Genomic DNA, 144,179 nt, shown 5'->3' with positions numbered 1-144,179 from the left:
ACAGGAGGACTTGTGGCACCTTAGAGACTAACAAATTTATTAGAGCATAAGCTTTCGTGGACTACAGCCCACTTCTTCGGATATGCATCCGAAGAAGTGGGCTGTAGTCCACGAAAGCTTATGCTCTAATAAATTTGTTAGTCTCTAAGGTGCCACAAGTCCTCCTGTTCTTCTTTTTGTAGATCTCTTTAAAAAATACACAGCTATTTCTCTCATTCCAGGCCTACGAGAGGAACTTCATGAATAAGCCATAAATATTTTTTCAATTAATTACTTTTGCCTCTTTTTCAGTTGGTGAATTGTTTGCAAAGAAATCAATTTTCTCAGATGATTTTGATTTTCAGATGAAGTCAGTGAATAATCCTGCAAGTAGTTCTTGATCCATACCTTCCGAGGTACATAAGGATCGCCAGACCAGGGTCAATCTACTCCTTTGTCCTGTCTCCAACAGTGGCCAGCACCAGAGGAAGACGCAAGAAACAGCATCAGAGTCATTCATGGGATAATCTCTCCACGGGGAAGTTTTTTCCTTCCTTGGTGCAAATATTCTCTATTTATAATTCCAGGTGTTTTGGAAATGGACCACAGGGCATATTTCTATTCTAATTGGATGAGTAGAACCTTTAGAATCAGATTCCACAGACAAATTATTATAATTACAAATTCAAAATTCTCGCTCCACAAATATTCTGCAGTAGTTGCTTAACATTTGCTGTTTTGGCAACCATTCCTGCCAGTAAATTAATTCACTAGACTATTCATGGAAAGTGCACAGAAAAGATGTGCACACACACAGTCAGGGTGAATGTGCTAAGATTTAAACTATAGCCATGAATCGTTTGCTGTATTCAGTCAACTCTATCTGTGATTGGAATTGTCGTGACAAATCAGCCCAGTTTTGCAACAGAAAATGTTATATTAGCAAAAGCAATTTTAGGTGACTAGGGTAGTGTCTCCATGCTCTCATACTAGAACTATCATTTGAAAACATCTTCTCGTTGCTAAAGAAACAAGATGAGCCAAATGAATGCAGAGCATCCATGTGACTTCGGGGGAATTGTACCAGAGATCAGTGTGATGCCGTGTTCCCTCTGGGATGAGTGATTTCTTGCAGGTGTCTTCAAAGAACAGACCAGAGTACTTAGATACCTGCTGTGGGAAGTGTTAATCATATTTTTGACTGTATGGAACAGTCACTCAGTAGAGTTCCCTGCAGATAGGGTATAAAGACTGATCTCTACGGAGCAGCTCTCGCTTACACCGGAGTGAATTTATCCCATGGAGTACACCATTAACAACTGAGCGCCCAAATTACATGTGGTCTTTCAGCAGACATAATCATGGGATGTGAAACCACAGGCTGCGGTTCCTGGTTCCAATGTCTCATTATTTAGACAATTTTGCTTTTCACGTCCATCTTCTTCCTGGGGAAAGAAGAACTTCCACATATTTTTGGTAAGAAAAGATTCCATTCAGTGACATAATGCTGCGATAGCAACAATGGAAAGCTAGCAGGAACACTTCTGCCAAACCGCCGTTGGCACAACCACTCTCTTGACTTATTGCAGCTCTGACTTATTTGGAAGGGCTGGATCCCCCTGCAGCCAACCCACACAAACTCAATCGCTTGCAATTGTTTCTTTGAACATTACATTTAGCTAGAATGGAGATTGTGTTGTCGGTGTTGCCTGAGTTACTCCAAAAGCAGGGTATGCAAATGGCTCTTTTACTTATGCAGACAAGATAAAAAATTTACTTCATATTAGATAAGCATCTGCTTTTATTCCGATAGAAATAGATATGAACTGCGTGCTACAGCAAGACACTCCAGCACATTACTGCAGTACGTGGGGCCATTAAAACACAATTATACTGTGATGGAACTAAAAGAGAAATCATCTCACGTAGGGACAAACTGCGTAAGAGCAAAATCCTGCGAGACTTGCAAAGTCACAGGAGGCTCAAAACGCAGTGGACATGCCATGGTGGTTGTCTGCAGTGGAACATAGACAGCATGGACAGTGGGCCTGCTGGGGGCCTCGCCAGTGGGTGCCACGTAAGGGGAAATCATCAAGCTGCATTCACCAGCCTTCCTACAAAACAGCACGGCTGTGGTTCCGCTGCACACTAGCTATGGGCTGTGGAGGATGGAATCATTTGTGTGAGTGCTCTGCTCGTGTTACTTGGACTATGTGCCATTTCCCGGGATTTGGTCCCTACCCTGCCCACATTCGGTCACAGCCATCTTGTTCTCCGGAATCTAGGCACACACACACACGGACACAACGTTATTCCATAGCATTAGAAGTCTTGTCACAGAGACTAGCGAACCTGACGTTCCATTGGACGACATCTTTTTCGGCTATCAGCATTGCTACTCCCTCGTCTCCTACATCCCTGGCGTTTGGGACATTTTGCCTCTGCTGCACTATTCCCTTCTCCAACTAACTGTCTTGCATCTATACCAAATAAACAACCAACATCTGATTTTGAGATTGCCCGGCAAGATCAGCTCTCTGAGGCAAAAAGCTGGAGGCTGCCTAGAGAGAAGATTTAAACATTTATTGAAAACAAGATACAAACATCTGAGCACGAGACAGGCTCGATGTACATGTTCTAGTGCTTTGGTTCATCGGGGTGTTACAATAGTGTAGCCAGGTATAGAAGGATTTCTGAGGTAAAAATTACTTGATTATTTAGACAATGGTGGTTGATTTACTGATCATCTTAATATAATACGTAACATTTGGATTTTATATTGTAATAGTGCAAGGCCAAGGTTACATAAAGTAAGATCGCCTACCTACAGTGAATTCATCTGGCTATGTGATTATTTAAACCAAAGCAATGAGTTTGGATTACTTAATGATCAGATAATAGGCCTCTTGAAGGACACAAAGAATGTATTTTTTCCCATCTCCGTACAGTTCAAAATGAGAGTAAAAAATCAGATTAATTTTCTGGGTGTAGACTGTTGGACTGGGCATATTTGTACTGTACAGGATATCAAAACCAGTTCTGTGTGTTCTGGCAAAAAGGTGGGGTGCCTCTCCAGCTCTGACTAGAAACCCTGGGAGGAAGAAAGTACATGTGCATGTGAGAAGTGAGGAGGAAAGAGTTTAAGGGAACATAGCCGGGCATCTAAATCCGATGAAAACTTTCATTTCAGTGACAGAAGGAAACAAACAAATGAAACGTAGTGCTATGAAATGTGCCTGCTGGCAAAGCAGGAGAGTGAACATAAGTCATTTTAGTGATGGCTTTAGGCACAGGCTGGACAGGCTGCTCCCTAGGGACCCAGCTTTCAGAAGGACACCAGGAGGGTGGGAGACATTCCATGGCAAAAAGAAGCTGTCTGGGGAGAAGATCCCTGCACTTCAATACTCCACCCTTAAACCACAGGTTACAGGAGAGGCCAGCTGACTACCAGGAGACAAGTTCCCCGCGCTAATCAGGGAGCTCAGGGAGGAAGGAGCTCGAGCTGGCAGGGACAAAAGAGAAACAGGATTCCAGAGGGAAAGGGATGGGATAGAGAGCGGACTCGCACAAAGTCAGGGCAGTGTGGAAGTTGTAACAAGAAGTTACTAATATTGGAGTAACTATGGACACAAGAGGACGTGTTGCTAGTCTGTTTGTGACTGTACTAATATTTATGTTAAGACTCTACACGCAGGGCCGGATCCAGGCACCAGCGCAGCAAGGAGCGGCACGTCGGGCTCTTCGGTGGCGGGCCGTCAGTCCCTCTCGGAGGGAAGGACCCGTCGCCGAATTGCCGCCGAAGAATAGAATGAAGCGGCGGTGGCAGAGCTGCCGCTGAAGTGCCGCCGATCGCGGCTTTTTTTTACCCGTGTGAATAGTCCCAGGTAAATCAAGGGATGCCCCACTGAGTCTTATAAGAGGTAAGTAATATTAATACAAGGGATTGTTGCCAACTCTCATTATAGTTGATGTTTTTCTCAAAGCCCCAGCTCTCAGATTCATCTGATTAGAAGAAAATCTCCACTTCATTTTTTTTTTTTTTTAAGATTTTTAAAAGGATTTTTCAATCTCACAATTTTGGGGCTCTGGCTGACGATTTTTGAATGAAAGAGGTTTGGCAATACTCAAAAAGGTCCAGTGATGTCAGACAATTGGTTCATGAGTGCCTATGAAGCACTACCAAAACATAATTACCCTTTGAGTCTCCAAAACACCACAGTGTGGGCAGGACCTCTTCTGTCCCTTTTGCATACCTTGCACCTGAAGTTTAGGTCATCTGACTATATGAGGAGAGATGTAGGAAACAACACAATGGGAAAAAGTACATCTCACATCTGGTGGAGAAGGGTATGATCAGTGGAAGAGAGGAAGGAAAACAAGAAATACAAAGGGGAAATAACAAGGCTGCCTAGTGCTGCAGAACCTGCCCACCCGAAGGCTGTGTTTGGTTTTGCCAGAAAATATGTGCTGCAAGATTGTGGTGGGAGTGGGGTTTGGGCAGCCGTTAGGCTAAGTTCCCCCATAGCTCTTGTCCAACACCGAGCTTAAAACAAATGGAACTTCAATAGTTCCCCGCATAGAAAAAGCAGGTTGGGCCCAACAAGAGAATGAACACAGACATTGTAAAAGGAGTCCCATGGATTTTAAGTCCCTATATTTATCAAAGCCATGCTGGTCTGTTAAGAGCTCTTACAGTTTCTCAATCTAAGGTTTGTCTACCAGCTCTATCCCTGATTAAGCTCCTCAGAGCCCACCCCTACAATGCTTTCCCTATTTCAGTTCCTACTATTTTCCCTGTCCAGATTTCTGAACTTCTCTTCTTTAATATAAGTTTCCCTAAGCCAGGGCCCAGGACTTATTTTTATAGCCCCACTCCCTATCAGGGCAGAGGCCTGGGCCTCCCAGGTGCAGTCTATAAGTGAGGGAGGAAATAGCTTCATCAGGCTTTAGAGAATCAACACTGCTCATGCTGGCCAAACCCACCCACAGGTAAACTTCTTGGGAAAGCGCCTCAATCCAGTCTCAGACCATTAAACCACAGTGACTGTCACAGAGATGGCTTACAGGAGTCTGTCTAAATATATAACTAGCTAACAGTTTGTGATCTAACCTTTCCATAGTAGCCTAATTCCATAGTACCTGTAGTGAGGGGTGTAGCCTCTCTCCCAGATGGACAGAGGGACTGCCAGGACTGCCATCTGGTGGGAAGAGCCAGGACACCCATGCCTGCCCCACTGAAAGCAGAGGGGCGGGCCAGGAACCAGACATATAAAAGGTGGTCCCTCCAGCTTTCTTGGGGGGAAGAAGTAGGAGATCTTTTTCTCTGCGGCTAGAACTTGGAGCAGACAGGGCCACTCCAGTGCCTGAGACCTAGAGGGATTGCTGGTTGCCAGAAAGGCTGAGGTGCTGTTGGGGCTGCCTTTAGCCGTTTACCTTGATGAGATGAATGATGACTCTGGGATCCAGGTTGCCACCTTTCTAATTACACAAAACTGAACACCCTTTACCTGCCCCCTCTCTGAGGCTTTACCCCCCCCCCCCTTATTTCAGCCCATCTTTCTCTGTTGCTTGCTCTCCCCTGCCCTCACTCACTTGCTGGGGGTGCAGGAAGGAGTGAGGGCTTTGGCTGTAGGTGTGTGCTCTGGGATGGGGATGATGGATTTGGGGTGCAGGAGGGGGCTCTTGGCTAGGGCCAAGGGGTTTGGCGTGTGGGAGCAGGCCTTGGGGCAGGGGAAGGGGTTGAGGATTGGGAGGGGGTGTGGGATCTGGGAGGGATGTGGGAGGGGGTTTGGGGTGTGGGCTCTGGCCAGTGCTTACCTCAGGTGACTCCTGGTTGGCAGCACAGAGGGGCTAAGGCTGGCTCCCTGCCTGCTGGCTCCATGCCGCTCCCAGAAGTGGCCAGCATGTACGGCCCCTAAGCAGAGGCACGGCCAGGTGGCTCTGTGCAGTGTGTGTGCTGTCCCTGTGGCTCCCATTGGCTATGGTTCCTGGCCAATGGGAGCTGTGGAGGCGGCACTGGGGGTGGGAGCAGTGCACGGAGCTTCCCTGGCTGCCCCTCTCCGGCTAGGAGCTGGTGGGAAATGCTGGACACTTACGGGAGCTGCGTGGAGCCAGGGTAGGCAGGCAGCCTGCCTTAGCCCTGCTGCACCACCAACGGGACTTTTAACAGCCTAGTCAATGTGCTGACCAGAGCTGCCAGGATCCCTTTTCAACGGGGCGTTCTGGTCAAAAACCAGACGCCTGGCAACCCTTCCCTTGAATGGGAGTGTAGGAAGTGGCCCAGGGAAGCTGAATATAGTTTGGCTGTGTTGCTGACTGACCACTGGCTAGGGTGTTTTGGTTGGATTCCCCGCTGACTCAGTGGCGGACCACTGCCACTATTAGGGTCCTGGGCTGGGACCTGGTGGAGTTGGGTGGGCTTGGGTCCCCTTGCCCCCTACCACCTCACCTGAGGGTGGCAAGCCCCTCACTCAAGGCCAAGAGACCTGTGTTTGTCGGCAGTCTGCCAGAGACAGGACCCCTGACTGGTTCCCCACCCATCCTGAGGGCCTGGGCTCAGAGCAGTTAGTAACCTCAATCCCACAGAGTGGTAGAGGCAGTGGTGCTAATTCCCCCCCCTGAACTGTGCCCCTCCAAAGGCCTTGTTGCAAGGGGGTGTGGCCTCTCTCCCAGACAGAGGGACAGCTGCGACTTCCCTACAGTATTCCTGCTTGCACTTCATTCTGCTTTATTTTCTGCCTAGCAGGAGAGGAACAATTCAGTTTTATCAGTGAGCAGGAGCGTTGCATGAAGAAGCGTCATGAGCAGTGTCTCCCTTAAATGCTGCATAGACCATTGGTGTTCTGTGAGCATCCCCGTAAGCCAGAAAGTCCTCACGCACTGGGCCCAAGCTGTGGTGAGCCATAAAGATCCTCTTTCAGGATTGCCAGGGAGGAAACTAACACAGCCTCCCTGAGCAGAGGATGCCCAGAGCTGCATGAACTCTGGGCAGGGATGGTGTATGAACTAGTCCATGTTGTGGCAAGTCAGGTGATTAAACCCAAGGTAAAGGAATGAGGCAGCTGCTGGCCTGTACTAGAGGAAATGCAGACTGGAAATAGCCGGTGGGATCCAGAAAGGTGCTTAGATGCCTAAGACCTGGTTTTAGGCGCCTTTTCTCTCTTTGCTTCCCTTATCAATTTTCTACAATTCCTAGCCTCTCATTTATATTCATTACTACCAAATTCCCCTTTCTTCCATTTGTTCTATTATTTTTTATTGCTGCCTTTACTTCCCCTCTAAACCAAGTTGATTTCTTAACCTACACATCCTTCTTTCTTTTTGGGCATCTAGTAAGGAGCTATTAAATAGTTCCCAATTATCACTGATATTTTGATTAAATTCTTCATACCAGCTGATCTGGCACATAATTTTCAGTTTTGTGAAATTGGCCCTACTAGAGCACCATATATCTATCTATCTATAACTAGTCTGGACTTCATTACTCGTGAACACTATAAATGTGATCAAGGCCTGATCACTTTTACCTAAGCTACCATTAATTTTTAGTTCTGTGATCAAGTCATACAGGCCCATGTGGCGTTCTCTGGCTACTCTCAAACCAATGGGAACAAGACACATGACACTTCCCATCCTCGCAGGTTCCCGTTTCAGAGAACGAGAACCTTCTTGCAATACCAATGCTTTTAAAATGGTAAACAGGATGATCCAGGGCATTGTAGGCCTGTCAGTCTGACATTGATCCTGGGCAAGATAATGGAGTGGCTGAGGTGGGACTCAATAAATTAATTAATTAAAAGAAGGTAATTTTAATATAAATTAACATGGGTTTATGGAAAATAGATCCTGTCAACTAACTTGAAGGCCAAAACTATAATGGGGTTCAAAAAAGAACTAAATCAATTCCTGGAGGATATGTCCAGCAATGGCAATTAGACAAGATGGTCAGGGACGCAACCTCGTGCTCTGGGTATCCCTAGTTTCTGACTGTCAGAAGCTGGGAGTGGATGACGGGATGGATCATTTGATGATTCCCTGGTCTGTTCATTCCCTCTGAAGCACCTGGCACTGGCCACTATCGGAAGACAGGACACTGGGCTAACTGGACCATTGGTCTGATTCACTTTGGCCATTCTTATGTTTTTACGTGAGATTGCATGTTTGGTTGCTAAAGGTAATAGTGTTGATATAAGATACATAGACTTCTGTAAGGGGGTTGAGTTAGTACCATGACACTTTGATTAAAAAACTAGAAGAAAATCAACAGGGTGCACATTAAATGGATTGAAAACTGGCTAGCTAATAGGTCTCAAAATGTGACTGTAAACAGGGAATCGTCATCAAGTAGGTGTGTTTCCAGTCAGGGTCACCCTATGTAATTGAGCGCATAGGGTGACCCTGACTGGAAACACACCCTATGCAATTTAACATTTTTATCAATGACTTGAAAGAAAATAGAAATCGTCACTGATAAAGTTTGCAGATGACCCAAAAATTGGGGAAGTGGTATATAATGAAGATGGGTCTCCAATACAGAGCAATCTGGATCGCTTTGTAAAGTGGGTGCAAGCAAACAATGTGCTTTAATACAATTAAATGTAAATATATATATTTATGAACAAAGATACGTACTTGATGGAGGACTCTATCCTAGGAAGTACTGACTCTGGGGGGAAAAATTGGGGGTCGTGGTGGACAATCAGCTGAACATGAGTTCCTAGTCTCATGCTGTGGCCAAAAGAGCTAATGCGATCCTGGGCTGCATAAACAGGGAATGTTGAGTAGGAGCAGAGAGTTTATTTTATCTCCAGATTTGGCACTGGTGCAACCTCTGCTGGAATCCTGTGTCCAATTCTGGTGCCCACAGTTCAAGAAGGATGTTGATAAATTGGAGAGGGTTCAGAGAAGAGCCACAAGAATTATAAAGGATTAGAAAACCTGCCTTATAATGATAGATTCAAAGATCTTAACAAATAGGAGGCTAAGGGGTGACTTGATCACAGTCTATAAGTATCTAAGTGGGGAACAAATATCTAATATTGGGCTCTTTAGTCTAACAGCAAAAGGTCTAACATAATCCAATGGCTGGAAGTTGAAGCTAGACAAATTCAGACTAGAAATAAGGTGTAAATTTTTGACAGTGAGGGTAATTAACAACTGGAACAACAACACAAATCATGGCGTTAATAAGACACACACTAAACATCACAGCTCACTCACTCTGTTTTTAGTAGTCTTCCATCCTTCATCACATTTTCTATTTAGACAGTAAGCTGGCTGGGCAGGGAACTTGGACCAAATTGTTCTCTCAGTTACAGGAGTGCAAAGTCCAATTGTTTCCTTGTGTACCTGAGCAGGTTTTGGACTGTCATAATACCTGTCTGTACAGCACCGAGCACATGCTGGTGTTCTACAAATCATCATCATAAGTAATAATGTATGTGTGTTTTTTAAGAATATTCATTCCATCTGAACTTGTTTATGAGCTACCTATCAGCCACAATATTTTATTTGATGTGTTGTTCTTGGAGATGCAAATAATATATACGTGGGCAATATAAGAGAGCAACTCCGCTGCCAATCTGAGAATCTTAATCAATATACTTATGACTCCACCCCAATACTTCCTCACTTTTGAAGAATCAAAAATATTCAGGATTTCTCAGATCAGTAGTTTTGGGATGTCAGATTTCTAGCTAATAGCGCTTCTGAACATGAAAATTAGCCTCCATTTTCCAGTGCCAAACAATCAGTGGGGAATGACTAAGCTTGGGTCACATCAGAAAAAAATGAAAGTGAACTGTCAAACCATTCCATTTCTCCTCCATAAAGGGCGAAATTCTCCCCTGAGAGTTGACAATGTGTTTCTCCTGGCTTTTGAATTAGAAATCTGAAATGGCAAAAGTTCAACAAGACATTTTGTCGCTACTGGATAATCTGACTAGTGCTAGAGGTGGGATTGTATCCTGATCAGAAAAGCATCTATTTTTACAATTAAACAAAGAATAGACCCCACAGCATACTGAGGGGCGAGGTTAAAAGATGTGCAAGTCTTGATTTGCTACGAGGCTAGAAGAGCAAGAGGGGAGAGTATAGCATCCTTTGAACGTTTCAAAGTTACACTAATTCCTTACTTTGCTGGAAGGTATATTGATTGGTAGGTAGAGTTGGCCCATACCAAAACTTTTTCTCCAAAACATCCCATCTTCCAACTTGGTTTGGAGAAAGTGGATCCAGCCTAGATTTTGACAAAACCAGACCAAGGAAGATTTGCCAAACCAAAACGTAGCTTCCTCAGCCCATCTCAGTTAAGGACTATGGACTTCACTTTATTTTGATGAAGATTTCTTGTGTAACTTTGTCAATAAAGTATAGAACAAAATCTGGTACCCTTCAAAACAGATTCCTGGGGGGGGAAGTCAATCTGCTGAAAACCACCTTTTGCTGATGTAATCCGAGGCTTTTCATTGGCAATCAGTCACCCAATAAATTACCAAGCAAGTCAGTCCAAGAAACAAATCTCATATCTCACAATCATAGTACTTAAAGTAATCTCATTGCTTTTATTAAAGGTCTTAATTCTAGAGGGAAAATACGTATCATCTTGCTGGAAAAAAAATAGGAGTGAGCTTTCAATGTACTAGCTGAACAGTAATTCCATCTGACATTAGTGGGTTTAAATTAATATGTCTCTTCGGGGTATTTATCAGTCAACAAGAACTTCTCTTATAAAATAGCTGTAACACAGGGTACTTGTCTAGCTCTGATGTGCTCGTACACAAATAAATTTACTTAAATGCTCCTTCAAAAGGCTTTCAAGCAATAAGACAAACTTGATTATCAAAAAAAAAAAAATGTCTACAGGGACTTCATGTCAACTCAGAAGGCATCCTTTCCTTTCCTGTAAGAAATATAAATGTAAGTGGATGCCTTAGACGTATCTCTAAGGGAATACTAAAGTTAGATCACCATAAACTTTTTTTTTTTTTTTTTTTTTTTAGAGCTGTGGTTATGCATTCTTTATAAGATTCTCCTTTGAAATCCTTCCAAGTGTTTTTAATCCAAGATAGCAATCACTGTATGCATCCTTTCCAATTCTAAGTACTGGCATATGAATTCTTTTAATTATTTTTGATGGGACTTCATCACTTGAAGAAAAATATTGCTTCAGACTCGTATTAGTGTGGTTTAGAAGGAGATACTGCTTCATTTTTTAGCAGTACAGAAAGGTCATATTAACAAAACTTGCTCTGAATGGTATTTTCTCTGTATTCCTGGAAGTAACCTCACTAAAAATGTGTCTTTTCTATTGGTGCAGTTCAGTAATATTAGTCCATGCTGGCCATCAGTGAAATACTATAGACAAACACTAAAGCTGTTAAGAAAAATGTCATTATCTCTTCCAAATTTATGTCTTATCATAGCTATGTATGCCAGCATGGTTAAAGCTCCATTATATTCATTTTATATAAAATAAGGTATTGATATGAAAGTCATATTCCAAACTGAAGTTAGAAAGTCCATTTTAGCTGGAATTAATCAATTAAAATAGACCTACTCTGCTTTTAAAAGAGAAGAAAATTGCATTTGTCAGGAAAAGATAATATGGCTTTGTTTCCACTATAGAATCTCGGGGTTTTCACTTTATTTGCATAGTATGGGCCCCAACCAACAACCTTTCATAAACAGATTCTGAAATAACATAGGACTTATTTTCAGATCATAATTTTGTCCCTTCTGTAAAAGTAATATCGTATTTCTTAATCTGCTCCGAAACGCTTTCCAGTAACTGTGTCTAAGTGGAAGGGATAGGAAAACCACTTCCATTAAAGCATAAACCAATCCATGCTCTCACTCAAAATTCAAGCCTCCTTTTGGAAACTTTTTGATAGCTTTTCCCCCTTCTTGAGTTCACCAAGAAACAGATACATCAAAACATCATTTGAAAGGCTATTCTTGAAGGATTTTTGACCCAATGGGAATAAGGAATTCCATTTAAAGATTTCTAATTAGAGCCCGTCAAAAAATGTTTGTGAAAATTTTGTCCCTGCTTTTGTCATGGATCCAGAGGTCTAGTGCTTTGGAACAGTCCCTGAGAGGAGCCCTTCAGTGTGCCAACACCCCCCAGTCTTACTCACTAGGGTAAGCTACTTAGCTTCACTGTTCTTTTAGATGAACCTCAGAGCCTTCAGCACCCCTGTTTCTCACCGTCCGCTCCCTTCAAGTCCACCCTAGTTGGACACCTGAAAGAAATATATACATCCAAAGGCAGCATCTATAATGACTCTCAGCCAGCATTGTAAAAGCAGTTTATCAGATGTCTGGTTAGCATAGAGAACAGAAAGTTACAGCATGGTCCATCTTGGTCAGCCCCAAGCCCAGAGCTCTCTGACCCCTCTTCTATCCCAGTTCCCAGCAGCCTGCTCCCATCTAGCCTTCCTCAGCCCTTTGTTCTCCATCTGATCAAACATGGTTGACTTTCTGCGGAGGAGTGGGCCTTTCATGGTCATTAAGTGCTAGGTAACAAATGTCCAGGCAATTGGAGTGGCCATTGTCTTCTCGGACTCTCCGTGGACATGGGTCCAGGGTGCAGACAGCTAGGTGTCAGTCACTCTTATATGTCTGGGTCTCTGGAAAGAGTAAACAATCTTTTCCCACTCCTTAGTTAAGCATGCAGCACATAGGGGAAACTGAGGCATCCACCTGTGACAGGTTGCTTCCCCTTCTGGGATACCACCTGATGTACTGGGGTATCACTGAGCATGCCTGTTCCACCAGCCTGGACTCCCTCACCCTGTCCTCCAAAGCCAGGCCCTCAAGCCTCCTCTAGCACAGACACAGGAAGGGACACATCCAGCTGCAGAAAGACACAGACACTGAGATCATCTCTGTCTGGGAAGGCTTCAGCTAAGGAATTGCCCAGCACTCAAATGCATACCCCCTCTGGAGTGTAAACCCAAAATTGTATTGTTTTGTGCTGCACAGAAATCTGTACAGCGTGAGCTCAGGAAAATCGTTCCCTCCCTCAATGTGGAGGAAGATATGCACAGCTTGTCACCCCCTCCCCCAGTTATGAATTGCACAAACTGGTGTCTAGAAAACAAAAACAAGTTTATTAAGTACAAGAGGTAGATTTTAAGTGATTATAAAGGATAGCGAACCGATCAAAGCAGATTATCTTAGTAAATAAACAAAAACCGCAAACTGAGCTTAACACGCTAGATAGATAGGATATAAATTAGCAAATTCTCACCCTGAGCGATAAACAGGCTGGCAGATTCTTAAGGCACAAGCTGTCTTGGCTTTCCCAGGTTTTCATACACAGCTAAAGATCCTTCTAGCCTGGGACCATCACTTCCCACAGTTCAGTCCATGCCCCTCAGTGTTTCCAGGTGTGTTGTTGCAGGGAGAGTGAGGACCCCCCATGATGTCATTGTCCTCCTTTCATATCTTCTTCCCACTTGCTGGAAGGCTCTTTTGCTGTGACCTGGGTCAAACTGTTCCCATTGTGTAGGGCTATCTTTGAGAGGTTTCTATTGTACACAGTTCCTGGGGTAATCCTTGTGCTTGTGTGTATTTCTTCAATGAGCCATTAACATTGTTTGGCCTTTTTATTGTTGTACCTGAAAGGCTGCTTGTGGGTGTGTTCAACCTCGCAACATGTTTGTCACACATACATAGCTAAACTTCATAACTTCACATACAACGATAGCACATACAATCCAATGAGATAGTAATGTCTAGCAGATGGAGACTTTTAGAATGATACCTCACAAGGCATATTTTGTACAAACCACATCCTAATTACATGACAGTGGTGAATATTGGGGTGTCAGGGTTTCACACCACCATATTAATACAACATATTACAGAAAATTCCCACTGTCACAGTTTGTCTTTTTTTTTTTTAATTTTGTCAACCAGCTTTATTTCTCATGGGAATTCTAGACAAAAGAAGTTGGGCAGAGTTTGGAAGCATTATCCAGCTATGAGGGAAGCAGTTATGTCTTGTGGTTAGAGCCATGCACTAGCCAGGGCCGGCTCCAGGCACCAGCCCACCAAGCTGGTGCTTGGGGCGGCACCTGGAGGGGGGCGGCGCAGCGCTCCGGCCCGAGAGCAGGGCTGCGACCGGGCTCGTCACTGGGGAAAGCGGAGCCCCGGCGGGGCTCTCCGCCCTCCCCCCAGCACAGCCTCTGGCCGCCGTCGAGAGCGGAGCCCCAGCGGGGCTCTCCGCCCTCCCCCCGGCACAGCCTCTGGCCCCCGGGGAGAGCGGAGCCCCGGCAGGGCTTGCCGCCCTTCCCCCGGCGCTCTGGCCCCCGGGGCTCCGCTCTCCCCGGCGGGGCTCGCTGCCCTCCCCTGGGGGGGACGGGGACGGCGGGAGGCTTTTTTGCCTGGGGCGGCAAAAAAGCCAGAGCCGGCCCTGGCACTAGCAATAAGGAACCTGAGTTTTATTCTTTACTCTGCCATTACCTTGCATTGGGCAAGTCACTTAACCTCTCTTTGTCCTGTTTCCCCACTATGTAAAATGGGAATTGTAATACTTATCCAAGTTCTTGAAGCTATGTAGATGAAAAAAATGCTAGGTATTTATTACTAGTAGTAGTATTAACTAAACTGAAGAGATCCTTTGAGGTTTTGTTCTTTACTCAGTACATTATCAATTTTTCCCCAATTACAGCCAATCTAAAAAACAATTTGTATACATATCTGCTCAAATTCCTCTGTCCAATAGAAGCTGGAAACTACAACCAGAAACCACACCATGTATATGCAGCTATCTCAACTGCCATCTAGATACAAGTCCCAAGAAAATGACACAGTACATTAAACAGCCACCTGTTGTCTTCATTCACTTAAGGATCCATTTATGTATAAATTTTACCCTCACTTATCTTATTACAATCCAAAATCTATTTAAATTCAACATCATTTGATATTGACTGAGAATCAGTGGGGAAAAGTCAGGAGTTTGGGGGACTTTGATATTGGTTGAGGAAACTGAATAAAATAACCCTTGTATTAAATTTCTAACAAAATAAAGCAGATCAATACCACCTGGGGGACGGGGGGAGTGTTTTTCTCTTTCCAAAGCATTTAGGGCTTTGTTATGGCGTCTTTCATGAGTTAGACACACTTACATTTAAATCAGAATAGAGCCAGTGTCATCTGAGCAGAGATTACTCTGTCATGGTCCGTTTTTCCAAGGGGCTTCATTATAGTGATTGATAGGCCTTAGTACCTAAAACATGTGTCAGTTTATTCTTTAAAATGTGGGGAGTGAAGCTCTCGGACTGTTGTGTGTTGTCCTGCAAACTCAGTTTCATTCTGTTAAACTAGTTTACCAGCAGGGCCTTCTGGGACATATCATGTGTATGATACGTCAAGCTGCAGTTTCTGAACCATGGCAAAAACTAAATCTGGAACAGAGAGAGAGAGAGAGTGTGTGTGTGTGTGTGTGTGTGTGTGTGTACGTACACACGCACACACAGGAGGTTTGTATGGGATGCGTGTTAATCCCTTCCTAGTAACTCAGCCAAATAAATCACCAACAAACCCCCCCTTTGTTAAGCAACAATTTTTATAATTTTCTCTAACATATGAAGATACAGTGCCATCCTCTCCCCTTTGATATTCTTCACTAAACAGGAAGGTGTCCCCAGAGAGGCAGAGGAGCTGGCTTACTCATTCACAAATACTATCGATTTTTCATTTTCTTTTGCATCTTCCGTGGATGGAATTTGTATTTTCTCTGTGCGAGCAAATTTCACTTGTTTCTACAGACTGGCCCTTTCCCCCTGGGATCGTACACCTGTTTGTGCACTTGCGGTGGTAGGGGTGTAAGACTGTGAATGCAAATTTTCAGGCCTGTCTTTCCACTAAACACACACTGGCAATAATTTAGAGCTGCCCTTTAAGCAAATGCTTCTTTGATCTATGAGTCCTGTTCTCCCTTACACAGGCTTCTCCCAGACAGTGGGCAATAGATTCAGTAGATTGTGACTTGTGGCGTTTCCTGTTCATTGTTCTTTTTGAGTCAGGGAGGTCAATCCCCTCAAATCAGAGTCTCTCTGTGACGCATGGGGGGTCCTGTCTCTTTCATAACACCCTCTCTCTCCAGCAACACTGTTACAGAAGAAATCTTGAGCTAACTCTACCATAGACTGCACAGTAGCAGCTGCAGAAGGATCAGCATTAACACCTGATCAGATTTCTAATCCGAAATCTTTGGGGTAAAGCTGTAGAGTCGAGTCTCCAACAATCTGCTAAATGAAATTCTAGTCATGGGGTTTTCATGAGGCCCCTTTTTTTTTTTTTTTTGGATCATCACTGTCTTTCATAAAATGCAGACACGAGAAAAATTAGGAGCGCTTCTTGTTTTGATACATTAAATATGCCTTAACTCAGGCAATGAAACATTCACAAATGTTTTTGTATGCCATGATTTACGGTTGAAAATTCCTAGAAAGCAAGAAACAGACAAAGGACTCCAAAAGATTTGGTCTGAGGTAAACACAGTACATTGTCAAAACAAATTTGGCAAATTAAAATGCACACCACCACCAATATACTGTGCAGTAGGGGAAAATCAGTTTCACCGGTTGATAGTTACTGAGGTCTGTATTGTAAAAAGTGTGAAAACTCTCTTGTACACATGCAATAACCCAATTCATACTCAGATCAGGACTTTGCACATGTATATCCCTGCATCTTGAAGAACTTTACCCTGTGAAGCCAGTTAACCCATCTAGAACCAGGCCACTTTGGGTGTGTTCAGAACCATGCTTTATACAAGCTGTTTGCAAGGAACTTGAAATACATACATGGATCCAATTATTGGATAAAATACAGGAGGTAACTGTCCCACTCTACTGGGCAATGGTGAGGCCTCAGCTGGAGTACTAGGTCCAGAAACCCGAAGTGTAATACCTTCCACAGTGATTCATATGCACGTCGGCAAAGATGGGTGACAGGACTGAACCCTGCAAGAGAGCCCCAGGACAGATGAGCATGGCCCACTGCCACAGGCTGGGATCTCTCTCTGGGAAAAGAACAAAACCACTCAGCAAGTTCCTAGGTACCCCAACCAAAGCAAATCGGTGAGTCAACAACATCACGGTCAGTAGTATCAATATTGGCATATAGAATAGAATTGGCACAAATAGAAGTTGTATCTCAGTACATGCAGAGATGAAGCTTCAGGGCAGTCAATGAGCAGATTAATTAGTGGCGATTGCCATTTATTCCAAATTCACTGGTATGATGGTTTTACTAAGCTAAATTGGAGCTCATGGGGAAGGAAAAAATCATTCTACTTTAATGACCTAGTGTAGCAAAAACAAAAATCTCATCCTAAAAAAACATCCCCACATGTTTTTCATATAGAGGACATTATTTTCACAGCAGCAGTTACCATTCCAAGGTTCTGTCCAGCTGAGCAAAAGAGAATCCCTCTGCGGTTTGAGGATGCTTAGTAACGACGCTTTGTTTGGAAGCTCTCTCTTTGAGTGTGTGCCGTACACAAGAGGTAAATGCTTCCAGCGGGAGTTTTCAACACACAAAGTCCCCCTGTAGCACTGCACTAATGGTTTAGGTTTGGTAAAGGTGGTCTTTACTTTTATTCCATATATTCTTTATTTCTTTTTGAGACGGCATCAAGCAATTAACTTCCTATGCAATCCCTGACAGAAGATTCCCTTCACATGTTAAAGGACTGAAATAGTTCACAGAGTCATATTTTGTGGGGTTTCATTTTAAGGTTTATGTAAAGCATTTGTCTAATAAAACTTCACAGTACCAATCTGAAGAAAGATCTAACTACGTATTTATATGGGCCCCTCCAGTTGAAGTCAGTGGGAGTGGTGGGTGCTCAGAACCTTTGAAAATAGAGTGCAGCCTTTCTCCTCTGGACACCCAAAATTAGCAGATCTGAAAATTTTGTCCTTAGTCACAAAATGGAGATGACATTCAGCTGGTTTTGTAACTAATATACAAAATGGTATGTGCAACTTCCCCCATTTTTTGCTGTCTCTGGTATTGTATCCAAGAGGATTCCAGCCTCTAGGGGGCACAGTTATTGTCCCATTCTTTCATAAAAAAAATGTCTCCCACTCTTTGTAGCTTGTAGGCTAGCTGGAATTCATTCAAACAACACTGTGCCTTCAGGCTGGCTTTATGGGGCTTATTATTAAAATGGTTACAAAATCCTTGAAATCTCAACAGATGTTTGCAATGAATTTCAAAACGTTTGCAACAGGGTAACAGACCAAACCTCCTGTAGCAATGACCACTTCCTGAGGAATGGTTCTCTAGCTTGCTCTGAAACCAAAGAGTAAATATCACATATGGGCCAGATGATCTGCTCTGGCTTCTGACTGGTACATACATTTACAGCATGCAGTGAACTGATGGGCGGTGTCAGTGGTGTCCTCCCCCCCCCCCCCCGCCCCAGTGGAGGCCTTCCCATGGTTCCACATGGGGACAGGGCACTAGCAGTTGGGAGGGGGCAGTAGGAAGATTGCTGTGCAAGGTATCATCTCTCCAAGGGGATTCCAGCTCTAAATTCATGGGGACATCATTTGAGGGTGGTTCCCTCACTACAGTGTGAAATTCCTCTCAAGGGAGAATCTGGCCAGCAGCAGTTCGGTATGCTAGGGTCTGTCACTCACGCTGGTAGAGGGGCCCGAGCCAAGGGTGGGTGGGAAGCACTGCAGAACCACAACAATCTAGCTGCTCTCAATGGATGCATGGATTTGGGGGCCAAAGCCCCTTCTTATTTTGCAGAGGAGCCAACCCTGGGAACGAGCATACACAGACTGAGTTTCCTGGTCTCCTGCATGGGAAGAGTTGACCCTCTTCATACTTATAATAAAGAAAAGTCCCAAATGAAAATGTTTCCATGCTGAGAATTTTTTAATGTATTTATCAGGCATCAAAATAAATTTCAGCATCTTCTCATCAGGGTCTTTTGAATTTTTAAAAATCTTCAAATTCCTCTCCCATGAAGGTACTCTTACTGTTTATATGTAATTCTGCAATCTACAGCAACATCATGTTTCTTACATTAACCGGACTCTACAGCAAACAGTAACTTAGTCACCTACAGTACAGTTAATGACCCTCTTAAAGACCAAATTTCTTTAACTTAAGACTGATATTCTCCGAGAGGATTCACATTAGATACTCAGGTTTTAGGATATTAGAATCATGAGAAACTCTACCTCTCCTCTACCCCTATTACAATTCCAGTCAGACTAAAGGACTGAGTAGCCTCTTACTGCAAATGTGTAAGATTAGCAGAAGTGGGAGTTCTCAATATATAGAATGGAATATTCACCCATCAGCCCAGATGTTGAGAGGTTATTCAACAGTCAACTGAAATATAGAAGCATGTTTCAGTCCATTTTTCAGAAGCCTGCTACAGAAACAGGTGCATTTTTGACACTCCTGGAGCCCCCATTCTGGTTTATTTCAATTGTGAAGAGATATGGATACAAAGCATTTAAAGTTAAGTCTGTTCAAAGGTGGTACAGCTGCATAAACTTAGAAAAAGCAGTTCTTCTAGACAGTTTGATCAGCAATCATGGCTCATCTGTGCCTGTGGCACTCTTGGCTTTCTGGATTGCTGTGTATGTCCCTTTCCCACCCATGAAGCTTTACAGCCAAGGTCTGATGAATCTGTCTGGTGACCATAAAGATCAACAGTAGCCTACAAAACAAGTATCCTCTGATCTGCAGGAAGAGATTTGTGATGGGGCAGTGCCTGCCTGTAGCCCAACTGGTGTGTCTGCCTCAGTTTTCCCTTTTATTTCAGAGTCTCCAGTAACTCCACTCAAGCTTTCCACATATAACTAACCCTTGGCAGGGTTAATTGATTACAGAAGTCCCATACATGAAAATCATAACAAGAGTCCCACTATCATAATCCAGCACAGTCCAAAGAATACATTCCATCTTTCAAATCCCAACTGTCCATCAACACCAAGTACAGCTCGGGCATTTCACACCACACCCCAGCTCCCCAGCATGGTGCTAGCATCTCTCCTCAGACCTCACTCCAGCTCCTCTAGCTGGGGTGGTACTTTGCACTGTTTCTTTCCCAGGTACGGTTGCAGCTCTTACCCAGAGACATCATTAGCCTCACCACCCTCTTTCCCCAGCTTTCAGCTTCAGCTCTCTGGCTCAGAGCCCCACCAGGGATCTCAGTCTGCTGCTCTCAACCTTCAACCCTCACTAGCGGTGAAGAGCTGTAGGCAACCCCTCCTCCTCCCTGACTGCCTTCTGCTTTCTTCAGCCTGCTCTGACTCCACTGCCCATCTAGGAACTCTCACGGTTCCCTCCACCAGGGGCATCCCCTCCCTGAAGCGTTTAACCCAGCTCTGCTTCTTTGGAGCTCTCCCTCTCATTGCTGTGGAGTCCCCACTCTCTTGCCCTTGAGCAGGCTCCCACCTATACCTCCCAGGGCAGCCCCACCCTCCTCCTTACACCCAGCCAGGGCACAGCCGGACTGGAACAGGAGAGCTGGGCACATTTCTTTTAAGGGGACACCTACCCTACAACAAGCCTTCAAAGCTGCATGAAGCAGCCTTGTAACTGCTGTAATTAGAATCTAACTACGCATTTCAGTAAGTGGAATAAGTAAGATATGAATTAATTATATTTTCAATATTCACTAATTGACAGCATTCAGTATTCCTTAATGGGTTTCCATTTGCTAGTGCAAATCAGAGAGGTTCTACTGTTTCACATTCCATACTAAGCAGTTGCTATAATATATCTAGATTAAAGCAAGAAGGGACCATTAGATCCTCTAATCTGAAAGGCCATAAAATTTAATCCAGTTACTTTTGTATAATTAGTACTAAGGGGGGGGGGGGGAAGAGCAATGTGGCAGGAAAACTATGAAATTCAATTCCTGCTCAGATAGAATGCCCAGAAAATAGCCGTTCTCTCTCTCTAGATGTAGCAGATCTCCTGGGGTGGGCGGGGAAGAGACAGATTCCAATTAAACAGGTTCCATAGAGCAGCTGTCAAGATGAACACTGGCACTTACACACCTTGCAGTGTCCAGCTCATGACTGCAGGGTACTTTGGGATACCTTATGTATGACAGATGTTGTCCAACTAAATTGTTTCACAGACACAGATGATGCAAGCAAGACTGGGTAAATCATTACCAGGAGATGGCAAAAGCGATCATCACATCACTCCGTCAGCACATTTTCAGAAGAACCAACATACAAGTCAATGAGTTGCCATTATTAGTTCTAGAGTTACATAGATAGTCTCACGGTTTAATAGAATGTAAATTATTTAATTGTAGCCAGAGCCAAATGGCAACTGTCCTACATCTATATTATGTAAGGCTAGGTCTACACTACCCGCCTGAATCGGCGGATAGAAATCGACCTCTCGGGGATCGATTTATCGCATCCCGATGGGACGCGACAATCGATCCCCGAATCGACGTGCTTACTCCACCAGCGGAGGTGGGAGTAAGCGCCGTCGACGGGAAGCCGCGGAGGTCGATTTTGCCGCCGTCCTCACAGCGGGGTAAGTCGGCTGCGATACGTCGAATTCAGCTACACTATTCGCGTAGCTGAATTTGCGTATCTTAAATCGACACCCCCCCCGTAGTGTAGATGTAGCCTAAGAAATATCAGATGGTCTAGTGGATAAAGCAGTGGACTGGAACTCAAGAGACCTGCTGGATTCAATTAACTTCCTGTGTGATATCAGGCAAATCACTTAATCTATGCAGTGCCTCGGTTTCCCATCTGTAAAATGGACAGAACCATCTTCCCTACCTCACCAGGTGTAGAGAATAACATCCATTAATGATTGTGAGTCACTCAGATACTACAGTAATGAAGCTATGTACGTTGATACACACAGGACACATCTCTGAATAAGATCACATCAGTTTGTGTGGCCATAAAATCAATTCTTTCAGGGGCAGGTTATTGCTTACAAGCAAGAAGAGAGGAAGACTGATTAGGTTTATAAAATTAGTTCCAAACACCAAGGACATTTTGGGTGGTCTGTGTTTTTTTGTTTTTTTTTTAAATGCTCACGTATGTCAGTTGAAAGAAAACTTTTTCCAGGCCCAAGACATCCCTGCTATACATATACACCTCTACCCCGATATAATGCAGCCCGATATAACACAAATTTGGATATAACGCGGTAAAGCAGCGCTCCAGGGGGACGGGGCTGTGCACTCTGGCGGATCAAAGCAAGTTCGATATAACGCGGTTTCACCTATAACGCGGTAAGATTTTTTGGCTCCCGAGGACAGCGTTATATCGGGGTAGAGGTGTATGTGCATTTGCACTCATACTCATTTTCTGGGGGACAGAGCATAGTCTGCCTTTTGAATTAGTGGCTGCTGCCTAAAGGTTCTCAAGGTACTACAAACAATTACTGCAAATAAAAAAAGTGTTTATTTTTCAAGCCTTTTTCAAGAAAGAAAAAAAAAAAAAAACCTATCCCCTTGTCTCCAGAAGTCTAGCAACATACAACTCATTTAAAACCCAAAAGAATGCAGTCCTCACCATGAGTCAAGCAAGAGATGCTGGCCAATCCAGCAGCACCCTCCCATGGCTCCATGAGGAATAGCAGTGCTGCTCTTCTGAAGTCAAAATCATAAGCTCTCCCCCTAGGCAGAGGAAAGGTGCGTACTAAGGAACATGTCCGGTAACCTTATCTTCCCCCACCATTTCTAAGAGCACATACTATACATGCAGATAAAATTACATCACCTCTTACCTGCAAAGAATATTAAACTGTTTGTCTAAATTAGAAGCACACTTTTAAAGGGTAAATTGGTTAAGTTTACAATTAGTGAAGGAACAGTCAGAAGTCATCCCCAAAACATATATGCAGAGAAGTTCCATACACAAAGGTTAAGTGTATCAAATCCATTGCAGCCACAGCTGCTCCTAATTTCTGAGAGTCAGAGCTGGGCAAAATTTTTTGTACTAAAGCCTTTTATTTTTTTTTGGGGGGGGGGGGGGGGAGGGGAGAAGAGAGGGAGACGGAAAAAAAAATTTAGATCCAGTGATAGAGATGTTTTGCAAATCCCATGATGCCAGATTTTTTTTTAACTGAAACAAACACCTACAAAATTCCAAATATGTCAAAGTATTTCAGATTGACATTTTCTCAACAAAGAACTTCAATTTTTTGGTTCAAAATTACTTGTTTCAAAATTTCCTTTTAAATTTTTTTTAAAACAATAAAAATGTTTTAAATGGTCAAAATCAAAACATTTTGTTTGACCAAAAATGTTTTTTACCCAATTTTTCAAATTGCCAGCAAACCTAAGAACCCATTATTCACACAATTCTAGTAAGCGCCACGGCTCTCAATTTAATAAGCGGGAAATGCTACCTTCCCTCACCTGTACTGCTTACCTGTAAAAGCAGGGCCGGCTCCAGGCACCAGCTTGGCAAGCAGGTGCTTGGGGCAGCCACTCGGGAGAGGGGCGGCAGGTCCAGCTATTTGGCAGCAATTCGGCGGATGGTCCCTCACTCCCGCTCGGAGCGAAGGACCTTCCGCCAAATTGCCGCCGCAGATCGCGATCACGGCTTTTTTTTTTTTTTTTTTTTTTTTTTTTTTTTTTTTTGGACTGCTTGGGGCGGCCAAAACCCTGGAGCCAGCCCTGTGTAAGAGACATAAGAAATGTAAATGAATTAGTTGCTCAAAAGTTAATATTAAGTTCTAGAGCTGTCTCTCCAAGTGGACCATTATTTGCAACAATTGTATCACAAGGTCACAGATTGTAGTGGATTTAGATGCAAAGTTAAAACTAAACAAAGAAACTTCTGAAATCCTCACAAATTGAAGTCAGTTGGACATTCACTGGGATTTTTGCATCTCAGTTCAACGTGTTCTAAGACATATATTTCCATTTAGAGCACACAGGCAAGAAAAAATTGTAAAGGCCAGCAATCCAGAGCAACCAAAATCCCACTTTGAACCAAAAAATAAAAACAAATAAAATAAATATTACTTGCTCCTGACCTAAACTTAAAAGCCATGCATTCATGTATAACTAAATAAGATCAACCCACAATTCCCTACTCAAAAAATCATGTCTATGACCGCCAATGATGCCACATTGTATATATCAATGATTACTGCCCAACCAGTTAAACCCTTCACCAGAGTCAATTCCGCCTTTGGGCTATATTCATCACCTTGCAGAACTCACCAGAACATCTGCAGGAATTTTACACAAAGGCAGAACGTGGCCTGGGGAGCAAAGAATTTTGCCAATGGGGAAAAACAAAGCTCATATTTTAAGGCCTGAGGCAGCAATTCAAACCCTTCCAAGGAAGAAACGGAGGCACGTTTATCTTTTCAGTCTCTTTTTCCGCCACCTTTCCCTTGCTCAGATTGGTTTCTCCTTTTATTCCATCCCTGCAATTCTTTCCCCATGTCCCTTACAGAGTTCTTTTCATCTACACTGTCCTGCTTCCTATTAAAATCTTCCTCAAAAGGATCCTGCTGCTGTCACGGCGCTTTCTCCAGCTATCCAAATCCACCTTCAGTTGCTATAGACTCTTGGGATTAACGTTCCATCTCTCCCCAACTGCCCCAGAACTTTCCAGTTCCAACATCCCAACTGTCATTCCCAACTCCTACGGCATCTTCTGGTTACAGCATCCATTCTATTTTAAAGGGAGGCATCACCCAAAACATTCTGCTTTCGCTCTGCACAAGACAGAGGATGCAAATATCACTCTGGGTGCAGGACAGCACCTAGAGCTCAAAGTTAAGGCTCGTTGTTTCCTTTTGGAGGGCACTAAATGGCCTGCTACTTTTGAGTTTCTCCTAGGACTCTGTTTAGTCCATTGGATCTATAACCTCTTCAGGATGTGTGTACCTGCCTAGCTGTATACGCCACCTCCTACAAGAGTCCTTCAGAGATGTAGTGAGGATTTATTATGTTTGCAATAGTTACTTGAAAATGTAAACGCCCTGCATATGCACAGATATTTCCATTCAATAGCGCATATAAAGAAACTGAGGAGGAAGATTAGTTTTTATTTTCAGTCCCCGTCACGCAAATGCAAGAGTTTTAAGTGTACATAAGAGGCTTGTTTGTGCACTTAGGATAAGGATATAACAACTCAGTTTGGCTATAAAAATTGACAATAGTTTTCTTATTTAGCACAAACATTTCAGATCTAAGTTGTCCTCAGATAAGGTACCTTAAGAAGAGTGTCCTCTTCTGGTCCAATAGGTGAATATAGCTGAACCGCTCAGTAACAGTGATCATAATATAATTAAATTTAACATGCTTGTAAGGTAGGGGGGCAGTGAATACCAAAGAAACCCACCACAGTAGCATTTAATTTCACGAAGGGCAACTACATAAAAATGAGGAAATGGAAATTTAAATGGAAATTAAAAGGAACAGTCACAAGAGTGAAATGCCTGCAAGCTGCATTAAAGCTTTTAAAAAACACCATAACTAAATCTACACCCCCCGTCTCTCCCCCCAAAATGTAGGACCACCAAAAAAATGCCACCATGGCCAAACAGTGTGAAAAAGGCAGAGGTAAAAAGGCATACTTTAAAAACTGGAAGTTAAATCCAACTGAGGAAAATAGAAAAAGAGAATAAACACTGGCAAGTCAAGTGTGAAAGTATAATTAGGCAGGCCAGAAAAGAATTTGGAGAGCAACTAGCAAAAGACACAAAATCTAACAGCATAAAAATTGTTAAGCACACCAGAACCTCAGAAGCAGGACGCCTGCCAAACAATCAGTGGGGAACACTCCTGGAAGAAAAACTTGTTGCAGAGAAGCTAAATGAATTCTTTGCACTGATCTTCCCTGTAGCGGATGTGAGGGAGATTCCCACACCTGAGCCATTCTTTTTTGGTGACAAATCTGAGGAACTGTCCTAGACTGAGGTGTCGATAGAGGAGGTTTGGGAACAAATTGGTAAATTAAACAGGAATAAAAGTCACCAGGACCAGATGATATTCACCTAAGAGTCTGAAGAAACTCAAATGTGAAATTGCAGAACTACTAACTGTGTGTGTAACCTATTGCTTTAATCAGCCTCTGAATGAGAATAGCTAACGTAACACCAATTTTTAAAAAAGATTCCAGAGGCAATTCTGGCAATTACTAGTTGGTAAGCCTAAGAGTCAACATGGCTTTTGCAAAGGGAAACCATGCCTCACCAATCTATTAAAATTAATTGAGGGAATCAGCAAACACGTGGACAAAGGTAACCCAGTGGATATAATGTACTTGTACTTTCTGAAAGCCTTTGACAAGATCCCTCGCCAAAGGCTCTTAAGCAAAGTAAGCTGTCATGGACTAAAGAGGGAGGGTCCTCTCATAGATCAGTAACTAATTAAAAGATAGGAATCAAAGGGTAGGAATAAATTATCAGTTTTCATAGTGGAGAGAGGTAAATAGCAGGATCCCCCAAGAATCAGCACTGGGACCAGTGCTGTTCAACATATTCATAAATGATCTGGAAAAAAGGGGTAAACAGAGAGGTGGCAAAGTTTGCAGATGATACAAAATTACTCAAGATAGTTAAGTCCAAAGCTTACTGCGAAGAGTTACAAAGAGATCTCACAAAACTGGGTGACTGGGCAACAAAGTAAGAGACGAGATTCAATGTTGATAAATGCGAAGTAATGCACATTGGAAAACATAATCCTAACTACATATACAAAATGATGGAGTCTACATTATCTGTTCCCACTCAAGGCAGAGACCTTGGAGTCACTGTGGATAGTTCTCTGAAAACATTGCCGCAGTGACTCTCCTGAAAGGGGTACAGTAGTCTGGAAAGGTTGAGCCTGATGTGTCTTGTGTACCCCCAAATTTAATCTCATTTAAAGACTACTTGCTTACAAAATCAGACATAAAAATACTAAAGTGTCACACTGCTATTACCGAAAAATTGCTGACTTTTTCATTTTTAACCACATAATTATAAAATAAATCTATTGGAATATAAATATTGTACTTACATTTCAGAGTATAGTATATAGAGCAGTATAAACAAGTCATTGTCCGTATGAAATTTTAGTTTGTACTGACTTAGCTAGTGCTTTTTATTTAGCCTGTTGTAAAACTAGGCAAATATCTAGATGAGTTGATGTACCCCTGGAAGACCTCTGTGTACCCCGGTTGACAACCACTGGACTATTGGTCTGACCAAGTATGGCCATTCTTATGATAATGATTAGAAAAAGCTTTAGTAAGAATTTCAAACACTGGAATTCTAAAAACATATCCAGAAATCAATCTTTGAACTGCAACAGAGGGCTTGTTCCAATAACTATTTTAACCATAGTTTATAGTTCCTAAGTAGTAAAGAAGTGATATTTAAAATTTAAAAGCAGAAGAAAGCACAGAGTATGTCAAACATCCTTCATAATAATATCGAGTAAATAGATCTATTAACCATGTCGAGAAAACAGCAACAAAGCTAATTGCGATTGAGACAGGACAGCCATATTGCGAGGTTGGCTCCAAACCTGGCGTTCTTTCACATGCCAGAGATAACTAGAAGAACAAAAATCAGTTCCACCTAAAAGTAAATTTGAAATACCAACATCTATTACCAGTCTCTCTCTGTGCTTAACTGAGCAGCAGATGCTTCTGCAGGAACCACAATCAAACTGGCACACAAGCAGAATTGCATGGTCAACAAAATTTGAATACAGGTACTTGGACATCAAGGTGATTAGCATGGTATAAATCCCCCCAAAAGAATTATTCTTATCAAGAGAGATCTTTTGGAGGACTCCATCATTTATATCTGTTTTTGATACATAGAAAGACATTATTAGTGCAACAGACCAGCAAAAATAAATGATATAAAAATAGAGACTTTTACAATATTGTATGAGCATTCAGTTATACAAATAAATACAGAAAGGTTCCTACAGTAACATGAATCCATAATAGATGGAAGAGTCTGGAATCATAGATAGCATGTTCTTGTCTCCATAACTGGTCACCAACACCAATATAAATTATTAATAGCATGGTCTAGTCTTGGCTATTCTCAACTTCCTTCTCATTATGGCAGAAATTCTGCCCATATTGCATATAGGCTCTAAGTAGTTAAGTGAACAGTAATTGAATTTCAAGTCATACAATTTGGACCTATTCAAATGCAAGCAGTTCTTTAAAAGGAAAAATAATTATTTTTTTGATGGCAAGAGTAAAGACAAACTGTTATATAGGCTGGGAGACATTGACCAAAAAAGTATAGGAAATATCGATTCCCTTGGAAATATAGCCATCATATAACTTGGAGAGGAAAGCATCATTTAAATTAGTGTTGAAGTTTTTCTAAAAACATTAAAAGAATCAATCATACTCATTAGATCATTTCTAACTAATACATAAACTTTTCTTGAGTGACATTTTTTTGTGTGCAAGAAGATGTTATGCTGTTCTGTAATGGCTACTGCAGAAAATGCTGACTGATGCACTTGATTAAAGCTTAACATAGCACAGGTTTCTGTGCACTTTCATTCTCCAGAATTACTTCTTTTCTGCATTTTCCAGCAGGTGTTCACTCCCTAAATATTTTATAGGTTTTTTTTTTAAATTATGTTTATTCCAAATTGCAAAGACAAAAAAATTACTTTTAATATTGGTTCCTTTCCTAATTAATCCAGATTCTTACATGATGTACCTATCACAGCACCAAGTCAGTCTATGGAATTTCAGGATATTACATAAAGCTATATAAATACATTTAAAAATGGTCAATTTAGATTTTAACTTATTTATCAGCTATAATGGTACTTGATTAGATTTGCTGTTTTCTAATTATTTCATTTTACCAGAACCAATTCCAGACAGAAACACAGAAAATACAAGCTCCAATTGACACTAATGACTGGTAGATTGAGTAACTTCTTACAAATTAATTAACTAACCAATGTGAAAACAGTCAGAGATACTGTTTCATAAACATTTTATTTTTACTTTATCAAGTGTAGTTTAATGTTATAGATATACTTTAGACTTTTATAAAAGAGAAAGTTTTACTAGCGAGGCATTACTGCAGCATTCTTAAATATTTTTAGAAAGGGAGGGTAGGAGATCTTTTAGGTTTGAAGATTAGCAGAGAGAGACTCAGTGGAGTTCTACTGTATCAAATCTGCTAGTCCCATGACTGAACTCTGATCAGATTTTAAATCAACATGCCTCAAACAAACAATATGCATAAAACAAACAAAACAGCAATGAAGTGTTTAGCATGGGTCATTCCATTTGCTGCTAAAATCTTCTGAAAAATTCTATTAATTTACACTGACATTCTATTAATATCATTTGGACATAATGGCCATACAAGAAGTGCTTTTCTTGCTGACATAAGAATAAAGGTTAAAGAGCATTTGAAATGCAGAAGTATTCATTTAATACTTTGGGTACACTACTATTGATCTGTTGACCATTTATAAAATATATTCACATTTAGAGCTTCAGCTAGTGTTTTACATTTAGTTTCTATTTTTATGAGAAAACATTTTACCAACAGTAAAAACACTTGAGCAAAATGTTTACTTCTCTATTAGTTACCATGCCAGGAGAGTTCGTAAAATTAAGAGCACAAACATTCAAAACAGGAAGTGGCTTTTCATTATAAGAATCAATTTTATTAATTTTTTTAATTTTTTTTTTTTTTTTTACAGTGTAGTGATTGAAACATATTCCATTTGAGCACAGTGGAAATTTAACCTGCAAAATTGATTTTGTATCACAATGTGCATCAGAAGAAGGCAACACTGCTGGTTCATAATAACTAGTTAAAATATTTATCTTTGAACACTGAATATTACAAATTCTTTAGAACACTATACACTTCACCTAATTGTATATACTGCTACCCCCCTTCTTATAATTTACATTCGCTTTATAAATGGTTTCTTTAAAAAATCATGTGGAAGGTACAAACAATGTAAGTATTAAACTCAAGGCCTTGAAGTTTTACAAATAATTAAACCAATGTATCAAAATGATCATAGCTCCGTGGTTACTGTAGCTGCTAGTCAGGTTCTGTAACACACTGCTCCACAATTTCACGCAAGTTTGGATTCTCCATCGCAGCTGCTACTCTCTCTTTGTCATTTATTTGCTTGTTGACTGCAAAATATCAGATGAAAAGTTAGTCAGAGCCATTTTACTGAGGAATTCTTGTATAGTAATTGTGCTAGGTACTTGACCCTGCACTGAGGTAGGTCCCTGAAATCTTTGTAGACAATAGCAATCTCAAGCAATGGGAATGGGAGGCAACAGACAAAAGGAATAAGAAATGGATTGTGGCATCTTTCTTCTATCTTATAATTTTAATTTTAAATATTTATAGGCAGGACTATAATCACTTTGCTCTATGGGGAAGAGGACTACGATTTGTATCATAGACTAGTCCGAAGAAGTGCAGCGCAGGTAGAAATGGAGATGGCAAGATAGACCTGTACAAGGAGATGCTCCTGGCATACCGGAAACACACAGGAGTGGGAAAATGACATGAAAGTGGTGTTGAACTGGGAATCTTGGATGGAACAAAGAGGGATTAGAAGGGGATGAGGGGCAGAGACGCAAGTGGGAGAATGATCACACACAGCCACTAGAAATCACTATCACTTTCATGGCATCGCTAGTCCAGAAATGGAATATGTAACACCCTGTTTATGCTGGATATTCTGCAGTCCTTAAGTAATATAAAATGTGTAGAGCCACATCCGACCCTAAATTCCTCTTAACCCTTCACAACAACTGGACAATATGGAACAAACATTGTATTTTGCTTCCTTGTAACAGAAAAGCCATCATTGAGATATAATAGCACTAATACTCATTTCTTACATCTGTGTCTATATCCTGATCTTGGGTAGGAATTGTCAAAGTTGAAATTTTATGAGCTCTAAATTTTGCTTTTAATTTCTTAGGCTCCAATATCCCTGCATTTGGGAACTCAACTACCTGTTCCCACTGAAGTTTTGCTAAAGTTGCATAGATTTTAAGCCCAGAAGGTACCATTAGGATCACCTAGTCTGCCTGCCTGCAGAACACAGGCCGTAGACTTTCACAAAGTGATTCCAGCATCAAGTCCATAACTTCTGGTTAAGCTAGAGTGTAAAAATCAAGAGTGGATGTTTAATAGCTCCAAGTGATGGAGAATCTGCTGCATCCCTAGGTAAATTGTGTCAATCTGAATTTCTCTAGTTTCAGTTTCTAGCTATGTGAATGAGAGAAAAGAAAAAACATCCCAAGCGCACCCCAAATTTTCCATGTTAAAAAAACATTCTATTCAGGTTTAGAACAAAAGAAGCGAAAGGTCAAAATCTGGCATGGGCAGAGTCTTTCGTGGTTCTTTTTTATTTGGAAAAAATTTGGTTTTATTTTAATAAAGACACAGTTTTACAATTGAGATTTTCTACGGCACATGCTTGCCAGTCCAGTCCCTCCACATTTTAAAAACCATAATAAAAATAGTCTAGCATTAATACAAGATTGCAAGATCAACCACTCAAAGTCAAGAAATTCCAGAAATGTACTTAGCTGCACATATGCAATACTTCCTATTTATTTCCCCCCTTTTAAATGTAATCCTCAAGATCTACAGTAATATATACTCGATGTGCAACATGAACAAGTTTCAATTTCATTGCAGCAACTTAAATTTTGAGATTTCCCAGTGGCATGCTTCATCCTGCAACTATGCCACTGCATTAATTCCTAGGATAGTGGGCCACACACAGAGTCTGAAGCCACAGTCATTCAATTTATAAAAATCCACTTACTGTCCTCCTCAGTGGAATGGGCACCTTCAGATATATAAATTTCCAACTAGATAAGAAATAAACAATGTTAGCCACACACAGGAATAGCTGTACTCCTGCACACTGTTGGGAAAGAGAAATATCTGTACAAAGTATGCACACTGATTTAACAATTAACATTTGTGAACCATCCTATCCTGTTGTACACAATAGGCAGGTCTCAAGCTTTTTCATCATCTAGATTTTACGAGAATGTCTTTCAAGCATCTCCCCTCCAATTTACAGCCCTATTGGTAATCATGCCTATTGGTGGTCAAACTGAGATAACCATATCAATTACTTACATGGCTAAGTATTACTAGGAAAGTACTTAAGTGCATGTTTAGTTTTCTTTCAATGCCGTTAAGCAGCTGGAAATAGGGAGGAGAGCCAGCACTATCTTGCCAGCCAGCTCTCGGTAAACCACAAGCTAGTGTTTTGTAGAGCCTGAGTTAGGAGCTGTTTGTCTAGAAGCTACAGGAACTGCAACTGTCACTTCCATGAACAGCTTATTTAAACACATTTGGAAAATAAGACCCTTTCAGGGAGGAAATCCTTAGTGATATTTACCACCCCCCCTTCTTCAAAGCTCCTTGTCACATCATTCTCAACTTTTGCCAGTGGGGGCTAATGGGGCTCTCTGTAAAAGTGTCAATGCAGTGTGATTCTGCTGGCCACTGTGAGATGATATATTGGACTAGGTAGACCACTGGCCTGATCCAATATGGTAATCCCTGTGTTCCTATTTAAATTATAGGAATAAGAAATCTCATTTCAAATCCTGACTCCATTCCTACCTCTTCAGTGCTTACAAATTCTCTGAGCAAACTCACTATAAGATCCCATTTCCCTTGTTTTTGTTTTGCAGAGAATCCTCACACGAACCGTGGAGGGCACCTTTATTCCTTAACTGGAGTCAGAATTCAAACTGATGCTGGCACGTTACCCACTACCTTACTTCCAGGTCACCTTGTCTCGCTTACTCACTCGGGAATCATTGGGGATAACAACAACCAGTTATTCCAAAAGTACAAACAAACCCAGTAACTAGTTAAACATTAATAAAATTCACAATCCCTGGACGCTTTGAAATGTTCCTGTGGCCCATAATTCTTTCCCTTGAATTAGCATTAGGAGGACTTAGATAGCTATTTGGGGTTGTTTGTTTTAAGATGTCCTATATTTTCCACAATCCATCCCCACCATGTGCACTATTTAAAAACACCAACAGACCTTTTTGACCACAATTTTAAAACTAAGTAAGCAATCTTACAGCTTGTTTCGTTTTGTCATTTGGTATTGGGCATACATCCACATGCAATCTGATATGAGAATGGTAGAAACGAATACTTTACCTTGTGCTTAAAAGGCAAACATCTCTGAAGTTTTATTCGCAAACAAAGCCCTGTTTAAAAACAAACAATAAAAACCATTTTTTTCATTGGCAAGTTCAAGGAGTTCTGTGGATGATTTAAACAATTTTTTTGGTCTGCCTAATTTCCAGCGTCACCCCTGCAGCATTCTCAGCAGAAAAACAAATGAGTGACAACGGACACCCTCTGACCCCAATATCTGGTCCTTCCAGATCATCGAGGATCAGGCAGGATAATAGGGAAGCCTGTTCTGTGCCTGCTTTGTACCTAGAGAGAGACTTTAGTCTCCAAGCACCTTAGAGAACTATCACTCCTCTCCTCTTGTCTACATTCCTGTACCAGACGTCTTTCCTACTATTGTGGCCGCACTGAACTTCTGCTGAGTACATAATGCAGCTATTTCTTTTGGAAGATACTGAACTTCTAACAAAAGAGAAAACAGTTTGAAAAGAACACAATCTCGGGACAACTTGGGGAGCAGGAAATTCTTCTGTCTCCCAAGTGTATCATCTACTCCAGGTAGCCATCCCTTGCTAATTTTCAATGTACATTAAATTATTTGTTGAACTCTGAACATGTGCTCAGTAGGATACAAACCTAAGGACCTTACGATTTAAATCTTGGATTAATCTAAAAAACCAGCAAGTGACACATCAGTAAAAAAAGTATTGACTGTTTACACTAGTGGTTCTCAAACTGGGGCCGCCGCTTGTGTAGGGAAAGCCCCTGGTGGGCCAGGCCAGTTGTTTACCTGCCGGGTCCGCAGGTTGGACTGATCGCTGTTCCCACTGGCCGCGGTTCATCGCTCCAGGCCAATGGGAGCCACGATCGGCCGAATCTGCGGACCCGGCAGGTAAACAAACCGGCCCGGCCCACCAGAGGCTTTCCCTACACAAGCAGCGGCCCCAGTTTGAGAACCACTGGTTTACATGTAACATTCAAACACAATGTTATCTAAATTAGGCCTTTCTATTGTACCCATCACTGTAGTAACTATATGCTTTTAGTGATAAATTAGGAGATTACATGCAACTAACCTACAGAGAAACATCTGAAATCTAATGTGTTCATCTTCGTAATCATTAGCATAGGGCAGACAGATGAAGAGGATGCTTGAATCCACTAGAGAGTATGACATAACAGGCAAGCACCCAGTAATTCTTTGGGACAGAAGACCACTACAAGTATGTGACCCATTTTTCAACGACCTGGAGATTAGCCACTGGACTGACCAGGAGACACTCTCAGTTACAGCAATAACTCTCCCAGCTACCAGTTCCTTTCAGAGAGTAAATATCCAGGCAGTCATAGACTTCTTAAAAATATATTTGTTTATTCTAAATTGAAAGAAAGTAAAGAGTGCCCATGCACAGGTTCTGAGCACCCTGCCAATTAGTTAAAACAAAATGCAATACCAACCGCCCAACCCTTCTATCAAGCAGCAGTAGAAATACCAACACCTCAATATATTGGCTCATGCCTCAAAAATCACTTGAAATAAATAGGCCCTCCAAGATGCCCTGGAAGTCTGGGCTACTTCAGAGCAAGGACAGGAGGGGATTCCAGAGTCCTGGGGCCTGTATGGAGAACATCCTGGCAGCCATTCCCCTCTCTATTATATCTAGGCTTAGATCAGATTTTTAATTGGTAAATGTCAGTAAATGTTGATCTCAATGTACACATACAGACCAATGAAAAATATATTTCCACTGATAAAAATAAAAATTTACAAATAGGTACAGTAAGAAAAATTATGCTTGAGAACTTATTTGAGTTCGACTTAAGGATATTTACTTTAGATATTTAGACACGTGATGTTGACAGTGTGTGTTTTAATGGTTATAAAGCTTTTACTTTTTGGATCTCAACACGTCATTAAATAATTATCTGACTCCTCCCATTATCAGACCAGCCCATAAATTTCCTACAACTGAAAATTAAAAAACTATAATTTTAAAAAAATTTAAAAATAAGCATTGATATTATCTGTCAAAATTGTGTAAAAAAAATTCAATTCTGCCAAACCCAGTTCTATCAAGGAGGATAGAAATTCAGCACCACACAGACTGTCACTCTCAGTAGGCTGGTCCCAGGCTATTTAGGGCCTACTTTAAAAAGACATAAAAATTTAAAATCAAGTAGTCTGTGCATGAGAGGAACTCTGACAAACAGCTTATGCTCTTACATGTGCTGCATAGCTGCTTAAATATACTTGCTGTAGCTCTTTCCTTTTACAGAATGAGGAACTGTGGAGAAACAGAGGTTACTCAGAACAAAAGAACACAAAGCCTGTGGAAATCAAACCGTGGCGCTCTAAAACAGTCAGCTACTTTACTTCTCAAAAATCAGATAAAAATCTTCAGACTATTTAAATACATATACTGTAAGTAATGCTCATAGAATCTGTTTTTTGTAAGGGCCTTTCTACACCAGCAAATTGCCTGGAATAGCTATTGGGGAATAGATATTCCATACTAGCTTCCAATATGAACACTCTTATTCTACACAAAGGCACTAAGTGTGGAATAGAAGAGTGTCTATACAGGGAGATAGCATGACCAACTACTGTGTTTCAAATTCACACCCTATTTTATTTCAAAATTGCTTCCCTATGTAGATAAGCCCATAGTAAATAATTAGGTAGCTGCCAGTCCTAAAATAGGCTGATTAATTCTCAACCATTTGTACTTCATTTTCCCATACAAAGAAGTGGTGTGATACTTCAGCATGATTTGCCTCTTGGTTAAACTCAAACATTTATTTTCCTTTAAGGAAAAAAAGTATTTAAAATGTAAAATGAGAATCCTTTGTCTGTGTTAACTTAGAAATATAAAGCTTGCTAATCTTGATATGTTATATCTAAGCAGCGTAACTTCAGAGAGCTGAAGTCTTGTTTCATCACAGGAAGGAAACAGGATGAACAACATCCCAACTAAGCACATAATCAAAGAAAATAAGCAAGAGTAGTATAATCTTGTTCTACTTTGTGATCTTTTAATAGTACATAAGAGGGTTTGTTTTTATTTTTAAGATCTGACAAACTGCTTTTCTTTAAACTTCTGTAGTAATGCCGGAACCATGCAACATTTCGGAACATACCCTTCTAGCCCAAGGAAAAATCAACTCCTATCAGCTATTCATATTCAGGAGGATACAAGCTGGGTAAATATACAATCCCTAGATTGTAATCAATAAAAATTAAAAATATAACTTCAATTTTTAACAGACCTAGACACAGGAGCCATCACAGATCTAATCCCATTGTATTTTCTTCAATGCAATTTTGCATGAGTAAGAACTGCTGAAGAGAGCCCGATATGTTATTTCTCTTAAATCAGTGAAGATTAATCTCTCGAGACAAGACTACACCATAAGCCACACTGCTTTACTCCCTATTCATCATATACTACCAAGGCACAGTATTACTCAACAATCACTGTTCTACATTCATTTCAACACTAATGCTTCCCCTTTCCCCATTATTTCTAAAGTCTGGCCACCAGTTATCTAAAGCAACCTTCGGCTGCTTAGCTAAGAAGCAACAAGGCAAATACTGAAGCCCTATCTGTACTGTAGCTTGTTAAACATTTTGAAACACCTAGAGCAACAGTAAGCTATTAAATGGTTTACTTCCACACCAAACCATATTACAGCTACACCTCTACCCCGATATAACGCAACCCGATATAACACGAATTCGGATACAATGCAGTAAAGCAGTGCTCCAGGGGGGCGGGGCTGCACGCTCCGGCAGATCAAAGCAAGTTCGATATAACGCGGTTTCATCTGTAACGCGATAAGATTTTTTGGCTCCCGAGGACAGCGTTATATCGGGGTAGAGGTGTATATTCAGAAATTGTGCTACAGATTACCTTAAAGGGACTAGTCCAGTATCATTGTTTGCACTACCATACATAGAAAACCTCTGGCTACACTGAACTGTAAAACAGTGGTAGGTCCATATCCGCGACAGGCATTTTTGAAAACTGCTGTCAAGCCCAATACTATTCAAACTAGTGTGGCTAGGACCTAATAGGCCGCAATCATGTACACGTAACTCACAATTCCTTTTCTTCCTCTCTTAACTCAGTGCTTCTTGGAACTACCAAAGCACGAAGAGGATTTTTGAAAGCCGTCATCCCTGAACAAGACCCACAGGATCTTTTTGCTTCATAAAATGCTATTCGGTTTAAGAAATACTGCAAAGAGCTTCCTGGCTCTTTGAGCTCTGGTCAAGTTAAAAATTTCTTTTGACTGCTTTGTATAATGCTTTCTAATATACAAGTGAAAAAATACTTTATTTTTATTAGCGTTACTCAGACGAACCTCCATTGCATTTGGTTTACTGTTACACATTTTGAAAAAAACGATTCGGCCATTTAAGGAAATATGCATCTTACCAATGAGAGTTGCCAAAGAGCAATGAGGTACTGTTGGTGTAAACCTGATAATAACGAGATATTCATCTTCCCCTATCTCGTGCACTTCGACACAACTTTCTGTTACCACTTCCAGTTCTTCTAAAGTGTTAGGCTTCTCTGGATCCCGGATAGTTCGAATTATATCTAAAGCAGAAGGACATACACCAGAAATGAAATACCTTTTATAAAATTAGAGGATTAGGGAAAAAGTCATAGATTTTTAACAAGTTGTTCTTCCCAGCCTAATTTTTTCAACTCCTCTCCAGGAGAGGCCTGGTTACTGAAACGTCTTGCTGACTCAGTTCACCCAAGAGGAGCACAAACCAAAGCACCTGTATCTCACCATGTCTGCTCCTCTCCATACAATGCAAAAATTTCTACAGTTCATGGTTAAAGAACATAGCATTTTACTACCTACAAATGGAGTGCATCAGCTCTGCACTGTTTTGACCGGGAAAACACAGACCTTACCCAGAACACAGTATGAATTTAGTTTATAGTATCTTATTACATCAAACCCTTTACCCAGGGCAATGTGATTGTTGACACCTCTCTCTTACTGAAATTGGTATGCTTAGCACTTCACAGAAGAGTAAGAAAATAAGATCCTTGACTTGAGGAACTTCTGATATATGGGTTAAGTTTTGCAAGATTGAAAGCCACTCTTGCTCCCAAAAAAGTCAATAGAAGTTGGAGAGACTAAGCATTTTCCAGGATGAAGTGCTTACAGTGTAGATTCAAAACTATTACAAATGCTAAAGGACAATTCACAACCCGAAAAAGAGATATCCTCCTGTTCACAAGTTTAGGTCATCCAATCACTGGACAGAAACAATACTATAAGGTTTCTGTGACCAAATATACACAGTGAGGAATTCATGAACAAATGACAGGATAAAATTTGTTTGTATGATCTGTCAACAGTTGCAAATAAAGAATAAATTTGTAAAAATCATTATCTGATTAATTTCAGATTAATTCAACCTTGTTAACAATCATTTATTTATTTATTTATTTTTTAAATCAACCTACTATAGATGTGGCTGGCTGGAACCCATACTACAAACCTAACCTGTTTTTTTTTTTTTTTAAAGGGAATGCCATGCAAACAGCCCCAAACTCTTTCAGTGGAAAAGCATTCCAGCAATGAACTCAGAGTGTACAAAAGGACTTTGATTACATTGTTTGAGTACTCAGTGTGGTCATCTCAACTGGCTTTATATTCTGCCCGTAGTCTGCATGAGAAGTCATTTTCTAAAAGTAATATCTCAAAGCCCTTTGGTGAATACAATATTCACCCAACATGTGTGATAGCATTTAATGCTGGCAATAAAAGCTAATATTGAATCAAATACCATAGTCACCTTTTCACAAACTTGTTAATATATAAATGGGCCAAATTCAGCCCTGTTGTAATGCCATTAACTACAGTGGAGTTAGACAAGGGCTGAAACCGACCCATTGAACTTTCCTGCCATGAAGTTTTACCGACAGTCAGTGACTCATCAGTTTACACAGTGAACTTAATGTATGTCCAGGATGATCTGTTGCGTAATAAAAATCTAGAATCAGAGTGCCTTCTTCCCAGTAAAATTCATCTCTGAACAGTGTTAAGATTTTAGAGTTACTCAGGGCTGCCCAGAGGATTCAGGGGGTCTGGGGCAAAGCAATTTTGGGGGCCCCTTCCATAAAAAAATTTGCAATACTATAGAATACTATATTCTCGTGGGGGCCCCTGAAGGGCCTGGGGCAAATTGCCCCACTCGCCCACCCGGGCGGCCCTGGAGTTACTTAGTATATTAAAAAGGCTATGTTTCAGATAGCATATGGTATCCAAATACTGAGTATCTGAAGTGCAACTAACAACCTGAATTAATGCCAATGAAAAGCGTGCCACTGATGACCCACTCAAGTCTGCAAACATCCCCCTCTCCAACAGTAATTACAACAGAGTGGCTCTAGAACGGTGTGCACAAGGGCTTCAATCTGGCCTCCAATTCAGTATTTGCTATTTTTTGCTCTTCTGGCTACAAACTAAATCTAAACTTGATTTATAATGTATGGAAGAAATGCTTTTGCCACCAGATTTGGTTTTAATATTTAGATTGTGAACTAGATGACTTGTGGTTTGGAATTGCTCCTATGTTTATAGGAAAATACTACTACAAACACAGTATTTGTATTGCATTGTTTTACAACTGTCTTGGAGAGCTGGAGATTAAGGATGGAATTTACAAAGGAGCTAGAATCCATGTAAAGGGCCACAGAGGACCCTAAAATTGGATAACAAATATTTAACACCTCAGCAGAACCTCTACTAGTTACAATCACTAGGATAAAAGTTACAGGGGCTATCAAGACTCACATTCTGAGCACATGCTGATTGCCCCCACCCATCATTTGCTCCTCAGGCCCCCTGGCCTCACCCCCCTGCTCCTCTCAGCCCCCTGGCTGGACTCAGTGCACCTCCGGCTCCGGGCAGTCTCTGCTTCCCATCACCTGTGGGGCCCGTCTGTCTCCCGGGAGCTGAGCTTTCTGGGACTGGTGCAGAAGTCTGGCCAGTCTCAGCCAGGTGGGTGGGTGGGGGGGGGGGGAGGAGGAGGGGTGACAGTGTGGGGGGCTTGCCTGTGTCTTGAGATAGCTTGGCCGGGGCAGGCCTTAGCCTGGCTGATCTTGCCACTCCTGAGGGGCCAGTGAGTGCGGCCGGGTGGCAGGGCGTGGGGAGTGGCTCTCTGGGGAGTGCTGGGCTGTGAAGGGGCAGGGTGGATCTGTGTGTGTGTTGAGGCACCAGAGAGTGGGGATTCTGTGGGGGGTGCTGGGCAGTTGTGGTGAGGCTGTGGGCAAGGGTGGTGTTGTGCGGGGTGCTGTGCATGTGTGTGTGTGGGGGTGCTGGGCATAGCAGGTACAGGGGGGTTCTGGCCACAGGGAATTGGGGGGAAAGGGTTCCGGTTTTGGGGGGGGGGGGAGGGAACTGTGTGGCACGGCAGGGGCCCGCCCCCAAGGGGAAGGGGCATGCTGGCAGCACAGGACTGGGCCACTGTGCATCTGGCAACTGCCGGTTTGTAAATAGTGCCCTCACACTGGGCTGGGCAGAGCGGGGCCGCCCCTACCATGCCATGCCCCATTGCCTCTGGCTGGCTCCTCGCTCTGGGGACTAACGTCCCCACAACATGCTCCATTGCCTCCAGGGGGGCCACAAATATATTTGGCACCTGGCACACAAAAGGTTAGTCTGGCCCGTCTGCCCTTTCTGGAGCTACCAGTCTCGCATTAACTGCCAAGGGTGTCTGGCCTGTGCCCTAGCCAGAGGGATGAAGTAACAAGGTAACTTCCCAGTTGAGAGTGGCTCACCTTACACCAGAGCTGAGCAGCGCAGACAGCTTCCCACCCTGCACAGATCTCAGGGCCAGGTGGGTCCCCAGGCACCTCTCTCTCTCTGCCCCACTGCATCTGGCCACCAACAACCCATTCCAAAGCTCTCAGTATCCAGAACACTCACCCACCCCTTCCTCCAGAGCAGCCACCCACCTGCCAGGGGCACCAACCCATCCGCCCCTCCCCAGGGCAACCACCCGCCGGGGCACTGCTCCCCCCAGGGCACCAAACCACCCACCTGCCAGGGGCACCAATCCATCCGTCCCTCCCCAGGGCAACCACCCGCCGGGGGCACCACTCCCCCCAGAAAAAAGAAGAACAGGAGTACTTGTGGCACCTTAGAGACTAACAAATTTATTAGAGCATAAGCTTTCGTGGACTACAGCCCACTTCTTCGGATGCATATAGATGTCCCCCCAGGACACCCACCAACCCACCCACCTGCCAGGGGCAACCACCCATCTGCCCCTCCCCAGGACAACCACCCGCCAGGGCACTGCTCCCCCCAGGGCACCCACCCACCTGCCAAGGGCACCGACCCGTTTCCAGGGCACCGCTCCCCCCAGGGCACCCACCCATCCGCCGGGGGCATCAATCCATCCGCCCCTCCCCAGGACACCCACCCACTAGGGCACCGCTCCCCCCAGGGCACCCACCCACCTGCCAAGGGCACCGACCCATCCCCAGGGCACCGCTCCCCCCAGGGCACCATAGGACTGGAAGGGACCTCGAGAGATCACCTAGCCCGGTCCCCTGCCCTCGGGGCAGGGCGAATTACCTCGACGCGCCGCTCCCCGCCCCTGTGCCCAGCCCAGCCCCCGAGGCGCCGCCTGCCCCTGCCTGCGCCCCTCGCCCCGGCCCGCGCTCCCGGCAGCGGCTGCGATAGTCACCATACACCTCGAGCGCTCTGTCCTGCTCCATGGCCGGGCCCCCCTGCGCATGGTCCCCGCTATGGAGCCCGGAGAGCCGCAGCACCCTGCCCAGCGTGTGCGACAGCAGCCCGGACACCAGCGACATCCTTCCGCTCCGCCATCGGAGAGAAACAGCCCCGCGCGGCCACCGTCCCTGCTGCCCTCCCCGGCAGCTTCCGGATAGGAGACGGCGAGCGGGCGGGGCCAGACCACGAGGGGCGGGGCATAGAGGGCACGCTGGGGAACGGGCAGGGGTTTAGCCAGGGCCCGGGCTCCTAGGGGCGGGGGAAGAGCTGGGAGCCTGGAGGCTACTCCGCCCCGCCCAGCGCGTTCCTGGCGTGCAGCTGGGCCAGGGGCAGAAACCTGACTTGAGCTTTGCAACGATTCAGTGTGTTAAAGCCTTGCCCAGGCTGGGGCGAGCAGCCTGCCAGTAGCCCCTAAAACATTCATACCTGGGCAGCGTTTGTGGGGGGTGCAACCCCTGCAGGGTGACAGCACATTCTAGAGATGTCAGTAGCAGAGTCTTCCCCAGGAATTGAAATTACAGGGGGTGTTTGAATTTATGGGGCGGGGGAAAGAAGGGTTGGAAAATGACTACATTGGCAACACTGCGGGGGTACTGACCACTGGAGGAGGATGGGACAGTTGGGGGGTCTAAGGAAATCCCTCAGTGCTGTCAGGTTTCAGAGTAGCAGCTGTGTTAGTCTGTATCCGCAAAAAGAACAGGAGTACTTGTGGCACCTTAGAGACTAACACATTTATTAGTTGCATCCGAAGAAGTGGGCTGTAGTCCACGAAAGCTTATGCTCTAATAAATTTGTTAGTCTCTAAGGTGCCACAAGTACTCCTGTTCTTCTTTCAGTGCTGTCAGTTCATTTGTACTGTAGTTTAATGGCTGGTGGCTGAAACAATCTGGATTTGAGCAGGTCTGAAATTCCATCCAGCACAGGGCAAGAGTGGTGCCTAGGCTCTGATCTTGCAACAACCTCTACTAGCACAAAGAACAGGAGTACTTGTGGCACCTTAGAGACTAACAAAGTCCCCTTCCTTGCAGCTGCCAACTCAATGCGGAACGGGGGCCAGTGAACAATACAGTACAAAACTGATCAGCATCTAAAATCGTGGCTGCAGCAGACATAAAATCCCAGATATAAACCATTTGTTGGGATTGTTGCTCCTCTGTTTCTCCTGCAGTGAGATCAAGAAATAGGTTAACTGGAGAACAGCCTGGTGTCATAGATACATACACATCTATACTCCCAGTTAAACCAGCCTCCGACTTTATAGTTTGTGAGGTGCACAATCTAGCTGCTGGAATTTAAATACTGTTGTAGTACTTGCTTTGGAGGACTACTAGGTGTTATTGTTTTATTTCCAGTGGGTATTTTACACCAGGAAATTTTATTATAGAATGTCTTGGTGGGGGAAAGAGTCATGGGAATGTTTTAGGATAATATTTTGAACCTATTAAATTTGAGTTTCCCCTCAAATAAATGATAGCGTTGACACACGCACAGGAGCAGAGTAAAAAGTCTCTGGCACTCTGCTTTGAGAAATGATGCTACTTTCAAACATTAGTACCCTGTAAGATTTTCAGAGAGCAGCTGATAAAGTGGTAAGCTTCATCTCCATTACAAAATGATTAGTCAAGGTCAAACCAGTTAGGAGTTACAAAATAGAAGATGGATGGTTGGACAATGGGAGTTATGGGTTAAGTTTGATCCAGGTTCTAGGCCCCTTCCAAACTCCTTGAGTCCAGACTACTTGCTCAAATGTGCGTGTCCCCAGCTCAGTGACTAAGACTGCATCTGAGGTTAGGAGCCCATTGAAAACAGAAGTCACAGCATATAATGCTTCATCTAAAATGGACTAGCTAGCAAGCAGCCTATCCAGCGATCCTCCTGATCTGAGCAGACAACTCGTCTCAGTGTGGAGTGGCCCCAGACTACCAATTCCAATCACATGCTTCTTGGTTGCACTTCACAGCTAGCACGCACGAAGACTACAAATCCCAGCATGCAATGCTCCATGTGGCGACAAAGAGCCTCTAGTCTTTAGCGCATGGCATTCTGGGAGTTGTAGTCTCAGTGGCATGTCCACTTCCTAAAGCGAAGAGAGAGATTTCCGGGCTTCCTCGGACCCAGCGAGTCGCATCAGATTGGCCGGAAGTAGTACCCTGCGCAAGATGGCCGCGGCCCTTGTCCCCCCGCTGAAGCCGGAAGTTCGGTCTGGGGGGGAGCTGGCTGGCAGCCCCTAGGAGGATGGAGGGCGCGAAGGGGGAGCTGCGGGTGCTGCTGGTGCCCCTCGCCCGGGAGGCCCGGAGCCCGCTGGGGGACACGGCCCTGGTCAAGCTCAACAGGGCGCAGGACGCGCTGGGAAGCCTGCTGGCCTCGGGGGGGCTCCACCTCAGGTCCCTGGCTTGTGGCAGGGCTGGCCGGGCCCGCGGCAGCCCCACCCCGGGACCGTGGGCGGAGTAAGTGGCGGGTCCGAGCGCAGGGGCGGGGCGGGGGTCCCGTGGAGGCCGGGGTCCGCGGCGCTTGGGGCGGGCACGGCGGGATCCGAGCCGCGCTCCCGGCGCTGCGCTGGTCTCCTGCTGTCGGCCCTTTAACGCCGTCACGGGTTGTTGGGCGGCGCCCTGACGTGTCCGCGTCTCTCCCGGGGCTGGGTATGGTTTTGCTAATCGCCACAGGGATACACCGAAACGTGTTCTCCGGGGCCGTCTTCAAACCCTCACAGCCCGAAATGTGGGAGACGGAATGGAAGGAGCGAGACTGCAGAGGGCAGTGCTTCTATAGCCTGGGAACTTTTAAGTCAAACGTTTTGAATGAAAATTCCCAATTTCCCACGTTGAAACATTTGACTCACATATTCCCAGGTTTGGGGAAATTTCCCAGGCTCTAGAAGCACTGTAAAAAACTTTATCTGGGAATTTTTCACCAGATGTGGGAAATGTTTAGCGCTAGGTTGGGAAAAGTTGTCATCACAATATAGAAGCACTGGGAGAGGGCTTGCTGTGACCCAGTAGCCCCCTCTGTTTGTCCTTTGACTGCAGAGATGTTAACCGGCCACTCTCCCTGGGATAAAAACAACGAGGAGTCCGGTGGCAGACGAACAGATTTATTTGGGCATAAGCTTTCGTGGGTAAAAAACCCGCTTCTTCAGATGCATGCACCCACGAAAGCTTATGCCCAAATAAATCTGTTCGTCTTTAAGGTGCCACCGGACTCCTCGTTGTTTTTGTGGATACAGACTAATACGGCTACCCCCTGATACTTGTCTCCCTGGAATGGCTTTTCCAATATGTGCTAACTACTTATTGCTAAGCTATCTGTTCCAGCTTGCATTTTGCTGTGACCCTGGGAGAACTTTTCCCAGACCTGAAGAAGAGCTCTGTCACTGTGTAGCAGGCACAGCTGGAAAGCTTGTCTCTCTCTCTCTCACGCCAATATGAGTTGGTCCAATACAAGATATCATTTCACCCACCTTATCTTTCTGAAGCATGGCAATCTCCTCTGTCTTGGAACACAGACAAACTGTTACAGCCTGCCTGAAAATTGAAGCGTCACTGACAGCTTAAAAATCACATTATGTTTTGAAAGCGTTGTGCCTGTTATTGTTACAAGTAACTCTTATGGTCACTATAACTAAAATAGATAAAAGAGCAAGAAAATATTTTTCCTTTTTAGTGTTTAGTTTGGACATTTGATAGCACTTTGTGTGTGTATATTTCACTGTTTTCCTGTCAGTGCCCTGGTTTTATGTGTGTGTGTGAATAAAACACCACACTGGATATTTTTAAACTGCTTTGTTATGTTTTCTGAACTGTGGAATCGATTGAAGTTGGAAGAGAATAATGTGAATAAATGTAACATATTAAATATTGTTATTAAATATAGCTTCATGTGGGAGGATGCAGAAAATAATGATCCACAAGGAAACAAGCCAAAACTCCTGGCTCTTAGTAAAAACAATGAACTGTTTGTCTATGAGCTCAATAGAGAGGATGGAAAATCTGACACAACTGCCTTGTACAGCTGGAATGAAGAGAGACTTAAAAAACTTCTGGAAGTTAAAAATATTAGTGAGTACATTCAATGTATATTCCATATTTTTAATTTCTTGGTGATTATGGACCCAATCTTGCAACAACTATTAACATAAGAATGGGCTGCAGGATTGGGCCTTAGGAAGGTGTAAAATATTTTCATGCTGTCATTTTTAATGTTGTGGGTTTGGAACTCATCGGTAATGCTAATGAATTTGTTGAATGGCAATGATATAAATATTACAGACGATCATGCACTTCACCTGATCAAATGAAAATAAGAAGGTACTATAGTTGAGACTATTCTCCCTGATCCTGCAGAGACTTAAGCATATACTTAACTTTACACAGTGACTAGCCTGTTGAAGTCACTGTATAAAGTTAAGCAGATGTGTAAATCTTTGCAGGATTGGGGCCTTGATACATTAAATAACTTTAAGATCCCCCGCCCTGAAGTCTCTTTGCTAAAATATTTTATTTTCAAAATTAGTATTTTTAGTGCCTATCAAAATGTTGTTTTGTGTTCCCCATGTTGGCTTTGTGTAGTAGAAGTTGGTTAAACAAATTAGTGCTATTCTTGGAACTGTTCTGACCTCAGTGATCTTGGCACACTACATTGATCAAAAGGATAAGACAATGAATTTAAGCTATAAAGTGTCTCTCCAATCAAAACTACCAATTTGGATATGTAAACAACTTGATTCTTTAAAAATAATTTTACAGGTCTTTCTTCAATATCGTCTGTGAGGATTCTGTCATTTAAAAAGAACACATCTTTGCTACTGTTGAATAACTTTATTCTTGTGCACCTTGAGTTTCCTGGAGAAGATACAGAATTACAGGCACTTGACTGCTTTATCCTTGATTTGTCTCCACAAGCTTTGGAAAGAATAACAGATGTGAACTTTTGTAGAGGGGTTCTATTTTTGTTAGATAACTCTGGCTGGATATGTATCCTTTGCAATGGAGACTGTTTCCCAATATAATTGATCAAAAAATGTAAAGTCATCCTGTGAAGAAAAAGAATGTGGATAACAGGTAAAAAATATTTCTTGAAACCCTTTCAGGATTAAACACAAATTTTGTGAAGGAAATTCAAGCCTCACTATTTTGAAGTTATTTCATCCATCTAGTCCATGTGATAGCATAGTTCAGTGTGAAAAGCTGAAGTACAGGTACCAACACGGTCTCACCAGGCCAGTGGAGCTTCATTATTACACTGTAGAAGCTAACTTTTCGGTCTCTTGTGGCAGGATGATAGCCATTTGCTTCACAAACTGTTCAGCTATCTCTATTCCCAGCTAATTTTTCTTACACTGTATAATAATCCCATTATTTTGTTCTTCCAACTGTGTTTTGCAATAAGCAATTGCCAAAAAAATGTGAATGCACTTTTAGAGAGGTCTAGCGTTTTTTAATAGTATTTAGATTTTAATTGATTTTTAATTACATTCCTAATGGTTTTACTAGTAACTTCTAAATATTTGTTTAAAGCAATTTATAGGTTGTACTTTCCAAGACAACTAGATACAGTCGTTCAGATTTGATCAAATTCTGTAGCTTGTTGTCCTGCTTAAATAGCAGTGGTACAATTTCTCATGAGAAACTGGAGTCCATTGCATCGTTTTTGGTGGCTGACTTCTTGTTAATGCTCCTACTCCTTGCGATCCAGAATTCAAAAACAGGCTTGTGAACATTTTTCAAGCAGTCTCTCACCAATACTCCAATATTGATTACGTTAATTACTATTCAGAGAGATTGTTTTACTTCAACTTCAATCCACTCAGTCTGTTGTTCCAACAACCTTGCAATTTGTACTGCCAAAATTTAAAAAGACCTCTTCTGCTCTAGTCATTGTTAATTAAAACTGTACTTTGCACAGTTTTGCTTTTATAATCAAAAACACATATTGTCGAAGAGTGAAGTTTGGGGCAGCAGGGAGAGTGGATATAGAAATGGTGTTCAATATGTGCTCTGTTGGCATAGAGTTTCTAATTAAATTGGACTGTCAGCTTTTTATGAAGCAGGGCACACGTCATACTTTGCATTTTATACAGCACCTAGCGCAATGGAGCTCTAATCCTGATTGGGCCTTTGAGTGCTACTCAAAAACATCATAAAAAATTAATAATTATAAATACCTTGCTGTGCAAGAACTTGAAGACTATATACATATACACCTGCCTTGGGAAACAAAGTACAAGAAATTCACTGTCCTATTTTGTTATGTATTGTTTGCTTGTTGACTAGTTTGAAACCTGTCACTTTCTTTGACTTTGGTGTAAAGACATATTTGATACAGTAGATGGTGTGCATCTAGCAGATGTTGACGTTGCACTCTTCCAAGCAAATGTGGATGATGAGAACAAGAATACAACCATCTTATCTCCCCTCACTTCAGTAAAGGTGTCGCACGATCTCAATGTCGCTGTGATTGTTAATTCCTCTAATTATGCCATTTCTATTGATCTAAATTTGTATTTCAGGTATGTTTGCTGCAAAATTTTAAAATAAATTTTTATGAGGCTAGCTAGTTTTAAATTATTGCCAAACTTCCATCTGTTGCGATCAGAAGGCAAATTCTCATTAGCGTCCATTTGGGTAGGACTGGGCACGAGATATGGTAAAAGCATATTAAAAAATCATGTTTCTTCAGAGTTTGCAAATCCGTGTGCTTCAACATATGTTCTTCCACTTGAGCAAGCAGAAAAATAGCCTTCATGTACTATTGCTATAGGAGGCGAGGGATATCAGATAGCATTGGGTAGTAGCAGCTCCTTGAAGTATCTACAGGTATTATATTGGAACTGCTTAGCAATTTAAATTTACCACCTCTATTTGATAACTGCTGACTGAAGATTTGACCCTGCAAGAATTCCACGCCTGAAAGAGGATTGCAGAATCATACTCTGGGATTGTATTATGTGAATGCGTTTATATGAAATGCTGTTGAGTTTAGAGAGAGGACCACTTCTCTGCAATATTATCTTCCAGTTTTTCATCAGAATAATTTTGTGACTTTATAGAATAAATATAAAAATTTGCATTTTAAAAATAGTCATTACAATTTTTGGAGGAGGTGTAACTTAAATTATTTTTAATATCTTTATTTGCAGAGAATTCCCTGGGCATTTATTTTGTAAGAAAATTTTTCAAAATCTTCCTGTGACACGACTGGAAGGAATTGATGAGGATGACCTTGCTAGCTCTGACTGCAGCATGAAACTTATGAGGTTTTCTTTCCGGACAGACAGGTATGTAAATATAAATACCTTCTAACACAAGCGGTGACAGTTCCTGCTGCATCATAATCTAGGTCAGAGGTTCTCAAACTGGTGGGCAGACCTCCCTGGGGAGGCATGGAATGTATTCTGAGGGGGCGTGAGAAGCTTTAGGAAAAAACTGCGCACATTTTACCCACAGCAATGAATAACTAGCAAAGCTGGTTCCTCCAGACATACAAGGTCCTCCTTCAGATGGCGCTGTGCATTTGACTCTAGATAGCACTGTGCATTTTGACGGATTTCTGTTAAGCTTCCATAGTATTATACAAAGTTGTTGCCATCTGTACGTTAATCCGTTTGCTACGATGCGGTGTGCACATTTAATTGTAAGCATTGACTGCAATCGGAGTTTTGTTTTTGCTCTTATTACAATAGATCATTGGCTCTGTTTGAATCAATGACTTACTGTTTTTAATATTTAGTGAGAGTTGCATGTTAGGGTTTTTTTTTATCAGTATATGTACTTGTGTCTGGGAGAAGGGGGCGTAAACTACAGACACAAAGAAGGGGGCACAATCAAATAAGTTGAGAGCCACTGATCTAGGTGATTCAAATATTACTAGATTACTTAATTTTAATTACAAATTTTGCAAGTTCTGAAATCAGCTGTGCACAAATTTGTTAGCTCATCTTAGTTTAAAAATGGTGTGGTCCTTAGGTCACTGCTAGGAAATTAATTAGATGGGCTCAGTCCATTTTCCATGGGCCACTAACCAACCTTGAGACAATAGTGTCCTTGTCATACTACTTTGACTTAGATTTTAACAGTACCGACAGACGTGTCCTATTACAAGTCCCCCCAGAACTTTTTATATGCTTGACATAGATGAATACATATCCTCTTCCATAAGAATGGCCATACTGTGTCAGACCAGTATCCTGTCTTCTGAAAGTGGCCAGTGCCAGATGCTTCAGAGGGAATGAACAGAACAGGGTAATTACTGAGTGTTCTATTCCCTTTCGTCCAGTCCCAGTTTATGGCAGTCAGAGACTTAGAAACACCTGGAGCATAGGGTGGCATCCCTGACCTTCTTAGCTAATAGCCATTGATGGACCTATTCTGCAGGAACTTATCTAATTCTTTTTTTGAACCCAGTTATACTTTTGGCCTTCACCACATACCATGGCAAAGAGTTCCACAGATGGACTGTGCATTGTGTGAAGAAGTACTTTCTTTTGTTTGTTTTAAACCTGCTGCCTATTAGTTCCATCAGGTGATCCCTAGTTCTTGTATTATGTGATGAAAGGGTAAATAACACTTCCCTATTCACATTCTCCATGCCATTCATGATTTTATAGACCTCTATCATATCTCCCTGTAGTCATCTCTTTTCTAAACGGAACAGTCCCAGTCTATTTAATCTCTCTTCATATGGAAGCTGTTCCATACCCCTAATCGTTGTTGCCCATCTCTGCACCTTTTCCAATTGTAATATATAATTTTTTGAGAGGGGCAACCAAAACTGCATGCAGTATTCAAGGTATACCAGCATTTTAATATTTGTATATACCATGGCATTGTATACCAGCATTTTAATATTTTCTGTCTTCTTATCTAATCCTTTTCCTAATGCTTCCGAACGTTCTGTTAGCTTTTGTGACGGCCGCTATACATTGAACAGATGTTTTCAAAGAACTATTCATGATGACTCCAAGATCTTTATTGACTGGCAATAGCTAATTTAGATCCCATCATTTTACATGATGATGTTTTCCAATGTTCATTACTTGCATTTATCAACATTGAATTTCATCTGCCATTTTGTCACTCAGTTTAGTGAGATCCCTTGTTAAATCCAAAGTACTCTTGAGTAATTTTGTATCATCTGCAAATTTTGCCTCTTCGCTATTCACCCCCTTTTCCAGATCATTTATGAATATGCTGAACATCACAGGTCCCAGTACAAATTCTTGAAAGACCCTGCTATTTACCTCTCTCCATTATGAGAACTGACCATTTATTTCTACCCTTTGTTTCCTATCTTTTAGCCAGTTACTGATTCATGATAGGACCTTCCCTCTTATCCCATGGCAGCTTACTTTACGTAAGAGCCTTTGGTTAGAGACCTTGTCAAAGGCTTTCTGAAAGTCCAAGTATACTATATCGACTAGATCCCCGTTGTCCACATGCTTGTTGACTTCTTCAATGAATTAAAATAAAAATAGTCTGAATGTGTCTTGTTCACATGTAGTATTTTAATTTTTGTATTTTAACTATGATGTTTAGCTAGTCTTAGAGATAAACAATATACTATTAATATTAACTTCTTAAATCTAAAGCTGTAACAGCTTTATGTAGTCAAAATAGTTCTCTTGATTCGATGAATGTCTTATTTACCAAAGGTTTATTTACCAAAAAAACTTACGAAGTCCTTGAGTAATTCTATGAGAAAATTAAAAACAAAGATCAATACTGAACTTAGTGAAATTTATGAGCTAATGTAGCTGTAAGCATACAACTCAGTTGCACCAAGTAAATAATCAGTATTAAAATAGTTTTAGATAGATTACTTTGCCAGTATTTTGAGTGCAGGATTTTGGATGTTGTCCATAAATCTTAGTTTATGGTTTTTGGTCAAAGTAACCTTTTAAAATTGAAGCCTGTAAATGCCTTTCGTTATCGTGATTTTGGTGGTTGTACGTTTTTCTCTTTTTCTCAAGGTCATGGAAAGCACACTTGTCCTCGCTATATAACACGTCAAAGAGACCTCACTCTCCAAATTTGGTGTCTAACATTGGCTTACCTTGGTACCAGTACCTTCCCCATCTTGAACATTATGATTATAAAATCTGTGAGACGTCTGAGAAGATCTTGTCCTCCATACCACAAGACATTGTCTATATCCTTTCCGAATCAACAAAGAAAGATTATGCAAATATCAATGAGGTAGGAAGACAATGGAAAAAAATCCATCCAGGAGGCCTAGAAGAAATGATGAAACTTGAGTGTAAATCTGTGACGGGATTTAGTGCACTGTTTGCATTATCAGCAGGTGACAAAGGATTGATTGTTGCTCTGTGGGACTTAGAGACACAAGATGTTACATATTATCACATTGGCAAAAACTGTATTTATGTGGATTGCAGTGGAGAGGAGCAGTTGTGTGTCATTCAGACAGGTGAGTTTTTTGGTTTTAACTAATATGGTGAAGACTTCTGTTGAAAACATTTTGATCTGTACTAACAATATGCTTCCCCTGTCTACCTAATATGATTCTCCCCAATTCATAATGCTTTTCTGCTGAGGCTGAGTGTCATATAGGGCCCTACCATAGCTTTGTGGCCCTGTTTTAACAGAAATTCAGTATGTGTAAATTAAAGAAATTGGTGCGTAGTTTGTAATTTTTTCATATACTGATTTAGATGAATTCACCAATTATAGTGAATAATTACATTGTATAGAAAAATCTATAACCGTCCAATTTTATTTTCAGAGTTTAGATAGGAAGTACAGTTATATTTGCTAAATCTATGCTTTATTTTAAACCCTGCCATTTAGAACATTAAGTTTCAAAGACAGCGATTTATCATATGTCTTGTTGTAAGTGAGGGGCTTCATGAAAAGTTTAGTGCCAAATCCTGCTTTGAGGTATACATTTGCACCTCATATAAACTCCACTGGGAGTTGTGTGTGCTATATTTGAAGGCAGAGTTTGGCCCATAAAACGTGGGCCCTTCCTCATGGCTAGGGTTGCCAACTCTGACTGAAGCTATTCCAGGAGATTTTTTCCCCCCAACATGACATAATGTCATTTTCTTAAAATATCCTATTAAAATCTCCTGGATTGCTTTCAGTGGTCTCTGGGAGATCAGTGCCGATTCCGGGAGACTCCAGGCCAATCCTGGAGGATTGGCAACCTACTCATGGCCTGTGACCCTGAATCTTAATCAGATTGGGGTCTCTCTGTTCAGTGCGTTTTTCCTTTCTTTTTTGGCTGCTTTGTTTCCCCTGTATTTTCCCTTAGTTTCTCCTTATGTTACCCCCAGCGTGGATGTTTTTACTTTTGCTGCAAAGTGAGCAAGTGGCAGCCTCTTTTGATCTAGGAATGGGCCTTTTGTAATTGCTGCACAAGCAGGTAGTTCATGCTTTCCTCATAGGTCACACACGCGAGCTCCATGGAGTGCTTAGTGAGTTTCCTTGCCTCCATGGATCTTCATTATGAAACCTGAATCTGTCTACTAACTGATATTCTTAGTATAGTGTACATCGTATTAACTAGTTTGTTAAATGCATTCTTTTATCTGCTCGAGAATCTTATGTTTTGAATATCTGAATTTGACCTTAATCCAATGATTGGTTTTTGTTTTTTTCATCTAAATCCGTGAACCGTTCTGACTTAGTACCAGGAGAGAGAAGGTAGGTGAGGTATTATCTTTTACTGGACCAACTTCTGTTGATGGAAGGGACAAGGAGGAAGGAAAGCTCAAAAGCTTGTACGTTCCACCAACAGAAGTTGCTCCAATAAAAGATATTACCTCGCCTAACTTGTCTCTGTCATATCCTGGGAACAAGGCTGCTACAACAACACTGCACACATAAAACACAGATTCTATGGATATTTACATAGGTAAATCACTCTGCCCAGGATGCCTTCCAAAGAATGGTCCTCTGCTGTGTCACTTGATTCTCTGACTCAAACTACATTCTTGTGTTCTCTTCTGCTTCTTCTGGACATGAGCACATGTAATCGTATATTTCAGTGGATAAGGATTTTGCTTATGATTGATTTCTTTGCTATGTTTGGACATGAGGGTTTCTTTCAGGAATGGGACACTAGATTGTCATGCAAGTATCTCAAATTGATGTATTTTTAGTTTTGATTAAAATACTTATTTTTTTGTATGAGAATTTATATCCCCTTGTAACTTTGATGTTTATATACTTAAGTTGTGAGTTTAGAGATGTTTTCTTTTGAAAGTCGTAAGAAAATTAGTAAGATGGGTGTGAAAAGATGATGGTGTGACATTCTCTCCTCAGAGAGCCCAGAACCGTAAGCTGCTGTGTTACCTCTCTGCCTCAGCAAGAGAGAGCTTTGCTGGCGCTTAAACTGTGTCAGCTCCCAGCCACACCAGACTGTCTGTCTCACCAGCAAATTCCTTGAGGCTCTGCCAGCCATAACCTTGCCTTGCAGGTGACATTGAGTGCACCCCAGTTCCCAAGTTCCCCAGAGACGTCTCTCTGCAGTATCCAGCTTCTATCGCTAAACAGCCACAGAAATGACCAAGTCTGCTGCTTCCAAAGAGACTGTGCACACCCCAACCTGTTCGTTTACCTGAAGACCCCACTTACTTTAATACACAGCTCTGAGATGGGTCTGAGTAAAACGAAACATACATTTATTAACAAAGCACATAGATTAAGTGATACTGAGCAAGAGAAGGCGACAGGTCTGGTTACAAACAAAACAAAATCTCGCTTGAACTTTAGCAAGCTACAGTCTTTGCCTACACAGCTTTCTCACTTCCATCAAGCTATCGGCATCTCCAGCCCCTCAGGCAGGAGGACCCTCCAATCACAGAACCAGAGGGTGTTGGTCCCTTCGTCCCCAAAGTGATGGATAACAAAGGAGTTCCCTCTCTTTCCTTTGATGGTCCAGAAAATCTTTGACATGTATTCTTTGATAAGTAAAACCAGACAGTTTTTCTCCCTGGTTGCTTGTTCTTTGGGGTGCAGGTGCCAAGTCGCCACTTCTTCATCTTCTGGTCAATTTGCTTTCTCAGTTGGCTTGATCACTTTGTTTACCTTGGAGGTAAATGGCCTTTCATTGTTCTTGGCTTGTAATCAAGCCATGCTGTTTTCTCATCCGCCTGTTGGCCTGATCTGTGCAGACAGGTAAATCCACATTCCTTTCACTAGGACAGACTTAATTACCAGCTGCTTCCACAATTTATTTTAAGAACGTATTTCCAGCACACCTACATAACTGTGTGTACACCACCCATCCATAGATCACACAATGATATTCATGACCTGCATGTCACCAGGTATATGATACTTTACAAGACGTTGTTTGGTTACATATTCTAACAACAGTGTGATGGATGTACCCTTTGCCAGTGGCATAAAGGGGCATCACAGATGGAAAGTCCAGTTTTAAAAATATTAAATGTAAACAATATATTGACTGTCATTTTGGTTCTTTTATTTAGAGCATGGACTCTCCTTGATTCTGTTTGGTTTAACTCAAGAGGAATTCTTGAATAGACTGATAATCCATGGAAATGCTGGCATTGTAGATTCTCTTTGTCATCTCAATGGGTGGGGAAGATGTTCGATTCCCATACATGCGTTAGAGGTAAAATAAAATGTAGTTTATCTATTATAGGTCAGGAGAATATGTCCTTAAAGTAGTGTAAGTAACTTATTTTAGTCTCTCATCATTAATAATGATTTTACCAGTCCAAAAAACAAACAAAAAACCCCACAACAAGTTGAGTTAAGGTTAAGAATGTGTAAGTGTGTATCAGTCACTTAAGGGTAAAAAAACAAAGTACAAGAATATTGTAGTTATTAAAAAAACAAGCATTAAAAATCCAAGAAAATAAGGAAATGTGAAGTAAAGGCTAACATACTGTAGAGAGAGACACATTTTTTTTCCGAGGCGAGAGCCCTGGACGAGTGCATGGAAAAATATTGGTCCTGAAAGCATTTGTACTGATCTGCCAAATCAACATGTTTACAACTCTCTCTTTCCTATGATTTTAACAGTTGATATTTCACAAGTCACTAGTACTAGATTTTTGCTTTTACTATTTCAGCCTTATAGATCCAGTATGAAAATTTATAAGCTCAGGCACAACATTAACATTTACTTGCCTGACAAAACAAACAAACTGCTTGTCTCTCTAGAATTTTTCAAGGCTGCAGTTCCATCTTTTAGATGAGGGCATTGGTTAAAAGTCCTGATGGCTGGTAAAATGTTGGACCTTTAAAACTGTTGACCTACACTAGTTCCTTAGTAAGTGTCTGACTATTCAGAACTGGATCTTGGACAAGTTTTATTTATTTTTAAACCCTGATGAGATGTATAATATTCATTGCTGAATTGACACTGTGTCTAAATTGCTTTGTTTTTTTTCTGTCCCATATGCTTCCACTTTATTATCACTGAACTTAAAGAAAAAATGTTATCAGTAATTCACCAATGCACCTTTTTAGAATATTTGTGACTGCGTGGTTGCATCTTTCTTTAGGCTGGTTTGGAGAACCGTCAGCTAGACACAGTTGACTTCTTTTTAAAGAGCAAAGAGAATCTTTTCAATCTTACTACAGCCTGTTCCTTACCAGAGCAATCTACCAATATCACACCCCAATTTTACTTGAGAAGTAAGTCAAATATTTTCAGCAACATTAACATTTCAATTGAATTGCTTTTTTATTTGTAGGTAGTTATTTTTTTGTTAGGTCAAATTGCCACTTCAATTATTCCCACTCTGGTGTATGTTTGGATGGCAATACTCAGTCTAGGCTTGTCCCCGACAAGTGAATGAGAGAAAATTTGTACAAGACTTTCAATATTTAAGCTGCTTGGCTGTGTTCCAATATTGTGCTACACTAAACATTTTTAATGTGAAAAGAAAGTGGTGTATTTGCAAAGTGTGACTGGGTTAATAACACAGTGTAAAAGATTTAGGTGATTTACCTTTCTGGCCTATTAGTTTAATTCTTGTTATGTAATGTGATCCATCATCTTTTATTGTGTGTGGTTTTAATTTCCTATATGATTATAGGTGTGGAAGAATTGAAGCCAGCTTTAGATTTACTTTGCTCAGCAATCAGAGAAAATGATTTGGAAGCTCAGAGTAAACACTTCTCTGAGCAGCTGCTAAACCTTACCTTGGCTTTCCTTAACAAACAAATCAGAGAGATTTTTAGCCACACAGAAGGTAAGATTACTAACATGGATAAAACGTAGTAGCACATATCTGGCCTTGTTTCCATGAGGAAGAACTAAATAGCACATCTTTATTTTTAAGATTCCCAAACTCTGTGCACAGGTTCTAAGTTTTTCAAAACTATACTCTTAGGATTCTCACTCTCACAAATGAACTTGGGCTGGAGATGAGATTGAATCAGAGATCATATTTACAGGGAAGGGGGAGATGAAAAGTTAGGCTGAATAAGATGCACATGTCGGCTGAAATAACTAAGATAAATAACTGACCAAGCTCGAGGCCAGTAGGGGTCTGATCATGCAGCCCTAACTCATGTGTAACCCCCATTGAACTTAGTGGGAGATTTGCATGTATAAGGATGCAGGATCAGACCCTAAAAGGGCCAATGTGTAACATAAGAGTTGATATCTCTGTAAACTCTTAATCCTGAATTCCAAAAAGTAGTTAAGTATTATTTCCCCTGCTCCTTTCTTCTTGGGTGGAAGACTTTTCCCTTCCCTGCTCCCCAGGTTACAATCCCACTTCCAAAGCCTTGTGTCGTGATCTTTCTAGCCAAAGAGAACAAGGTAGGACTCTTTCAAACCTGTAAATGCTACCCCCATATCAACTGGAAGGATTGTTGTGGACCAACACAGTGGTTTTTAACCAGGGGTCTAAGGTCCCCTGGGGGGCCGCAAGCAGGTTTCAGGGGGTCTGCCAAAACCTACAGGAGTTTTGCAGGGCCAGCGTTAGAGTTGCTGGGGCCCAGGGAAGAAAGCCGAAGCTTAAGCCCCACCGTGTGGGGCTGGGGCTGAAGCCGAAACCCAAACAACTTAGCTTTGCAGGGCCCCCTGTTGCGTGTGCCTCTGGGCAATTGCCCGGCTTGATGCCCCTTAACGCCGGCCTAGCTTTTAATCTAGTGGATATACAGAAAAATGGTTGTTGTGGCACAGCTGGGCCAGGGAGTTTTTATAGCATGTTGGCAACAGGGCCGGCTCCAGGGTTTTGCCCGCCCCAAGCAGCCAAAGAAAAAGCCGTGATCGCAATCTGCGGCGGCAATTCGGCGGGAGGTCCTTCGCTCCGAGCGGGATTGAGGGACCGTCCACCGAATTGCCGCCGAATAGCTGGACCTGCCGCCCCTCTCCGGAGTGGCTGCCCCAAGCACCTGCTTGGTAAGCTGGTGCCTGGAGCCGGCCCTGGTTGGCGGGACCCCAGAAAGAGAAAGGTTGAGAACCCTGGACCAACACATTGGCTCACTCTCCCTTCTCCTGAGGCTGAGCTCCTGACTCAAGAGTGCTTAGTAGTCCATGCCAGCCGGGGGAAAAGAGATTATAACCTAGAAACTGAACTCCGATCTCGTGCAGTAGTGCACAGAGCCACAGGGAGGCCATGACAGTCATTGTAACATGTTATGCACTATAAGTAAGGCTGTGAGTCTTTCACGGAAATCACCGTGACCTCTGCAGCGGCCGGTGCAGCTGACCCCACGGGGGAAGCTTGGGTGGCCCCGGGGCCAGCCGCTCCAGCTGCCGCTCGGACAGCCCCAGGCAGCTGGTCCTAGGCTCTGCTGTCCCAGAGCAGTGGTCTAGGAGCAGCAGCGGCATCCTGGGTTGCCCCCTGCCTAGAGCAGCAGGGGCGGCGGTGGGTCCTGGGCTGCCTCCACCTGGAGCAGCAGCAGCGGCAGGGCCCCAGGCCGCCCCCCAGGAGCAGCAGCAGGGCCTCAGGCCACCTCCCCGCCAGGAACAGCAGTGTCCGCCAGAGTTCCCACCCCACCCTAGAGCAGCAGCAGCAGCAGCGTCTGCTGGAGCTCCCTGCCCCCCAGCACCTAAGATTTAGTTATGGGTATTTATAGTACAAGTCATGGACAGGTCAGGGGCCGTGACTTTTTGTTTATTGCCTGTGACCTATCGATTAATTTACTAAAAATACTCATGACTAAATTGTAGCCTTAACTTTAAGTAGCACTTGAATGTTATATTAAAATGTTCGTATATTTTAAAGGTAACTTTTATAAATAACAGAGGGGTACCCGTGTTAGTCTGAATCTGTAAAAAGCAACAGAGGGTCCTTGTGGCACCTTTGAGACTAACAGTCTGTTAGTCTCAAAGGTGCCACAGGACCCAGTATTGCTTTTTATAAATAAGAGTTGGTTGAATACTGTATAACTTTAATGTCAAAAATTAGGGCTCTGATCCTGCAGTCAAATCAATGCAGGTGGGCCTTTGTGGAGCACCACTGATATCATGGGCTTGCCCACACAGGTTGGGGTCTCTGTTTGTACCAATGTGCTTTGTGATGATTGAGATCAGAGATAAATGCTAAACTTTAATGAGCTATAAGGGTTAGTGCTGTAGTGTTCATTTTTATTAAAGTGGCCCATTGTTGTCCCCTACAGAACTCGATGAGTACTTGCAGAAATGTGTGGATATTTTAACTACCTACATTATTGAACTTAGAACATTTATGATCAAGTTTCCTCGAAAGCAGAGAAATCTCATAAATATAAGATGTGATTTTGATGAAGACATTCCCAGAACAGAACAAAGCCAAATGTGGGAAACACTCACTCCGGAGGTAAAAACAAATAATCAGTTTGGGGCTATTAAATTCCCATGAAATGTATTAAAGGAAATGATCAGCATGGAGCTATCTTCCAACTACTGACAAAATAAGCAAAAATTAAATAAACTTGGGTTATATTTGCTCAAAACAAAGCACAAAGATCATAAGCAGCGTAGCCTGCAGTCTCTATTGGAGAACAGATCTGTAGAAATTTTTTTGTCTTCTTTCTTTTTTTCTTTTAGCAAGTTATTTTTGAGGCCATTTTAAACAACAGAATACCAGAGGCTCAGACATTCTTCCGAGTGAATCAGAACCCTGCACAGAGTCTTCAAGAGCTGATTCAAATAGGTTTTGAACTTGTTTATGACAGTCTTCTAAAGGGCAATGTCAAAGAGGCCTCAGAACTCCTAAGGAATATGGTGAGTGATGTGTGATTAAAACATTGATAAATCTGAAAGAATTTCCTTATGGCTAAAAACCAAACAAATGTACATTAGAAGTGGGCTTTTTCTTAGCTTCCCACAGCTGTTATGATTACACAAAACTTATTTTGAATATTAAATAGTCTAATGAACATTATTTGTAGGAAAAATTATCCACTAACAGTCCTTCAAAACTCTTATGTAATATGCTGTGAATGTGTTATGGCAGATATAATGGTTAGGAAAGAATATAAAGACAATTCTTTCAACTGAATAATGAGGAGTTGTTAATAGCTTCTTAAATACAGTTAACCTAGCTTTCTGCCTGCAGTGTTTAGATACAGTATGCTGCTACTAGGTTTGTATAGAAGAGAAGTAAAATGTTTTCCTTGCTCTTTCAGTGTCTGTTTTGTCTGAGTAAAAACAAAATAAAAAACAAAAAAAACCCTAGACCTTCAAGTCTAAAATGCATCTACAAAGAAGTGAAAGTTGCCAGTGTAATAACTTTTTTCAATCTGGATGTCATAGCAAGAAGCTGGGTAGAACTCTCCTGGCAGAAGAGGGAAAGGAAGCAGCTTATCCTAATTTTTTCTTGACTCTTACTGGTTTCCTTGTGGGTTTTCAGTGGTAGAGCCCCTAAAAGACTTTCTAGAGAAGTGAAATGCATAAGAACTCTTCGGAGGGACAGACATTCAGCAAGCTAAAGCACTTCAGGAATGGGATTAGAGAGTGTTCTCATAGGAGATGACTTTGTCCCAATGCAATTTAATCATTTTTACATTATCTAGGTATCTTCATTGTCTTTCTGCTGCACAGCTTCTCTTCTCATTCAAGACTAACATTTAATGCCACTCCATCTGTGGAATTCAGAGGTGGTCCACTATTGTTAATTTTTATTTTATCTGATCTAAAATATATACAAAATTCGAAATGAGTAGTTTCAAAACAGAAAACTAAAACATTCTGTTTCAACCTTATCGAAAAGCATTGTTTAGATTTTTTTCTCCCCAAGTAAAATTTTGTCAAAATAATATGTTCCCGCAGAAGTCTTTGATAGACGAATTGGCATTTTTCAACAGAATGTTTCCCACATTATTCCTTACATTATAATGCGCTTGCTTTAAATGGGAGGATCTTCCATTTCTACCTATTATTCTACTATAATAATTATAACTCTGCTTATCCTTTCCCCCCACTTCTGTGATTCATTGCTTGCTACTTCTCATTAGTGATGAATGAGGATAGAAGTTGTGCAGCAGAATAAAAATGTTTGTTACCAGATAATTTTCTTCGTTAGCAACTTTTCTCTTCATTCTACTTGTCACCCCCCGCCCTCCCGTATTCCTGGAAATGATTGGAATATAATTTGTAACCAATTAAAGTTTTTCTCTAAAGGGAGACTTATTTAGACATGTAATTGCTTTAAGTTTAATTAATAGATCAAGGTTTTGTCATAATAATAATCAATTGGTGGGGGGCTTACCAATTAGTGATTAGTGAGAGAAACTGCTAACAGAATATTATGGCATAAAAACGTTCTCTACTTATTGCCTTATGTTTTGAGTTCAGTATACCCATGCTTAGTATACATAGGGGCATGCATTTTCTGGACTTGAACACTAACAGCTGGCTGGATATATAAATTTTATATCCAAAGGGATTAGAGAGCTCAAACAGGCCCCAGGGCATTTGCAATACTTCTGTTGGCTATATGCAGACTAGGGAAATGGAAGTACTGAATTCTCTCTCTTCTGATCTGTGGAGGGAAATATTATGATGCACATATTGAAGATGCTGTGCTTATGAAAGAAAATATGTGCTCTGTCTTGAGTGATGAAAACTACTTCTACATATAGAATTTGTATTACACTGTGTGATCTATAATGGAAATCTGATTTTTTTTTTTTATAGGGTTTTGATGTAAAAGAGCAGTTGCACAAGATATGTTTCTACACTATTGATAAAAACATACGTAACTTGTTGGTAAGTGGAGAAAAAGGCTTTTCTGACTTACATTATCAGTTGCACAGAACAGTTAACGTTTTGTACATCTGTGTGTAGAATACACACTCTTTGCTATTCCAAAACCCATCTGATACAAACTCTATTGTGCCCCCTGCAACCAGGCACTTGTCTTAGATTTGTCATTGCCTTTTTTTTTTTTTTTTTTTTTTGCCTTCTGCAGTTGAAGTTAAAATTGGTTGAAGTGACAGGTTATCCTGTCCCAGGTGTATTTCTTGCATGACTTTATACACAGGATGAAATTCTGACCCCACTGAAGTCGCTGTCAAAACTCTCATATTGACTTCAGTAGGGCCAGGATTTCACCCATAGTCTGTTACACACTGCACTCAGAGATCCTCAGGTTCCTTCCCCCTGGATCACTTCTGTCTTAATGTTTTATTATCAAAGAAGTCAGCAAAAAGATTACATTCTTTTTTATGTCATGACAATAATTTGTGAAATATATTTGTGATCAAAGGTAGTATTTTAATTTTACTCAAAGGTGAAAGTGTTGCAAGAAGAAAACTATTTTTCTGAAAAAGAGAAGACCGTGATAGACTTTGTGCATCAGGTTGAAAACTTTTATTCAGGATCCTTCCAAGACAATAAAGTGATTCAGCCTCTTTCCAGGTAACATGGTTTAATTGCCTTTTTATCTTAAGTGAACAACATCGATGCAGTTTTTAATATGCTAAGAACAATGGCAATCTGAGACGTGTATTCTATAGGTTTTGCTGTGCTAACAAATGTGGACTTTTGTAATTCTCCAACTACAGTGTCATGGGGTTCCTGTTACATAGTGTGAAGTGTTTTTAAGAGATCTGGAAGCTGATTATTTTCTTCGTGGACAGGACACTTGTTATCCTGAACTTAGTGTAAAATCTTTGCAGACTACTCTCGGTCTATTATTAGTCTTAGAAGGAGACGATTTTTTTAATGGGCAAATATCAGTAAATGTTGATTTTGCTGTATACACAAACCGACAAAAAATATTTCCATCGATCAGAATAGAAATTTACAGATCAGCCGCATTTTCTTTCTTTGCCTGAGAACTTCTTAGAGTCACAATCCAGTGATTTAGACTTTGGAATTAGGCTTGTTACAAATGGACTAGCAAGCGAATAGTAAAAATAGGTACGATTTGTTGATTTAAGGATACTTACTGTGGATATTGTGACGTGATGTTGACCGTTTGTATTTTTAGTGGTTCATAAAACTTTTTTTGAATCTCAGCATCTGCTGTCATTAAATAATTGTCTGGGTCCTCCATAGTTTTTGGTAACTGTGAAAATTTAAATTAATAAAAATCTAAAACAAAATCCCTTAAATATATAAACATTGATATTATCTGTCAATTATTTAAAAAAAAAAAATCTGCCAGGCCTACTTCTTACTGTCAAATTAGTGGCGGCCTTTTTATGTCGCCACTACTGTAAATAAAACAGTGGCTTATGCTGCTAGTGGCGGGGAAAAAGAAAAAAGACTAATGTGATCCTTAGATGCATAAATGGGAATCTCGAGTAGGAGTAGAGAGATTAATTGACCTCTGTTTGGCACTGGTGTGACCACTGCTGAGTCCAGTTCTGGTGTCAACAATTCAAGAAGGATGTTGATAAACTGTAGAGAATTCAGAGAGGAGCCACGAGAACAATTAAATAATTAGAAAACCTGCCTTATAATGATCAAGGTCTGTTTAGCTTAAAGATCAGGTTAAGGGATGAGTACTTACATGGAGAAAAAATATTTGAAAATGAACTTTTAAGTCCAGCAGACAAAGATATAACATGATCTAATGGCTAGAAGTGGAAGTTAGACAAATTGAGTAGAAACAAGGTGTACATTTTTAACAATGAGGGTAATCAACCATTGGAACAATTTACCCAGGGTCATAGAGGATTCTGCATCACCAGCAATTTTTCAATTAAGAATTGGATGTTTTCCTAAAAGATCTGCTCTATGGATCATTTGGGGGAAGTTCTATGGCCTATCTTATGCAGGAGGCCAAATTAGATGATCGCAGTGATCTCTTCTGGCCTTGGGATCTATGAAATTTATACTATTGATAAACCAGGTATATGAAACCAAACTAATGACATGTTAAGGCCTACTGCATGCATTGCTTACATTATGATATTTCTTTATTCATTGCTTGAGACACAATAGATGGCAGTTAATTTAAAAAAAGTGTTTTGGCTTTTGGTTATTTTACTTCTGTGGGTAACTACCATGTGGAACAATCCTGCACTGGCAGAGAGATGAGCTCAGTGACTTAATAGGACTCTTCCATTGTTAACCTCTAATGAGAGTTCTGTAAGCTGTAACATTCGGTGAATGTCTTTGTGTGTTGCGAAACATTTATCCATCTATGTCTTGTACTAAAACCAATGGTTCTGCCGTTACCTGTAATACTGCTGTTTGCAGCACTCACGGGAGAGGTGCGGCGCTCTACCAATGTTGGAATCACATAGTGAACCCTTTACTAGAGCTAGTGCAGTGTGAATAACTGACTTTTCAGTTTGCTGGCAGTTCTGAAAAAGATTTTTTTTTTTTTAATTATTCAGTTCAGGATGAACCAAAACTACATTTCTGGCAAATCGAAAGAGTCAGAAAAATAAAACTTCATTTTTGGGTTGAACAAAATATTTTGAGCATTTTTAAGAAAAGCAAGGGCCATGAAGAGCTAGATTCACAAACCTGAGGCGGTGGTAGTGCTTGTGCCCGTGTGTAATTGTTAGCCCAGTGGTTAAGGCATTTACCTGGGAAGTGGGAAACCCAGATCTGAATCCCTGCTCTGGAGCAGGGACTTGAAACCAGGTCTCCCCATCTCAGGTGAGAGCCCTAATCATTGGGCTTATAGAATCATCCTCACTCTGCCCCAAAAATGACTATTCAAGTATTTTATGAAAAAGTAGAACATTATGGGGTTCACAGTCTGGTTCTTAATTTTTATCTTCTCTTGTGATAGTTCCTTAATGGTAGGCTGGAACACACATTCCCTAAATATTAGTGTTGCTGTTCAGGTGAATCATTTTTGTTTCAACGCTATGAGTGTTCTATAATATTGCAAACCACAGAACTTTGAAATGAGAACACGCTAAGAGGCTTTATTAATATCATATTCATTATAAAGCACGCTTATTACAGTGCCTGTGATCTCAGTTCAGTTTTTACAGCATTGAATATTTACTACTGTGCCTAGCAATTAAGTAGCTTCCCTCCCCCCCATTACATTCATTTGTTCTGAAGCTACTAGTACATTATAAGCATTCCCCAAATCTTTTTTGAAGATACAGATCTTGTTGGTATCCCTTGTAAAGCACCACTAACAATTATAAATAACAAAGAGTTAATGAATTTGTTAAATATATCAATATTGTGAACTACAGTTTGTAAGAAGCTTAGTAAAACATCTTAATGGGTAAATATTTCTGCCAGTTTCAGGAATTGGAAAAAAGAACAAGATCTGTCCAGTCACACAGCTGTTTTGGATACATTCTTGACTTGTGACAAACCTCAGATTCACAACAGGGAGCACAGAATTATGTTAAACTGGGGTCAGTGGTGGGATCAGCATATTCAGGAAATGATTCTTCTTCCCAAAAGATCACATGAAGGCAAGTATTCCAGGCCTAAGGAGTTGAAGAAATTAAACATTGAAAACTAAAGGTGCCTTTGTAGCATTGAATTGCATTTGGGCTGGTGGAGCATAGATGTGGTGAGTTCAGGATGAGCAAAAGGGAGGCTCAGAGTCAGGTTCACTTTATTTTCGCAGTTCCAGTATGAGGAAAGGTTAATTTGTGTTTTGGGAGAAAAAATTCAGATAAATTGTGAAATTCGTCTGAACCAGCCTTCAGAATGTGGGCAAGAAAATCAGTCTACCCTCTGATGCTTTGGGGAATAGAGGAAAGAGGCTAGCTAAAAAGGACTTCTCAAAAGAATGTATTAGATTGTGAATGACTTGCATGATGTTTTTTGTTCCAGAAAACTTCTTATATTGGAGCATTTTGTTTTTCCACCATAAAGTTCTAACTAGTTATGACAGTGTATTTAATTTAGCATTGTATTAGCAAAGGAAGAAACCTTGTATCCATTCACAAGATGTACATATGCGACTATAAAGGGATTCACTGTTACTCTAAAGTTGTGTGTGTGTGTGGTTTTCTTTTTTTTTAAACACAGAATTCAAGTCCTGTAATCCTGAGGTTCTTTGGATGTATCTGACATCCCAGCATGATTGGCTTAACATTTGCTCATGGATTGAAGAATCCCAGCCACATAGTCATACCTCATTTCAACAGGCTAACTGGCCTTCTCTGACACCAGATATTATTGACCAAAATACATTATGCAGCAGCTATATGAGAAATGAAATATTAGACAAGTTGGCTAGGTATGTGTCCTCACTGTGTTAATACTAAGTTTATCTTTTCTGGAGAGCCAGAATCTGATGGAGAAATGTATGTGTGTAAAATCGTAGATATACATTTAATTTTAATGATGTGGTATTTTTATTTAAATAGATTTAATCATTTACGAAGTGTGGGCTCAGTCCAGGATTCTTTGCATGCCCAAAACTCCCATTAAATGTAATATAAGTCTTAGAGGCATAAGAAAATGCATGATCGGCCCTTAGCTATCATGCACAACAGTTTCTACTACCTATTTTAGCTGCCAGAAATCCATAAATGTAATATTTCTTTCTCTTCCACTTTTTCACAATGAACTCCATCAGTTAAACTAATATATAGTGCATCGTAAAGAAATGTACTTTTGCATGTTATGTTCACTTCTGCAGTAAAATAATTCAGTGTCAGCAGAAGATCTCTTATTTAGCCATTCAGTGAAGACATCTTCAGCTGAGACAACTGCTTTAATTTAAAAGCGTGTGGTTTCTCTTTTTCTTGCTAGAAATGGAATTTTTGTCCCATCTGAACAAGAAGACTTTGAACTCCTCCTCCTAAGATTGATCCACATTGGAGGAGTGATGCAAAATCCACATCCTGTTCCAAAATACAATACTGCGAGTGGTTTAGATTTCCATGCCCATTTCATCCTGTATTGTTTAGAACGTAGTCTGCAGCATCTGCTGTACACATATTTAGACTATTACAGGTACAAGTACTTGGATTTATTCATCAGTATAAAAAAAGTGTTTTATGTGCAGATCTTTATAAAAATGGAAGCTGGTAAAATACAAGCTTAAAAAGTTGATGAGAATTTTCCAGTGCAACTTAGGTCCTCACTGTTTGGGAAGGACTGTTTAAAGGTGGTTAGAGTCAGTACAGTGCTGACTCAGTGAAAAGTTTGGAGAGCGAGAGATACTGAGCTTTGTCCCATAACTAGCACTGTAATGGCTTGCTGTTGTAATTGCAGGTTTGGCTCTCAAATGTAATCCGGAGTTTAACACTGAGCTCAGACTATCACTTCTTGAGTTCCTCTTGCCATCTGATGTTAGTTTCCTTTGTGTCATCCTTGATGGCAACTGTTTTCAAACCATTTGGGATTTAAGGGGAAGCATTATAATTGTGACCATTTGAAACAGAGCAATGATTTAAATAATTTGATCTTAATAGTGAGTTAGTGCTATTTATTTATTTATTTATTTATTTTATTATAAGCAACAACCGGTCTGGATCAGACTCAGGTATGGCCAAACTCTTGACACATGTTGGCTGCTAAATTCATTGCAAGATTACATCTAAATCAGAACTAGTTAAGGCTGTGGAAGAAGAGAAAATGTATTTGCTTTAAGAACGATTCCCTGCTCCCCGCCCCTCTGGCTAAGGAGTAAATAGTAGTTTGAAGCAGATCGTATTTGTTGAGATTACTGTTCTATCCTGTCCTAGCAGAATGAAAATTCCCCAGCAGTCATTGTTAGGATACGTCCACTCTTTGGTCTGGGAGGTGTAACTCTCATCTACTTAGTGCTCTAAAAATAATGTAGTCACAGTGGCACGAGCAGTGAGAGCTGCTCCAAATAAGCACCTGGGACAGGCCTGTCTTGGGGCAGCGAGCCCTTTCTGCTGCTCGTGTCACTGTGGCTACAGTCTGTTCTCAGTGTGCTAGCTCACCGAGAGCTCAGCAGGTATGTCTCCTCAAGCTGGGAGTTACACTCCTGCTCTGAGTCTAGACGTACCCATAGAGGGAATGGTGGGTAAAACAAGTGAGAGAGTCCGTAAGTTTAGTTCTTTTAGAAATGCCTGACCCAAAGAGTGCAACATAGTAACTGTTTAGAGAAGAGGACGGTGATTGTACATTGCTGCTTTTTATTAATGCATTTTATATTTTCATTATGCTACTGTTCTTGCCTTGTTTTCAGTTTAACTCCTTCGAATTGTCCTATTTTGGATAAAAAGGAATTGCATGAGGCTCACCCCTGGTTTGAATTTCTAGTGCAGTGTCGAGGGGTTGCCAGTAACCCAAGAGGTAGGATCCCAACTTTCATTCATTGCACGTTCTTTGGATGAACTTATCCTGTGTAATGTCAGCTGGAGGCAGCGATGATTGCCTTAGTTAGTAAAAGTCTGAACAGAAACAGCGCACACAGCAATACATTTACAGCTAACGCCTCCTCTGGGTTTTCTGGCATGTGCTGGCTTATCAATGTCTTAGATTATATGGTCCCCTCAGCAGGATGGTTTTTAATCAATGTCCCTGAAAGACAAAGGGACTTGTGCTCTTAAGTCATTTAGATACTTTGGAAATCCCATTCACCTTTTACAGGGGCAAGCATATCATCATTGCTTAACAAATTAATAACTCTTGAATGAAGCTTGCATTTATTATTTCAGAAAATATGTACACTATAGGATAAAGAATTGCTTTGTAATGCGTTGTAAAAATATGGGACCTGATTCCCATCCTCTTTCTATAGGCTGAATTCCTATTTAAGTTCAATAGGAACATTGTCAATACATTGGAGGGGTTTTAGGATCCTGTCTGCCCATCTATATAGTGTGCCATCTGCATGAGTTTAATAAAGTACTTTTTCTTAACCCTGAATCAATTTTAAAATATGAATCATTTAATTGTTTTTTCGGAGAAGAAAAATCTCACTTTTCTCTTTTTCCAGATCCAAAGATGATATTTCAGGCTAGTCTTGCAAATGCTCAGATCTTGATTCCTAGTAATCAAGCTAGCGTGAGCAGCATGCTGTTGGAAGGACATACACTTTTAGCACTTGCAACCACAATGTGTGCACCCGGCGGTATAGATCAGGTACTTAATATATAACAAATATGTCAGCTGGAAACGTACTCCTGTAACTAGGAGCTGAAAGCCCGTGCTGTCACAGGGGTGTAATTCGTAAAGTCACGTGTGCTTAAAAAAAAAAAAAAAGGGCTGAAAATGGTTGAGAACTTAAAAAGTTGGGGATGGTAACAGACTGCAAATCCCAGTGATGATTGAACAGGTAATGTTCTAAACAAAGAGCTCTCCGCCAGGCTTGTAGCTGTTTCCATTGCTTCATTTCCATAGGCTTCAGAGTGATGATTGGGGTTATTGTGTGTGCTGGCTGTGTTGTGTGGGTAGTTGTTGATTTGTGTGTGGGTTGAGTTGTGTTGGGACAGTTGTGTGGGTGGCAAATCGGGGATGTATGCTGTGGTAAGGGGCTATGTCTAGGGTTATTGCATATGCTGCTGTGTTGTATTGTTGTGCTAGATCTCTGCTGATTTGAGTGGGTCGCAGCTGGGCACACAGACGGGCTGAATAATCCACTATCTGTACAGTCTCCCTCACAACCAATGAAATTGTTGCATGCAAATTAGATGTAGAGTAAGGTAATTGGTTGAGTTATCTCTAATATCACAATGGTCTAGGACTCCTGGCATGGCGTAGATACCTGTCTTACTGTATCTGTATAACGTGCGGGTGTAATTTGTAAAGTCAAAATGAGAATTTAATTTGGACAGTAACAGACCACAAATCCAAGTGATAATATAAAAAAATAATAATAATATATTGAGATATCCCTATCTCATAGAGCTGGAAGGAACCTTGAAAGGTCATGGAGTCCAGCCCCCTGCCTTCACTAGCAGGACCAAGTACTGATTTTTGCCCCAGATCCCTAAGTGACCCCCTCAAGGATTGAACTCACAACTCTGGGTTTAGCAGGCCAATGTTCAAACCACTGAGCTGTGTGAGCTTTCGCAGAACCTGATGATATTCTGAACAGAAAGGTCTCAACCATGCTTGTAACTGCTTCTGTTATATCACGCTGACTCAGACATTTCGGCTTCAGAGTGACACGGGTGTGATAATCCTGGTCTCTTTTTACATAGATTATGAAAACAAAATGGGATGGTTGTCTCAACTCAATACAAAGAAATACACAAATACAATCACATAACTTCCTTTCATAGAGATGAGAGTATTCCTTTGGAGTAGTATGTTTGACTAAATAATGAAAAATTGATTAAAGGTTACTCTAAGTTTCAACATAATGCTATTGATGAGTATAATGCCTTTTTTTAAGTGGTCATGTTTTAGGTGTAGATAACAATGAAGTACAGAAGCCATTAGGATTGGCTCTTAGGGTGGTAGAATGTGTTTCTATTTTTTTTCCTATATTTTTTTTTTAAAGTAGCTGTAGTTAATAGATATTGACAGGTTATTTTCCACACTTATACTTTGTCATAGAAAAGTTTGTTGTACATGTCAAAATATGTGCCCTTTGTTTCACTTAGTCAAAACCTCTGACTTTGTACCACAAAGTCTGTGCTCTGATTAAATGGTTAGTGGGAATATGTGTGACTTAGCTGGTATGGTATTTTGCTCTGAATAGGTGGGATTCCGCTTCCACTTTTCAATTGTTTGTCAAGTTATGAATCATGGCACGTAACAGAAAATATTGTGCTTATTGGTTTATTGTTTTGTAAAGACTTAAAATATAAGCATGTTTAATATCTTTTTATTAAATATACTGCTTCATGTTTCAGATGTGACTTCATTTAATACAAACAGTTTAGTTGTTTGTCTGTGTACAATAGTGCAGTGATTGCTGAAAGTGGTATTTTTAGAATAATTCTCAGGGATATCCTTGGATATTTTTCTGGACTGTAAATCATGAAAGTTTTGCAACAAATTCAACATCTAGTGCCCTGTCTTGCATTTCTTGAACACCCAATATATTTCTGTTGATTTGAGGTAGATAAGGTAGTTTGTGGTCTTCAGTTTCAGATGTACAAAGAATGCAGGATCATGCCCATGTACAGTAACTTTTTTTTATTAGTGAAATGTTCTGTTCTTATTTCCTCTCAATCTAGGTTCTTCAGAATGAAGATACTGAAAAGCCTCTGAAGAAGGTGGATCCACAGCTGTTAAAAATGGCATTGACTCCTTATCCCAAACTCAAAGCTGCTCTCTTTCCACAGAACACTTCATATGGAATTTTGCCACCTGATATCTCACTCTACCATCTTATGCAGGTATATATAATGCAGCGTAAATTAAGCTGCATAGCAAAGTGAGCATAAGAATTTCAGAGAAGTTCCATTTTGAGCAACAGACAGTTTGAAAGTATGTGTTCCCATCTCAATTTATTACAAGTGTGAAGGAGTGACTTGCTGGCTGGTGCACGCCCTCATGACTAGGTGTGGCATAGCAAGTGCTTCTCCTGTCATGCCCCCTGCTGATGGGTGCTCCATTCTTGCAGTGGTCTGCTTCTTCTTGTGACTCGTCCCTCCAGACAGGTCCAGTCCTATCGCATCTTGGTAACAAGAGTCCCACAAAACAGTAGTCCACTGTCTGTACACCAGGTCTTCAGCCCAGCTCTGGGCTCAGTGGTCCTTACGCTTTTTATCTCCAGAGACTTTCACCACATTTTTCAATGGTCGGTAAAGTAACCCAGGCCTTCCCTTTTCTCTAGGTTCCAGGCTCAGCTTCCTCATACTCCATGGCAGCTCGCTGAACTACTGAGCCTGTCTCTAGGCCCTTTTCCTCAGCCCCTTCCTGAGATCAATCGTCCACAGGTTATTCGCCCCTTCCCAGACTCTGCAGAGCCCTTTCTGGCTCTTGTACTGAGTGATGCCTCCTAGGGCTTTTACTCTGGAGGCCCAGCTCCTGTCTGCCTCTCACAAGGGTGTGTGTGTGTGTGTGTGTGTGTGTGTGTGTGTGTGTCTTTCCTCTGTAAACCCGACTCCCTGGCATCTGCCCTTTTGTTAAGGCTTACTACTGGAGTTTGCTCCTCCCCTGTAGGTTCCCAGTGCCTCTCCTGGCCCTTTGCCTCAGGAGAGGATCTCAAGGCCTATTCTCCCCCGACTTCCTGTCTCCCAGCTCCCTCTCACTGCTCTGAGCTGCTCCCTATATGAACAACACCTACTTCCTCCTTAACTGCATCTGATAATGAATTGGTTCTTGTGCCACCAAGTGGGCTAATTGAACCCCCAGGCTCCTGTTATCCCTTTCGCTGCCAGCGTGGAGTATACACTTCATCAGAACAAAAATTATGAAACTTGTATTAAAGCTTCCCTATTGTAATTTTATAGATACTTTTAAAATGTTGTATGTAAAGGCTCAAACCCGATCATTTATGGACAAAGTCTCGACTACTCTTCAATATCTCCTAGGCTGGCCTGCTTTCACAAATGAACATAGAATAATATATTGTTATATTTTACTCCTTGCAAATCCTGGGACTGACACTAAGGTTTTAGGCCAAGATTTTAGACAGTGGGTGCCTGAAGTTAAGCACCTGAATCTATATTTAGGCACCTAAATAAGCAGCCTGATTTTTCACATATGCTGCAACCCCAGACTCCAATGAGAACTGGCAGTTCTAGGATTATGTTATTAGTTGTTTCAATAGGCAGGTTATCAACTATCACTGAAAATGAGAGTTATTTTTTAAATTAAGTGGGGGAGGAAGGAGATTGAGACCTAGAATGAAAGGATGGGTGAAAATGGAGGGACCCCATACAGACAGTCATATGAAAGCTCCTTGTTGGTAGATCTCCTTGGTGTAAGTTAGACGGGTGATGAGATGACCCCCTAATAACTGGGAATAGTCTACTGGACTAATAACTACTGGAAAAGTATCAGCCGCACTAAGGCTACCATTCAGCAAAGCAATGCTTTCCCACTTAAGTATGTGCTTAAAGTTGCAGTCACAGTCAGGTCTCATATGAGTTGAAAATACGGGTTTCACAGAAAGAGTTGCCCAAGGTATTTGTTACTGCAGCATGAGCAAGCGCTTCACTATCAACTGTTGTAGATACCTGATGTGTATTTTTGTTCTAGTTGGCTTTAAAATCATAGTGCTTTGAACAGTTTCTCTGAATATATTTTGTTTTTAATTTTTCAGTCATTAGCGCCTTTTGATCCCACTAAATTATTTGGCTGGCAGTCGTCAAATACTCTTGCCATAGCAGGTAATTAATTTTAAAATGTAAAATATTTGTGTTTAGGCTGCGAACTTTGAATGAAGTACTTTTCAGTGGCTGTCACAATTTCCCCCTTGCTGGGCACACACCTTGTTCAACCCCGGTTCTCTGAGGTGCTAGGACAACCCTCTAACTTTCCTCTCGGGACACTTGCCTGTGAATATCCTGGCTGCTTTCCCTAATTCTATTTTGAAGGTCTTCCGGAGCTCTTCAGAACCCACCAATTGACTACACCTCTGACCCTGGGTTTCAAAAACCACTAAACTTTTATTTGACCAGAGTAAACATAACATAATCAGAACAATAGCTGCAGGGCTGCTGGAACAATTTGTATAGTGGCGGTGCTGAGAGTCATTGAACCGAACTGTAAACCCTGTGATGTGATGGAAACCACTTCAAGCCAGGGAGTGCAGCAGCACCCCCAGCACCCCTAGTTCCAGCACCTTTGACCTTCTACTTCTTATTCCCAGAGGGAATGCCTAGACTTATAAGAGCCCAGCAGTGCTTCCCTCCCAGAACACAGTCTAGCTATCCAACCCCCTGTATGATCCTGCTCCCTCCCTCTCTACTCAGGAGCCAAATGATGACCCATCAAATTTAAAACCCCCAAAGTTCTGAACATGCAGTTGGGGTGAAGCTTCCATCCAGGAGTCTGAGACTTTGTGTCTCTGTGCACCAGTGACATGTGCTCTTTTGGTCTTCAACAACATACCACTATAACAACACTTAACAGTGTTGGTTGACAACATTTACCCTACAACAACATCTCATATCATGCCATTTCAAGTTAATATATTCCTTTCTCCACAATAGAATTGCCCAATAAATTACTCTTTTCAATAGGTATTCCTTTGTATAAAAAGATTTCTTATATTTTTCTAAAGGTTTTGTTTTAAAATGGTTGTTTACAATGGTGTTATTGGGTTTGGCTACAACACTTAGTTTCTGCAAGATAGAATGGGGAATATCTGAATATTAGTGGAGCTTTTTCCACAAGAAATGTTTTATAAGACAATAATCTTTACAAATCTTCTGTGAATTAGATAAGTAATATGATCCTTCTGACAGCGAGAGCCTCCTTGTCTCAGTTTACTTAAGTGACCTGCCCATGGCAATTTAAATAGAAGTCAGTGTCAGAGTTCCAGTTGTACTGGAACCAGAATTAGAATTTGAGTGGTACTGGGAAGTTTAATAATTTAAAGCAGAGCCAGTGTGGTAGTTGGTTTCCTCTTCCATAGAAGTTGTTGAGTAGCTGAAAGATAGCTCCCAATTTTTAAATCAGACGTTTATGCAATTAAGAAACACTGTGACATTCTTTCCAGACATCTCAAGTGACCTCCCTCATTTCTCGTCCCCTGATTTGGTAAACAAGTATGCCATAATGGAACGACTGGATTTTTCCTACTACTTGCACCATGGACGCCCATCATTTGCTTTTGGTACCTTTTTGGTCCAGCAATTAGCAAAGAGCAAATCCCCAAAGCAGCTGTGAGTATTTAAAAAGTAATAGTTGCCATGTGACTGTATAGAGGCATGCTAGGAAAAAATTAAAATGAGAAGCAGGAATGTCCTGCTAGAAATACTCGCAGCTTTCTATTTTGAAATGTCATTTATTTTGCATCACATATAGATGTTCACTACAAAAATCATTTTAAAAACAAAAAAAGTAAAGAATGGTGAAAATGAAAAGTATAGATTAAGTAGTTGGATGGTGGAGTTTTAGGCCCAAGGAAGTTGATTTTTGAAAATTGCTTTATGTAAGTAAATTGGGATACAGAGTATTTGTATGAGTTAGTATACAAGGGGCGGAATATAGAAAGGATTGCCTTTGGTTAATAGGTTGCTGGGTGTGTGATTAATATATAAAGTCTACTCTTGGAAACAAAGGGCATCTAGTTTCTTCATACATATGCCAAGTCTGTTTTACCGGAGTGGAGTACTCATGTTAATGATTGCAGGATTGGGCCTAGACTTGAAAATTAATATTAGATAAAGGGAAAATGCCTTATTTTTTTCTTTCCTTATCCGTTCCTTCACTAACTGTATTAATTTCCATTTTCCTATTTAAACTAAAGAAAACGTAAATCAAGAGTAAATTTAATCTCGCTTTTAATTTATAGAAGTTATTTAGCTAAATACACCTCTACCCCAATATAACGCTGTCCTTGGGAGCCAAAAGATCTTACCGCGTTATAGGTGAAACCGTGTTATATCGAACTTGCTTTGATCCGCCGGAGTGCTGCTTTACCGCATTATATCCGAATTTGTGTTATATCGGGTCGCATTATATCGGGGTGGAGGTGTATAAAATGCAATCCCAGAATCTGACATACAAATAAGAAATCAGTCTTAAAGTACATTAACCAAAACAATAGGAAAAGTTGCTTTTTTTCATCTTCAGTGTGTGTGTGTGTGTGTGTGTGTGTGTGTGTGTATATATATATATATATATATATGGCATTTTATTTGTATTAATTAGTGTGAAAATGACACCATCAATCTGAAATCTAATAAACTTCAAAAAGTTAAAAGTAGTTACACTTAGTACACGTGCCTTTGGGTCTCCATCTTCTGTTGCTGTGTGAAACATAAGCAAAAAGGTAACTTCACTGACTATATGAGAGAAACAGTGAAAATGTCTATAAGGGAATTGCTGCCAACTGTACAAACTAATCACTTTGAGGAAATAGATTATTATTTCTTCTCTGATCTCTTTGGTATAGTAATTTTCGGTGTTGCTTGTAACATTAGGTTATTACACATCATCAGACAGAAGTGTGTCTAATTTGACTGTGTCACTTTTAGTGTGGATGGGGTTTTGATAATATATAAACATTCATATATTCACTCACTTTTTATGGTACAAGGATCTGGAGCTGTTTTCTCCTAGTGCCTGAACTGAAAGAGCAACATTACTGGGAGACTGTTCAAAGAAGGGGCATCTTTTCTCAATAGAGAGAATGTACTTTTATGCTGGAGTTCAGGTCATTTTTCAAGAAGAAAACCCTGCCTGAGGTTGATAGCAATGTAATGCTATTCATTCCTAACTTTGACTGCACAAATTTAATTTATGTAAATAAAGGAAAGCTCATCCCATGACAAGTGTTTACTTTACTACCAACCTGCTGGTGTAGAAAGTTTTTCTAGAGAGTTAAAGCTTTAAAGTACTAATATTTAAATCAGACATTTTTCTGTGCTCTTGGTAATTCCAGTCCTGTGTAAGACTATAGCATTTGACTCCCTGTTCACTGTTGGAAAGTATTGCAGTCACTCCATTTGCTAGATTATAACATCAAAGTAATTATGTTGTTACATTTCACCTGGGCAAAGCCAAAGAGGCATTAATGTGGGGTCTTTAAATAGATGGTGAGATTTTTCTTATAGTCCTATAGCCTCCAAGTATCCTACATTATGATGCTAATTACTATGGTAATTTATATGCACATAAGTACATACATGAGTTTCTGTATGTATATATGTACATATATATTACCATAGTAATGACCATAAGATACTTGGAGGCTACAGGACTACAAGAAAAATCTCACCCCCTTATCTGTCAACCCACCCACACTCTGTAGGTAACAAATGTAACTTTTATCACTCAGTATTTGAAATAAAGTACATTCCAAATATTCAGTGGGAGTATTCAGGTGCCATTCTGAGTATGCCCTGGTTGCATTGTCGCTAATAACATTGCCTAGATATCAGAATCATTTTTCTAAATTATGGAATCATTTTCTTTAGCTTCAAGGTTTTATAAAAGCTTATTGAAACAAATTGCAAATTCTGGCCCAATTTTAAGGTATGTCCATTTAACATTTTTCATGTGGGATGTCTTATTCTCTTTCCTATATTCAGGTCCACATTTGCCCTAGGCAGTTAACGTATTTCCAGCACAATTAAACTTATTCCAAATTCAGTTGATGGTATTTTTCAGCAATTGTAGGTATTAGTTTATATTGTAAATTACTGTGTTTTGAAATTTCAATCATAATTTCTATTGAATTGATTTTAACATTTCCTTTGTTTTAGGATTCAGCAAGCAGGGAATGAAGCCTACGCTCTAGCTCTTTCTTTCTTTTATATACCGTCAATAGGAGCAGCATGTATTTGTTTTCTAGAGTTACTTGGCCTTGACAGCCTTAAACTTCGGGTTGATATTAAAGTTGCAAATATAATTTGGAACGTCAAGTCTAGAAATGAAGAGTCTCAACACAATTTAATAAGAGAATCCATGGGTAGAGTATACTTTTGCATATTTTATAATTATTGAGCAGTATAAAATCGCTATCAGAGGATGAAGGCAGTTATGTGCCCAGCCTGAATAATGTCCAAGGAGTGTAGGAGGAGCCCCCTTCCTTTAAGGGGTCAAGAGCTTTGCCATTCTTACATACCCATTTTTCACTAATCTGCGGAGGGGTAATCCCATGGTTAATCCAGACTCAGCCTACTGATAAAATAGTAAAGGGTCTGTGCGCCAAAGGGGCGGCTGGAACTGGAATAGTCTACATGACTCATATGCAACACATTGGTGTCAATCTGCTACCCAAAGGCATAGAGTAAGCGCTCTTCCAAAAATGGTAGTCAGTTTTTGTTTAATATTGTAACGTAACAAGATGATTAGAAGAAAAATGCCAAATTCCTCCTCCCTTGCTGCATTCATTCTGTAAACTACATAGAAATTAGATATTTGCACTTGACAGTGAGAATTTTTCTAGGAAGAACTTAAATTAAGAAAATTACATTTTTAACTAGGGTTCCATGTGATGTAGCTTTTTTCTCCAGTTAGGAAACCTAACTAGTTTTCTGGTTTGTTTAGCTTTTGTGTGATAAAGCTCTTTAAAGTATGTTTATTTAAATATAGGGCACATTTTTCAAAAGCACCTGAGTTAGGAGCCTAACTCTCATTTTCAAAAGCGATGTAGGCACTTAGGAGAGTTTACCTAAGCACTTTTGAAAAATGTCCTTACTATAATGTGAAAACTGAGCCCCAGTAATATTATTTTAATTTTTTTAAATAGTTGAAAAGCTAACAAAATTGGTGGATGGTGAAAAAACAGCAGCAGCAGAAGTGCTTATCTCCTTGGAAGAAGCTTTTTGGGATAAAATCGAACATCAAGAAATAAAGAAGTGAGTGAACTACACTTTTAATGCTCTTTATACTGGCCAACTGATATAAAGCACTGAATTTTACCCTCTATGTGGTCAGGCATTATCCATGTGTCATAGAGACAGCTACTCTGCATGGCAGGTGCAGTAAACAAAACCTGTGAGCAACAAGCATTTCCACATGTTGGAGGTAAGAATTGAATATATCAAATACCATAGGCAGTAGGCCTCCATCAGCACTCATAATAAGGAAGGGAAGCTAGTACATAATGTTGACTGTGTTACCTTTACTGCACTACTGGGACTTCCTGAACTAGGAGCAAAGAGTGATCTGGAATTCCTTGCAAGGGCAAAACGGTTATGAAAACTGGGATTTTGGATGGGCAAAGAATGTAGGGTTAGGCCGCCAAGATCAAGTCTGATCCAGTCCCTGCTGAAGTTGCAGGAAGGGAATCTTGATTCGTTACAATTGGAAGACCTGCCTGCATCTGTAGCTGTTAAATACGGACAATTACTACTTAAATAATTAAAAGTGGACACTTTTTTTTTAGTTAAAATTCTTTCATTTCTATACAGAACATCCAGTGACTCTAGAAGACAGTGGTCTTTGGTGATGCAGTTCTGTAAGCTCCATGATATCAAACTGAGTACATCTTACCTAAAGGAATGTGCTAGATCCAATGACTGGCTGCAGTTTATCATCCAGACCCAGATGTACAGCTACCAAATAGATGAGGTGAGCGACTATATTTAGTTTAAAAACGACAAGAGACATTTTAAACAACAAGCATTGTAATTGGAATAGTCTTTGTTGTTAAGATTTTTTTTAAAGCACGTCTTTCTTTAAAGAAACAACATCAAATTTAAATCTAGTCAGTTTAATGATGTTAGAAATTGTTTCAGGCTCTTAAATTGCCCATGAATCTCCCTATAATTTCTTTTTTTTTTAGTCACATTTTCTTGTTTTTTGCATAATATTTTTCTCTGTCCTTCCTGTTGCTATGTGAAAAGTTGACACAAAAAAGAGCAGCAGGCTTTACAGCAGAAGCAGTAAGGACTGTACACAAAGAACTGTCAAATGCACATGAATAAATTGGTAAAATAGAAGTTTTTATTCTAGTCTTTTAATTATATTAACATGAGGCGTTAATTTCTATCGGTAGTAGGTACAGCTGAACCTCAGCGTTACAAACACCAGAGTTACGAACTGACCAGTCAACCACACACCTCATTTGGAATCAGAAGTACACAATCAGGCAACAGCAGAGACCCCCAAAAAAGCAATGCAGTACAGTAAACTACTAAAAAAATAAAGGGAAAGTTTAAAAAAAAAAAACACAAAAGATTTGACAAGGCAAGGAAACAGTTTCTGTGCATTTCATTTAAACTAGAATGGTTAAAAGCAGCATTTTTCTTCTGCACAGTAAAGTTTCAAAGCTGCATTAAGTCAATATTCAGTTGTAAACTTTTGGAAGAAACTTTTTGAACATTTCAGAGTTTGAACCACCTCCATTCTCAAGGGAACTCTGAAGTTCTACTGTATAACATTTTCAGACAGAAGTGACTTAATTTGAGTGTCCTTTGAGGTGAGCTGGATTCATAAATACCTGTCCAAATGGGACTTAATTCTGTTTTAATTTTACTTATGGCTATGGTATGTACATTCTGGATTTTTAGGTTTAGTTCATTTTTAAAAATTAAATGTTTCAGTTACTATTTCTGTATTGGAGATATGTTAATATTTGCAGCAGTCTCATTTGTATTAATAAAATAAATATTTTGTTTCACATATAGAATGATTAGTTAATGGTATTGTTGGGGTGCAAATATTTATGCTGTAATAATATTATGTGTTTTGGGAGAGTTTCATAAGTCTTCCACTTTTATTGTGCAACATAATCTTTAAAAATACCTGATCTAGGTAAAGTCTTGTACAAGTAGGTGATCATTCATTAAATGGGACTAAAAAAAGTCAGGCTTAGAATTTGTATTTATTAAGCTAAAAAGCTTCTCCAGAAGACCAGAGTCTCCCTTCTAAGAAACAGCTGTGAACTGCAAATACACTTCAATTATGGACTAGTTTAAAATAAAATCAAGGTTTTAAAATATATTCACACACCCAATTTAACTATCTCTTCTATAATCAGCATAGTAACTGGGAAGGTTAAATTGACATAGCCAGAACTTCTGAAATATTCATAAATATATTTGCAATTTTTACTGTATGTGGAAGACACATACTTAGAGTAGAATTTTTCAGTCTTGTTACACTATGTACATTATACAGCGTTGCTGTGATCATCTTTGGCAGCCCACTTGTATAATAAGAACCGTGGTAGGTAACTTCCATTGAAATTGGTGAGATTTGAACAAACGTATCTGGCACAATCGGCCCCTAAGGTATCCTTTCACAAATACTAGCATATTGTCTCTTATGCAAACAATTCTAGGCTGGAATTTTCAAAGAAGCCTAAGAGAGCTAGGCTCTCAAATCCTGTTGCCAGTGGGGAGCTTAATTTAGGCTTCTTTGAAAATCCTACCCTGAATGTTTTCAGAGTAGAAAAATATAAGTAAGTGTGCATTCACCTGCAAATAAACCTCAGGTAGCAACTTACTGAAAAATTCCTTTCTATGATATACCGTCTATGCCAGGGATGTCATTGGGGCTGAAAATGAGTGTATGTTTTATGGAAAGGGAGGAATTTCAATATTTTATTGTGATACTGTGCATTTCTAGAACACTTTCATCTGTAGATCTCCAGAAATATATCTTGTAAAATCGGGTTGATAAAGTGTCTTCTGTGTTTACTTTTATTTCATGTACACAATAGCTCCTCCACCCCCCGTTGCTCTCGGAAAGTTTTCTGCATGTAACTGCCTTTGATCTTTTCTAGGTCATTTCCATTCTTCAAGATTTCACTCCCATTTTGCAAGATCATTTGATGCTGGCCTTTGAGAACTTGCAGCCCTCTCGCTCTGATACAGGAAGTCATCATAACAACACCACCAGTCCACTCAGGACTGAACACAGGCAGAGCGAACATACAAGTGATCTCTTTCAAATTCTGTTGTGCTGTCAAGAAAGTCCTAACCCTGGGTGCTACCTTTTGGCTGAAGGAGTGAGGCACCATGCTCCCTTCTTGAGTGTCTTAGCAGCCTGTTTTCAGGTAAGAATTAGTCAAAAGTATTTCTCTTTTAGAGGTGTGATGCAATACAAGGAAAAATCTACACATCTGGAGACAATTCAGAAAATTATTTCACATACCTATGTCCGAGGGGAAATATATACGTTGTATACACCAAGTATTCCCCAATTATCAAAATAATTTGATTAGTATGAACCATCATGACACATTTCATGTGGTGTATGACAGCTCTCTAGCTAGATTACTAAGCAATAAGAGAATGTCTCTGACTTTTTTGTCCATTTGGCAGGATGCCAACATTATTCACTGTCTCTGTGTTTGGATAATTACCTCTGTGGATAATGTTACTGCTGCTGAAGCAACAAACCATATTCAAGGCTCAGTAGAAAATCATGAATGGGATCTTCATGACCTTTCTACCATCTGGAAGATGTTTTTAAGAAGACAAAAAAGTAAAACTCTCATGAATGGTTTCCAGCTCTTTCTTAAGGTAATGATTTACTTAGGTATTTTTAGACTATATTTTTTTCTGTGTGTTTAGATCTCCTGTACTAGAGAGTCTCTTATTTGCCTAGAGGAGGCTTTCCACCCTGTCTTTCAAGTTATTTTCAAGCTAATCCACTTTGCTACTCAGCCCTATGAGAAAATATTAGACTTGGAAAATAAACAGTTACAAACTTGCAAATAATTTGTCAGGTTTATATACCTTTTTGTAAACAACAAACCAAGACAACCATTGTTCTTACACTGATTGATACAAACTTTCCATTTATTAGACAAATGTACTTTCAGTGGAGTTTTGTAACCTTTTTGCTTATCTTTAAAGGATTCCCCTTTATTACATATGCTGGAAATGTATGAACTATGCATGGACTACAAAAAATACAATGAAGCCAAAACCAAACTCCACAACTTCCAGACAAGTCTTGCAAATGTAAGCAGATGTTCTGTGAATGTCTTTGCTTAGATGTCATCATATTACAGTTTGATGTTTTCTGATGCCATAGGCTAAAACAAAAAAATAGGAGTCTGCTTAACATAATTCAGGAGATGATTTTGGAGTAATAGGTGTCCAACAACTCCTCCATCATTTCCACTTGGTGGAAAACCTGAATTTTGGAGTGAAAAGGAGCCAGTTGCTTGAATAAACTACATGCACTTCTAAATCAGTACATTTTAATTATTTAGGGCCAGATTGTGATACCCTAATTCACAAGTAGTAGTATCTTATTCTATGTGCAATCCCGTTGACTTCAGTGGGATTATATGATCGTTCTTAGGGTGCCCAGGACTGAGAGTCACCTTGTTACCCGCCTGCCTCCAGTAAGAGGGAGACCTGCTTGCGCTTAAGTGGCTGTCACCTCCCTGATACCTCCAGCCTGTTAATTACCCTAGCAACCTGGTCTGACTTATGTCAAGCCTTACTTTGCCTTGCAGGTTAACAGTACTCACAGTAATACCAGGTCTGCTGTCCCCAAGTGAACAGTGCAGACACCTGCTTGAATGATTCAACTCAAGATTGTCTCCTTGTAAAATACCACAGCACTGAGATATATTTATAGTGAAAACAATCATAAGTTTATTATGAAAGATCAAGATTTTAGAGCTAATGATAAGGATAATGGAAACAGAAGAGTTATGTATAAAACAAAATCATAACATGATTCCTGGAAGCTAAATTTAACAGGCTAACCTTCAGTCTAAATAAGTTTATCTCAACCAAAATATCCTTAACAGCATTTCAACCAAGCCTAGTTGAGATCCTATTTTCCTTAATGTAATTGCACTGCCGGATTACTTCCTAGCTGCAGGATAAATGGGTGTCTTCCTGGCCTTCCCCCTATATTTCCCAAAGTTCATGGTCTGTACTTCAGAGTCAGGATGACCCCCACCCCCTCGCAGTTTATTCTCTGGTGTGCTGGTTTCCCATCCCCCACTGACTTTGTATGTAAATGACTCCCTATTGTGTTAATTTACCATGCTTAATTTACATGCGGACTGATAGAGACAGGTGAGTAAACATCCACTGTCAGGCAGAAAACTATTTGTCAAGTCTGCCTTTATACAGACTTTAGGAATGTACTTTTTTTGCATAGATACATGACTCCTTACATAGTATTTGTTTTCACAATGATATTAACAACCAGCATGATTCTGGCTTTTATTTAAGACCTCACTTGAAATTCTTTGGTGAACACGAATGTACAAGGATATTCTTATAACCCCCTCCCTTGCTAGTGGTCATTGAAGGGTTCTTAGGGTCACAGATTCCTTATGGTGTAAGGTACTATTCATGGTGAGTAATGGTATCTCATTCTCCAGGCCTTAGTAAATAGCATTCATTCTAGTAATAAAGTGAAAATGATGGTGCTGATAAGGTGGTAACTTTCAGAGAAAATCTGCTTGGGCTAAACAGTTGCTCTTGAATATATTGGCTGCTTTCGGAAAAATGGAAGTTTTTGAAAGGGGCTGCAAGATCACCTTGGTGCCAGCAGTCTCAAAGACCACGTTGACTTATTCTTTGAAAACAGCTGGGCCAAGTTACACCTAAGCAACCCCGTGAAGGCCCTGATTCAGCAATTGGTGTCAGTGGGACTGAAGCATGTGTAATGTTGAGCACATGCTCAAGTCCTTTGCTAGATCAGCAACCACCTGGGGACAGAATTTGGCCCACAAGTTGGTGAGACTCAAATTCATAGAGGGAATATTTGCAATTGTGTCTTTACTTGTTTTCTTTACATTGTCAGAGCTAGACATACAGCAATTACTCCTGCTCTCCCCTCTATATCTCTTTGTTCTTCCAGTTTTCTTGGATCCCTAAACTAACATTTCATGACCTTAGTGTTGGTTGTTTTCCTTCTTGTAACTCAAGTCAAGGATAGGTCCGTTTCCTTTTCCTACTCAGAGCAACATGTTGTGACCCCATGTAGTGGGTATGTATATAAAGCAGATGGGGTACATCAGGGCTACTAGTTTCTAATGACGTTTTTTTTCCTACCTATCCATGCTCTTTCCGACTTTTTATCTACTCAGTTAATACAGATTTTCAGGGGAAATTGCCAGAAATCTTGTCTATCAGCACAGAAAATGAACTATTTCCAGATTAAAATCAAGATATTGGTGATGGAGCAACATGTCTTTTTTTAGAGCCACATCTTGTATATTAGAATTGGTATTATCTAGTTTTCAGTGTGACCTCCTCTAACTAGAAACAAGTTGTATTTATATACACTGTAGAATATGCTTGTAAGAAACTTATAAATCCTTTTTATTTAAACAGCTTAAAATTGCAGATAAACCAACACCTTCAATAATATCAGTACCATGGCTGGAGTCACATGCATTCTTTCTTCTTGAATTGATGATGCAGCAATGTAGAACACAGTATGAATTAGGAAAACTCCTACAGCTCTTTGCAGATATAGATAAACTTCTACCTGATGGTAAGGACAATTTTTTGTATCAGATGGTCTGGTTGCTTTAACAACTTCAAAAGGTATTAGAATGATTAAAAAAATCTAACCCTGTGAGAAGTGTACTTTAAAAATTACATGCTCTGCACTAATGTTGTACTGTAGCTTGGATTATGTTACTGTTTATTTTTATGGAGTGAGGAAAACATGATAAACATGTCAATCTGCAGGTAATATTGTACTATAATGTGAAGGAATTTCTGAAGCCAGAATTGTTTTTTTTACAGAAAGCTGTGGTAGAAAATATAAGCTTCTTTTGGAGCCGGTGTGAGAAATGTATGGAAAATGAACAGAAATGTTCCAGTTTTAAACTGAAAATGCATTGTGATCATATGAAAACTTTAGTATGTTAAACATATTCTACATATACTCCATTCCCCACAGGCTTACTTGTTGTTGAAAATGTGTATCAGTGACTTCTTCAATTAAAGAATAGTTGCCTTAATATTTGTACTGTCTCTTTTGAAACAGGCCCAGACGTGAAGAAACTATGTGCACTCAGTCAGATTTTGAAGGATTCATCTATATCTATTAATCGCTCTATCCTGACCAGTTATGACGCAGAACATTTTCAGAATGAATGCAGATCAGTTCTAGAGCAGCTGCAAGAGAGAGGATTGTTCTCACTGGCGAGGAAGGTTGCAGAATTAGGTGAACTGCCTGTGGACGGTGTGGTTATCCAAGAGGTATAGTATAGTTATCGAATGTTGTTTTTTACTTAAAGTAAAATGTTGACTGTGTAAAGTTTCTTTTCTGGTTGTTAAGCTCCCATACATCCGATAGTATCAAAAGTGTTACTTTTCACCAATATGAGGATGCCATCCGGAAGGACCTAGAAATGGCATGTGTAAATTGCCTTAATTTGAAATATTATTCAGTTTATCTGCTAGTCATCTGAACTTTCAGAATGCTGGGCTGCACAAAATAGTGACATTTTATTACTTGCTGCATCATTCTATTATTTTTATTCATCCAGCAAAACAGGTATGCCTAGTACTTTACAGACTGGGACTGTAATTCAGTATTCTAGTGTTCTAATACTGGTGCATATTTATTCAGGAAATGAGAATTGTTTCTGTAGGAGGGAAACGGTGGGGGCGAAGGACCTGTCTGGTTTTAAGATTAAGCTAAATAAGTTTATGGAGGGAATGGTTTAATGGGATAACATGATTTTAGTCAAACAAACAGCGTGCCATCGCTGGTAAATAGTATCAATGGCCAATGAGGGTCTGGCTGGAGAATCTTGCCTGCATGCTCGGGGTTCTACTGATCGCCATATTTGGGGTCGGGAAGGAATTTTCCTCCAGGGTAGATTGGCAGAGGCCCTGGAGGTTTTTCGCCTTCCTCCGCAGCATGGGGCGGGGGTCGCTAGCTGGAGGATTCTCTGCTACTTGAAGTCTCTAAACCACAGGATTTGGGGACTTCAACAGCAGAGTCAAGGGAAAGGGGTTGGGACGGCTTTGTGGCCTGCAACATGCGGGAGGTCAGACTAGATGATCATAATGGTCCCTTCTGACCTTAAAGTCTATGAGTCTATAAGTCCTTTACGGCTTTTATGAATTTTGCAGGTACTTCAAGATTTACATCTTTTAAAGCATATTGGACAGTGGCATCAAAAACAAACTAGAATTGACTTCTGGAAAAAATGTCATGACAGTTTTATGAAAAATTCCATCTCCAACAAAGCAGCATCTGACTTTTTCTTAGCTCAGGCAAACGTAGTGTCTGAATCTTCAGCTGATGAGAAGGTAAATAACATTATGGAGAAACATCTGCTGCTTACCTTGGCTGGCCATTGGCTAGCACAGAGTGACTCTGTGGCACTGGACAAATTAGAAGAAATAGAGAAACAGATCTGGCTTTGTTGCATTGCACAACAAACCTTAAATAACAATGATGGATTGGTCAAGTCAAGATTTTCTCACCAGGTTTCAGTGAGTGGTGAACTTTCCTTTGATAATTTAGCTAAGGAGTTTTCCTTTTCAAAGCTAACTGCTCTGAATACATCAAAATATTTACAACTTGATGGTCTTGCATTCCAAGATATGTCTGAAAACATTCTGGATAAAGCTGAGGTAGAATCGCTTAGCTTTCTGATTGGACGTCTTCTAGATGAAGGAAGCATACATGAAGCCAGCCGTGTTTGCCGGTATTTTCACTTTTATAGCAGAGATGTTTCATTGGTATTGCACTGCAGAGCACTGGCCTCTGGGGAAGCTGATCTAAACAACTTACACCCTGACGTTCGAGCTATTCTTCTAGTGGGAGATACAGCAGATGAGAGAGACACACCTCAGCCCAGAAGATTACAAAGCAGTAAGTAATCCTAGCAGTCAGTACATTTTCCCCCAATATTTGCATGTTATAAGGGAACATTTTTGTTTTTTTGTTTTCTATTAATAGTGCGAAAAATAGTGATAACATCTTACGTTATCTGTATGTGAGTGTGTGTGCATGCAGTCTTAGTAAAAATAATTCTATCAGCTAGAACCAGAATGTTTCTTGCTAGAACTAAATGCATTAATCCCATTTTTGAGGCTGCAGAAAGATAGCTGAACATTGTCTGGGCTGCTTTACATACTTGTATTCAGATGGTTTTAAGAATTTCACAACTGATGTTGTATTTGATAATACTGTGTTGTGGTGGTGGTTTTTTAATGATGCTCATCTCCTAAAACATCATTAGGGTAACTCTCCCATTCTTCACAAATACTGTGAGTTCAGTTTTTAACGTTTGGAAAACTATAACACATACTATTTGCACTGATTCCTGGAGTTTTATTCTAGGTGTGAGCCTTTGTTTTTACAAGCCCGACCACTGTGCTTTTTCCTTTGAGACGCGCATTTTCAGTATTCACTTTGCTTCCAGCCTCAAGCGTAGAAAATTGGTCACATGTCCAGGCTCCAGCTCCAGATGATCTGGTTATTACCAGTCTGAGGACTCTAATAGATGAGTGTGTTCATGGGAGAAACTACTGCAGACAAGTCCTCTGTTTGTATGAGCTTTCCAAGGTATGTATCTGGCAACAGTTACCAGAACTATCATGTCGCTTGCCTCAAGCCAACCCACAGAGTTGTGGAGACTAAAGCTATTGTGAGGTCACAAAATAATTTACTAGGTGCTCATTCCTGAACACTTTTGAGCACTGAAACGAAATATAAGGGGGATATTTATCAAATGGTAACATGGCCCACTACTCAGACAAATCCTAGATATGATCAAGTATTGAAATGCACAAAACCCTTCTGATCTGTCAGCTTACTTCATTAAGCCAAATTCCTACATAGGTCTCTTTAATTGGCCTATTTTATAATGTGCTAAGAATAAATTTTTAGTCATTTTGGTACTTTAAGTGTAAAAATTATGTGTTGACTTCAGAAGGCCTAACATCAATTTAAAACCTGAGTGGAGGGCTGCGACAGAGATACAGCACAGAGGTATTCTGCAAACCCTCTGTTCTAAGGCAGCTCTCTACTACAGGGATGTTTGCAGGTGGGCCCATAAGACTGTGCAGATCCACTGGGCTAACCCCAGGTGTGGCAAAAGTAGTGGGCTACATCTGCTGCTGCTCGTCTTCATGGCCGTCATGTGTGGCTGTAGCCCAACTGCACAGGTTGGGCAGAGGATTCTGCTCCAGACGTTCTTTGTCCCTTCCCCAAGATTTGCCCCTTAGTTTTGGAACATAGCATTTGCGCTGCTGAATCAAACCAGCAGTGTATCTAGTCTAGTATCCTGGACACATCAGTGTCTACTTCTTGTTTCTGAGGGGCTATCTATCTTTTCATGTAGTATTCTTTTTAAGCTGGAATTTGCATCTTTTGCATTGAGGCTTTGGGATTATTTGGCGGTGAGAAGGTAAATCTGATCAGTGAACACTGTGGAATGATCTTTAGTAAAACCAGAAAATTCTAGCTTGTGAAAGCATTTTTTATCTGTTTTGATATAGTCCCCAATTAAGAAACAGGACAGCTGTTCAGCACACATTTAACTTCAAGCAAAAAGTTAAACATTCATTAAAATGCTTTCTTGTATCAAACCCTTAGTAGTTAACACAAATCAATGCAATATTGATTTGTACAAAGATGGGTTAGACCAGGGGTGGCCAACCTGAGCCTGAGAAGGAGCCAGAATTTACCAATGTACATTGCCAAAGAGCCCCAGTAATACGTCAGCAGCCCCCCCACCAGCTCCCCCGCCCCGCTCTCAGCACCTCCCGCCCACCGGCAGCCCCACCGATCAGCACCTCCTCCTCCCACCCCGCACCTCCCAATCAACTGTTTTGTGGCGTGCAGGAGGCTCTGTGGGGGGGAGGGGAGGGGAGGAGCGAGGGCACTGCAGGCTCAGGGGAGGGGGTGGGAAGGGGAGGAGTGGGGGCAGGGCCTGTGACAGAGCCAAGGGTTGAGCAGTGAGCAGGAAAGTTGGCGCCTGTAGCTCCAGCCCCGGAGTTGGTGCCTATACGAGGAGCTGCATATTAACTTCTGAAGAGCCGCATGTGGCTCCGGAGCCACAGATTGGCCAGCCCTGGGTTAGACCTACATCTGCTTTTTCACACACAATTTTGAATAACCTTGCTTGTTTTCAATATGATCGAGCTTTGTTGGTGAAGACCTACTCTGTCATGTGCATTTTTCTCTATGTAACATTTTTTAAATGTGCTGTACGCGTCTTAGGAACTGAATTGCTCCTACGGTGAAATATCAGCCCATGATTCTGAAAAGGTGCTTCGAGCGATCCTTTCATCCCAGCAGCCTGACAGATGCAAGAAAGCCCAGGTGTTCATCACAACACAGGGTCTCCGGTCTGAAACTGTGGCAGAACTTGTGGCTGAAGAAATCATGCAGGAGTTACTGGTATCTTCTGAAAGGAAAGGTGATGATGGTGGTTTGTTGTGTGTTTCACCTCTGCATGCATCTGACGTCCTTTTTACAAACTTTTGGTTTGTAAAGTGTGTGTGTGTGTGTGTGTGTGTGTGTGTGTGTGTGTGTGTGTGTGTGTGTGTGTGTGTTTGTTTGAAAAACACTTGCTGACAGTGTATATGTGGTAACTATAGTATTCAGTGTTTATGCAATACTTTGAAACTGTAAAGCTCTATTCATGTATTGAGTGGTGTTAGCTGTTTACCTTGTTGTATCCAGTGCTTTGTTGCTTTAATGAAGGCTCTTACAAACAAGACTTTTAATAGCAAAAAATTTGCTGGTTTTTTTTTGTTTTTTGTTTTTGGTTTTAAATAACAAGTCACGGCCTTTGTAACCCCAGCCATCCAACTTGTGAGCGAGACTCCTCCATTAATTTCTTACAAAGGCAAGAATGGGAGAGTGGCCTGGTATTTTAAAGATTTGTGTATTTTTTTCATGGCAAAATAAATGATATTTTGCTCAAAATAATGTGAATCGGTTTGAATTGTTTTCTATAAATGGTGAGGCTTTTTTCAGCTGTGACAAAGTCAATGTATTTTTGGATAAGAAACAACCAGTCTTAGTGGTAACAAACAATATAGCCATGCAGTGGGTTTGTATTGGATTGATCTAGCAAAAGAAAAAATGTGTGACTTTTAGACATAAATGATTGGACTAAAAGGGCCCTCTTGGATTATATCGTTCCAGCCTCTGCATCAGGCAGGAAGAGGATACGCTATGTTTTCCATAAACGTAGGCTAACCTTTCCTCCAAGAACAATTAGTGTTTGTGACATAACTGTCTGTGTCTCTCATGTATGCACAGGGCAAAAGCAGATTGTGAACCCAGCAAATGAGACTCAAGCATTCCTAGAGTTGGCCAAATTGTGCAAGGATCATACACTGGTTGGCATGAAGTTATTGGATAAAATTTCATCTGTACCTCGTGGGGAACTATCTTGCAGTAAGTAAATAATACTATATGTAACTAGCATTATAATAATATTGACTATTTTGGGCTCTGTATTACATCATGAAGTGTTTGGAGCACTGGTAAGGGGAATATTCATTACTGATTTTTTTCTAAAAACCCTAAAAATTATTAAAGAGAAATTTCAAAATGTATTCACAAGAAATAGATCAAAGCATAAGTACCTAGGGCATCCATACATGAATTCCCTATTCTCTCTAAGACTGAAGAGGAGTTCTTGTATTTATAGCTTGGAAATCTCAAGTCAATAAGTTATTTAAAGTTTTGTGGATGGATTTAGAAAAGGCTTCTGGCCAAATTCTTAGGAAGGTGATTTAACAGCCTGGTATTTTACATATTTCTTTGTTAAATATTTATAGGTCATCTTTGGCCAAAACTTCAATTCCGTTGTATAGCTGTCCATTCATGGACATGGTGTAATTATGTTTACAAAATGTAGCCAGGATACTTTTGGCAGCCAGCCAGCAGTGGCTAAGTAAGGTCCTTTATAAATACTGAACATGTCCCTCTGAGAAAAAGGATAAGGACAGTGTTTTAGTGAGAGTTATCTGTCTCAAAGATTACCAACATTAATACAGGTTCAACTGGAAAGTCTCCATTCATATCATCTCTAGTACGTTGGGATAATCTACAGCCTGAAAAGAGCTTTATTCAGAAACAAAATCTTGGTAGAAGTTAAGGGTTGAAAGTGTGTTACAATAGAATCCAGCTAATTACACCCCCACCCCGCCCCTCATACCCCCCCACTTTTTTTCTTAGATTTTTTAAAACAGATAGCCAAGTTTTGAGAATGAAGAATTAAGAGATCCAGACAGTTTTCCACTTCGATATAATCTTTCATCAGTCGTTTTTATCCCACTGGACTTGCACTGTCACCCAACCTTAACTTTGCCCCCTTATTTTGTTCTGTTATGGAGATATGATGTAGGACAAATGCTATTTTCATATACTGATTATTAAACTTGGGGTACAGACTTTAAAAGGAGAAGTCCCAGGGAACATTCAATTATGCCAGAGTTCTATAGCTTTTCCCAGTGTAATGTCTGGGTATTGGAGTAGAAAAACATTTTTATGAATGGAATGGGCACCAGTGATTAGTTTGATGTTCTGAAATGTGCTGATGACATGGTGGTGAAGGTTTTTGTAAATTATGATGCACCTTGCATGTATTTGTCATTTATGTTGTGTAGTAGCTAACATTTTATAATGCGTGACAATGAGGCGTGTGTTTATTTGTATTGTGGTCGTGCCTAGGAGCTGTCATGGAGCAGGATCTCATTGTTCTGGGTGTCGTTATGGTATATTAAAACTGATTCTCTATAGGAGAAAGAATTGCATAATATGCTAGTCATTTATTGTTTTAACTTTTTGAACACATTCTGCACACCTTGGGGGCGTCAGAGTAATTCCAGTGTAATGATCATGGACAAGCAAAATAGCTTCCCATTTCCTTTTCTGTCGGTGCCTGGGAGCCTTCTTACCTCTTCTGTTCCCTGGGGAGAGCATCCTCTTCCCTGCCACCTGTTTATATCCCTGTTCTGAGTCCATGGTTAACCCTTTTCCCTGCTGGCTGGTTTCAGATGCGACAGTGAAGGGCACTGTCACCCAAGCCTGGATACATGCATAAAATCTTATCTCCTCCCTTCCCCCGCCCCGCAATGTTTAATAATGTAAAACACCAAGAGACCCTGCCCCATTAATCAGCCAAATGTGAATCTTTCATCTGTGCTCTTGTAAAATGGTTTATCTGCAAACTGATACATTTAATCCATTTTAAATTGTGGATGAGTGAACTTGTTCCATATCAAATCCCACCTGGTATATCAAATATATGAATGGTCTTTTCAAACCAAGATGCAAAACTTTTAGTGTGGAAAAATGGACTTATTGCAACAGTGCCCTCTCATGGCTGGGTATGATGTAGCAACTCTTTTTTCATCTACCACCCCCTGCCTCTCCGGTCCTTCTGTGGTCTCTCTTCTCCTGACTTGGCCCTCCGGAAGTCTCTCCTTTTCTGCAGTGTCAATGTCCCACATAGGCAATGTCCCACTTGACAAGTCATTGATAGAATGTCTTCCATTCCCCTAGGGCTCCACTTCTGTTCCACGCAGAGTAGTGGCCCCACAGCTCCTCTGGAAACTTCTTACCAAACTCAAAAGCAAAACACAAACTACAATGGAAGCAACTTCTTCCCCCTCCCTTGTGCTTACATTTTTAATACATCCTGGGTCCCTCCCCCAACTCTCCATTCTTCTGCAGAATGCTGACTCTCAAGAGTTACCTCCTGGGAGTCTTGTCTGTACTCTGGATCCTTCATTCATGTCTATCCCAAGGCTGTCTGCCTATCAGTTGGCCTCCTCTCAGGCCCACTCCAGGAGTCTCCTTCACCCCGATGCCCTCTCCCATCAGGGCCTGTCCGAGGGTGTAAACACCCTCCTGAAGCTCCTCTTCAGTTGAATGCCTCCCTGGGTTTTTTCTCTGTAGGCCCAGGTCCTGCCCTTTTGTCAGAGCTCATCACCCAAACATGCTTCACCCTGGTGGTTTCTGTGTCTCTCTTCAGGGTCCACTCTGTACTACTCAGAGAGGGACTGCAGTTATTTCCTTCTCTCACTGTAGCCACCTCCTACTCTGTGTTTCCTGTCCTTACAGAAACTATTCAGCTTCCTCTGCTGGGACTCATCTTTCATGGGGCCTTAGCCACCCTCCAGGTGGAACCAAGTGGTGTTAATTGGCCTCTCAGGCCCCCATTAACCCGTTCATCCCCTGTGTGGGGTAGACCCCATCACACTTACCTTTTTAAATTGAGAACTGACCTGGCATGATGCTGGCTGGGCTATACGTTGTGCATTTGTCAAGCGGTCTCCTTTCCTTCTAAGGCTTATAGTCCCGCTGCAGAGAATAATCCAAAGGATCAGATTCTAGCACCAACTGGAAAACCACACTGAACGTGTACAGTTACCAAAGCTGTAAAGGGCTAGATGCCTCCAATTCACTTCTAGTGCTCGTAACTTGAAAAACGATAAACCATCTGCCGAGTTAGCACCGATTTCAACAGAGACGCCGTGACTAACTTGCTCAGCTTGTTAACTGACCCAGCCACGTTTTCTCATTCTCTAGCTACAGAGCTCCTGATTTTGGCCCATAATTGCTTTAGTCTGACATGTCACATGGAAGGAATTATTCGAGTCCTGCAAACTGCTCGACTTCTCACGGAGGAACACTTGGCCCCCAGTGAGGAGTACGGCCTTGTGGTATGTATCCATCACCATACTGTGCTAACCACACTCCGTACACAGCTCTCCATGCAAATGGTAGCAAACCAAATGAGCATGTGGACTAGATGGCTCATGGAATTGGAATGCAAAGCTTTCACTTCTAGGTCACTGGTCTTTGCCCAGCCTACATCTACAGATACCAAAGGTTGTTACCTTTGTGATGTGTGTTTTGTGGCCTGATGATCACAGCTGTTCCTGGCCAGGTTTCCACATCACAAAAGGGTCACCATAGCAGTTGGTTAGAGAAATGGATGAGGCCGGCAGAATGGAGGGGTGGGGAGCATGCAATGTCTTGGTTTTGGAATTTCAAGGTATTTCAGACACTGTTTTGTGAAATGTAATGATCCACATTACCAAGCTAACCTGCATTTTCTGTTGCTGCTTAGTAAAGGCCCAGCGGACTTGAGACGTACCTACTTAGTGACATGAGGTGTCATTCCAAGTTGGAATTACTGTCGGGGACTGGAAAGCTCACTGCATGGATTGCACTTGATGGAAAGCTTTACTTTTGGGGTCTGGTTATTTGGGCTGGTGATCATTTTGCCTTTTAAAACAAAAACAAAAAGAAAAATTTCAGTTTTTTTAAGAAGGGAACAAACTAACCCTAATATACACGGCCGCCTCTTTGTGAGATAAGATTTTCCATCATCCGCTGATCTTTCTGCCATTCTCTCTCCAGGTCCGACTCCTTACTGGTATTGGAAGATATAATGAAATGACGTACATATTCGATCTGCTGCATGAGAAACATTACTTTGAAGTGCTCATGAGAAAAAAGTTAGACCCGGTAGGTGCAAAAAACAAAACAAAAAAACCCACTAATGTGTGTGTGAGAGTGAGTGAAAAAACACATACCTTCGCTGCCAGTACATTATCTGGGGAGTTTAATAATTGACGAGTATTGGGATTGAAACCTCACCCTACAAAGTGATTGTCTTTAGATGTTTGATGAATACAAATCACAATTTTAAATGAAATACTTTACCGTGTTTTCTTCTTTCTAGCATATAATTATAAAGAGACTCATATGGTTACTTTAGCAGCGTAGATTGTCTCATGATGTCCTAGACACAGTAAAAATCAGTGTAGGAGGGAAGGAAAACAGCTATTTCTCACAACTTCAGTAATAGAAATTCAGAGGACTCTATATATTTTGTGCTGGGTTGGACTCTTTTTGTGTTTTAGATGATAGATACTCTGTTACAGAGTGCTGACTTACAATTAAACGTACAAAAATGTGGAGGCTGCCAGATTTTAGCAATTCTGTTAAGTATAATTAGGAGTCTGCTATTCTCAGTGATACTTTAATCATATTCCCATTATGTGTTGAAATGTTTGAGGGGCAACTTAAGGTGGCGTGGATTTGATTTTCCTTGCAAGTTCTCTAATAAGACGCAACTCTCTGAATGCCTGTTCTGATGCCCTTTCTCCTAACCAGAGTGGGACTCTGAAGACAGCTCTGCTAGATTACATAAAGCGCTGTCGGCCAGGGGACAGTGAAAAGCACAATATGATAGCCCTGTGCTTTAGCATGTGTCGAGAAATTGGAGAGAATCACGAGGCAGCTGCTTGTATACAGCTTAAGCTCATTGAATCTCAACCATGGGGTGAGTAGGAAATACGGAACCAAGACTAAGTGTGTTTCAATGTAGCGTCTCGTATCAGCATACTGCATCGCTGTGCATCATCAAAAATTGGCTTAAATTAAAATATTTTTAAGTGTAATGTTTAAGTGAGATAGGGCTGGTAGACACAGTTCCAGTTGCCTTTTCTGCTGACCTGCACGTAAAAATGGAAAAATCCATGTCCATCAGCAGGATGCACTGAGTGGCTCAACGGTATTATTTGGTTGCTCTTCCCTTCCAGAAAGTTGTGGCGTTCCTGGGTTTTGTGCTGGTGGAACACCCCATTAGCACCACTAACCAGGTGCGTCCCAGTGTGTTAGGACATTATGCAGTTTTCAAAGTATTTTCTACCTTTGTGGGTATAATAATAGATACTTTAACCAGCCTAAGCTTCCAGTGGTTGCATGCAGCTCTGATGTCGTAGTGAACGGAGCTTGTAGGAGTGTCACTGTGGAACAAGACCCAGTGATGTAAAGGGATCTAAAACACTTGAGTTCTGTTGAATGCTTTCCTTAACCTGGTTTGTTGAGGGCAGTCAACACACATGACAAAAGCAAATGGATATTTTGTATTTGTTTTCAAATCGCCTTTAAAACTCCTTATTGGATTCTTGTAATTGCTTGGAATTTTGTTCTGTACACAGCAGAGCAGCATGTCTTACGCTTTGCGCAGAGTTAGCGCATGAGATGCTTTCTAAGATATTTTGGCATGTTGCCTTCTGAAATGTCGGTAGACAGAAATTTTCAAATATGAGTTACACAAGTGTTTGTTGCATATTGTCTGCTGCTGCAGCGGTAAAAGCCGGGGTGGTTGCTTTAAAGTTCTTTTTCCATTTCAGAAGAGTCTCTCAGAGATGTGCCTAACTTAAAGAAACTGTTGATGAAAGCTCTGACACTCTTTATTGATGCAGCCGAAAGTTATTCTAAGGTAAATTGAGATGGAATTGGAAGTTTGTAAAGGATTAATTATCAGCATTGGCCAAGTCAGGATGAGAGATGGATTAAGGCTGAGTAGCAGGTCCCTAGGAGTGATGCTCAGAGAGCCATCCTGATTGGAGAGGAAAAGGTGCTTTTGAAGCAGCCACTGGTGATCTGCCACACTGCAGGGCCGGGGGAAAAGAGATCCCTCTGACAGAGCCTAATACCTGAGCCTGCTTATCCACGTGACCACTGAATCAAAGAGTAACGTATTGCTCCCTGCTCAGCTTTTAGTATCTGGGATTAAATTTAGAAGCTTTCATCTCATGGGAAGGAGAGAATCAGTTGGCTTTGGTGCTGGTGCGGAGCTCACCGTTTTAATTTGCGGTGAGGAAAAATAGAACAGTATTAAAGGTGTGATTAAAGACTGGCCTCCACTTATTACAATAAAAGTGAGTTGCTGAGTGGGGCGTCATATATACGTGCATTGAAAGTGATTAATCAAAGAAACTGCAGTGATTTACAAGACGAAATACTAACATAGGTCTGAAGCCTCCAGAGCTGTGCTTGGGAACATGTACCACAGATTTCCTATAGAAACGCTACTCCAGAGCTTGGTTTTGCTTTTCTGTTTTGACTCTTTAATTAGGATTCCTGTGTCCGCCAGTCCTTGCGCTGCAACCGGTTGACAAAGCTGATAACTCTCCAGCTTCATTTTCTGAACACCAATCAGAGCACGATGTTGATTAACCAGAACAGACAGAACCTGATGGATTGCATCATGTCCTTGCCCAGATTCTACCAGGTAAAGTGACTGAGTAAGGCATGCTGCCTCCATTTCACTCACCACAGCACTATGAAGGCTCACAAGGTGAAATGCTGCTCCTCAGGTTTAGAATAGAAAATAGGTTTGAGAATAAAGACAGCTGGTGCCAGTGGCCATATTACAGGCAGGTGACAGCACCTGCAGCCCCAGCAGTGTGGGAAGCCAATGGGAAAAGGCATTTTCCTTCTCAGCTTCTGTAATTCACTCAAGGCAAGAAGGACCTCAGACAGAAACAAGGACTTTTTAAAGAGAACAAATAGCCCTTCAACCCCAGAGATGGACCCTCCCTCCCAACAGCAAGTTGAAGTGAGACTATTCTGGCCTCTTCGGCTTTCAGAGTTAAAGGAGATGAATTCTCCAGACAAAATATGTTCCCCAGTTGTGTGTCCTGTCCTTCCTTTCCCCTTCTCGCCATGTTCTTAAAGAAATGTCAAGGGGACCTGCCACTCCGTGTTTATATGTTAGCTACAAAAGGATCTTTCAGAACTGGGTCACTGGGCAACAAAATGGCAGATGAAATTCAGTGTTGATAAATGCACCGTAATGCACATTGGAAAACATAATCCCACCTATACATACTAAATGATGAGGTCTAAACTGGCTGTTACCACTCAAGAAAGAGATCTTGAAATCACTGTAGATAGTTCTCTGAAAACATCCACTCAATGTGCAGCGGCAGTCAAAAAAGCGAACAGAATGTTGGAATCATTAAGAAAGGGATAGATAATATCATATTGCCTCTATATAAATTCATGGTACGCCCACATCTTAAATACTGCGTGCAAATGTGGTTGCCCCATCTCAAAAAAGATATATTGGAATTGGAAAAGGTTCAGAAAAGGGCAACAAAAATCATTAGGGGTATGGAACAGCTGCCGTATGAGGAGAGATTAATGAAACTAGGACTTTTCAGCTTGGAAAAGAGATGATTAAGGGGGGGGGGTATGATAGAGGTCTATAAAATCATGACTGGTGTGGAGAAACTAAATAAGGAAGTGTTATTTACTCGTTCTCATAACACAAGAACTAGGGGTCACCAAATGAAATTAATAGGCAGCAGGTTTAAAACAAGCACAAGGAAGTATTTTTTCCACACAACACACAGCCAACATATGGAACTCCTTGCCAGAGGATGTTGTGAAAGCCAAGTCTATAACAGGGTTCAAAAAACAACTAGATAAATTCATGGAGGATAGATCCATCAATGGCTATTAGCCAGGCTGGGCAGGGATGTCCCCATAGCCTCTGTTTGCCAGAAGCTGCGAATGGGCGACAGGGGATGGATCACTTGATGATTCCCTGTTCTGTTCTGTTCATTCCCTCTGGGGCACCTGGCACTGCCAGTCGGAAGACAGGGTACTGGGCTAGATGGACCTTTGGTCCTATGGCCGTTCTTATGTTAATATTTGAGTGTGTTTATATGTTAATCTTCTGGGTCTATTACAAATTCCTGCCTTCTCCTTTCGCTCCTCTCAGGGCCCCAAACTGCTCCAAATTCCCTTTAGCTTCAATAAGAACAGAATCGTCTAGCCTTGAATTTCCCCCCTATTTTCAAGTTTCTTCTTCCCTCTCCATCATACCTACTCCCCACTCCACACCCCTCTGTTTATCTAGAGTTTCACACTGACCCTTCCATTCCTCCTTAAAAGAATGGCCTTGAGACAACAGTGTAGGAGCTGAGCCAGAGAGGCCAGGGCCGTCTGCACCTGAAATGCCTGAGTACTGCCAAAGTGCAAACCAAAGCAGGCAAAACCATCAGTTAAACCAGCTCGTGGCCCGTCCCAGTCAGTAATTCCGGCACGTTCTCCTTCTAGGCTGCTATTGTGGCTGAGGCTTATGACTTTGTTCCAGACTGGGCTGAAGTTCTGTATCAACAAGTGATTCTAAAGGGTGACTTCAATTACCTGGAAGAATTTAAGCAACAAAGGTTCCTCAAATCGACTGTGTTTGAGGAGATTGCGAAGAAGTAAGTATTTCTGCAACCCTGCCTGGCAAGGGTTGCCTTTTGTCTTTCTGGCAAGAGACTTCAAAGAGAGTGGTTTTATTGGTATTTGCTTATCGAGTACAAGTCGTCTGGCTCGGTGTCGGTACAGTACGCTGCTTGGGGAGAGCACAGTTCAGGGGGGATTCTTGTCCCTTATCCCCAATCTTAAGTACGTTGTGTTGTGGAGACCATGTGGCTGGCGCTCCAGAGGGAACAGTACTGTAAAGTAGCCTGCCTGCCTTTCTAAGAGCAGCAGTGCTAGTTGGGCTCTGAGGTAACTGTTTGCTCTGCCCTCCTTGCCAAGTGCCATGGTGGAAGGAGATCTGGAAACGTTGAAGGGTAAAATGGTGGTCCCAAAGTGAGTGGCATGGAGATCCCCTGAATACTAGTTGTAGTTGAGTTTTGTTGTTCTCTCACAGGACCGTCTCTCAAGATAGTAGGTACACTGTTTCAATAATTGTGCTATTTGCAAGCCAGTGTGAAAACAGGTTTAATTTATTAATTCATCAGTGCTTAAAGGCAATTCATAACATAGATCACTTGTTTTTATACGTACAAAACTACAGTTTTTGTTGAGGTAAAAAATTATTTCCTGAATGAAACTAGTTAGTGTTGTTCTTACTTTAATTGATCTCGCAAACAACATGGAAGAAATTAGCAGCTAATTCTTCCATTGCATAGTCATAAGGAGAAGTTACTGTAATGCCATCAAATTAAATATGTTTCAATCATCTCTCACATACCCAGCTCAGATCTTGATCCTTGTACCTTCTCATTGACCTCACGTATAGGTTGGCAGACTCCAGCCCAATCGATAGCTCCTATCTGTAAAATTATAACTATCCAGAGGTGGTGTGAGAATTGCTTTGTGTGCATGTCAATCACTCTAATTGCTCTGGAGGGGAAGGAGGATTGTGTGGCTAGCACAGGGAGTCAGGACACTTGGATTCTATTGCCAGCTCTATCATAGACAATGCTGTAAAAGCATCTTGGCTGAGTAACTACCCTATGGTATTGCTACCACCTCTCTTGGGTTCCCTAAGCCTTGTTCTGTTGGCCCTTTGTTGCATCATGTACAGAATTAGATTCACTGCTCCTGGTGGCAGGGTCCATGGTGCTATTAATACATTGTGAGGCTCTTAGCATTTGACAGCACCCATGTGTGCTCTCAGCCATTTAGTGTGGTGGAGAGAACTTCATGCAGAGCTCGGAACTCTTTAAAACCTAGTCAGATTTTTTTCTTTAACAAATGTCTAGCTTTAAAATCTTTGCAGAAGAGTATGGAGAAGCAAAACACAAATCCTTTCCAAGAACTGTCTGTTCCCCATCTCCACAAGTTCTCTGCCCCTCGCTCCACAGCCTGCATTTTTCTTTAGATATCAGAACTTCTTCCCATCTCATGTGATGTTCTTCAGCTTTGTCAATCTTATTTGAAAGCTTGCCCTTTCTCCCCTTTTAATACAACACGAAATTCTGTCTCAGGGTCAAACAGCACCAGCCTACTGAGACGGCTCAGAAAAATCTGAAGACATTACTGACCTACTGTGAAGACATCTACATGTACTACAAACTGGCTTATGATAACAAGTTCTATGATGTGGTAAATATGCTTTTGAAGGACGCACAGACTGGCTGCTGTCTAAAGGATATGCTGGCAAATTAGATTCCTCTGGCTTGCACTGTGATTTAAAAAAAATCTTACCTTAATCCAGCTCCTGGTCACTTGCTTAACTCAGTATATGCTGCGAGGTGCCTTAAAAAAATATTGGTTTCAGTATGTGAAATTTACCATAAAATCCCAGCACTGACTTGAATGTCCTTGAAATGCAGAGACTATTAACCCAAAGTTGTTTTGGACAATAAACAATTCTTAATATTTAAATCAGAGTTGAACAAAATGTTTTATAAAAGCCTGCTTAGTGGGCCTAGAAGATGGTGCTCTGGCTAGCTGGGATTTCAGTCAGACCTTAGTCTAAAATGACTTTGGCTAATTTAGGGGCATGGATTACTGGCTTCAGCAGGAATTACAAGCCTCCTTAAAAACAAAAAAATGACAAATTTTGCAGCAGTAAGATCCTCAGCATGGATGTGTGTGGTACTTACAGTAACTTAAACTGAACATCCGATCAAATATTTCTCTGCTTAAAATAGGCTAATAGATGTTCTGCAGGCCTTACAGAACCACTAGTGCTGGTAGAATACTTGAAACATTCATATTAAAAAGTCTTGCCTATTTTTCCCAAATCTTCAGCGGAACCAGTTTGCCTAGGATACTCCTCTCTAGTGCTTCATACAAATGAGATTATTTTTACCTGCCCCCTGTAAGATTTATAGGAATACCATAATAGTCAATGACAAGAATGGACTACCTCGGTATTCACAATCAGCTCCCTACTTAGAGTTAAGATGTTGGTATGTGCTTTTAGAGTACACTCTTCTTTTACCAGTGAAACAAAGGAGAATTTGCTACATGAAAGTGAATGTGTGTTGTGCACACACAGTACCAAATTGTCTAACATTCACCCTATACAATTGTTTTGTTTGCTTCTATATTTGTATTATAAAATCTTTAAAGCCTCTAGCATAAGTACTGACTGGCTGGGAATAAACCTCTTTACAGCTGTATGCATTTTGGAAACTATTACTTAAATACTAGTTCCTAATCTTCGTGTCTTACATGCAAAAGTAAATCACCACTGCCTGCTGTGGGTGGGGTCATGTGCACTAGTTCAGGCAAACTTATCCAGAAGTGTTTGGAAAATGGGGGGAAATCAGTTTCCAGACTAGTTCCAAAGCTAGCTGGGAAGTAAAATATCTAGACCTTTATTGTCCAGAAATCTTTCCCTGAAGCGTTCTGACACGTTCTGGCTGCAGCACGGTCAGTGGCAGCCTACCACTGTAGTAGGAATAGCAAATATAATAATTGGGCTTGGGTGTCTTTCAACAGGCTGTTTAAGAATGATCCTTCCATCAGGAAAAGCTTCATCTCTGATCCTTATGACACTGGTGTGTAGGGGAGTGGAAGGGACCAAGTATCCCTGTACGTCTATTGCAGGAGGCTGTTTTGCCTCAATATACAGCTCCCAATGGCGCTGCTCTGTCCCAATGGAACTAGTGCAGCTCCTCATTGAAATGAAGGGCTGGAGTTTCAGGATTTGCTTCCCCACCACTGGCTAAGACTGTCTTCGTCAGAAAGCTACTTAAACTCCCAGAAGTACTTTGAGCACAGAACTGCCTTACTGTTTCAGAAGGGCTACAGGTAAGACTCAAATGCTATTTACCTTGAGCCATACCAGTGTATTTTAAGAGAGGCTGATTTCTGGAGGTGGGTGTCTTGGTTGGAAATGTTGTGTTTCCATCACCCGTAGTGTACACCCTTCAGAAGTGGGAAAGATTGTCCAACTGTAGCAAACGCTTTTCCTCAAGCTACCAAGAGATCCAGTAGCATAGTCACCTTCAGCAGTGTTCCTATTCACCCACATACGGCAAGCTTCAGCCAATTGTGTCTTAGGTGCTAGGATAATGCATTTTTGTACGATTGATTCTAGTAATTTGCTCCTTATTTGACTGTCCTACCAGATCTACTGACTATTAACAACCACTAAATATGGCACTCCAATAATCAGATGAAGATTCTTTACGCAGTCAGTCCATAATATAATGATTAGTGGCTCTTGCATCTAATTGGATAAGATGATTATCTTGAAGGGCCTGTGTATGTTGCAGCTGCTTCCATTCCATTCTTAAATTAAAAATGGAGGTTTAATAGATATAGGCTATAAAAACTAATATAGAACCAAACGTCTGCTAACTTTATTGAAGTCAGGGGGACTAGTCACATACTTAACCTGATGTACATCTACAGCGGTTTGCAGAATGGAGGCTTGTTTGGAATAAGCACAGCTGGCTCTTTCTGCTAACATGATCTTCACAGTTGACAACTCAATCTCATCTTTAAGAAACATCCCACTTAGGTAAGGGTGGTGAGTGACTGCATTTCAGTTGGGGCTGTTAGTCTGCACTTGGTTCACATTTTCAAGTTTATTTTAATGATAAAGGCTACAAAATAACTTGAACATTGATTCCTAAAGCACCATTCTTCAATTCTACCCCACAGGCAGCAGAATTTCAGTTCACACGTACATCTCTGAAAGATTTTTTTTCCCCCCCCAGAAAGTGAAAGCAGTATTGGGGCTAGGGAGTTCCGCAGGTAGAATGAGGAAGCTACCACTCAGTCTCTTCCAGGTAAAATATTTGTTCATAGAAAAAGCAACATAGTGAGGATTTGTTATGCCTATTAGCCAAAACATGTTTTAAAGAAGGTCCTGTCAGATCAGGGCTACATCTTTAAAGTGATACTGTATAGTCAGATAAGGTAAACTAAACTACCACCCCATACATTAGAAATTGGCTGCCAAAAAACCCAAGAGCAAGACCATTAAGGTTGAGCAATAAAAAGGTAGTATTAAGACCCATCTTAATTGGTATAATTTAAGACAAAAGTAAATTCTAGTGACACCCAAGAGGCAGATACATACCTGCCAACTGTGCCTGGAAGTAGTGGAGCAGCTACAGTTAGAGACTCCATGACTTGTAACACTGGGGAAAAAGTCAGCAAAATAAAGACTGATCACATAAGCCTAGACTTAGATGCTAATAACTTTCACAGCATGTAGAAATACACGAGATAAAAAGGAGGAAGGCTATAGAGCAAACTACACCTCTGACCCCTCACTTGTCTCTAGATGCATCCATGTCGGACTAAGCTCTAGCCCTGTGGCAGTGTACCTGGCAGGCTGTGCTTCTGATCATCCAGCAGAGGTGTGAGAGAATCTGTTTGCCAGGAACAGCTCTGCCAGCTGCATCTCCCTCTCTCACTAGCGTGACTGTTTAGTGTCCTTTGATCTTTTGGCTGGAGCCTGGAAGTAGTGTCACCCTAGCTAATAGCTCAGGCATTCTCCAGCAATGACCCCCCCACCATGTTTCCCAGGAGATGGCTTAACTGGAGACATTGGGTCGTCTCCCTTTGGGGGTTTGCAAACATCCCTGCTATTAAACTTACACAAATAGTAGTATAGCCATACACTGTCCCCATAACCAGATTACATACAGTATTTAGGCCCATGCCCTTCACTCATTCCATTAAACAATTTTAAACTACAATTCTGGCTCTTAACATAATTCCAGTTTTGTTTAAGCTGGGGCTCTGTGTAATGCAGAAATAGAATGACCAGAGACTACAGACTGAGCAGTTAAGAAATCTTTAGTCACCATTTTGTCAACACCTCACACTGGCAGAGATGTCACATCTAACATCCTTCCTTTCTTTAGTTAAAGGGCAAGTTTCATGAACTCCCCCCATATGGAAATCTCCACGCTTAACATTCCTGACATTAAGGTTAAAAACTAAACAAAATTATTTTGTGCTGCATGAATCTGAATTTAGTGTTAAAGATATCCTAATTGTTTTTAGTAACATGGGGTGTAATGGTATGTCTTGGTTTAAATTGCTGCTTTAGAGTCAACTAAGGTTGGGAACAGATTTCAATTCATGGATCACAGTACTGAACACTGCAATCCCATGCCCCAAGTCTGTTTCATTATACTGCCAATTTCAAGGTTCATCCATTTGGAACAGTAAAGTAAACCACACCAAGAAACTGGACATGCATACTGTACGATAGGGAGAGGCTGCTCTGGTGGTCACTCACAGAAGCAAACACTTCAGGAGTAGTAGAGATGCTTTAGGGGGCATGGGCAAGGGTTATTCTGAGAGGCAGGCATGAAGGGCTGAACCCTTCACTAGTAATTATGATGCATTTGGTAACCAGCCTTCGGCTTATGTTTTGCTCCTGTGAGGCAACAATCTGAGAACGTTGACCCATCTGCTTCATAGTCAAGAGAATCCTCTTGTCAGCTTAGCTGTGTGGCCCAGAAACACTGTTCTAGAGCTTTAACACTAAAATAAGTACTCCCAATACACAGGCTCTGAAGTCCTCACAATAGTGATTTTATTAAATTAGTTGCTTTATAAAACATTGCAGATGTCATAATTGTTAACATAACAATTTGCCCAACTGTAGTAACTGTTGCAGTTTGCTAAGCAGGTTTTTGTAAATGAAAGAAAATGGTAAAGTCCTATCACAGCCCATGAGAACAAAGGAAATTTGGTTCTCAGACACTTAAACCAGGCAGTTAACTGTTAGAATAACCAACCCGTACAGCTGCATTAGTAGATAATGTAAACTAACTGCTTATACTCAAGATATCACAAATCATTTTTCAAATGCAACATGGAACTATTTTCTTGTTTTGACCAAAATAAGTTTTATTTTAAAATGTCAAGCTTTGAAAAAATGGGTGTGTATCAAGTGATTAATTTTCAGGTGCAGTATCCTTACTTTGAAGTTAGCAGTCCCCTTCACAATCTATTTAAAAAAAATAAACAAGCTCCAACTTAGACAAAGCAATTTTAATACTAAGTGCACACCATGCCCTTGCTGCAAACTGCTTTTGTTCACAAGATAAATCATTCAAGGAGGTACAGTTAAGGCTGTATTACTAAACTGTGCTGGTAATAATACAACTTCTGCTTTGTTGAAATTCATGTCCAACTTAGTGGTTTTGTTACTATGAAACCAGATAGCAACAATTAAAAACATTATTAGAATTTTGTTTTTTCTGTGATTGAGTTTCATCATTTTAACCCCTTGACGGGACTTTAGCACCACCCTGTCAAAGAGTTAAACCACCAGCACAAAGATACTGCACTTTCCATTGTAGCATTTGGCAGAATTTAAAGGAAAAGAAGTTGTGCTACATGTTTAAGGGCAACAGAAAGACAACACAAGGAAAGATAAATGTCACATGAAGTCTTCAAAATCTTGTACATATCCTCCATCATATCCTCCATAATCTGCCAGATCATCTTTCATAGTGGCCTTTAAACCACCTCCGGGCACAACCCCTTTTTTCTTCTTTTTGGCTTTACTTTGCTGAGGAAAGACCAAAAAAGATTTGGTTTATTTTAGAGTCAGTATTAAATGTAACACGCTAATTTCCTAGAAGTGCTGGTAAAACATAAGAAGAATATTAACCCTAGGATCATGGGAGTTTCCTATCTGGGTAATTAAATACAGCACACTTAAATTCCCCTGTACTTCTGATCTGTTAGTTGGCAAAAGTGTTCACTTCCTACCATGTAATGTGTGTGCACTACTGCTATTGACCCCAGAGGCAATTGAATTTCAGTTCAACTCTCATTCATGGCAAAAACACTATGTCTAGCAGACTCGCTTCACCATAATCAGAATAGCAGCATGTACTCTATGGTACACAACCACCCTTCACCAAACTTGTTACACTATATGTAGCCTAAGTTTATTTTCCTGAAGGAGGAGAGGCACTGTGCCAATGCAAAATTATAGATATTCAGTTTTATACTGTTACTGATGTAGTTGGTGGGAATCTTTATTTTAGGGTTTTATATGGCTGCTCATCACCTTAGTATCAGAGCATGTAAAGTCAGTAGCAAAATCCTTAGTGAATTTATGGAGTTTCTGGCTCTTCTGTTTTAAGGTAAAAACTTTGCTTGGGTATAGTCTTTTTGGTTGGTTGATTTAAAAAGAAAAAATGAAACATGATTCAGCCAAGATCACTTACAAGTGAGATGTTGTGAGCTTACTCCAATATTTTAAATTAATATTCCAAAGAGCTACAATATTGTGAATTACTGAGTTGAGAGGCAAGCTATTTCTTGCATGTTAATATTAACCACTTTGGTACATTCTTTGTAAATGGATGTGGCAAAGATGTCAGGCACAGAAGGATTAATAAAAAAGTTAGCTATACCAAAGAGAAATAACGGACATCCAAATCTGAGATATTTAAAAAAAAAAAAAAAAGAAGCCAAGTTTAGCTTCCTGATGAAAGTCAGCTACCAAAATCAGCAGTGAAGCACAACAGCACCTGCCCTTCTCTCAGCTTTGTACATAGAAGGGGACGTTCACATCTCAAAGTCTAGTTCTATTAGAAATGCAGAATTAGTTCAATATCACTTTACAGACGATATTTTATGGCCTAGTTTATACTGTTAATCTTCTCTTGATCTAAACCATTTATTGTAAATTGCCACCCACTAGAACAGTTTGGAGAACATGCCTAGAAAGTGTTTTCAATCCCCCACCCATTTTGGGTAAACAGTAGCAGAGTTGTGCATTTATGGAGCACTTATTATTCACATTGAAGGCCCAGAAGCGGGTTGCTTCCTTCAAGAACTCCCTAGTACAAGTTTTGAAACTAGTCTCATTTCAATTCTCTGCTGGGCAGTATGGCTTGGATTTGCCAGTTAATGTTCAGTTAGCTATTTTTTTAAATTCTGGTCTCATTGACATTTAGCTATGCAATTCCCTCAACTTCAGTGTTATAACTTTTGCACAAGAAACATTTTACACAATTTGTATAATCACAAAGCACTAATTATACTATAATTTGATCGTGTTATCACTCACTTAATGCTTTTCCCAATTAAGTTGTATGGACACCAGAGAGGCATACTGACATGCTATCTAGTTCTGTTATCTGCTGTTAAGTTGCTCTGATCACATTGATCTTCGTTTTATTAAAGGTTGAGAAAAAATATTTAAATTACTTCCATAAAACACATTTAACTAAGATTCTAGTTTTCTGGTTTGAACTAAAATATACACTTCTCCCACCTGTCCAGGACAACTGGACACTTCCACTTCTATTTCTACTCCAGCACAGAGGCAAAAAAATTGAACAGAATCAGTGCAAAGATGAGGGGGGGGGGAAGCTAAAGATTACTGGCAAAATGGTGCTCACTTTATATGAGTACACTTGTTTTAAGTTTATGGAACATTCCCAAGTTTAGCCCTAGAACAATTTCCCAAATCAGAATTTCAACTATCTTCTCATTAACAAATTAATTGTGTTAAGTCAAAAGCACATTTGACTTCAAAACCTAGAACCCCTTAAATTTATAGAAGGTGCACATCTTAGTGCATATTGGTATTATGCAAGTTATGGAAAGACAATATAGAAAGAGATGCAGAAGTCTTACCTTCTCTTGTTTTTGTTTTTCACTGCATAGCACTGTCAAAGCATTTGTGATCTTTTTCAAATCATCAACTTCCACTACAAAGAGGAAGAAAATTAGACTTCTACCAATATTGTTTTCAGAAAGCCTTCAAATAATCACTGAATCCTCTAAAATCCAGTAAGTAGAGATTTATATCTGGTAGTTTATTCCTTTAACTGGAGTCAAAATTTCATTGTAAACAGTGGAATACATGCAGGGCAATGTTGATTCTCAGCATCACAGTCTAGGATTTCACATCCCCCTGATGTGTAATGGGCAGCGTAAGATGGCCAATGTAATCAATAAATTTAGGAGACCAACATTTGAACACTGTTACATCTTACATTTCTAAAGCTTATGCTGCAAGGTTTCTGTCTGCCATCAGTAGGGGTTAGCAAGTGATTCTTCCTCCCCCCCCCCCCCCCCAATTTATTTTATTTTTTTTTTTTTTTTTTAATCTTCTTCCTCTGGATCATCAGGGATGGCCAGGGATGGGACATTGTGCAAGGGGGGGTTAGGTCTCTGAGATGCCACTGAGAATTTTCTCAGGTGCATGGCTGACTGGTTCTTACTCACATGCTCAGGGTCTAACTGATCACCATATGTGGGGTCAGGAAGGAGTTTTCATCCACATCAGACTAGCAGTGACCTTGGGCGGGGGGGGGTGTCAGCTTCCTCTCCTGTGTGGGGGTGCTGGTCTCTTGCCAGGATTATCTGGGTATATCATTTTCCTGCCATTGTGGGGGCCTCAAGCCCTGGTGCAGTTCAGTCTCTCCTATGCACTCTCTTTGGCACATAAATCTAGTCTCCTGTGGGCTGTAATACCTGGTCTAAATTTGGTTGTTCGGTATCGCTTGCAAGTGCTGGGTGGTTTTGGTGGCCCATGATATACAGAAGGTAAGACTAGGTTATGTGGTGGTCCCTTCTGGCCTTAAACTCTGATGAGCACATTATGCTGCTAGATTTGTAATATGGTCAACTGTTTGTGTCTAAAGATCAAATGGTTTGCCTAAAATAAGTTTGAAGGCTTTTAGAGAGAGAAGATTCCAGGAGGAGAGGGATGTTACATGCACTTAATGCTCAGTTTAACAATCCTTCATGTTAGAGGATTTGGACTCCAATCTAACAGTTCAAAATCAGTTGCAGTAGGCCAACCATCCAATGTATTTATATGGCACAAGCTACAATATCAAATTGCCACTACACTGAAGGACAGGATGTACAAGCACAGGAAAAAGGGAAGTCTCAAAACAGAATTATGCACCAAATACCTCAGCCAGCCAAAGCAGTGAAAACAAGTCAACTGTAGTTTTATTTCAACAGACAGTTGTGTTTTGGAATTAAACTGCTTCAAATTTCCAGTGTTATACGAACTCAGTTTTGTATCTCATTCCTCTACTGAGCTATTTAGAATTACATGGATCGGGGAGCCTTTTTCTCTTCTTGAATAGAGGTTCTGCAGGGCTGTGTAAGACTTAGATCAGTACAAAATTTGCCTGTATGTTTAAGTGGGCTATCCTGACCTGACAGTACCAGTCAGAGAAGATCAATCACAGAGGAAACACCACCTGCATTAAAAGATGAAGAGCATGCAGGTGCTGATTTTCAGTCAGGTAGTAGTCAGAAATATTCTCTGGGAAGAGTATCTGTGCATCATTTAATGTAGGACTGCATAACTCCCAATTCCGTTTTACTTGATTAATATGTTTGCTACTTTAGCCCTCCACAGAATGTGCTAGGAAATCTCACACTTGAAGTAAAGACTTACATGAAATACATACGTCTCGAACTAATGCTTCCAAAAAACTGGCATAATGTAGAGATTTTTCATACTGTGTAATTTTTTCTTTTAATAATCTGCCAAACTCCGTAAAGTCATCTTTTGAAGATGGATTCATGGCATCTATTCCACAAGTATTATTTACACCTGCAGTGGAAAACATAGTATCAGAGAAAATACTGGTGCATTTAACTGTAGTTTGTGTGGGAGGTCAGACTGACCCCACTACATAAGCCCTCTAACCACAGAACAGGTACTTTATCTCTGCTCCCCTTCGGTTCCTCCCATCAGCTGAAATGATCAACAACGCAGCAAGCGTCACTAAGCTGCCAACTCATTTCACATTAAGCAGCCCAAACGATTTATGCTGGCTTTGAACTAGTGATTTAAGTGAAAGGCTACATATGCCATGAGTTGTACTGAACCACCCACTCTGGAATAGTACTGGAGAGACTATTTTCTCCTTACATAAATTCTAGGCCTCAAGCTTGCAGTGCTAGGTTTAGTTGGGATTTTTTAAATTGACTATTAAGACTGATTTTTCTAGGGCTGTCAAGCGATTAAAAAAGATTAATCGCACTGTTAATACCAGAATACCATTTATTTAAATATTTTGGATGTTTTATACATTTTCCATTTTATTGATTTCAATTGCAACACAATACTAAGTGTACAGTGCTCACTATTTTTATTACAAATATCTGCACCGTAAAAAACAAAAATAATATTTTTCAGTTCACCTAATACAAGTACTGTAGTGCAATCTCTATCATGAAAGTTGAACTTACAAACATTAGAATTATGTACAAAAAACCCTGCATTCAAAAATAAAACAATGTAAAACTTTAGAGCCTGCAAGTCCATTGAATCCTATTTGTTCAGCCAATCACTCAGACAAACAAGTTTGTTTACATTTGCAGGAGATAATGATGCCTGCTTCTTGTTTACAATGTCACCTGAAAGTGAGAACAGACATTCGCATGGTACTGTTGTAGCCAACTGAAGATTCATACATCCCTTGATGCTTCAACCACCATTCCAGAGGACACGTGTCCATGCTGATGACAGGTTCTGCTAGATAATGAGCCAAAGCAGTGCAGACCAACGCATGTTCATTTTCATCATCTGAGTCAGATGCCACCAGCAGAAGGTTGATTTTCTTTTTTGGTGGTTTGGGTTCTGTAGTTTCCACATCAGACTGTTGTTCTTTTAAGACTTCTGAAAGCATGGTCCACACCTCATCCCTCTCAGATTTTGGAAGGCACTTCAGATTCTTAAATCTTGGGTCAAGTGCTGTAGCTATCTTTAGAAATTTCACATTGGTACCTTCTTTGCGTTTTTTCAAATTTGCAGTGAAAGTGTTCTTAAAACGAACAACATGTGCTGGGTCATCATCTGAGACTGTTATAACATTAAATATATCGTAGAATGCAGGTACAAGAAGCAGGAGACATACAATTCTCCCCCAGTGAGTTCAGTCACAAATTTAATTTACCCATTATTTTATTAAATGTCATCAGTATGGAAGCATGTCCTCTGGAACAATGGCCAAAGCATGAAGAGGCATATGAATCTTTAGCGCATCTGGCACGTAAATATCTTGCGACGCCAGATACAACAATGCCATGCAAATGCCTGTTCTCACTTTCAGGTGACACTGTAATTAAGAAGTGGGCAGCATTCTCTCCCGTAAAACAAAATTGTTTGAGTTAGCGATTGGCTGAACAAGAAGTAGGACTGAGTGGACTTGCAGGCTCTAAAGTTTTACATTGTTTTGTTTTTGAGTGCAGTTATGTAACAAAAAACCCTACATTTGTAAGTTGCACTTTCATGATAGAGAGTGCACTACAGTACTTGTATGTGGTGAACTGAAAAATACTATTTCTTGTGTATCATTTTTACAGTGCAAATATTTGTAATAAAAATATAAAGTGAGCACTATACACTTTGTATTCTGTGTTGTAATTGAAATAGATATATTTGAAAATGTAGAAAAACATCCAAAAATATTTCAATTGGTATTCTATTGTTTAACAGTGTGATTAATAGTGATTAATTTTTTTAATTGAAATTCATTTTTTTTTTTAGTTAATTGCATGAGTTAACTGTGATTAATCGACCGCTGTAGATTTTCCAGACCAAAGCAGACTGGATTATTTCTGAAGAAAATCACTCCCAGAAAACATGAATGCTGTATTAAACCCACTAAATAATTCACTTGATAAGTAGAGTGAAAAAAATGCAGTTTTTTATTTATATTGGATTTTTTTTATTATAGTTTTTTTTTAAATATACCTGTTCAAATCAAATCTGATTTTACAAATTATGTTAAGGCCTAAATTTATAATCTCAAAAATTTAAATAAAAAAAAATATGTTAACATGAACCTCTATCAAAAACGATAAGTTAAAGGCTGCATTTTTATATAAAAGAAAGAATCAGTGGGAAAACATCTAATTTTTGAGGTCAAGCTTTATAAATATGGCACAGTAGGTCGTGAACTATACTAAGGGCTTGTTTTGTTTAATAAGAATAAGTTTTATATGCTGTTGTGTGGTTAATTAAATTCCAGTCACAATCCTAATGCAGCTTGACACAAATCATGAGCAAAAAGTTAATTATCTGGTAAATAAACAATACATCACTCACCACTGTACATAATGTACAAATTAATAAGAATTTGAAAATATTAAGCTACATAATTGCTTAGATAAATGTACAGTGTACTTTCCTAGGTAGCAAAAAGATCTACCAAATTTAGTGTGAAAGCTCCATTTAGTTGTAAATCAACATGTTTTAATGGCATGTTAACCAATGAGAATGCACCTTTCTTTAAAAAACAAGTACAAATGTAAAAGTTGATTAAAATAGAAGATTTGAGTCACCAAGTAGAAATCCTCAATTTAAATCGCCTTGATTTAAATCAATCCATCCTGTTTGTAAGGAAGTTTATCAATACTTTGTCAATTCTGTCAGGAAAGCACAAGACAATAGTGAGCCCCCAAACCTAGTTAAATTTACCGTTCTTTTAACTGCCCTTAGAAGCCAAATACCCTTTCACCAATTTCATTGCATTTTCAACACTTAGCTCAGTGGCTCTCAACCTCTCCAGAGCACTGCACCCCTTTCAGGAATCTTATTTCTCTTGCGTACCCCCAAGTTTTACCTCCCTTAAAAACTACTTGCTTACAGAATCAGACATAAAAATACAAAAGCATCACAGCACACTACTACTGAAAAATTACTTACTTTCTCATTTTTTACATTTCCCATATAATTATAAAATAAATCAATTGCAATATAAATACTGTACTTACATTTCATTTTATAGGCTATAGAGCAGTATAAACAAGTCATCTGTATGAAATTTTAGTTTCTTCTTCGAGTGCTTGTTCATGTCAATTCCGGTCAGGTGTGTGTGTGCGCACCATGTGCATAACAGCTGGAAGATTTTTTCCCCTAGCAGTATGCATAGGGTCGGCCTGGGCACCCCCTGGAGCCACACCTTCATGATGCCCAATATAGGGCTCTGCTGACCCGAACACCCGCTCCCCCCTCCCAGTTTCTTCTTGCCGAGTACTCCGACAGAAGGATAGGAGGGAGGGTATTGGAATGCACATGAACAACACATCTCGAAGAACAAGTGATACGAAAAACGGTTACTCACCTTCTCGTACTGACTTCGCCAGTGCTTTTTATGTAGACTGTTGTAAAAATAGGCAAATATCTCAAAGCGTTGATGTACCCCCTGGAAGACCCCTACATACCCCTGGTTGAGAACCACTGACCTGCCTTATCACATAGTCTGACCAAACTAAACATGCTTAATCGATGGTGAACCACCCCCCTCAGAAAGCCTCACCCACCTCACAGGTAATCTGGCTGCGCTATGGAGAGCATCCCACACAATTAGAGGTTACCAGTTTCTTCCACCTGACTTCTCTTCATACAAAAGATGGCTATTGGCTGGGAAGTTCAATCAGGCAAAGCATTCCTACCTAACTTCCTACAAGCAGACACTACAACCACTTGTAGGCAGAAAATGCAATTTAGTTTCTAAAGCTGTTGTGGGGTGCTTGAAATTAGAGAGTCATTATGATGTATACTTCCAGATATAAATAGACAAACTAACAAAAGTAATTCTGATCAACACCACGCATCACAGGATGTTTTCCCAAACATACTGTGTCTTAAAGGTTCTCAACACCAAAAGGCATCAACTCTTACCTACGACTGTCATAATCTTTAAAAAATATATATATATATATATATAGAGAGAGAGAGAGAGAGAGAGAACACACTCCAAAGTGCTGGTTAAAAAGAGAGGAACAGTTATGAAATAACTTTAGTGGGATGCAAAGTTTCATTCTGATATTTTTATAACAGTAAGAGTAATATCACAGCAGTCCTACTTTTTTGGATCAATATACTGCTATACTTGAAAGCTAGATTAAGAATTGATTGCAGTTAACTTTCTAAATTACTTCTGTCATACTGTAATACCACCAACTGCTTGCTCGGATTAGGTGTATCCGCACTTACCGAACGTTTCTTTTGCTAACTCAAGATCTGACTCCTCTTGTAATTTCTTTAGCCGTAGTTTGTCTGCTAACTGTTCTTCTGGTGTAAGTTCTTTAGCTTCCTCTGGTGCCTCTAACTAAAAAAAGTATATAAAGTAGATTAATTGACCTGTGGCAAGTCTTTCATTATGGTCATTATTGCTAACCATGCATAAGCAATCTATTTAACTAAAAGTCTTCAAATAATGACAGCTTACATTGGTGGCAAGTGAATTACATTTCTTGCCCATCAATGGAGCAGTTGCAGGTGTGGTCATGTCATCAAGCTAATGGAACAACATGCTTCTGTTTGAAGTAGTTTTTCCTGAAGCGCAGGCGTTCTGTTCTGAACAGCAAGCCTAACACTTGTGTTTAAACATTCCAAGTTGAAATACCGATAACCACAAGCAAGCGACAGGCAGAAAAATACCAAAACCCTCACCAAAAGTAATTTCACACACTGTTGAGTATTATAAACTCAATGGACACACTTAGAAAAAGGATGGAAATATGATAAGTACTATTTCAAACTCTTAGATGTTCAAGTTCTTATGCAGACTACATCAGGACTATTCTTCCCTAGAAGAACAGGGTGACAAAACGCACTGTAGGGGCACGTCATAAGTATCAGTCCTTTAATTCTCAGACTACATTCGTTTTTCTAGACTAAACAATAAGCTGATCTCCCTCTTCCCATAAAAAGCTAAAATCCTGACAGTGAAGTCTTACTCTTTTTTTAATCTCCTCTTGCTTTTTCTTCAGCTGCTTTTCTCTCTCTTTTATTTTTTCTGCTATTTTCTTCTTTTCTGAAACTTTTGATTCTGTAAAACAGTGAACAACAAAGCCTTTTTAAAGAAATCTAGTGCATAAAGAACATTGTCACAATGTGGGGAAAAAAGCACCTAGAGCGATGATCCAATCAGAAACCAGAGGTGACCAATGTAAAAAGCATGCACTGTCACCCACACGTGCACAACCCTTGGTCTATTATGTCCCATAAATATAGTTCATAAACTTGGAATACAGAATCCTATGTTTTTCTTTGTTCTATATACAATGAAGTGTGCTCCTCAAATAGTCCTCACCTGCTTTTATCTCTGTCTCTTTTTCTTCCTCCTCCTCCTCCTCTTCATCATCCCAGTTATCCTACCAAACAGGAAGGAGTAGGAGTTATCAGTATTTATCTTACTTCTGAACCACTAAAGGTATCTGTGCAGAAAGAAGTGTCTGCACTGCACTTTCATCATTAAAACTTTTGTTGCTTGGGGTGTGAAAAAAACAACCACCCTAAATGATAAAAGTGCCAGCGTGGACAGCGCTTTCTCAGCAGGAGCTGCTCTCCCATCGATGAAGCTACCGCCCCTCTTTCGGAGTGGTTTTATTTTGTTGCCAGTGACAAAGAGTGGCTGCGCACCTTACAATGATGTGGCTGCAGTGGCAAATCCGCACCATTGTACGATGCACAGTGTAGACATGGTCTTAATGTATACCACAGTAACAGAAGCAAGACAAAAAAACTGCCACAATCCATTTGCTGGGCAAAAATTGTTACAGACGCTCCCCGACTTACGCAAGGGTTCTGTGCTGAAATGCCTTGCATAAGTCGAATTTTGCATAAGTCAGGAACGTATACCCAACAATTACGGGGGGAAAAAAGCTTATGGAACTTTTTACATAAGTGCAGATTTGCGTAAATTGGGTTTGCGTAACCCGGGGAGCGTCTGTATAAGAAAAAATTAATTTATGAGTAGATATCTGATAGAATGATTTGATTCTTCTCTATAGCACATTCGTCACCAGAAACAAAACGGGCGTAGCAGAATATAGAGGACACTGATTTTGTGCAATAAATTAAACATTACAGAATCAGGACGGAGCGCTCTGATGGGATGTTGCCCTGGTAGCAGTAGCAGTGTTATTTGGTGATTAAATCTGAACATAATCCATTTAGTACCCATCAGGATTTAAAAATGTCAAAAGCTGCCATTACAGGCATACCAATTAATGCACCCGGGGGATGACAAACTATCAATACATGTGACTCTTTGATTCATAGAGTTAAGGCAGAAGGAACAATTATGATCAACTGATCTGTCAGTTTCAGGGTTAACTGCACCTTTGATCCCCTTCCTGGTCTTCCTTGAGGGCATCCACTTAAGATTTTAGGCTTCCCAGCCATGAGCACTCTCATGGCAGAGACCTGCGTCTCTCTCCTTTCAGACTAGGGGTTTAGGTTCCCTCTGCACCTCATTACGATTTTCCAGCACCTGTGCTTAACTCTTTCTCCAAGGGCTGTAACTGTAATCCAGGTACCAACCAGCCTTCACAAAGCAAACTGCATTTATTCTTGGGGTAAAAACATTACAGAAAAAAAGCCATCTACATGCATGCTAAAAGCCTACCAGAAGTCACGTCCAACCCCATCAGGGGACTCTGCTGTGCCAGTCTCTCAAACGCCACAACTGGGTTTGCATGTGTTGTTCCTTGGTTACATGTTCACGTAAGTTTTTGGGATCAGGAACCAGATCCCAGCTGGACAGTTCAACTACTTCTTTACACAGCTCGGGCCTTTGATCTCCAGTCTCAGGGAATTACTAGTCAATGGCCCTCTCCTTAGGAGTGGCTTCAAAGGACTGGGGTTTTACATAACCCGCATTAACCACTCCCTGGAAAACCACTTAACACTTATTGTCCCTAAAGTCCTTGCCTATCTAGTACATTCAATAGTCCTTTCAACTCCTTACACTTCCAGTTCTAACATGTCACACAAGCATTCGTAAAACTCCAATACCCACCTGGGGAAGTGAGGAAACAGATTGACAGAGCAAGACGGGTACCCAGAAATCACCTACTACAGGACAGGCCCAACAAGGACAATAACAGAACACCACTGGCCATCACATACAGCCCCCAGCTAAAACCTCTCCAGCGCATTATCCACGATCTACAACCTATCCTGGAAAATGATCCCTCACTCTCACAGACCTTGGGAGGCAGGCCAGTCCTCGCTTACAGACAACCCCCCAACCTGAAGCAAATACTCACCAGCAACTACACACCACACCACAGAAACACCAACCCAGGAACCAATCCCTGTAGCAAACCTCGTTGCCTACTCTGTCCCCATATCTACTCTGGCGACACCATCAGAGGACCCAACCACATCAGCCACACCATCAAGGGCTCATTCACCTGCACATCCACTAATGTTATATATGCCATCATGTGCCAGCAATGCCCCTCTGCCATGTACATTGGCCAAACAGGACAGTCCCTCCGCAAAAGAATAAATGGACACAAATCGGACATCAGGAATGGTAACATACATAAGCCAGTAAGTGAACACTTCAATCTCCCTGGTCATTCTATTACAGATTTAAAAGTCACCATCATTGAACAAAAAAACTTCAGAAACAGACTTCAAAGAGAAACAGCAGAACTAAAATTCATTTGCAAATTTAACACCATTAATCTGGGCTTGAATAGGGACTGGGAGTGGCTGGCTCATTACAGAAGCAGCTTTTCCTCTCCTGGAATTAACACCTCCTCATCTATTACTGGGAGTGGACTACATCCACCCTGATTGAATTGGCCCTGTCAGCACTGGTTCCCTGCTCTCCATGTGTCAGTATATAATGCCTGCATCTGTAACTTTCACTCTATGCATCTGAAGAAGTGAGGTTTTTACCCACGAAAGCTTGTGCCCAAATAAATCTGTTAGTCTTTAAGGTGCCACCAGACTCCTTGTTGTTTTTGACTTCCTGTATATAGTAACTCCTCACTTCAAATCATCCCGGTTAACATTGTTACGTTGCTGATCAATTAGAGAACGTGCTCGTTCAAAGTTGTGCAATGCTCCCTTATAATGTTGTTTGGCAGCCGCCTGTTTTGTCCACGGCTTGCAGAAACAGCAGCCCGTTGGAGCGAGCTGGTGGGGGCCTGGAACCAGGGTGGACCTGCAGCCCCCTATCAGCTCCCCGCTCCCCTAAGTTCCCTTGTGGCAGCTGCCCAGCAGGCTAGCAGTTGCCAGCAGTTCAGCTGTCCCTCCCCCACTTCCAAGTGCTGCTCCTGGGAGCTTCCTGTGCGGAGGGGGGAAGAAGGAGGCTAATGTCAGGGTATCCCCCTCCCCCCTGCTCCTCGCTTACCCCATCTCCAGAGAACAGGGGGACACATGACAGGATTCAGGATGGAGGGAGCGTGCTGGCAGCACTGCTGTCTCAACTTCCTCGTCTACTTAAAAAGGCAATGTACTTAGAGTGCGGTCAGCGTACTTAAAGGGGCAATGTGCATCTCTCTTTCTCTCTTACACAGGGGAAATTGGATTTGCTTAACGTCGTTTTACTTAAAAAGTCGCATTTTTCAGGAACAGAACTACAACGTTAAGCAAGGAGTTGCTGTACCACAAAGACAGAATTTTGCCCAGTAATTCCAGCATAGAACCCATAGCTTCTGGTTGAGCTGTTACAACTCATCTTTTAGAACATCGCTCAATCCTGATTTAAGGACTCCAAATGATGGAGAATCCACCATGTCCCTAGGTAAATGTTGTTCCAATGGTAGATTACCCTCACTTAAAAATTTGCACTTTGCCTAGTCTGAATTTGTTCAACTTCAACCACTGGATTTTGTTATGCTTTTCTCCGTGTGATTAAAGAGCTGTTTACTATCAAATCTCTTTTCTATAATTAAGTCACCTCTTCGCCTTCTCTTGGATAAATTGAATAGACTGATATTAACTCTCTCACCCAAAAGCTTATTTTCCCAATCTCAACTCATTCATGTACTTTTTCTGAACCCTTTCCAATTTTCCCATCATTTTAAAATCTCCATTAATGGTCTCACTAAAGCTGTACAGAGTGGTTCACACACCTCCCTATCTCTAGTCAGTATTCACCTGCTTATACATCAAACAATCACATTAGTTCTTAGCCAGTGCACTATATCAGCTCACGTTCAGTTGACCCTAACATTTCTTTCAGAGTCACTGCTTTCCAAAATATGGTTCCCCATTCTATAACTGTGACCAAGATTCTATTCCTAGGTGTATGACTCATGTATTAAAATGCACGTTGTTCAAGTAAACCCTGCTTACCGAGAGAGAGATTGCGCTATAGAACTAACCTGTCATTATTCAATACTTCACCAATTTGTGTCCACTACAAACTTTGCCAGCAGTGGTTTCTTCCAGATCATAAGATATTGAATAGATTGGGCCAGGAATAGATCCCTGCAGGACTCTGCTCAGAACATCCCCACTGGATGGGGATCCTCATTTATAATGTTCAGATCAGTTTAAATGCATTTAATCTGTGCTGCTTTGATTTTGTAAAGGGTAATGTTGTAGTCAGAATGTCAGGCAGTACTAAGTCAGCCTCTTTACGGAAATCTAAGGATGTTAACACAATTACATTATCACCTACGCTTGACCTCAACAAATAATATCAAATTTGACAAGACCTGTTTTCCTCCAAATCATATTAATAGTGTGCTACCATACTTTACTCCTGTAGGCTATGTCTACACTACAGCTGAGAGCGAGCCTCCCAGGCCCGGGGGGCTATGATAGAGGTCTGTAAAATCATAACTGGTGTGGAGAAAGTAAATAAGGAAGTATTATTTACCCCTCCTCCTAACACAAGAACTAGTGGTCACCAAGTGAAATTAATAGGCAGCAGGTTTAAAACAAAAAATGAAGTATTACCTCACCCACCTTGTCCCTGGAATTGATAGATTACTATAAGCCAAGGTAATCATAAAATTGTAGGACTGCAAGGGACATTGAGAAGTCATCTAGTCCAGTCCCCTGCATTCATGGCAGGACTAAGTATTATCTAGACCACCCCGACAGGTATTTGTCCAACCTGCTCTTAAAACATCCAATGATGGAGATTCCACAACCTCCCTAGGCAATTTATTCCAGTGTTTAACTACTCTGACAGGAAGTTTTTCCTAATGTCCAACCTAAACTGCTTCTTGTCCTATCCTCAGAGGTTAAGAACAATTTTTCTCCTTCCTCCTTCTATCAACCTTTTATGTATTTGAAAACTTATGTCCCCTATCTTCCCTCATGGGTCATGTTTTCTAGACCTTTAATCATTTTTGTTGCTCTTCTCTGCTCATTCTCCAATTTGTCCACATCTTTCCTGAAATGTGGTGCCCAGAACTGGACACAATACTCCAGCTGAGGCCTAATCAGCACAGAGTAGAGCAGAAGAATTGCTTCTCTTGTCTTGCTTACAACACTCCTGCGAATACATCCCAGAATGATGTTCACTTTTTTTGCAACAGTGTTACACTGTTGACTCGTATTGAGCTTGTGGTCCACTACGACCCCCACAATATGATTATTGTTAATGGAAATTCATGTCAGCTAGTTGAAGTGTACTGGAGGGGAAGCTAGAATCCGTCTTACAAGTGCCAAATAGTCTTAAATGAATTTGTAGATGAACTTGGATGTCCTGGTACTTGGCTCATCAACTCACAGTTAAAAACTGAGGTCTGCTGTCTTATACTAGTGGTTAAAGTGAGGTATTGATGCTTAGTTCCATTATTGCCAGGGCATCAAATAAACACTCTAACATATCAATAAGAATGTAAACCTTGAATTTTGAAATTGCTAGGCTTATCTTAATGGGTAACTATAGATCGGTCAGCTGGACATTGATCCCAGGCAAAATTATGAAAAGACTGATGCAGGATGCAGCCAGTAAGGCAATGTCTACGATACAGCTTCGAGTGAGCCTCCCAGCCCGAGCATACAGACGCGCGCTAGCTCAGCTCGAGTATAGCAGTGTGGATGCTGTGGCTCGGATGGCAGCTTGGGCTCTCCAGCCCACCTGACTCCCTGAGTCTGAGTGGTTAGCCCAAGTCTCAGCCGGAGCGGCAACGTCCATACTACTATTTTCAGCGTGCTAGCTGTGTGCTGAGCTAGTGCAAGTCTGACTACATAAGAACAGCCAGACTGAGTCAGACCAAAGGTCCATCTAGCCCAGTAACCTGTCTTCTGACTGTGGCCAATGCCAGGTGCCCCAGAGGGAATGAACAGAGCAGGGAATCATCAAGTGATCCACCCCTCGCCCAATCCCAGCTTCTGGCAAACAGAGGCTAGGGACACCATCCCTGCCCATCCTCGTTAATAGCCATTGATGGACCTATCCTCCATGAATTTATTTAATTCTTTTTTGAATCGTGTTATAGTCTTGGCCTTCATAACATCCTCTGGCAAAGAATTCCACAGATTGACTGTTCGTTGTGTGAAGAAATATCTTTTATTCGACCAACTTCTGTTGGTGTGAGAGAAGCTTTCAAGCTTACACAAACCTGAAGAAGAGTTCTGTGTAAGCTCGACAGCTTGTCTCTCTCACCAACAGAAGTTGATCCAATACAAGATATTACCTCATCTACCTCTCGAATATCCTGGGACCAACACGACTACAACCCTGCATTTATCAACTACACTCATTTCATAGATAGCGACTTTCACAACTGTTGCAGAGTACAGTTTACAGATTGCTTCCTCGTCTGATGCCATCCTTCACAGATACACCCTTTTAAAGAGAGGGTGGTTGGGGTGAAATCCCCATGTAGAAGCAGGGTGCTGTGACCATGAGATTTTGCAAACTCATTTGCAGACAATAATGGGTCTGGTTGAAGCTCCTTGGTATCTTCCTAAGGAACCCTCTCTGAGGGGAGTTGTGGGCAATTGTCCCTCTGCCCCAAGGACACTCTCATGGTATACACAGAAGCCTATATTGTCACCTCCCACTCAATGTGCATATGATGCTCCTGAGAAGTTTAGTGAGGACATATGGGCTGCAGTGCATTTAGCAGGCTGATGACCCCCATCTCTATCACATCTGGCCCAGCTAGAACAAATCACATGGTGCCTAGATGAGAGCAAGCTGAGATTTAATCGAGACGAGACTAAGACTCTTGGCAGGCTGGGAAAAGCCGCTGGAAGAATTGGCATCAGCTCCCCCTTACAGAAAGAACACAATCGTTGGTAAGACAGGTAAACAACTTGGGGGTGTCAGACCCTGGGCTGCTCTTGGCCCATGAGGCGCTGCAGCCAAGAGAGCTTTCTTCCCATCTGTGCCTGCCCAGAAGAGTGTCACCTTTCCTCTCCAATGCAGAGCATGCCACAATTATCCATGTCTTGTCAGCTCAAGATTATATTGCTGTGATGCACACTACATGGAGCTTCCCCTTGACCTCATTTGGAAGGTGAAGCTAGCATAGAATACTGCAACTCACTTGTTAAGTGTAGTTGAACGCTGGGAGCATACTAGACCAATGCTCCATCATCTGTATTGGGTTCCAGTGAACACCTGGGGGGAATTCAACATGGTAATTTTAAAATGGAAAGCCCTAAATTGTTTGGGATCTGACTGTATGAGTGAGCATCTCTCTGCCAGTGACATACTGCCACAGTTGAGATTAGTAGAGGCACTCTTTCTGCAGTTCTTTCTAGATGAATGAGGGGGATCTGCTAGCAGTGCATTTTCTGAGAGGGATCCTGTTTCAGGACTCAGTGCTCCACCTTGGTCTGCCAAACCTATCTTATCCCCTTCCCCTGCCTCCCACACTTCTCTAAACTGCTGGGGGGGGGGGGGGGGGAGAGGAGAGGAAGCTGGATTGAAGTATATATATTTATGGGCAGTCCTTTGTGATTTTTTATTTATGGGATAGGTGTCCAGGGCTCAGGATGTGCACCTACAATTACATTCTAGAAATCTAAATACATTTCATTAGGAGAAAACAAGTTTCACCTTCTTTTCATTGTTACACCAACTGAGAAGTCCAGTGGCAACACATCCTTAGTTAATTTCTTCATTCCGATGTTGACACTATTACAATGTAGTTTAAATCATTGAAACTCTTTTGAACTTAATCAAATATGTTTATAAATGACTAAATGAGTAATAATCCAGCTATAACATATGGTTAGGGAAAATGTCCCCCTTTCCACATAAATGATCCCCACACCAAGCAGAAGTAATCAGTTGCTTGCTCCACAATTATACGTGCTATCATTTGTAGCTTTAATGCATGACAATTCAAGTTCCAAAAACAAAGCATTCTTGGAAAGTGACAGGATACTCCAGTGTCTGAGTCCCTGATGACTTCTATTTTAAACAGAACTATCAGAAATATTGATCAAGGAAATCTCTAGACTGTTTCCCTGAACACGTTTCCTAGTTCTGGCTCCTTTAGCTACAGGACTGCTGAAGAGTAAATACACCTGCTGCCAAGAAATTTCTGTGTGTTTTCCTGGTAATTTCTGTATTTCAGGTAACATTTTAGAATAATTTCCTTTTACTTTAAAAGGATATCTTAGTTGTAACTTCTGCAGCATCTAAAGTTCCGCCAACTCACTACTTACAATAAGTCTTGTAGCCAAAGTATTTTCAGAAAAAAAACAAGATCCCAACTCCTAAATCAGCAATAAGAAACCCTAAAGAATAATGGAACACCCTAAAGACACTAAGGGCCTATATATTTAGGTCACTTCGCTTTTGCTTACTGGTGCTGTAGTTTTTCTTTTTAGTTGCCAATTTTGGAAGGAAAAAATATCTAGCGCCAGGCAAACACCTAGCTTGCTGTAGATTCTTCCCAACTTCTGCATCTACTACACGAACACAGATCAGACTACAATAAAAAAGATCACTAATTGTAGTAATTCCTTTTCCCCACTCCCTCTAAATACACCATAAACTTTTTAATTTTAAAGCCATAGGCCTTCAGAGGAGTACTAGTGGAGGAAATAAAATATCTTATGTTAAAATAGCAACGTAAAGCAGGAGTCTTCATATTTTTGGAGGGACTATGATTTTGTCCAGCTATTGTTCACTGTCCTTCAAGAAGTAGACAGCTGGGAAGCACAATTAAGTAGCTATTAGATGTTCAATTACAGGTAGTAAACTCTTCAGTTTCAGGGAAAATGTGAAAAGTAAAGCCTCTTTTGCCAAAAAATGTTTGGGGCTGTGAAGCTCCAATCCAGGTTGTCACTACTCTCTTTTTAAAGATTGATGTAAATACTGTGCACTGAGATATCTTTAACCATTTTGCCTGGCGGGGTCACATGTGTGGAAGAACGAGCACATTTAAAAGCTACAGAGCACCCAGTGTCAATTTGTTCTATCACATTTATTAAGCTTTACCTTGCACAATAGGTGACGTTAAGCTAGCATGAACACCATCCAACCTTAAAAAACTTTCAGAAAGCCTTTGACAACCTCCCTCACCAAAGGCTCTTAAGAAAAGTAAGCAGTCATGGGATAAGAGGGAAGGTCCTCTCACAGATCGGTAACTGGTTAAAAGATAGGAAACAAAGGGTAGGAATAAATGGTCAGTTTTCACAGTTGGAGAAAGGTAAATAGCAAGGTCCTCCAAGAATTTGTACTAGGACAAGTGCTCTTCAACATATTTATAAGCGATCTGGAAAAAGGGGTAAACAGTGAAGTGGCAAAGTTTGTAGTTGATACAAAGTTACTCAAGACAGCTAAGTCCAAAGTTGACTGAGAAGAGTTACAAAAGGATCTTAGAAAACTGGGTTACTGGGCAAGAAAATGGCAGACAAAATTCAATGTTGATAAATGCAAGTAATACACATTGGAAAAAACAATCCCAACTATACATACAAAATTATGGGATCTAAATTAGCTTTTATTACTCAAGGAAGAGATCTTGGAGTCATTGTGCCTAGTTCTCCGAAAACGTACACTCAAAATGCAGCGACAGTCAAAAAAGCTAACAATGTTGGGAATCATTAAGAAAAGGATAGCTAAGAAGATAGAAAATATCATATTGCCTCTATATAAATCCATGGTACGCCCACATCTTGAATACTGAGTGCAGATCTTGTCTCCCCATCTCAAGAAAAGATCTACTGGAATTGGAAAAGGTACAGAGAAGGGCAACAAAAATGAATAGGGGTATGGAACAGCTTCCATATAAGAAGAGATTAATAAGACTGGGACTTTTCAGCTTGGAAAAGAGATGACTAAGGGGGGATATGATAGAGGTTTATAAAATCATGACTGTGTGAAGTAAATAAGGAAGTGTTATTTACTCCCTCTCATAACACAAGAGCTAGGGGTCACCCAATGTAATTAATAGGCAGCAGATTTAAAAACAAACAAAAGGAAGTATTCCTTCACACACAACACAATCAACCTGTGGAACTCTTTGCCAGAGGATGATGTAAAGGCCAAGACTATAACAGGGTTCATAAAAGAACTAGATAAGTTTATGGAGAATAGGTCCATCAATGGCTGTTAACCAGGATGGATAGGGATGCAAAACCATGCTCTGAAGCGTCCCTAGCCCCTGTTTGCCAGAAGCTGGGAATGGGCGACGGGATGGATCACTCGATGATTACATGTTCTGTTCATTCCTCTGAAGAACCTGGCATTGGCCACTGTCAGAAGACAGGATACTGGGCTAGATGAACCATTGGTCTGACCCAGTACGGCTGTTCTTATGTTCTCCAAAGGAGTCATAACAAGTAATATATTTTATCTATTTACATTTATAGTACATAGAAGAGCACCATCCCAAGCCCCCGTCACCACTAGTGTGCAGAAATACAGTGTATGCACAAACGGTCAGTTATTACAGATAGCACTACCTTGGCGTAACATGAACAACTAGTGCCAGAGTCTTCAATTAGCAAGGATCAATTACTCTAATCTGAACTGCTTTCTTCTTCCTGCCCATGTCTGTACAAATGATAAAATATTAACCTTTCATTTATCTAGTGATCAGTACTAAGATTGTCTATAGCAATCTCTCAGTGTCTTGATTTGAAACAAAAGCATGATTCAATGTTTAACTTTGGACACTAAGTTTACCAATTTTTTTTAATACTTCCGCAGAACCCGAGACCCTTTTGAAGAGTCCTAGATACCAGATGTAGTATGTACCCTCCCATCATTCTGAAGTCTATTAGATATAGTTCTATAGAAGTCATTGCCAGTTGCTGATATCTGCACTGATAATCTGGCCAAGCTCTAAGAAAAAGATCTGGAATTGTTGGGGTATCCATCACTCAACTGATCTTTTTTGTTAAGGGACATATGGGAACTCTACTGCATGGGATTTAGACATTTTAAATGTTTCTGATTTAATAGAGAAGGTTTACAGTTGGACATCTAGTTCAAACTCTAATGCAAAAGACTAACATTGAAATACGGTGAAACCAGCTCCATGATTCTCTAGTAGATAAACCCCATTTTAACACTCTGAACACAACCTAATTCTAAAGGAACACTGAGGGACTGCTTAGTTTCACAGAACTGAGAGGAAGTCTGAAGAGACAACAGTAGGATGGAGGAAAGTTGCTGGCCTGTAGGAGATAGTACCAAAATAGGACTATTTGGAACAAGTTCAAATGTTCAAGCCTCGGTCATCCCCTCTGTACCCACCTCTTCCCCAGATGCTCCCTCAGCCTAAAAACCTGCAAGGGGGCAGGGAATAGAGAAAGGTTTCAGAGTAGCAGCCGTGTTAGTCTGTATCCGCAAAAAGAAGAACAGGAGGACTTGTGGCACCTTAGAGACTAACAAATTTATTAGAGCATAAGCTTTCGTGGACTACAGCCCACTTCTTCGGATGCTTTCTTCGAAAGCTTATGCTCTAATAAATTTGTTAGTCTCTAAGGTGCCACAAGTCCTCCTGTTCTTCTTTTTAGGGAATAGAGAGACTCTCCACAGGAGAGGCCAATAGTTGAATACCATCTGGCAGATCCCAGAGCAGTTCTGTACTGAGAGGCCTGCCTGCAGCTTAGAGATGGCAGGTGGGCAAAAAACACGATTCTCCATTCCCTGGGATGACACCTTTTGAGATGTAATTGACAGGGGTTTTGCTCTGGAGCTGGGAAAAAAGTTACAGAAGGGAAACCATGTTTATTCAACTCAGAAACCAAAGAACAAGTACAGGTCTCAGCTGGGGGTTAAGCAGCCCATTTACAGTATTCCAAAAGTTTTATTTGCCCTTCCAACTTTTGATCACCCAGTGCACCAATTCAGACAGGTTTCAATGCCTATGAAACTGCATAACACGGACTACAGAACTGCACCTCATAATTCCTACACCAAGTTCAACTGCTGACTGAACATACTATCTTAAAGACTTCAAGCGACCCAAAATCTGCCACATCCCTACCCACCATTACACTGAACCCGCAAGTGCCTAGCATTAGCAGAAGTTCGCCAGAATTATTCTGCCCCATCTCACCCCCCCAAGAAGGGTGAAGCTAATCCGTCCCCACGCGCTCACCGGACAAGTTTTACTCATCTGGTAGGAGACTCCCTGAGTCTCCATTTTAATTAGGCCGTTCTCAGGCTCCCCTCCCCTCCGGGACAAGGGTTTGCTGCCGGTGTGGGCGAGACACTCGCACGCCACTGATCCAGGCGGGCCACGTTTTGACAGCCCCTCGCTCTGAGCCACGCCTGTCACCGCCCGCCCCGAGCCACGTCTCGCCCCCCGGCCCGGCCGCGTGTATTGGCCCGGCCCGGCCCAGCCGGGGAGGGCGCCAGTCGCTACGGTTCGGGCAGGGCCGTGCAGCGCCATATGGCCCGGCGCAGCGCCCCACCCCGGCAGCCCCCGGGGCCCGGGGCTGGCTCCACACCGACCCCGCGGGCGGGCGGGCCGAGTTCCGACCGCCCCCCACAGCCCGGGAGGCCCCCGCCGCCCCCACCTTCACTTCGTCCTCTTCATCCTCCCCGGCCCAGCGGTCCCCGCCGGCCGCCGGCACCAGCCGCTTCGCCACCGGATCCGCCCCCTCGAAGGTGTCGGCATCTGCGGGGGAGACGAGAGCGGGTTAGCCGGGCGGGGGGAGGGGAACCCGGCCGGGAACCGAGACGCGGCCCGCACCTACCCCACGAATCTGCCTCCGCCGCCATCTTGCCGCCGCGAGTCCCTCAGGCACCGCCACAGCGAGGCGGGCTGAGTCAGCCGAGAGCGTCCCAGCCGGCCCGCTCCGCGCGCGGGGCACGCCGGGATAGCGGCGGACTCCCGGGGGCGGGGGAAGGGGCGGGGCAGGGAAGCGCTGAGGCCCCGCGAGGACATCCCGGGGGGCGGGCGGGGGACGGCGAAGGGGCGGGCGGGTCCCGCCAGGAGCTGGGTCCCGGGGCTCGCGTGAGAGCCCGGCCCGCCCGCCTCTGGCAAGGGCACGCGTGAGGGGAGGGAGCCCGTGTGGGGCAGGACTTGGGGGGGGAGGGGGGGTCAGACCAGGTGATCCAGCTCCTGTCGCCCCGTCTCAGCTCCTGGCTAACAGAGGCTGGGGGACCCCCTCCCTGCCCCGCCTGGCTAAGAGCCATGGATCGATCTATCCTCCATGAACTTATCCAGTTCTCTTTTAAACCCTGTGACAGACTTGGCTTTCACAACATCCCCTGGCAAGGAGTTCCACAGGTTAACTGGGCGCTGCGTGAACATATACTTCCTTTTGTTTGTTTTAAACCTGCTGCCTGTTACTTTCATGTGGTGACCCCTCGTTCATGTGTTATGAGGAGTAAATAACACTTCCGTATTTACTTTCTCCAGTCATGATTTTATAGACCTCAATCATATCCCCCCTGAGCCGTCTCTTTTCCAAGCTGAAAAGTCCCCATTTTATTAATCTCTCCTCACCCCGTAATCATCTTTGTTGCCCTTGTCTGAAGCTTTTCCAGTTCCAATTTGGGGACAGGAAGCAGCAATGGGGGCTGGAAGCAGGGGAGGATGTTGAGCTTCCTGCAGTTGGGGGAAGTTTCTGGGTGTGGGCCTGACACAGTCCCAGCCACTCCTTGCAGGGGAAGAGGTAATCCCATCCTCCCCTGCCCCCAGCCCAGCCCAGTCAGGACTAGCAGCTGATCCCAGCTCAGGGTAGGAGCCACTGGCTGGGGTGTCCCCAGCCCTGCAGTGATTTACTTCTCCGCTGGCTGCTCTGGGTACCTGAAATGATCAACCTGCACAGCTAGGGAGTGGTGCATGACTGCTCTTGCTGCTTTTTTCTGCAGAGAAGCAAAGAAATCTGCAGGGGACATGAATTCTGCACATGTGCAGTGGCACATAATTCCCCTAGGAGTAGGATTACCATACGTCCAGTTTTTCCCAGACATGTCCGGCTTTTTGGTAATCAAACCCCTGTCCGGGGGGAATTTCCAAAAAGCCGAACATGTCTGGGAAAAATACTCCCTGGCTTACCTTAGAGCGGGAACCGGGGGCTGCTGTGCTACCTGATTCCTGGGCTCCGTAAGAGCCGAGCTGCCCGAGCGCTACCGGCTTCGGGCAGCCCCCTTGCCTCCAGACCCTGCGCCCCCGGCTGGGCACTTCCCCTCCCGGGCTCCGGGGGAGCAGGGTCCAGAGGCATGGGGGCTGGCCGAAGCCGGTAGCGCTCGGTGCTTACAGAGCCCAGAAGTTCAGGGAGCACAGCAGCCGCTGGAGCCCGGGAGGGGAAGTGCCCGGCTAGGGGTGCAGGGTCCGGAGGCATGGGCGCTGCCCGAAGCCCGAGCGCTACCGGCTTCACGGTTTGCTGGGCAGCCTCCAGACCCTGCGCCCCCGGCTGGGCGCTTCCCCTCCCGGGCTCCAGCTGCGCTGGGGAAGCACTGTGCAGCCCCCAGACCCGTGAAGCCGGTAGCGGTCGGGCAGCCCTTTTCACGTGGCTGGGAGGGAGGAGGGGGAATGTGGGGTGCTCAGGGGAGGGGGTGGAGTTAGGGCAGGGACTTTGGGGAAGGGGCAGGGACGGGGCTAGGGCCCCATGGAGTGTCCTCTTTTTTTATTTTTTAAATATGGTAACCCTACCTAGGAGTATCCTTTTCATTTATCAACATTGAATTTCATCTGCCATTTTCTTGCCCAGTCACCTAGTTTTGAGAGATCCTTTTGTAGTCTTCACAGTCTGCCTGGGACTTAACTATCTTGAGTAGTTTTGTATCATCTGAAAATTTTGCCATCTCACTGTTTACCCCTTTTTCCAGATCATTTATGAATATGTTGAATAGGACTGGCTGGGGGCTGGGCTGGGCTGGGCTGGGCTGGGCCGGGCCGGGCCAAGGGCGGGGCTCCTCTCCCCTGCATTTCTGGCAGGCCTGTGCCAGACCAAGGGAAGGGCTCCTCTCCCCCAGCAAGTCCGGGGCAGATCAATGCTGGGGTCAGCGGGGAGAGGCGCCTCTCCCCCGGCCGTGGCAGGTCTACACAAGGGCTGGCAGCGATGGGCGCCTCTCCCCACCACGGCAGCTCCATGCTGGGGCCGGTGGGAAGGGATAGCTCAGGGGTTTGAGTATTAGCCTGCTAAATCTAGGGTTGTGAGTTCAATCCTTGAGGGGGCCACATAGGGATCTGGTGCAAAATCAGTACTTGGTCCTGCTAGTGAAGGCAGGGGGCTGGACTCGATGACCTTTCAAGGTCCTTTCCAGTTCTAGGAGATAGGATGTTTCCATTTATTTATTTATTTAAACTAGGCAGCTGTGCGGCCATAAATCTTAGAGGGAATTTAGGTCTCTAGGGGAAGTGAGGCGGTCTCTGGGGTGGTATGGAGGGGATCCTGTCTGGGTTTGGATCCCTCTGTTGACCAGTGCTTTGAAAGGGCTAGGAGAGAGCTCCCCACCTAGTGGGAGGAAGGGGGCAGCAGGGTTCTCTCTGGGTCTCTTCTGGCCTTAGCTAGACTAGGATAAAAAGTGTGATGTAAGAGCACATTCACTAAAATGTTCTGACTAGTGGCTGAAAGGTCTGTAGCCAAGGCACACAGCCTTTAATATATGCTGAGCTGGTGGGGTTAAATCCAGGAGGGGAACATAGGCTACAACATGGCTTCATGCATGTTCTCCTTCACTATCTACACTGTAGTCAGAGTGGTGTGATTGCAGCACACGTAGATGTACCAGAGCTAGCTTTGATTTAGTACAGTCCGACCCCAGCCCTTGAGTACACGCTTGGGCAGCTAGTGCAAGCCAGCACTTATATAGCCTTAGATGCACTGTTATTTGTAGTGCATAAGCTCAGAAGAATTAGTGCATGTAATGTCTCCCGGAGCTGGAAGTCACACTTCCAGGCACTGTGTAGACTTACCCTTTGGGTGAATCTATAAAACAAAGTGTTTTGTCTTTTTTATTACAGAGTAAAATCCTAAGTCTGGTCTGCACACACTTCTTGGGCCGAGTATCAGGGGGTAGCCGTGTTAGTCTGTATCTACAAAAACAACAAGGAGTCTGGTGGCACCTTAAAGACTAACAGATTTATTTGGGCATAAGCTTTCGTGAGTAAAAACCTCACTTCTTGGGCCGGTAATACTATTTCACATAGGGGTATTTTTTTTTTAACCAAAACATTTATACTAGTGTAACTCCTGATGTTTTAACAGTTAAAAAGGTGCCTTACACAGGTACACCACTACCTCGATATAACGTTTTAACAGTTAAAAAGGTGCCTTACACAGGTACACCACTACCTCGATATAACGTGACCCGATATAACACGAATTCGGATATAATGTGGTAAAGCAGTGCTCCGGGGGAGAGGGGGGTGTGTGTGCTGTGTACTCCAGTGGATCAAAGCAAGTTCAATAGAACGCGGTTTCACCTAGAACGTGGTAAGATTTTTTGGCTCCCGAGGACAGCGTTACATCGAGGTAGAGGTGTATAGCTTATTCTCCTTCCCTACAACTGCCTTGTCCACTCTAGGATTTTACTGTGTGTTAATTAGTTAACATGTAGTAACACAGTAAAAAAAAAAAAAAAAAAATTTTTTTCTAGTCAAGACAAGGACTCTGTCTATTTAGACTGTAACCTTTTGGTAATATACATATAGTAACAACAAAAGGTATGCAAGTCGAATGCATTGTTTTATTTAATTTATATATAATGGAATGTCTAAAAGGGCAGGAAATAGACAAAGCAAATGGAGAAACAATGGATACAATGTAATATGATAAAAGCTGGAACAAATTATGAAAAAAATCTTAAATCCATTAAAAGAGTATACAAGTTAACATATTAAAATACATACTGGAGAAATACGTCCCTATTGCAAACAGCTGCAACTTATATAAACTTCTCTAGGAGCTGCACCCACTTATACCAGATTTCTCTCTTCTTTTTCTAAAAAAGAAACATTTAAATGCAATCGACAGTGTTTTGAAAATGCTTTCCTTTATTAAACATATTTATACAGTACTCAAGCAGAGTAAAATGCAAACAATAAACAGCATGAATGATGAAAATAAATTAAGACTGCTAAAGTTCTTTTAGACTTACCATCCTGTGCTGTGATCCAGTCAATTCTAAAACAACTAATCAGGGCTGAGCAGTGTCTGGGTTAGTACTAGGATGGGAGAGATCCTAGGCACACACAGGTGCTCTGGAAAGTGGAATTGATGATTTAGTAAAGGGCATTGGTTCAGTACTGACTCAGTGGGAAGAGTGCCACCTACTGTGCTTCTGTGGGTACAGTCATTTGCATGAAGGTCTTGACTAGTGCTTAAAGATCTCATTTGCAGTGTTGTAGCTGTGTTGGTCCCAGGATATTAGAAAGACAAGATGGGTGAGGTAATAAGCTTTTACTGGACCAGCTTTTGTTGGTGAAAGAGAGACGCTTTGGAGCTGTTCTGTGCATGTCAAAAGCTTGTCTCTTTCACCAACAGACGTTGGTCCAATAAAAGCTACTACCTCACCTACTTTGTGTCTCTAAAGATCTCATAGCACTTTGCAAGACAAGGGGGTTAACACACACAGAGATCCTTCAGGATGCAAGGGGATCTTTAAATCTAAAATATTATTTAATAATCTAAAATATTATTGACAGGTAAGGAATTTTTAATGCAATTTTTATCTTGACAGTGCCATTTTTGACTTTTTAAAGGTGAGTGGATCATATATGTCTTCTTAGAAGCAATGCAGTGCTGTTTGTAAGCTCTTAGTTGTTGAGCTCTATTTTCAAGTGTGCTGAGAGACATGCTTTTGATACTAAATTGAACAAATTATTAAACTAGAGATAAATTTGAAGTAAACCACCTAGTATGAGAATCATTGTTTGACACTAACCATTTTTTTCAAGTCCTCCTAGAAGCAGTGTCCAGAGGCACCTGGAAATCGGCTTATACAGGAGCGTGTAATTGCAGTTGGTAGTTTATACTGCTTGATTTGTCATTTGAGAGTCTTTAGCAGAATACTTTTTGGCTGATGGCACTGTAATCACCATATATGTACTTGGCATGTGCAGAGTAAAAAAAAAAAAAAAAAAAAAACCCAAAGCTAGCCCAGAAAGAACAATTTATGCCATTCTTTAAAAACAAATCCAACTTTTATAAACATAAATTATATGCTAGGTTTCAACTCAATAAAAATTAGCTAGCCATCCCTGCTGACTACCCGTGCTGAGGTAACCACAGAATGGCAAAGGCTTTCCATAGTAGAGAGCTCCATGAAGTGCCAAGGGACAGTGCTGCGTGAAGATACTGTGTTGGAGGGAGGACAGGAAGTACCCCTTTCCTTGCTTTCTGGTGTGGCAAGGCACCTCCTTCGTCTCACCAGACCTAGCTTTTCCCCTCTGGTGATGGCGGGCCCGGGGTAAATCAGCCCCACTCTGGGCAGTGTGCCTTCCCCCTTCGGTGCTCCTTTGACTGTGTTTTCAGGTAGGCCCCAGGGTCAGCCTAAGGGGTGATCCTTACTCAAAGAAAAAAAGAAACAGTCTCGTAAACCCCAAAAGAAAAAGGGGATACAGGGTGTCATCCTGTTGCTTGCCTTGAGGTGTCAGTGCTTCCCCTAGCAGGCACTTGGGTTTGGCCATTCCCCTATGGCAGTGTTTCCCAAATGTGGGTCGCCACTTGTGTAGGGAAAGCCCCCGGCGGGCCAGGCCGGTTTGTTTACCTGCCGCATCCGCAGGTCCGGCCGATCACAGCTCCCACTGGCTGCGGTTCACCGCTTCAGGCCAATGGGTGCTGCTGGAAGCGGTGGCCAATACGTTCCTCGTCCCGTGCCGCTTCCAGCAGCTCCCATTGGCCTGGAGCAGCGAACCGCGGTCAGTGGGAACCGCGATCGGCCAGACCTGCGGACGCAGCAGGTAAACAAACCAGCCCGACCCGTCAGGGGGCTTTCCCTAAACAAGGGGCATCCCAAGTTTGGGAAACACTGCACTATGGGAAGGAGCACAGCCTCTCAGCCTGGAAGAGCTTGTTTCCCTGCTGCCACTAGCCTGGCAGTAGCTTCTCTCTCTCTCTTCCCCCTTTTCTCTCAACAGAGGAGGGGTTTTAAAGGCCTCATGGACCTTAATTGGATTCAGGTGTCCCTAATGGACCTGAGGTAACCTCTTCTCAGCTTGTCCAAAACAGGGCCCTTAACATTCTGGAGCTAAGATATTGGCCTTCCAAGACCCTCTTGCAGCCGTCCAGCCTGACTTTGTCACACTGGCAACTGTAGTTTAGGCATTGTCAAGGCTGATTCCCCACTCTGGCACTTTGAGTGCTGAAGGTGGGGCCCTCCAAGGATTCTACAAATTAATTCTGGCCACTCCAGGCTTGTATTAAACTCCCAAGGTTACAGCTTCTCTCTGACCTTGGATGGGTAGATGCTGCCACCACTCAAGTGCAAAAACCCCTTTGAGAACCCAGGAAGATGCACTTGGGAATTCCTTCCTGTGGGGTACCCTCAAGTCCTTTCACCCCCCCTCCGGGGAAAGGCTGAGAAAAAAAAACAAAGGAAATCAGCTGTTGCCACGAGCTAATTAAACAACATGTGCACAAACCTCTTAGGACACAAAATCCAATCCTGTTCTTAAAAAAGGTAAATTTTATTAAAAACAAAAAGAAAGAAAATATATTTGAAAACTCAGGCTATTGCTAGATTTAAAAAACCCACTTATAAGAATTAAGCATCAAGAATAACCTTCTTGAGGTCCAGCTTAAAGGTTACAAGCAAAACAAAAGCATTTGGGGTTACACAGAGGAGTCCACAAGCCATAAAGAAATAAATAGAGATAAACCTAATCGCGTTTTCCTAGACACTTCCAGATCTACTTACATATCTGGGGGTTTCAAGTGAGTAGTTTCTAGGTATGATTCAGATGATTTTTCATACCTGGCCCCAAGCTTCTTACAGCATAGTTCCAGCGCTGTCTCTGCTTCTCCCCGAGAACAATAACAGACAGACAAAGGGGAAGTTTTTTTTTTTAAAGTTCTAGCCTTCCCATTAGCTCTTTCGGTTAGGTGTCCACTCCCTCCTTTTACCTATTCAGGGAGACTTAACCCTTTACAGGTAAAGCAAGTAGAAAACAACTACTAAGAGGGATTTTATACCTGGCTGGCTGAGTATCCATAAAAGGGAGCTAACCACATACACACACCTTTCCATTTATCACAGGCATACACTCTGATGATGAGAAAGGGGCTAGAGGAAGACACTGATTATAAACACTATGATAGGTGAGAACAGGTGAGTTTACACTGTAAAGCATTAATTTAAACAGATGTGTATGGGTCTAGAATGGGGTCAAGATAACATCTGAGTCAAAGACAGAGAAACAATCTGCCGGTTTGAGTGATTGCTACCCTCATGTAAGGTTCTGTCCTATAAAAATACAATCCGATCAACCTCCAACCTAGAGCAACAGACACCTTCCACCAGGAGCTCCTTGGGTACATCGCCCTCAACTAAAGGCAAAGCTCATTCCTCTAAAAGATTGAGGATAAGAGCTACAATCCCACCGCAGAGAAAGGCGATTAAAAAGAAACAGTCTTCTGCCAGGTAGCTGTCCTCGGTGCCAACCATCCTGTGGGTCAGCACCTTTGCGGCACTGGGCTCTTCTGGTACCATGACCTTTGCCGAGTCATCGGAAAGACAAGGAGTCAAGACACATAACCTCCCTCACCTGACAGTGCAAATACGAATACCAACCAGGTCTTTGGCCACCGATTACACCCTTTTTACTATGTCTGGGAATCAATCACTACAGACTAGGGCTGTCAAGCGATTAAAAAAATCAATCGCGATTAATTGCACTGTTAAACAATAATAGAATACCATTTATTTAAATATTTTTGGATGTTTTCTACATTTTCAAATATATTCATTTCAGTTACAACATAGAATATACAAAGTGTACAGTGCTCACTTCACATTTATTTTTTATTACAAATATTTGCACTGTAAAAAACAAAAGAAATAGTATATTTCAATTCACCTAATAACAAATACTGTAGTGCAATCTCTTTATAATGAAAGTTGAACTTACAAATGTAGAATGATGTACAAAAAAAATAACTGCATTCAAAAATAAAACAATGTAAAACTTTAGAACCTACAATTCCACTCAGTCCTACATCAGTCAATCGTTCAAACAAGTTTACAGGAGATAATGCTGCCCACATCTTGTTTACAATGTCACCTGAAAGTGAAAATAGGCATTCTCATGGCACTGTTGTAGCCAGCATCGCAAGATATTTACGTGCCAGATGCGCTAAAGATTCATATGTCCCTTCATGCTTCAACCACCATTCCAGAATACATGCGTCCACGCTGATGACGGGTTCTGCTCGATAACGATCCAAAGCAGAGTGGACATATTAGTCAGATGCCACCAGCAGAAGGTTGATTTTCTTTTTTGGTGGTTTGGGTTTTCAGTATTGCGTGTTCCCCTTCAGCCTCTCCTCGGCTCCGAGAATGTTCTCAAAGGTTTTGTCAGTAGTGGCTGCTTATCTACGTCATCAGGCTATCATGGTATTCCCATACTTCAACTATTGGCTACTCGGGGTTGATCCTACCAAGAAGTGTTTTCTGCCCCAAGGACAGTGTTCACTCTCTTTTTGGACCTGCGCCTTCAGCTGAACATGGAAAAATTAACACTAAATCCCGTTCAGGACATACAATTCATAGGGGTGCCCTTGGATTCCCTAACATCCATGGCATCTCTTCCCTTGGAGAGATTCCGGACTTTATCAAGCCTTGTCAAAATGACTCAGGATAGCCCCCAGACCTTCAACTTCTGGGTCACATGGCGGTTTGCACCTTCATGACACAGCATGTGAGGTTATGCCTCTGCTTTTTCCAGGAGTGTCTCAGAACAGTTTATTCACCAAACAGACAGAGTCTAGGCAAGCAGGTGTTGGTCCCCCAGCATGTAAAATATTCCCTAGATTGGTGGAAGATTCATCACAGTGTAGGGACAGGGGTCCCCTTCCTCTAACGGGTGTCGACAGTAACCATAACCACGGATACATTTCTGTTTGGATCAGAGGGAAGAGAGGGGTGCATCTTGGCTCTCTAACAATCCAGGGCAGATGGTCATCCTGAGACCACCCTCTATATCAACCGTCTGGAGATCAGAGCTGTCGGAAATTCCTGTCTTCATTTCCTTCCTCTCATCAGACACAGATCCATCAAAGTCATGACAGACAACATGGCTTGCATGTTTTATATCAAGAGACAAGATCACCTTCCCTCTGTGCAAAGGCAATAAAATGAGTGGAGTTGGTTCATAAAGTATCACATAAGAATCTTAGCAACAAGGCTGCCCAGCATACAGAATGTCACAGCTGACATGCTCAGCAAGTACTTCTTCCAAGACTACAAATGGGAGTTGGACCCAGGTTCTGGCTGGAATCTTTTGGGCTTAGGAGTTTCCACAAGTATACCTTTTTGCCACAACTACAAACAAAAAATGCCACCTATTTTGTCCAGGGGGGCGGGTTGGATCACAATTCTCTGGGGGAGGCCTTCCTCCTGCCATGGACGAAGAGGCTGTTTATACCTTCTCTCCAATGCTTCTCATCCTCAAGACAATAAGATCAAACAGGACAAGGCCAGAGTCATTCTGATAGCCCTGACATGGTCAAAGCAAGCATGGTTCCCTTACCTGTTTCCTCTTGCTCTCTAGCTGATAAATCTCCCAACTGCTAATTTCCTCTCCCAGCACTCTGGTCCTCTGATGCATCCCGACTTGGGAATTCTTTGCCTGAAGGGTCGTTCCTTGATGGTTCATGGGGCTAGAGTCATCCTGCTCTGTGAGATATAACACATACTATTAAATAGTAGAAAAGTTTCCACCAGAACTACTTACCTTCAAAAGTAGACAAAAATTTGGCCACTGATGTGAACTCCACAATGCTGCTCCCGAATCTGCCCCGCTTCCGCTCATCCTCAAGCACCTGCTATATCTTAAGAAATCAGGATGTCCCATAATTCCCTCAAGGTTCGTCTGGTGGCCCTAACATCCTTTCAGACTACTATTGAGGGTTTTTCTCTGTTTGCTCACCTCCCAACCGCAAGATTTATAAAAGGTCTGGGGAATGTCTTCCCATAGATAAAGGTTCCTACCCCTGCCTGGGACCTGAACTTGTTTCTCAAAAGCCTCAGAAAATCTTGTTGAACTGACGTTCATCTGCTCCTTATTGGATTTATCTAGTAAAACAGCCTTCCTAGTGACTATTACCTCACACTGCAGAGTCAGAGAGATTGGGGCCTTAATGGCAGACCTCCTCCCCCGCTTCACAATATTCTACAAGGATCAGGTTTCTACCTAAAGTAACTTCCGAATTTCATCTGAATCAGATCATATACCTACCAGTTTTCTTTCCCAAACCACATACTTCCAACTCTAGATGTCAGGAGGGCGTTATCCTTCTGTCTGGATAGAACTAAACCATTTCGTAAATCCACTGGACTCTTTGTTTTGATTGCAGACAGGTCTGCCATTTCTACCCAGAGACTTTCTAAATGGATTTCCAAGTGTATTGTAGTATGCTACTATAGTATCGACAGTCCATCTCTACCGGTGCACTTGACTAGATCACAACCTACCTCTATGGCTCTCCTTAAAAATGTTCCTATTTCAGAGATCTGCAGAGCCACTACATGGTCTCTGGTGCATGTCTTCTCTCTAGACACAATGTCCTGGTTGATGCCTCCAGATCTGACACTACATTTGGCAAGAAGAACAGGAGTACTTGTGGCACCTTAGAGACTAACACATTTATTAGAGCATAAGCTTTCGTGGACTACAGCCCACTTCTTCGGATGCATACAGAGTGGAATAAATATTGAGGAGATATATATACACATATACAGAGAGCATAAACAGGTGGGAGTTGTCTTACCAACTCTGAGAGGCCAATTAAGTAAGAGAAAAAAAACTTTTGAAGTGATAATCAAGATAGCCCAGTACAGACAGTTTGATAAGAAGTGTGAGAATACTTACAAGGGGAGATAGATTCAATGTTTGTAATGGCTCAGCCATTCCCAGTCCTTATTCAATCCTGAGCTGATTGTGTCTAGTTTGGCAAGGCAGTTCTCGCCTCTGCGATGGACTCCATTCCGAATGCCCCCACTCCTCCTTCTGGGAATACTCCTTGGGAGTCACCAAGGATGGATCACCCATAGGGACCCTACTCAAAGATGAAAGAGAGGGTTACTCAACCTGTGCAGTAACTGTAGTTCTTCAAGATGTATCCCCCATGGGTGCTCAACTACTCACCCTCCTTCCCCTCTGCTTTGGAGTTTCTTCTGAGACTCAGTCGTGCAGAAGGAACTGAGGGAGTGGTTTGCCTGTGCAATCTGACATAGCCTCGGTGCAGGGCATGAGGATACCAACGGCATGTGCGTGGGCCGAACAGACACTGCTAATGAAAATCTCCAATCAAGAGTGGAGCACCTATAGAGGAACACATCTCACAGAACTTCAGTTACTGCATGGGGTAAGAAACCTCTATTTATTCACTGTGACCGCACATCCTTTTCAGAATCACAAGTTATACATCTAAGAACAAAGAATGTAAGTCACATTTACAGAACACAATCCTACAACCTATGAGTGTGGCCAACATTGTTTGTTCCTAGTTGTATAACCTTTCATTCTCCTACATGAATGTATCTTTTTACCTGTATCTGTCTTGTCAAGTGTACGCTCCTCAGAGCGAGGACTGTGAAACTACATCTTGTACAGCACTGAATACATTATTATCATTTAAATATTTTCTGTGGTTGAATCTATTTAAATATAGATGTGTGAGCTTTTGGAAAACATCATGTTTGAATTGATTTTCCCTGCTATGATTTTTAAAAGCATACTGTCTTTTTGACTACCTGTAAAGATGATGGATGTGCTCTTTCACTACCTCTTTCTCTGTGGCGTCACTTGAAGTGAGAGATTAAAAATAGTCTTGGAAAATTAAAATAATGTGAAATTTCTTCTTCCTCCAAAGACAAATTTGAAGATGAATTATCAGTCTGGCTTTTAACAACTGGAAGATGCTCTGAAGATCTATTTGAATCAGTTGGAGAAAAAAAGACCTCAAAATACATGGTTTCCTCTTTGTTGTCCATTTACCTGGCATAGGAGCAGAAGTAATAGAAGCAAAGACATAACTAAATGTTAACACCATCAAGTTCAAACACATTTTCATAAGCTCCATGGTAGGAGTCATCTTTATGAGACTACCGTGAAATATTGGGGGGGGAAGGGGGCATTGTTAATTATAAAAATACTATGCACTTCTATAGCACATTTCACCCCAGGACCTCAAATTGCTTTAAAATGTCCAAGTATTATTCCCCTTTTACAGATGGGCAAGCTACGGTATAGATAGACAAAATAATTTGCCCAACATCACTTGCTGCATCAGTGGCAGAATTATGAGTTTCTGACTTCAGTTCCCTCCCATCTCCTAGACCACATGCTCTCATTTAATATAAATGCTTTCCATAGCTAAAGGTTCCTGCTTAGAAGATAAGATAGAGCTTTATGTGAATAATTCTGACCTATGATAGATTTACAAAAGATATGCATTGGACCATGTACAATATATAACATCAGAATCAAATCAAGACTAACCAAAAGGAACCAGCTATAACAATTTTATCAAATAAAGTACATGTATTTGGTTTTTTTTCCTTGTTTGATCTCCATTACTGACTTTAAATATATATATATTTTCCTCCAATTTTAGAGCCTAAAAGTTACATAAAATCCATGTTCTGAAGAAACCTGTTTCTGCAGCGAGTGTAGACAGGAAGGGCATTTGCTGATAAATGCCAACTGAAAGAATTAATATAGGCTAAAAATCCCAATATAGTAGCTAAAATAAATATTTAATACAAATCTTGTGATTCTTAGCACTAGCAGTGTTGTCACAAGCAGCACAAATTGGTAGATCAGTTCTCTCTATAAAAATACTTACTCAGGATTCAGCACTCCTCAGTACCAGAATTGACACAAGGATCAACCAAAACAAAATAAATTGTTTCACGTGTTACCATCAAGATTAACAAGCTAAAAATTGATGTGCCTCAACAGTGGACCAAGTCAATAAATCTTCACCTTCATCAATCTGTCCTTGCTTGCTCCCCCACAAGAAAAGAAAAAAAGATTGCAGCCTGTGCTGAAAAATATGAACAGCATAATGAGATATTTAATTTATAGTATACAAAATGATACACCGATGCGATTTCCTATCAGATAAAACTTTAAATGAACCAGTGTGTTTTAAAAATATTCAGTATCAGGAACAATGGTGTAAATCTGGAGTGACACATTGTTAGTCTAAGCAGTCCTTGAGTGCATCCCTTTAATTTCTCCCAGACAGTCTGTAATGTTGAAACCTAACCTCAGGTGAATGACGTCAGTGTGTTTGTTATTCCTTCTTTCAGAAGAAATACTTTTCCTTACATATTTATGTAGATTGTAAGCCCTCATCTTTCTTCTAGCATGGAAAGCACCATTCACACTTACTATTTTATACAAACTTGTATAGTCAGGGACGGATTAATGGTAAAGGGATGCTGTGGTGGGGCGATTGCCCACACTCAGAGAGGGTGGGCTGCAGCAGGTCTAGGCGCCTGCGCAGCCGCCCAACCAATCAGGGAAGGGCTTACAGAGGGCCAATCAGAACACAGATTGGGGCCAGCCAATCAGGGCCCGCCTCAGCCATATAAGAGACTGCCCAGAGCAGGAGCAGTCAGTCTGTCCCAGGCCTTCAGAGGGGAAGGTCTGTCTCCAGAGCTGGGAGGCCAGCACCTCGGACAGCGCAGTGCAGGCCAGGCCAGCCAGAGAGTGGGAGAAGGCCCTACTCCATAGCCTGCTAGGCGGCAGGCCTGGGAGGAGGAGGCCTAGCGTAGTGAAGGGCTGTTGGGGGAAGCGGTCCAGAGGGATAGTCAGAGGAGTAAGGAGAAGGAGGACAGTGAGACTGTCACTCGAGGGCCTCTGGACCGGGACTCAGAGTAGTGGGCGGGCCTGAGTCCCCCCCCCCTTTTTCCCCCTTTGTTTGCTGTGCTACCCCTCGCACAGCCACGGGCCGCAGGGAGCGGCCGGTCAGAACCACACCGGATCCTAGACGGAGAGGATCGGACTTGAAGGTGTGGGGCTGTTGTTTACCCCCCCCCCCCGGAAGGGGGTGTGGTTGGACAGAGGGACACTGCCGGAGGGCAGTGCTCCAGAAGAGGACGCCGACGTCGGGAGCAACACCAGACCGTGCACCCCACAGAGGCGAGACGACAGACGGAACGCCACCCAAAGAGGGCGCTCTACTGGCGCAAAACTAATTCCCCGAAGCGGCCAGGAGGAGGCGCCACAGCGGTGAGCTACCGACCCTGTCACAGATGCTAATCCATTAGAATCACTTCCCCCCTAAAAAAAGAAAAAAACAACAACTTTGAGGCACCTCTCCCTCCTCTAGACAAATAGTTGTCTTTCTCCCAAAAGAGGAAGTTTAGCCTACCTCAGAAGGCAGCTGGCCAACATCAGTCAGCTGTGCATGGCGGTCTGGTACCCTACCTCTGTGGCTCTCGACCTTTCCAGACTACTGTACTCCTTTCAGGAGGCTGATCTCTCCTGCGTACCCCAAGTTTCACCTCACTTAAAAACTACTTGCTTACAAAATCAGACATAAAATACAAAAGCATCACAGCACTCTCTAATTGAAAAATTGCTTTTCTCGTTTTTGCCATAGAATTATAAAATAGATCAATTGGGAATATAAATACTGTATTTACATTTAAAATGTACAGTATATAGAGCAGTATAAACAAATCATTGTCTGTATGAAATTTTAGTTTGTACTGACTTTGCTAGTGGCTTTTATGTAG

At 41.5% G+C, this 144,179-nt stretch overlaps 3 protein-coding genes and 3 long non-coding RNA genes across 14 annotated transcripts; 3 read left to right on the top strand and 3 right to left on the bottom strand.

Annotated features, from left to right (window-relative positions):
• Nucleotides 1-27,750: 27,750 nt before the first annotated feature.
• Nucleotides 27,751-42,099, bottom strand: CIAO2A (cytosolic iron-sulfur assembly component 2A). 2 transcript variants are annotated; one of them, XM_005300679.4, is made up of 5 exons: nt 41,861-42,092; nt 37,575-37,739; nt 33,157-33,206; nt 31,784-31,829; nt 27,751-30,122 (listed from the first exon to the last, which is right to left on the bottom strand). In XM_005300679.4, the coding sequence occupies exons 1-5, from the start codon at nt 41,985-41,987 to the stop codon at nt 30,025-30,027; spliced, it is 486 nt and encodes a 161-aa protein (XP_005300736.1). In that variant the 5' UTR covers nt 41,988-42,092; the 3' UTR covers nt 27,751-30,024. The 2 variants fall into 2 exon arrangements, with proteins under 2 accessions (XP_005300736.1, XP_042712466.1); XM_042856532.2 differs by lacking the exons at nt 27,751-30,122; nt 31,784-31,829; nt 33,157-33,206 and adding an exon at nt 35,362-35,420 and having other exon boundaries at nt 41,861-42,099.
• A 1,920-nt stretch (nt 42,100-44,019) lies between these two features.
• SPG11 (SPG11 vesicle trafficking associated, spatacsin) lies at nt 44,020-103,758 on the top strand. Of its 7 annotated transcripts, none has more exons than XM_065559102.1 (41): nt 44,020-44,354; nt 45,778-45,962; nt 46,650-46,877; nt 48,214-48,412; nt 49,043-49,180; nt 51,872-52,329; nt 55,361-55,506; nt 56,405-56,537; nt 56,942-57,097; nt 59,481-59,659; nt 59,890-60,066; nt 61,981-62,052; nt 62,576-62,703; nt 65,509-65,687; nt 66,253-66,463; nt 66,982-67,185; nt 68,393-68,499; nt 69,146-69,291; nt 71,337-71,498; nt 73,373-73,439; nt 74,774-74,939; nt 77,487-77,692; nt 78,476-78,584; nt 79,140-79,299; nt 81,458-81,730; nt 81,999-82,199; nt 82,536-82,643; nt 84,990-85,152; nt 85,654-85,868; nt 86,751-87,498; nt 88,052-88,194; nt 89,854-90,052; nt 90,904-91,041; nt 94,186-94,319; nt 95,023-95,130; nt 95,782-95,950; nt 96,807-96,895; nt 97,535-97,690; nt 99,526-99,677; nt 101,178-101,295; nt 103,561-103,758. In XM_065559102.1, exons 1-41 carry the CDS (start codon nt 44,143-44,145, stop codon nt 103,618-103,620), a joined length of 7,302 nt encoding a protein of 2,433 aa, XP_065415174.1. In that variant the 5' UTR covers nt 44,020-44,142; the 3' UTR covers nt 103,621-103,758. The 7 variants fall into 7 exon arrangements, with proteins under 7 accessions (XP_065415174.1, XP_065415176.1, XP_065415175.1 ...); XM_065559104.1 differs by lacking the exon at nt 103,561-103,758 and adding an exon at nt 102,643-102,785; XM_065559103.1 differs by lacking the exon at nt 103,561-103,758 and having other exon boundaries at nt 96,810-96,895; nt 101,178-102,320.
• A 1,926-nt stretch (nt 103,759-105,684) lies between these two features.
• Nucleotides 105,685-129,159, bottom strand: EIF3J (eukaryotic translation initiation factor 3 subunit J). 2 transcript variants are annotated; one of them, XM_008170501.4, is made up of 8 exons: nt 129,011-129,159; nt 128,831-128,931; nt 116,220-116,280; nt 115,864-115,955; nt 115,118-115,232; nt 110,564-110,722; nt 108,778-108,851; nt 105,685-106,690 (listed from the first exon to the last, which is right to left on the bottom strand). In XM_008170501.4, exons 1-8 carry the CDS (start codon nt 129,033-129,035, stop codon nt 106,559-106,561), a joined length of 759 nt encoding a protein of 252 aa, XP_008168723.1. In that variant the 5' UTR covers nt 129,036-129,159; the 3' UTR covers nt 105,685-106,558. The 2 variants fall into 2 exon arrangements, with proteins under 2 accessions (XP_008168723.1, XP_065415181.1); XM_065559109.1 differs by lacking the exons at nt 128,831-128,931; nt 129,011-129,159 and adding an exon at nt 117,251-118,861.
• LOC135973885 (uncharacterized) lies at nt 108,805-111,611 on the top strand. The gene is made up of 2 exons (XR_010590913.1): nt 108,805-108,933; nt 111,496-111,611. It is a non-coding gene; the product is annotated as an uncharacterized LOC135973885 (long non-coding RNA).
• Nucleotides 119,418-119,805, top strand: LOC135973884 (uncharacterized). Its single transcript, XR_010590912.1, has 2 exons — nt 119,418-119,556; nt 119,593-119,805. It is a non-coding gene; the product is annotated as an uncharacterized LOC135973884 (long non-coding RNA).
• A 7,951-nt stretch (nt 129,160-137,110) lies between the features above and the next one.
• Nucleotides 137,111-141,193, bottom strand: LOC135973883 (uncharacterized). The gene is made up of 2 exons (XR_010590911.1): nt 138,958-141,193; nt 137,111-138,544 (listed from the first exon to the last, which is right to left on the bottom strand). It is a non-coding gene; the product is annotated as an uncharacterized LOC135973883 (long non-coding RNA).
• Nucleotides 141,194-144,179: the final 2,986 nt, after the last annotated feature.

Source organism: Chrysemys picta, chromosome 10 (assembly GCF_011386835.1).
Source record: "Chrysemys picta bellii isolate R12L10 chromosome 10, ASM1138683v2, whole genome shotgun sequence".
In the NCBI taxonomy this organism is placed as follows: Eukaryota; Metazoa; Chordata; order Testudines; family Emydidae; genus Chrysemys; species Chrysemys picta.
Note: the sequence above shows the minus strand (reverse complement) of the source record. Positions and strands in the feature narration are given on the sequence as shown.

Bases quoted from the DNA above. Each gene is read 5' to 3' on its own strand.
- CIAO2A (XM_005300679.4), bottom strand. From the start codon at position 41,987: ATGTCGCTGGTGTCCGGGCTGCTGTCGCACACGCTGGGCAGGGTGCTG. The intron at 33,207-37,574 runs GTAAGATGCATA...GTTTTTAAACAG, and splicing joins CTCTTTGGCAACTCTCATTG to GGCTTTGTTTGCGAATAAAA. The intron at 31,830-33,156 runs GTAAAGTATTCG...TTTCTTATCTAG, and splicing joins GTTTGCCTTTTAAGCACAAG to TTGGAAATTTATATATCTGA.
- EIF3J (XM_008170501.4), bottom strand. From the start codon at position 129,035: ATGGCGGCGGAGGCAGATTCGTGGG. The intron at 116,281-128,830 runs GTGGGGGCGGCG...CCTGTTTGGTAG, and splicing joins ATGAAGAGGACGAAGTGAAG to GATAACTGGGATGATGAAGA. The intron at 108,852-110,563 runs GTAAGTCTTTAC...TCCTCTTTGTAG, and splicing joins TCGAGACGTATGTATTTCAT to TGGAAGTTGATGATTTGAAA.
- SPG11 (XM_008170502.4), top strand. From the start codon at position 44,143: ATGGAGGGCGCGAAGGGGGAGCTGCGGGTGCTGCTGGTGCCCCTCGCC. The intron at 65,688-66,252 runs GCAAGTATTCCA...TTTTAAACACAG, and splicing joins TCCCAAAAGATCACATGAAG to AATTCAAGTCCTGTAATCCT. The intron at 77,693-78,475 runs GTAGAGTATACT...TTTTTTAAATAG, and splicing joins TTTAATAAGAGAATCCATGG to TTGAAAAGCTAACAAAATTG.